The sequence below is a fragment of the Ceratotherium simum genome, chromosome 28 (genome assembly GCF_057802395.1).
Source record: "Ceratotherium simum simum isolate JZ-2026a chromosome 28, ASM5780239v1, whole genome shotgun sequence".
Classification (NCBI taxonomy): Eukaryota; Metazoa; Chordata; class Mammalia; order Perissodactyla; family Rhinocerotidae; genus Ceratotherium; species Ceratotherium simum.
Genome location: NC_141927.1, coordinates 37,272,535 through 37,416,713, shown reverse-complemented (window position 1 = coordinate 37,416,713; position 144,179 = coordinate 37,272,535).

Below are 144,179 nucleotides of genomic sequence, written 5' to 3'. Positions count from 1 at the left end.
CAGACCCACACCCACAACATAATGTTCTGCTAGCAGGCTGGAAGGTGATAGATAAACTTCAATGTGAACAAAGGAGTACATTTTAGGGAAAGACAACCTATGTGTTACCTACAATGTAGATAGGGTACAGGCACTATTTGTAATCCACTATAAGCAGAGGGTACCCCTTAAAGTTTGAAAGGGGTTTCATTTAAAGAAAATTTTTAAATAAACTTTCTGATAATGTGAAATTATGAAATCAATTTCCCAAGTAGGTGATACAGGCTAAAAATATAGTAGGCACACAAAGGTCTAAATAAATTCTTGACACAGCTTTATAGATTGTTAAAGGGAATAATGGAGTTTGGAGGTCATCCGTAGCCTCTGAAGCTGTTATTAGTGAAGGTAACCAGGTGCTCCCACAGCATAAACCTCCGATGCTGCCATTAAAGAGATGACGCTGGGCCAGGTGGACTGCGACCCAGAAAGGCAATTTCTGCTTTGCCTCTTCACCTCACAGGCAGCTGTGGGTCAGGTTTCCTGAAAAACAGGCTGAGACATACATTAGTGTGCAGAAGTTTCACTGGGAAAGTACTTTCCAAAACAACACCTAAAAGAAATGAGGGAAGCAGGGCAAGGCAGAGGGAGAAGTTGGGCTGTGATACAACAGAGACCTCGTGAGTCCAGTGGGAGGCTCTGGAGCTGCATGGCCGTTTGGGGTTGTCTTGCCTCGAGGCAAGGAGTCAGGCCTTTATTAATGCTCCTACCCCTGGGGAAGGAGTGTGACCTTGAGTAAGTGGCTTTCTTTGACTAAGGGCAAATCCTAGAGAGGTACTCGGGAGAGCCTTCAGCCACTAACACTCCCAGCAGCTGAAGACGGTGCACCAGCACATCCAACAGATGGGTGCCCACAGACTCTGGCCATTTAACAGCATCTGGTCATGCAAGTTGGGGACAAATCTATTGTCAGAACTGAGATATACTTGGTCTGGGGTATTGTTTGCTGAGAGACGATGCACTGAGAGAAAGACATTATTCCGGGAGTAGAGTGACCATCTCACCATAAAGGCGGTATGTTTCCAGTGCCAAGCCATTTCCACCCAACAACCCAAAAAGTAGCCAACACATGGCACTGCCCAGTACAGCCTCTCTCGCCCCACCCCATATTCATAGAGGCAAGAGGGTGTGGCACGAGTGATCTGGAAGGCTGTGCAGGGGGAGACAGGCAGGGCAGAAAACACACTTTCCAACTGTGACCTTGATCATGGCGGGTCTGTGTAAAAGGGAAACTGGCCACCTGCTCATGGCCTCAGCTGAAGACACCTCAGAAAAACTAGTGAAATTGTCTTTGCTGTCCATTTCCTATCCCGTCTCTACTCTGGAGCCCGGTGCCCTTACTGTAGCCCCTGCTTCACCTCTTTCCTTCTCTTACATCAAACCACTGTCGGGAAATACATGAAATTTATTGGCATTAAGGTGTAGATGACTCATAATCATTGTGTCTCCCCTACCCCCACCTCCCGGAAATATTTAGCTTGTCTTTTGGCAATCAGCTACGATGCAAATGAGGCACTGGTCATACTCCTGGCAGCACAGGCAAGGAGAACAGAATTTCTGGAGAACGTGGAAGAGACTGATAGTTGCCTGCCCGATATTCTTTTTTCTCTTCCTTTTTGCCAACAGAAACCCAATTTTGTTTTGGGTGGCCATGTGCTAAGCTGAAAGACTACGTTTCCCAGGCTCCTGTGTAGTTAGATGAGGCCAAATTGATGTAAGTAAAGTCACTGGAAGAAGCACAGAGGAAAGAATTTCAAATCCAGCAGACTCAGCTGGTAAGCTTTCCTTTTTGTTCAACAGCCTGTCCCCTTCTCCTTCCTTTTGGAACATGAACATGAAGGCTGGAGAGTCAGCAAACATTTGGACAATGAGAAAACCTTGAAGACAGTGCAGCAGAAAGATAGAAGTAGACTAGTCCCTTGAAAACTAGAGTTTCTATACCAATCCTAGACCACCTACTTCCTTCACCTGAGAGGAAAATGAACTACTACCTTGTTTAGAGAAGATATTTGGGTTTTCTGTTATATGCAGCTGAAACAAACCTTAATTGATACAGAATTTGGTTCCTAGAAGTAGGGCACTAGAGACAACAGGACCCACAATATCAACGTCGCTATGGGGATAGATGGGGAGGCAGATATTAAAGATTCAGATATTGTAGTCTGAAATCCCCACTGCTCTTGTTACTGCAGTGGTGAAACATTTTGTCAATCTGTTGCCCACTGTACCTTGGAAATCAGACTGCATGCTAACCGAAGGGAAGTGTTGGGAAAATGGTAGGAACATTAAAAATGTTGGTGTGTTCTAGACTCTTCCTGCTCCTCTCTGCAGAATCCTACAGGAAGCTCATATTAGAGCTAGCCACACTGTCAGCACAGATGGAGAGAAATACCAGTTTACTAAGGGAGCCATTCCTGCCTACAGTCTGCAATCTGGGTTGAATAGAAGTCTTATAATTTAGGTCTTGCAGAGTTGAAAAAGCCAAGTGCATTTGTACCCCACACTGAAGCAGTTATAAGTAGTGGATGTAAAATTGCTGTCTTTATAAGAAATAAGACTGATATCCTCTCATAGGAAGTTAGGAACCTGCTGACAAATATAGGATTAAAGGTACTACATTCCCCTTCAAGCTCATTGTATCAGGTTATTCCAGGAAGTGACCGTTAATTTGAGAAAGCGAGGCATAGCAAAGCATAGAGGCCAGTAAATGAAGGATGAGACCCTTCTTGCTTAAAAGCTCTTTTTAGCCTATGGTTAATTTGCATAGACTGAATAGAAACAAGAAGACTAGAAGCTTGGTCAATTTTAGAGAAAACAAGATAGTAATCATAATAAACCTAAGCATGGCCATCAGCAGCCTGAGACTTTTCTAGCTTCAAAGCAATCCCTGGGCCCCAAGCTGCACCGGCAGCAAGTGGGCTGTGCGGGATATGCCTCCCGAGGGAGTATCACCAGCACTGCTTCAGATGTGGGCATGGAGGACAATGAACAACGACAAACTTCTAGCATTCAGGGCCAGGGGTAACGAAAGAAAAAGGACAAAGAAGGGAGTTCTTCCCAGAGAGCAGAACTGAGGCTGCCTGATAAACTAGCTCATCACATACTCCACGGGCATCCTCCCCTGACATGGCTAGGAGCCTTGCTCTTCTTACCCAAAAGGATTGGGTAACTGCTATGGACCAGTGTTTCTCATTCTGCACTTTCCCACATGGAAGGCCTTTGTTTATTTGTTTGTTTTTATTGTAGTTATCCCATTTCTTCTCCATCATGGTGCATTGGTTATTTTGGAGAAGATAACTTGCTTTTGAGTTTGTGTCACTGGACCACAAGAATAAATACCCAGATATGGTGGAGAGGACTGCACATCAGCCAGATATCCTGAACTGTGAGCTGGATACAGTAATCTGTTAAGAATTTGGAACTGCCTCTTTTAGGGATGTGGTCAATGTATTCTACATATAGCCCTCGTGGATATTGGGTAGCAAAGGGACAGACTGTGCCAGAAATGGTTGCCTAGACAATATCTATTCTCTTCTTCTTTCTTTCTAACAGAATTTGAATGTTATTCTTTGAGACAATGTCTCTATTAAAAAAAAAGATAACTTTTAACAAATTCCCTTAAAACTAGTTGTGGCTAATGAAATATAAGTGGTGGTCATGGGGGTCTTCTAGGAAAGCTAATTAAAAGGGGATGATTCCTCTGGGTGGTGTGCTCCTTCGCATTCGCTCTTTTTCCTTCTTCCTGCCAAAAACATGGAGATAATGGCTGGAACTCTGCCAATCAGCTTGAACAACAAATCACCTTGAGTATGAAGCCATGCTCCAAGATGGTGGAGCAGAGAGAAGGAGGCTGGTGCTCTTCTAACCATACCTACATATCAGTTTTTCTTATCTGGTGTTAGTTATTTTTCTTTTAAGAGAGAGACAAATAAATTTGTTTTATTTAAGCTACCTGTGCTTTCTGGTGTCTTCAGATTAACTGAATGCTATCCAGTACCATGGATGAGCACAACTTTTACATTTCAGAAGTCGTTGCTTGCTTATATTGCCCAACCGTAAGGCAGACCTGGGCAGTCACAGAACTTCCAGCCTGGGCAGTCCTTATGCTCTGACAGTGGAGATTCCAAAAGCCTACGTTTAGAAGAAATTAGAAAACAAATCACGTGAGACATATTCTCCGAAGCAAAGCAGGCTGTGTATGGGCCCTCTAGGTCTGCCAGGCAACAGAACTTTTGATAGGCTGAGTCCAAGTACACATGAGACAGGCAGACATTAGGAAAATCTGTATTTGAGGTAGCTTGCTGAAGTCTACGGAGCCTAGATGCTTGGTCCCCTGTTTGTCTTATCAAACATACAGTATCAGTTTCATTGAGTAAGAGATATAAGTCCCACGGCCTAGCAGAGAGAAAATTCTTGGGCTTTCCCAGTTTTAGTTATGACCATGTGAGAATAAGAACTATGGCTGTTGCCTGACTTCATTATTCCAAAGGTGCTAGGGATCCTATTGCTGCTGTAACAAATTGCCACAAACGGTGGTTATAAACAGCATTTATGCTCTTGCAGTTCTGAAGATCAGAAGTCCTAAAATGGGTCATCGGGGTCATCGTCTTTGTGTTCCTTCTGACTCTAGAGAAGAATCTATTTCCTTGCCTTTTTCAGCTTCTGGAAGCTTCCTGCTTTCCTCGGCTTGTGGGTCCATCCCCCATTTTCAAGTCCAGTAAAGTGGCATCTTCAAACTCTCTCTCTCTCCCTCTACTTCCACCCTCATGTTGCCTTCTGTCTAACTTTACAACCTCCCTCTTATAAAAATCCTTGTGATTACATTGGACCCACCCAGAAAATCTAATCTCCCCCATCCCAAGATCCTTAACTTAACCACAACTGCAAAGTCCCTTTTGCCATACAAGTTCCGGAGACTAGGACTTGAACACCTCGGGGAGGTCATCATTCAGCCTACAAACACTAAGGTCAGCTTGATATCCTCCTGAGAGTATTTCTTGGCCTATGTTTCCCAGATCCCCAAATATCTCCCCCTGCAAGCTTATCATATTGTCTGAATTTTTTGCCATTAAAACTTTTATCAAGAGATTACTGTTAAAATAAATGTATCACTTACAGTGTTAATCTATAAAGCTGTCAGCTTTTCTTCAGATTTCCTGTCAACCTGCAGCTATCTTGGAGACAAAGAATAATTGTCTCTAGGCCAATTAAATTTTATTAGGGGGGAAGGTGATATGAGAAATCATATTGGCAGTGTGAGCCTGCATGGGCACTGCCGTAGAGATCCTGAGTGAGATGAGGTCGTCAGGGGTCACTCCATAACAGCAAGTAGTGGGAGTATATAAAGGCAGCGCTCAGGAAGAGAAAAGAGCATTAGATAGAAGTAGTAGGAAAGGAGAAACTTCTTTTGAGTTTCTAAGGATAGTACTACTGAAAATAGCTAACATTAATGGTGCTTTTATTATGCGCCAATGTAGTAGACTAAATTATAGGTCCTAATTCTTCATACTCCCTCCCATTCAAATCCATGTCCTTGGCTGTGTAACTTTTCAGTTCCTCCAGCAAAGACAGAATATATTTCCCTGGTCTTTGATTTTGGGCTCACCCACATGACTCGTTTGGCCAACACGGTGTCACCAGACGAGAAAGAAGCAGGGGCTTAATGGGCTTGCCTATTTGGGCTTGCTCTCTTGTGCTTCTGCCACAGGAATAGAAGACTACTCTTGCCTAGCCCACTGGCCCAAGGAGGATGAGAGAAACACAGAGCACCCCAATGCAACCCACAGCTTAGAGTTACCCAGTCGATCCACAGACATAGGAGAAATAAATGTTTATTATTGCACACCACTAAGGTCTTTGTGATTGTTTAGGTTAGGTTGCTTATTTCCTGAGCCAATGAGGAATCATTCTCAGAGTTTTACATGTATTAATTCATCTAAACCTCACCTTGATCTTATAAAGTAGATACTGTTCTCTCTACTTTGCATGTGAGGAAAACTGAGGCATCAGGCCATTAAGAAACTTGCTCAAAGTCATGCAACTAGTAAATGTTGGAGCTACAATTTGAATTTGGGTAGAATGTCCATTTAGTTGTTAACTACAGGATCATACTTGGGTCACAGCCAGAAGCGTATGTTTCCTTTCAGTCTGTTGAAAGGAATCTGGTCCATTTTCAATGTTGTAAAGTATCGAGGTCTTAAATCTTTTTGTGAGCATGTCAGATGAGAAGTCCACTGGGCTGAGTCTGGGGTACTCGGTTCGATCCCACTACCAATGAGGAATGCAAGACTGCCCAAATATAAACAAATATTTTATTTTTGCCAAATTATTACCCATACTTTTAAGGCCTGATATGGTGAAAAATATACTGGAAAAACAAGCACATGTGCCTAGAAATCAACCACAATGTGACTCAGCTGACAGCCAGAGGACACCCAGTTTCAAAAGACTAGCCATGGTTGAGATTTTTATAAATAATACCTTCTCTCTTTGCCTCACACTCCTGAAAAGGAGAGTTTTATTCTTTTTGGAAACTTTTGGGAGCTGAGTGCACAGGAGGATGATAGAGGCCTAGGAGGTGAGTGGTCATCTACAGATGAGACTTAAGGAACCCAAAATGTGAACCTGAACGTAGGTAATAGAGAGTGGGATTTTTGTGAGGCAAAGAACTGACAGAGATTAGAAAGAAAGCTGAGGAAGGAAACATTTTATCTGATGTTTCTAGATAAAAAATAGGAGGCCAACAAGTCTATTGAGACCCCTCGAAAAATAAAAAATTTAGGAATTACTGACCAGGGACAATGAGAATGAGGATTTTGTAAGAATTAAAAAAAAAAAAAAATTGTGACATATATGGCATCTGCTATGGCAGTGATTGGTAGGAAAAACCATAAAAAACAAACTGATAATGGGCCCGGCTCTGTGGCCAAGTGGGTAAAATTCCATGCGCTCCACATCGGCAGCTGGGGTTCGCAGGTTTGGATCTTGGGCACGGACCTACTCCACTCACCAGCCGCGCTGTGGTGGTGCCCCATATAAAAAAAAAATAGAAGAACATTGGCACAGATGTTAGCTCAGGGCTAATCTTCCTCAAGCAAAAAGAGAGGAGGATTGGCAATGGATGTTAGGATGTCAGCACAGGGCAAATCTTCCTCAGTGAGTAAAAACAAAAACAAAATCACAAAACCAAGCTGATAATGTCATTGTGGGAAGTATCAAGGGCATGAAGAGCCAGGAAGACTGTTTCTACTGCTCAGTCTTGGGTGATGATGACAATAGTAATGATGACGTCAATCAGCATTTATTCTAAGTTCTTTATGGAATTACTCAATTTCAGTTTTCAAAGCAACCTTGTAAGGGAGATACTAATATTGTACCTCTTTTACAGATGCAAGGCTTGAGACTTAAAGAAGTTAAATTATTCTCTGAAGTTGCAGGAGCAGTCAATGGTGGAACTGATATTCAAATACAGAAAGTTTGACTTAGTGCCTCTTAACAAACAAGCAAACCAGCAAACTTGAAAATGAAGGAAGTGGTTGTCATTTTGGAAAGGAAAGGATAGGTGACAGATTCCCTGGGAATTTCTGTGATAGATGAAGGGGCACACATATTGCTGGCCAATAAGGAAATGTATGATACATGTGAAAAAGAATAACCTGTGAAGCTTTGACAGCCATGTCTCCCTGACTGGCCTAGATGGAGTATATTAGAGACCTCAGTCTCCCATGGCCCCCATTGCATTTATTCAGCCTATCCAACAGAAACTCTGTCTTCTCCTTGCTGACACATTACCTCTTTGCCTTTCAGAATGCACCCTCATGCAGGGTGAAGGCTGACCATGGAAGGCAGAGGATGGATATTAGAGCAGGGGTGCGGGTAGCATTCTGTAAGCCCAGGAGCCAAAGCAGGGAGTTCTTCCCAAGACAGTGGGAAGTACCAGGGTGACAGGAGCAGACTAAGCCAGAAGCAACAGAGAAAAACAGTCTGGGGGAGCCAGGGGTGGATATAAAAGTCAAATCTTTGGAATCAGAAAATCGAGACAAGTAAAAATAGGTTAGGGGCAACATGAGCAGTTGTCTTGACTGCAGCTTAGTGTTTGAAACTGGCTTCTGTAAGCCTGGGGGCATTATGTGTGAATGTGTTGGTTCTGCATGAAGGATCAGGTTGGGTTGGCACTGCTGGGACTGAGGCCAAGGTTTAAGCACTGCTCTGTTTGATGGAGGCCTAAACCACGGGTTCACAGCTTTCCAAGACCTCCCTCAGGCAGCCGGTTCCTTAAACCATTAGCTGATAGCTGGACTCAAGCCCCACAATGAACTGGCCATCAGGAACCACAGTGTAGTCATAACGTCTGATCATAAGGATCTCCCATAATTTTTATTTCTGCTGCAGCCGCTTTTCAAACAAAACCATCAGTTTGTACTCCCAGACACCAACACAAGTGCATGTGACCCCTGGCTCTCCACTACACTCACCCATTGCCTAGGCCCAGGTCTGCAGTCACATTAGTTTCCCACGGCTCTTTTTCAGTCACCTCTGGTCATATGCATATCCTACGAGCAGAAGGAAATATTCCCAGGACAATGGAGACTTCTTTAAGGATAATAGAAGTTGACAGAATGAACTGCTGTCCAAGGTACCATTTTGTTTTTCTATTTCTCTCAAATTAATTCCCCCACCCCTTTTCTATTGTGGTTTGTATTACAAGAAGCTGACCCATGAAAACTACATTTCCAAGGCTCTCTTGCTAATTTCTTGAATCCAGCTAATGGGAGTCATTGGCAGGAGACTGGAGGGTGGAAGGAAGGGAGATACCAGGGAATTTCTCTCCCCCAACCCCTCTGCTTTGGGCTGCATCTCTGGAAATGATGATATCTCCCCATGGTACCAGCTCCCTTCAAACAATCCCGCTCTATGGGCCCAGCTCCTACAGGCAGCCCCGACATGGCCCCAGCTTCCACTGGATAGCTCTGGCTCCTAAGCTTTGGTAACACCATCTCCTCCTTGTGTTTCTCCAGCTTTAGGGGTGATAGCAGATTCCAGATAGTGCTAACTCTCTGGGTTGCCTCACAATCCCCTCTTTGAATTCTTAGCTCCTCCAATATCTTCTATTTCCCCATACTAAAATATTTCTGTTGGCTGAAAAACACTGAAAGGCAAATTCAACTGGAGTAGGGAAAGGAAAAAGTGAGAGTGGAGAGAAAAAAAGATTGCAGGGCATTGGAGCACACTTTCATTGTGGACTTTGCCCTGAGGTTGACCCTAATGCTGCTGTATGGGCAGGAGAGGCTGAATGGGGCAATTTGAGGCTCCAAATGAAGTGGTCACTGATTTCTACAGGTTTCCCAGGGTCCCTTGCTGCCATGGAAATCAGACCTACCCTAACCCAAATTTCCAAGATGGAATTGGTCTGGGCCACCTTCCTTTTGCATAAGTGGTCTGGAAATGCCTTGTTTTCAGGAATTCTTTTGTTGAGATTCAAATACTGTCATAAAATATCTTCATCACAATAAAAATGCAAAGTACAAAGTTGCTGTTCTGCACCACATCACAGAAGGATGCGGACACATTATTCAAATGTGTTAGGGCAATTGCTGCACAGGCACTTGCAGGCTGATGGGACTTAAAAATAGCACATCCCATTAAAAGGAAAAAAAGACTCTTTGGTAACAAAATAAGTGACTGTTCTCTTTGTCCTTTTTTTATACAGACACCACCCCCCTCGCCAGACTCTTTGCAGAGTTGCAGTTTTCCAGGAAATATAAGGGACAACCAGTAGTTGTAATAAGGGAAATCAGGGGAAGTGGGGAGAGACAAAGCTAGAGACAGAAGAGCTTAGGACCACTGTCCCCTCCTGCTGCCTGCTGTCTCCCCAGTCCCTGCAGAACTCACCACCATGGCATGGGTACCTGGGATGGCTGGCGCTACATGGGACTGTCTAAAGAAATGCTGCAGGGCCAGCACAGTGGCGCAAGCAGTTAAGTGTGTGCGCTCCGCTGCGGCAGCCCTGGGTTCGCCGGTTCAGCTCCTGGGCGAGCACCCACGCGCCCGTTGTCAAGCCATGCTGTGGCGGCGTCCCATATAAAGTAGAGGAAGATGGGCATGGATGTTAGCCCACGGCCAGTCTTCCTCAACAAAAAAAGAGGAGGATTGGCAGATGTTAGCTCAGGGCCAGTCTTCCTCACAAAAAAAAAAAAGAAAAGAAAAGAAATGCTGCAGGATGTGGTATTGGAGAGGGAGGATCACTGGGATACTTTGTGGAAAGTTCAAGTTGCCAGTGACTTAGAGATTTTTTTTTTTTAAAGTTAACTACTTACATCAATAAGTGGAGAACTCAGATCCAGAAGAACTAAGTGACTTGTCCAAGGTTCCCTCAGGCAGTTAGGAACAGAACAAGAACTTGGAGTCCCAAACCAATGTTCTTTACACTCTAACTTAGTACAGTGTTGGCTCTAAGAGATGGCAGGTCTAATAACTTGAATTTCAATTCTTCATCCCCACATACCTCAATAAAGCTGGGATGGATGGATAGATAGATAGATAGGTAGGCAGATAGGTAGGTAGATAGATAGATAGATAGGCAGATAGATAGATAGATAGATAGGCAGATAGACAGATAGATAGGTAGACAGATAGGTAGGTAGGTAGGTAGGTAGATAGATAGATAGATAGATAGATAGATAGACAGGTAGATGATTGATAGACAGACAGACAGATAGATAGATAGATAGATACATAGATACATAGATAACTCACCCCCCAGTGTACATAATAGGAAGGCTCCCACTCAGGAGTTGATGTGCTGTAGGAGCGCACAGAGGATCAGACAAACACGGAGAAATCTTAGTGCCAGTCCCTCCTGACTAGTTCTACATGATGGGATCAGAGCAAGTCATAAGACCTCTCTGAGCTTCATTTTACTCATCAGCAAATTGGGCATAAAGATACAAACCATAACTACTTCATAAAGCATTATGCCGCTAAAATGAATCAAAGTATAGAAAAATGTGAAAAATATGACATATTTGTAGATTTAGGAAAAAGCAGAGGTCAGCAAACTATCTGAAGGGCTAGATAACACATATTTTAGGTTTTTAGACCAAATATAGTCTCTAGTGCAACTACTCAACTCTGCTCTTGTAGCACAAAAGCAGCAATAGACAATATCTACATAAATGAGAGTGGCTGTGTTCCAATAAAACTTTATTTACAAAACAGAGAGAGGGTTGAATTTAGCCTGTGGACCATAGGTTGCCAATCCCTGGGAGAAAGTCCTCCCACTTTGTTCAGTGCCTCGTCCCTGAAAAAGCCTTCCTCTCTCCTCCTCCACAGCATCCCTTCTCTAGCCTAGGGCTTGATGACTCAGCCCAAGCCTTATTTTTGGAGCACCAGCTTTTTAAGGCAAAACATAGCTCACTAGAAGGGCTTAAGACACATAGGCATCTGCACCAAGGGGAAAAAAACTAAGAGCACATTTATAACCACAGTCACAGCCATCTTTCTTTATGAATATATTTATGTCTGCATTTAGACACACAGCCACATACATAAAGTGATGTAGAAAAAGGAATGAGACTGCGGATAGAAAAATATTTCAGCGGATTTCGCTGAAGCTGTAACACAGGACTAGACATAAGCATCAACAACAACACTGATATTTACATCCAGCTCTAACTTTTTAAAGCACATTCAGATTTCCTTTCATTTATCATTATGAGATTATGAGGGAGTTTTGACAGATCTGAGAGAAAACAGCTAGAGTCACAATGTGCCTGGTTGCAGATCTTGCGGTCAGACGAGCTCAGACACTCTGTCCTGTGAACCTAACCGAGCACTTTCCCCTCAGACAGAGACCCGGCTAGGCCGCAGAGTGGCTCTTCAGCCAAGCTCATGCTCCTTATCAACTATCTCTAGAGTATCAAGGAGTCAATCTTCTTTGAGAAAATTATTTTCTTTTCCCCTTGATTAACATTATGTCTGTTAACTCAAAATGAAGAGTATTTTAAATGCTCTAGAATGAGTGGAGAAACACATAAATCAATGAAAAGGACACAAAAAGAAACACATAAATCCTGAAAGGGAACTGGGGATTGGGCAGGACTGGACTGATTATTTCTTGGGCCATGGGTGGTTAATCATCTGTGGGCGAGCTGGAATTGGAAATGCTCCTCAGGCTAAAGCATGAAGTTAGATACGTCTGTGATTTCCATTGAATCTGTGGTAGGGGTCCGCAGCCTTGAAACAGAAGAGGCAGACATCTGCAGCTGGCTTCAGAAGAAGGATAAAGAATGCAGTCTAGATACTGACTTCATCTTAAAAGAAGAGTGAAGAAGCTTCACAGTGGGGCTGTAACAACTAAATCAGGTAGCTGATGCGTATGGTTCGGATAACTAAGTAGGACCCCAACATGGAGATTACACTACCCTACAACCCACCTAGAATAAAGCAATTTGCCTGTAAAGCAAGTGCAGGATGGTTTTGACCCAGGGGAAGAGCATAGGGCCACACAAAAAAGTGCCTTCTTGTCCAAGGGAGCCCGATTTTGAGGGACCACTTTGGGGATCAAACATAAGTAAAGATTGGAAAGGCTCTGAAAAGAGCCAGAAAGTCTACCTGAACCACTAACATAACATCCTGATACCTTTTTCTGGCATCCACCTGAAACCAGCTTCAGTTGGAGTCTAAGTTGAGCATCATGGAGAAAGGAGGACAGACTAAGCCAATGTATAGTACTGTGTGGTCAATAAGCATTTATTGGAATAAATTGAATTTGAATACACAATTTGTCAAGCACTACTTAAAGTTGTACTTAAAGTTTCTCATGATTATAATACTTTCAATATGTACCACCTTACTTAACCGCTGTGGTTTATATTTAACTAATCCTTTTCTAAGGAAAAAAGCAAGGATTTTCTGATTTAGAAAGCTGAAGGCATTTTCCTTTAGGGACATTGCAATATATTACAATTCTTAAAGAACATTAGTGTTCAAGAACACGTGGCCTAAAACAGGCCTTTATGATTTGTGCAAGCCAGCTAACCATGCTGTGCAGTATCATTTCTCTGAAAAGTTGTTCCAAACAACTGGTTTATAAATGGCTGCTGTCTGCAAGGTTCATTTTTAAGTTTAGGACTGCTGGTCTATGCAGCAGGTATGTGTGAGTGTGTGTGTCTTTGTTTATTCAACACCTCCCAAATCCCCTTGCTGTCCCACAGAACGAATACCCACTCTTTCAGAAGCCCGATCCTCAAATCATTGTTAGTTTGTTTATTTAAAAGGCCTCAAATGAATATATTCACTTATTTCCATTGCTTCTCATCCCCCATCAAATGAAAAATTGTTTGCCAGACATAAAAGCTTCCAGCAGCACCTTCTACTCCCAGCCCATCATATTCCCTGAAGAAATCTGTATGGCTGCCCATGGGCTTCATCTCTATTGTGTGGAGTAAATAGAGTCACTGAAGCTATATTTCTTGTCTATTTTAAACAGCAGCAAAAAGAAATGTGGGAGAAGAGGGGCCATGCGGTTATTTCCTGATTATACTCACAATCAGGGGGATAGAAACCCTCCAGTGAAGAGAGTGGTGGACATCAGTCCATGTCTACACCCCACGCACGACCCTCCCAACTCATTCAGGTCAATTTAGGCAACAGTTGATCGAGTCAGTGGGGAGAATACTCCTGTAGAAACATAGGTCTGAAAACCAGATTTTACTCCCACTGCTTCTCAAAATTGTGAATCTCTGCTTCTGGGAGGTAACGGGAAGAAGTGGAGGCTGTTAGAAAAACGTGTATTAAAAATATAGCAAATCAGGGCCGCCCCGTGGTGTAGCGGTTAAGTGCGCGCGCTCTGCTGCTGGCGGCCGGAGATTCGGGTCCCGCGTGCGCTGAGGCACTGCTTGTCAGGCCATGCTGTGGCGGTGTCCAATATAAAGTAGAGAAAGACAAGCACAGATGTTAGCCCAGGGCCAGTCTTCCTCAGCAAAAAGTGGAGGATTGGCAGATGTTAGCTCAGGGCTGATCTTCCTCACACACACACACAAAAAACCAAATCATTAAAAATAAGAATAAAAACAGGAAGAAAAAGGACAGTCAGTTTCTCTGTTCTATTTATGAATCCCTCAAGGAACTCAAATGCCAGGAATTAGTCTTCCTTGCTACCCTCTTTGGTCTTATCGTGGGTGTGCAGAATCATTTTTGCCATCTCCAGCTGTATTTCTAGGACAAATCAGGGCCTCCTGCTCCTCAGAGCTCCTGGGGTTCAATTCATTTCCACATAAGGCCCCATAGGATAATAGAATAAATGAAGATCGGAGACACTGGAAGGTTTCACTTCTTACATTAAAAAAAAAAATGATAGCAAGAAAGCTAGTGTGAGGGGCCAGCCCCATGGCTTAGCAGTTAAGTGTGCGCGCTCTGCTACTGGCGGCCCGGATCCCGGGCGCGCACCAACGCACCACTTGTCTGGCCATGCTGAGGCGGCATCCCACAGACAGCAACTAGAAGGATGTGCAACTATGACATACAACTATCTACTGGGGCTTTGGGGGAAAAAAAAAGGAGGAGGCTTGGCAATAGATGTTAGCTCAGAGCCGGTCTTCCTCAGCAAAAAGAGGAGGATTGGCACGGACGTCAGCTCAGGACTGATCTTCCTCACAAAAGAAAAAAAAAAAAAAAAAGAGCAAGCACTGGATGGAAAGAGTGGCCAGTGTATTAAAAAAAAAAAAAAAAAAAAAAGAAAAAAAGAAAGCTAGTGTGATTGGCAAAAGTGTCCCAGCTCATAACTGGGCAAAAGGAGCTTAGTGGATCTTTCCCCTGGGCCATAATGAAATGGCGATTTAAGCTGATTTACAAGAGAGGGGATAATTGTGCGTTTGCTTGAGAGGCAAGTGGTGGAAAGCAAGGCTGAACAATCAAGATTGCACACCTAGCTAGTTCTTAGTATCTGTGCTATAAGAGAAAGAATATGGAACTAGAAGTGAGACAACCTGTGAGTGAGTTCCACAGGCTCCACTGGTACATAACAGTTGTATGACCTTGGAATGACATTCATACTTCGTGAAGCTCTATTTCTTCACTTATATATACATTAGGGTTAATAAGTGTTCTAGTTAGCTTCAAAGTATTTTTTTATGATAATCAAATAAGAAAATGCATTAAAAACACTGTGAAACTGTGATGTGCAATGCAAATAAAAAGGTTGTATACATTTTAACACTGTTCGTAAGGTGCTTAAGCAATCCAGCTGTTAATAAGGCATTGATTTCCAGTCTTTCGAAAAATGAATTCTGAATAAGATTGTTATTAAGACTTGGCTAACATATAGGTAGTTGCTTTAGCTATATAATAAACCTATTATTTTGGTCTATTCCTGTTCATTAGTTACTTTCCATAGCGTTGCTATTTGAATACTTAGCACATAAATTGACAAATGAACCATTGTTATAATTTAATTAGATTTAGAACAATATTTTTAGCACATAATGACTTTCTAATTTGTAAATTTACATTTGGGTTTTTTGAATTGCTATGGGTGAATAATAATAATCCTTCATAGTTAGAGCATTTCATAGTTTACCAAACACTTTCACATAATTTTAACTCCTTTTATTCTCTCAAAAACTCTATGAAGTACATAGAGCATGGATTATTATATCTATTTTACAGATCATAAAGCTAAGACTTAAAAAAAGACTGTATGACTTTCCTAAAGTCACACAGTAAGTGACCAGGTCCAGGCCTGAATCCCGTAAGGGCAAGAACTCTCCCCATTACATAACAGCACTTGCCCCTCATCCCACTACCCTACCTTCCCACAACCTGACAGCTTCAGTCTACTCTTGGCCAGCACTATAATTGTTGGGTCTTTGAAGTCATGAATTTGCCGAATGACTGCCACTGAAACAGTGATAATAGCCATCTCTCTTCTTGGTGAAGGGGAAAGATTGCAGGAATGGCAGTCAGGCACCTGGATTTCTAGTTCCATCTGGATAAATGTTTGATCCCCAGGTGGTCCCTCACCAGCAGTCTTCCCAGGACAAGAAGACACTTTTTTGTGGCTCTACAACTCTCAGGTCTTGATTTATAGGCAATTTATTTGATTGCACTTGATTGCACTTGATTTATAGGCAATTTATTTTCCTCTTGCTGGGTTGTACGGCCCAGCCATAGAAGTGAGAGAGAGCAACCTGAATGGAAGCCTCTGTGTCTTTTATGACTTAACCTTGGAAGGGACATACCATTATTTTTGTTGTGTTTTATTGGTTTCACAAACCAACATTGGTAAAATATGGGAGGGGACTACACAAGGATGTGACTACTGGGAGACAGAGATTATGGGGGCATCTTAGAGGCTGGCTACCACACTTAGGGTGGGGATGGGGTGTTAGTACCTGCACAGATGTTGCTCAGGACGTCAGAGGGTAAATGCTGTTAGAGGAGAAATGGCGGTTCTCTCTGGATCCCAAGAAAGCAGCCACCATGGTAGTACTCCTCCTGCCCCCGTAACAAGGAAGAGCAAGAGAAAAGTTCTACAGATAAGGTCCCATGTGCCCATGGGGAACAGTGCACTCATTTCCCATGTGTCCGAGACAGGCAATGTTATGATCCTGAGAGGCGGAGGCCCCAGGCAACCTCATGATAGTGGTGAGAGAATACAGCTATAGATGGTGTGAGGACCACTCTTGCTGGAGGCCAGCTATGGCCCTGGTATTGTGATGCTGCGTAAGCTAACTTGGGTTCTTTCTGGTAGATAATGGTAGCTACTAAAAAGTATGAGATGGGGGCCAGCCTGGTGGCGCAGCAGTTAAGTGTGCACACTCCGCTTTGGTGGCCCAGGGTTTGCAGGGTCGGATTCCAGGCACACACCGACGCATCGCTTGTCAAGCCATGTTGTGGTGGCATCGCATATAAAGTAGAGGAAGATAGGCATGGATGTTAGCCCAGGGCCAATCTTCCTCAGCAAAAAAAAAAAAAAAAAAAGAAAATTATGAGATGAGTGAGGATCTGCTATAGCTCCACAATCTTGCTACGAGATTATAACAAAGGCAAGTCTGAGGCCAAGTTCTTGCTCAGATTCAGACATTTACTAAAAAAACATTTGTTAGCAAGTAGACATAAAACAATGTGATGAATTCCAACTTTCTGTCCTTAAAGCTCATCGAATCAATTCTGTATAACAAGCTTGCTTAAGGCAGGTAGAACAGTATTCTAAATATGGGATTCTGTTATCAGTAGAGTAGGTGTTACATAACCTGAGTCTTCTGATAGTAAAGCTGGTCACAGGACCATGTGGAGATCAAGCCTTAAGGGTTCTCCGTTAGAGAAAAAGTTGCAGAGCCGGTTAGACGTTCAAGCAAAATTGAGAGGAGTCTCTACAATATGCCAGCCATACCACACATTTTGAACATTGCTAATCTCCTCTCTGAGAACCCATCATGCTAATTCCTAAAGCCTCTGACATTGGTGGCAGACAAAGATAACTGAAGTGCTTGTAGCATTATTCATGTATTGATATGACTTAGTATTTTGAAAACATTTAGCCCAGTGCCTCACATAAATTAAACACTATGTATTTGTTCAGTTTAAATAAAAGAAAAAATAGAAACTACTCCTGTGCCAGCTTACAGTGCTCTGAGTGTGAGTTCCAGAAGAAAGCAAGTGACTGCCCTAAAACATAGTTTTAACAATACATAAATAATATCACACTGTTTAGACTGATGTAATTTTAGGTAAATTACAGAATCCATAGAGGTGCTAACAGTCTAAAGGAAATTTGCAGGTGACCACAGATCAGACATGATGAATTGCATCTCAGTAGATGCTAGTGGAGGACAGAACACAGGTGTACACCTGGTTCCTCCCCCTGCATGATGTCACAGGAGTGCCCCTGAAAATCTGGAGAGAAGGATGAGCCTGACAAGATGAAGATCGCTTGAAAGTGACTGAATTAAGTTCTTGGCTCCGGAAGTTTGGAAAAATGCAATGAATGCTCTAGCATGTAAACTTCTGTCTCAAGTCATTTCTGATTCTATAATGGTATCAGTCATTACCTTATTGGTGTGCTCAGCACTGTGGATACTCTGTATTCAACACTCCAATATACCCTAACCTAAAGGCTATGCGCTTTATCAACTTTTATTTCCCATTCCATCATCCCAAATCTGATATTACAATCCCTTTATGGAGTTTTAGGTGGGAAGTGACTATTTGCATTCTTCATGCCCTTGAAATGTTCTCCCCAAATAAATCCTTGTTGCCCCCTATCTCTATGGTAATCAGCAAGGCTCTACCCCCCGGTGACAGCAGCTGTGTCTAAACCACCCATCTGCTGTCTTTCTGAGGCTCTGCCACACTCTGCTTCATGCCCACTTGCAAGTGTATCACATTTCTATTTAGAAACATTCAGCCTACCCTGGTTATTTTTGGCTACTTATCACTGTGCACCACGATGGAACTGCTGAACTGTCCTGCCCTAGCATGCCCACCATCTGTAGACTGGGTCAGCAACGGGTAAAGGCTGTAAAAATGAGAGGGTAGGTGAAGTCTCTGGCACTTGATGGATTCCCCCACGGGGGCTGGGGCTTGTCAGATGGTGGTGAGGTGGCAGAGGGTCCTACTCCGTTCTGGCTACTATGACGGAATACCATCAACTGGGTGGCTTATCAACAATAAAAATGTATTTCTCACAGATCTGGAAGCTGGAAATTTGAGATTGGGGTGCCTGCATGGTCAGGTTCTGGTGAGAGCCTTCTTCTGGGCTGCTGTTTCTCCTGTATCATCACATGGTAGAGAGGGCCAGAGAGGATGAGAGAGCTATCTGGGGGCTTTTTTTTTTTTTTTTTGAGGTATAGTTGACATATAACATATGTTTCAGATGTACAACATAATGATTTGATATTTGTATACATTGTGAAATAATCACCACAATAAGTCTAGTTACCTTCCATCACCTTACATAGTTAGAAAAATTTTCTTTTTTTTTCTCTTGTGATGAGGACTTTTAAGATTGACTTTCTTAGTAACTTTCAAATATGCAATACAGTATTATTAACTAGAGTCATCATGCTGTACATTACATTCCTAGGCCTTCTTTATTTTATAACTGGAAGTTTCTACCTTTTGACTCCTTTCACTCATTTTGCCCACCCCCAGCCCCTAGTCCACTCTGGTAACCACCAATCTATTCTCTGTATCTATGAACTTGGTTTTTTGTTTGTTTTGTTTTGTAGATTCCACATATAAGTGAAATCATCTAGTATTTGTCTTTCTCTGTCTGATTTATTTCATTTAGCATAATGCCCTCAAGGTCCATCCATGTTGTCACAAATGGCAAGATTCCATTCTTTTTTTATGGCTTAATAATTTTCCATGATATATACCACATTTCTTTATCCATTCATTCATTGATGGATACTTAGGTTGTTTCCATATCGTGGCTACTGTAAATAATGCTGCAATGAACATGGGGGGTGCACATATCTTTTCAAATTAGTGTTTTGGATTTTTTTTGGGTAAATACCCAGAAGTAGAATTACTGGATCATATATAGCAGTTCTAGTTTTATCTTCTTAAGGAACTCCATACTGTTTTCCATAGTGGCTGCACTAATTTACATTGCCAACAACAGTGCACAGCTGTTTCCTTCTTTCCACGTCCTCACCAATGCTTGTTATCTCTTGTCTTTTTGAGAATAGCCAACCTAACAGGTGTGAGGTGATATTTCATTGTGATTTTGATTTGCATTTCTCTGATGATTAGTGATGTTGAGCAACTTTTAATGTGCCTGTTGGCCATCTGTATGTCTTCTTTGGGAACAATGCCTATTCAGATACTCTGCTCATTTTTTTTTTTTTTCTGGTGAAGAAGATTGACCCTGAGCTAACATCCGTTGCCAATCTTCCTCTTTTTGCTGAGGAAGTTTAGCCCTGAGCTAACATCTGGGCCCATCTTCCTCTAGTTTCTATATGAGATGCCGCCACAGCATGGCTTAATGAGTGATGTGTAAGTCCACACCCAGCATCCAAACCTGCAAACCCCAGGCCGCTGAAGCAGAGTGCACAAACTTAACCACTATGCCGATAGGCTGGCCCCCAACTCTACTCATTTTCTAATCAGTGGGGGCTCTTTTATAAGAGTGCTAATCCCTTTCATGAGGGCTCCACCTTCCTGACCTGATTACCTCCCAAAGGCCTCACTTTGGTCACCATCATATTGGAGACTAGAATTTTAACATGAATTTGCAGGGGATACAAATGTTCAGCCCCTAACAGTAGGAGGAAATACAAAGTGTAAGTAAGTGCTAAGAGCTCTGGTCACATATCATCAGAATAGAAATTCACATGGGTTCACGAGTATACACAGAGCCTTTTTTTTTAAATTGAGGTAACATGTACATAACATGAAATTAACATGTAAAATTTTAAAGTTTACAATTCAGTGATATTTAGTGCATTCATAATGTTGTGCAACCACTGTCTCTATCTAGTTCCAAAATATTTTCATCATCCCCAAAGAAACCTTGTACCTATTAAGCAGTCAGTCCCCATTCTTCCTTCCCTACAGCATCCAGCAGCCAGCACTCTATATTTTGTCTCTAGGTTTACCTATTCTAGATATTTCATATAAATGGAATCATATAATATGTGGTCTTCTGTGTCTGGCTTCTTTCACTTAGCATAATGTTTTAAAGTTCATCCACATTGTAGCATGTATCAGCACGTAGCATATACCACATTTTGTTTACCCATTCATCCATTCATGGACATTTGGGTTGTTTCTACCTTTTGGCTACTGTGAATTATGCTGCTATGAATATCTATATATGAATATTTGCTTGAGTATCTGTTTTCAATTCTTTTGGGTATATACCTAGGAGTGGTAACTCTATATTTAACTTTTTGAGGAAACCACACATTGTTTTCCACAGCAGCTGCACCATTTTACATTCCCACCAGCAATGTATGAGAGTTCCCATTTCTCCATATCTTTGCCAAAACTTGTTATTTTTGTTTTCTAATTTTTTCATTATAGCCATCTTAGTGGATGTGAAGTGGTATCTCACTGTGGTTTTAACTTGTTATGGACTGCATGTTTGCGTTCCCCCAAAATTCATATGTTGGAACTCTAATCCCCAATGGGTGGTATTTAGAGATAGGACCTCTGGGAGGTAATTAAGTCATGAGGTTGGAGCCTTTCTGCCATGAGAGTGATACCGAACCTCTTAATCTCAAGTTCATGTGCCCAATGGACAGCAAGTCAAACACTGAGACATCGGTGCTTGGAGATGGAGAAAGATTTATTCAAAATTGGCCAAAATGAGAAGGTGGGGGCCTGAGTTCACTCAAATCTGCCTCCCCAAGAACAGAAAGCAGGGGAGTTTTATAGAGCTAAGGGGCTTGGCAGGAGGAGCTTCAGAGAAACAAAGGGGTCGCTCTCGATAAACCCCTGGGCAATCTGACTTCTGGGCTTCAACAGCTGCTGAAGGCTGGCCATCCAGTGATTGCAACCTCCCTGAAGGCATTCTCTTTCTTTTGCAAAACAAGCTCACAAATTCTTGAGACCCCTGAGTCACCTTTCAAGTTAAACAGGAAAACAGCAAATTGATTTAATATCTACAGTAACTCTCAGGCACCCGGCTTCAATCTCCACTCATTCTTGTAGGAAGTGGGGTGTTGATCATTCTGGCTACTTCCTGATGAAAGCGGGTGAAGATAGGGAAACTGAGGAAGGAAATTTTTCAACTTGAGATTGAAAATACTCTCAGATACCAGGCTATATTTTGCATTTTGCATTATCATTATTTGATATTCCATATCTGATTGACCCAAATTTCCAGAACCTAAAATGCAAGAACCCAATTCGTTTTACTTATCTGACTGTTTGGTTTTGGCTGTCTTAACCCAGAACAGTAGCTTAAGGTCTTTCCACAGCTCACAAGACCAGTTTTTTCTTTTCACTTTCTGAGTGCTCTGATTGTGCGGGGAAAGCTGCACTTGGGTGTGATGAATCCATGGCTTGAATCTGGCCAATTTGACTGATGAATGGGTGGTCAGGAGGACTTCATAAGGCCCGGTCACTTGGGGGTTAGTTGATCCTCTAATCCATGCTCCTTCCAAGACTTAAGGAGAACCTAGTCGCCTGCTTTGATGTGGTGGAGTGGAACATCTGATGGGGATGAGGACCTGTGAGAAGGAAACTCATGAACAGAAGTTGGAATTTCATTTAAAAATTTTAAGTGCTGCCTGATCGCTATTTCCTTCTGTTGTACACAATCTTTCCACATTGGTGAAGCCAAGAATGGCCTCCTATATATCATTTCAAAGGGGCTCAATTGAAGCCTACTTCTGGGGGTACGTGGATCCTCAAGAGGGCAGAGGGCAATACCTTGTCCCAGGTTAAATTACTTTCCTGACAGATTTTGCCAATTGTCTTCTTTAATGTGTGGTTCATCTTTTCAGTCTTTCCCATCAACTGGGGTTGCCATGAGGCGTGGAGTTTCCAAGTGATCCCCAAGGCTCTCGATACTTCTTGGGTTATTTGGTAGATAAATGCAGCTCTGTTCTCACTCTGAATCAACAGTGGGAGTCCATACCAGGGAATGATCTCCTTCCGTAAAGCTTTGGTCACTTTGGTGACCTTCTCAGTTCTGTAAGAGAAAGCTTCGACCCACCCTGTAAAGGTATTTATGAATACTAGGAGGTACTTGACATTCCCAGAGGCTCAAGGCATCATAGTCAAGTCCACTTGCCAGTCCTCACAGAGGGCTGCTCCTTGATGTTGAACCCGCTTGTTCAAGGAGTGCAGCGGCCCTGTCCTGGGATTGTTTTTGGCACAGATAACACATTGTTGGGTAATTTTCTGAATGGTCTGTTGCAAATTTGGAGCAATTAAATACCTTTGGATCCACTGCAAGAGCATTCCTGCCATAGTGAGTGCTCTGATGGATTTGACTAACAATTTCTTCCAGAAGGGCTTCAGGTACCAAGATGAGTCCTTCCAAGTGACATTTCCAGCCAGGATTTTCCAAAGAGAAGGAGTCAAATCCCCATTCTCTGGCTCTCTCTAAATCCTTCTAGGTGTAGCTAGGCTGGAATTTAGCAAAGTCAGTTTGGGAACTAAGGAGCCAGGAGTGCCTCAAAACTCATACTTCTGGCAGCAGTCTTCGCTGCCTGATTGGCCAATTGATCGCCTCTGGCTTCCAAGTTGTTCCCTTTCTGATGTCCAGTGCAGTGCATGATGACTACTGCCATGGGGTCATTAATGGCTTCTAATGAGGTCAATATTTCCTAGGAATATTTTATGTCCCTCTTTCCAGTGGTCAAGAGTGCCCTCTCTTTCCACATGGCCCCATGGGTATGGACCACTCAAAAGGCCTATTTTGAGTCTGTGTGTATATTGACTCTTTTGTCTTTACCTAGCTGAAGAGCCCTAGTTAGGGCCATAAGCTCAGCCTTTTGAGCTGAGGTACCTAGAGGTAGAGCTTTGCTTTCATGGTGTCCTGTAGGGTGAGAACTGTGTACCCTGCTCGACGTTGCCCTGATCCATGAAGCTGCTTCAGACAGTGAACAGTTCCAAGTCTGGCTGCTCCAATGGTTGGTCAGTCAAATCAGGTCGGCTCGAGAACACCTGTCCAATGATCTGAAGACAATCATGGAAGGGGGTCTGTTCGATATCGGTAGGTAGCAGGGTTGCAGGGTTTAAGGTAGAAATAGGCTTTAACTTTACCTCTGGGTTGTCTAATAAAATAGCCTGATACCTTCCTAATCTTCCTGAGGTTAGCCGATATCCTTCTTTCTGTTCTAATAAAGGGAGGTCACAATGAGGAGTGTGCACCATGGTGGGCTGCCCCAACATGAACTTTTCAGCTTCTTGTAGTATGTCACTGGTGGTGGCAGTGGCTCGGAGGCAAGGTGGCCATCCTTTGACTGTCTGATCCAACTGCTTAGCAAAATAGGCCAGAGGCCTCTTGGTGGGTCCGAGGTTCTGGGTCCAGGCTCCCAAACTAAGGCCCTGTTTCTTGTATACCAAAAGATCAAAAGGCTTTCTCAAGTCTGAGAGTCCCAAGGCTGGGACAGTTAATGATTTTTCTTTAACTTGGTTGAATGCATTCTGGCACTCTTGTGTCCACATCAAAAGCTTGAGGTCACCTCCCTTTATAGAGGTTTTACAATTAATCTGAAGTAGGGTATCCAAATTCAACAGAAGCCTGCCATCCCTAAAAATCCGCACAATTGTTGACCAGTAGTGTGAGTTGCAACTAGAGCAATTGCTTCCCTCCTATCTGGGAGCAGGCTTCTCTGTCCTTCCAACAGTTCAAACCCTAAGTATTTAACAATCTTTTTACAAATTTGGGCCATTTTCTTTGAAACCTTGTAACTTCTGTCTGCTAAGAAATTTAAATTTTGAATGGTGTTTTCAGCTGAAGCTTCCTTAGATTTACTGGCAATAAGAATGTTGTCCAGTGACGTTAGCGTCATGGCAGAGTGAGCTTTCCCGTAAACTCTTCCCCCAATAAGATACAACAAAAGGAACAGTCACAGACCAACAATGGAACCCTAGACAGTGAGAAGCAAGATGGGAAAGATCCACACTGCCGCACATCTGAGAATGGAATGTGCTGGGCCACCAGAGGAAGTGAGGAGATGTAAGGAGAACTCCTCTCCCTCCCCATCAGATCAGCGATCCTGGTCCGCGAGGCTCCCAGAGAAGGGGGAGGGGTGGCCCTCTGTGGGGAAACCGTAGCTCTTAAGGCTCTCTCAGCCAGTGGGAAACTCCCACACAGAGGACTCAGAACTGCTACAGGGTACCATCAACATCTGAGCACCCCAGAGAGCAGATAACGAGGGGCAAACGAGAAGGCCCCCACACAAGGGACCCAGTGGGCAAAAGAGAGAGCCCGCCCCGCCCCGCTCCCTGCAAACCAAGCGACCTGCGCGGATCACAGCAAAAAACAGCGGCAGAGCACAGGGGGCTCAGATTACACAGCCCATTACCACCACACAGTGGCGGCTGGTAGAAATTATAACCAGAGACATCCAGGATGAGGAAAAACAAAGCCAACACAGGAACCACAATGCAAAGATACATGAAATCACCAGACCAGAAGGAAAATGACAAAACCCAGAAACCAACCCTGAAGACACAGAAATCCATAACCTAAACGACAGAGATTTCAAAATGGCCATCATAAAAACACTCAACGAAATACGAGACAACACAAACAATTCAATGAGATTAGGAGTTTCTTCACAAAAGAGATTGAAATCATAAAGAAAAACCAATCAGTGCCGATGGAGACGAAGAACACAAAGGAGGAGATAAAGGAGAATCTGGAATCTTTAAAGAACAGAGCTGACAATATGGAGGAAAGAATTAGCATTATAGAGGATAGGAATACAGATATGCTCCAGATGGAAGAGGAGAGAGAACTAAGACTAAAAAGAAATGAAGAACATCTCCAAGAAATATCTGACTCTATTAGGAGATGTAACATAAGACTTCTAGGTATTCCTGAGGGAGAAGAGAGGGAAAGAGGAACAGAGAGCCTATTCAAGGAAATAATAGCTGAGAATCTCCCAAATCTGGGGCAGGAGCAGGAAATACCAGTAAGCGAAGCCAACAGGTCACCTAAATATGTCAACAGGCAGAGGCCCACCCCATGACACCTAGTGGTAAGGCTAGCCAGAGTCAATGACAAAGAAACAATATTAAGGGCAGCTAGACAAAAACAAAAAATAACGTACAAAGGAACTCCCATCAGGCTCTCAGCAGATTTCTCACCAGAAACTTTACAGGCTAGGAGAGACTGGAAAGATATATTCAAAATACTGAAAGACAAAAACTTTCAGCCAAGAATACTCTATCCAGCAAAAATATCCTTCAAATATAAATAGTAACTCTTCCAGATAAACAAAAGCTAAGGGAGTTCATGGCCACGAGACCCCCACTACAGGAAATACTCAAGAAGGCCCTCAGGCCTGAAAAAAAGAAGAGAAAGGGAATACAAAGCTTGGAGCAAGGAGAAAAATAGGTAGATAAACTCAGAAAAATGGTAGATCTTTACCGGAATAGGTTAGCAACCACTTAAATACCAAAATCAAAGATCAAAGGAAGGAATTCACCAAAAATAAATTTAACCTCATCTCTGTAAACACACAGCCACAACACAAGATAAAACAGGGTATAACAAGAATGACTTAGAAGGGGAAGAGGAAAGTGATTGAATTGACTTAGTATAAGGAAATAGGAGGCCATCAGATAATGGACCATCTCATACGCAAGATTTTTTACACAAATCTCAAGGTAACCACTAAACAAATAATCAAAACAAAATCACATATGATAAACAAAGAGAAAACTAGAAGTGTCATAAGACAGAACAACCAAACTGAATTGGTTTGAAACAAATGGGACAAGAAACAAAGGAAACGCAAAAGAACCAGAAAATAAGTGACAAAACAGCAACGTTAAGCCCTCATATATCAATAATTACCTTAAATGTAAATGGATTGAACTCTCCAATCAAAAGATACAGAGTGGCAGGATGGATTAAAAAGCAAGACCCAACAATATGCTGCCTCCAGGAAACACATCTCAGCTCTAAAGACAAGCACAGGCTCAGAGGGCAAGGATGGAAGACAATACTCCAAGCTAACGGCAAACAAAAGAAAGCAGGTGTTGCCATCTCATATCAGACAAGGTAGACTTCAAGATAAAACAGGTTAAGAAAGACAAAGAAGGGAAATATATAATGATAAAAGAGACACTCCACCAAGAAGACATATCACTTTTAAATATATATGCACCCAACATAGCAGCACCAATGTACATAAAGCAACTATTAACAAACCTAAAAGGAGACATTAACAAGAACACAATAATAGTAGGGGATCTTAATACCCCACTTACATCAATGGATAGATCATCCAGACAAAAAGTCAATAAAGAAATAGTAGACTTAAATGAAAAACTGGACAAGATGGAGCTAGTAGACATATACAGAGCCCTCCATCCAAAAACAGCCAACTACACGTTCTTCTCAAGCGCGCATGGAACATTCTCAAGGATAGACCATATGTTGGGAAACAAAGCAAGCCTCAATAAATTTAAGAAGATTGAAATCATAACAAGCATCATTTCAGACCATAATGCTATGAAACTGGAAATGAATCATGAAAAAAAACCTGGGAAAATGACAAAAATGTGGAGATTAAACAACATGCTACTGAACAACCAATGGATCATTGATGAAATTAAAGGAGAAATCAAAAACTATCTGGAAACAAACAAAAATGAAAATATGCCATACCAAACCATATGGGATGCAGCAAAAGCAGTCCTGAGAGAGAAACTCATAGCGATACAAGCCCACCTTAACACACAAGAAAAAGCCCAAATAAGCAACCTTAAATTACACCTAACAGAACTAGAAAAAGAAGAACAAACAAAGCCCAAAGTCAGCAGAAGGAGAGAAATAATAAAAATCAGAGTAGAAATAAATGAAATTGAGACCAATAAAACAGTAGAAAGGATTAATGAAACAAAGAGTTGGTTCTTTGAGAAGATAAACAAAATCAACAAACCCTTAGCCAGGCTTACTAAGAAAAAAGGAGAAAAGGCTCAAGTAAATAAAATTAGAAATGAAAGAGGAGAAATTACAACAGATACCACAGAAATACAAAGGATTATAAGAGAATACTATGAGAAATTATAGGCCAACAAAATGGACAATCTAGAAGAAATGGATAAATTCTTAGACTCATACAACCTCCCAAAACTGAACCAAGAAGAAATGGAGAATCTGAATAGACCAATCACAAGTAAAGAGATTGAAATAGTAATCAAAAACCTCCCAAAAAATAAAAGTCCACGACCAGATGGCTTCTCCAGTGAATTTTACCAAACATTCAAAGAAGATTTAATACTCATCCTTCTCAAACTATTCCAAAAAATAGAGGAAGATGGAACACTTCCTAAATCATTCTATGAGGCCAACATCACCCTGATACCAAAGCCAGACAAAGACAATACAATGAAAGAAAATTACAGGCCAATATCACTGATAAACATAGATGCAAAAATCCTCAACAAAATATTGGCAAACTGAATACAGCAATACATTAAAAAGATCATACATATGATCAAGTGGGATTTATACCAGGGACGCAGGGATGGTTCAACATCCGCAAATCAATCAATGTGATACATCACATCAACAAAACAAAGAATAAATACCACATGGTCATCTCAACAGACACAGAGAAGGCATTTGACAAGATACAACATCCATTTATGATAAAAACTCTCAACAAAATGGGAATAGAAGGAAAGTATCTCAACATAATAAAGGCTATTTTTGACAAACCCACAGCCAACATCATACTCGACGGGGAAAGACTGAAAGCCATTCCTCTGAGAACAGGAATGAGGCAGGGCTGCCCACTCTCACCACTCCTGTTCGACATAGTACTGGAGGTTTTGGCCAGAGAAATTAGGCAAGAAAAAGGAATAAAAGGAATCCAAATAGGTGACGAAGAAGTGAATCTCTCACTATTTGCATATGACATGATTTTATATAGAGAAAACCCTAAAGAATCCATTGGAAAACTATTAGAAATAATGAACAACTACAGCAAAGTTGCAGGGTACAAAATCAATCTACAAAAGTCAGTTACATTTCTGTATGCTAATAATGAACTAACAGAAAGAGAGCTCAAAAAGATAATACAATTTACAATTGCATCAAAAAGAATAAAATACCTAGGACTAAATCTTACCAAGGAGGTGAAGGACCTATACAATGAGAACTACAGGACATTATTGAAAGAAATCAATGATGACATAAAGAAATGGAAAGATATCCCATGCACGTGGATTGGAAGAATAAACATAGTTAAAATGTCTATATTACCTAAGCAATCTACAGATTCAATGCAATCCCAATCAGAATCCCAAAGACATTCTTCAGAGAAATAGAAAAAAGAATACTAAAATTTATATGGGGCAACAAAAGACCCCAAATAGCTAAAGCAATCCTAAGTGAAAAGAACAAAGCAGAAGGCATCACAATCCCTGACTTCAAAACATACTACAAAGCAATAGTAATCAAAACAGCATGGTACTGGTACAAAAACAGACACACAGATCAATGGAACAGAATTGAAAGCCCAGAGATAAAACCACACAAATACGGACAGGTAATTTTCAACAAAGGGGCCAAGAACATACAATGGAGAAAGGAAAGTCTCTTCAATAAATGGTGTTGGGAAAACTGGACATCCATATGCAAAAGAATGAAAGTGGACCATCTGCTATCGCCATTCACAAAAATTAACTCAAAATGGATCAAAGACCTGAAGGTGAGACCTGAAACTATAAAACTCCTGGAAGAAAATATAGGCAACACACTATTTGACATTGGTCATAAAGGAATCTTTTCGGATGACATGCCTACCCAGACTAGGGAAACTAAAGAAAAAATAAACAAGTGAGACTTTATCAAATTAAAGAGCTTCTACAAGACAAACGAAACCAGAATCAAGATGAACAGACAACCCACCAGCTGGGAGAGAATATTTGCAAAACATACATCTGACAAGGGGTTGATCTCCATAATATATAAAGAACTCACACAACTGAACAACAAAAAAACAAACAACTCCATCAAAAAATGGGCAGAGGAAATGAACAGACACTTCTCCAAAGAAGATATGCAGATGGCCAACAGGCACATGAAAAGATGCTCAACATCACTAATCATCAGGGAAATGCAAATCAAAACAACACTAAGATATCACCTCACGCCCGTTAGAATGGCTATAATCACCAAGACAAAAAACAACAAATGTTGGAGAGGATGTGGAGAAACAGGAACCCTCATACACAGCTGGTGGGAATGAAAACTGGTGGAGCCTCTATGGCAAACAGTATGGAGATTCCTCAAAGAATTAAATATAGAGATGCCCTATGATCCAGCCATCCCACTACTGGGAATCTATCCAATGAACCTGAAATCAACAATCCAAAGAGGCTTATGCACCCATATGTTCATTGCAGCATTATTCACCATAGCCAAGAAGTGGAAGCAACGTTAAGTGTCCCTCGACTGACGATTGGATCAAGAAATTGTGGTATATTTATACAATGGAATACTATTCAGCCATAAAAAAAGACAAAATCGTCCCATTTGCAACAACGTGGATGGGCCTGGAGGGTATTATGTTACGTGAAGTAAGCCAGAAGGAGAAAGACAAACACTGTATGATCTCACTCATATGTGGAATATAAACCAACACATGGACAGAGAAAACTGGACTGTGGTTACCAGGAGCAGTGGGGGTGGGGGGTGGGCACAAGGGGTGAAGGGAGTCATATATATGGTGATGGACAAACAAAAATGTACAACCCAAAATTTCACAATGTTAAAAACTATTAAAACATCAATAAAAAAAAAAAAAAAAAGGAATGTTGTCCATATATTGTAAAAGAGTCCCCTTTCACCAGCACAAGTTCCCTTAGGTCCCTAGCCAATATTTCTCTGAATATTGTGGGCAAATTTTTAAAAGCCTGAAGCAAAACAGTCCAACAAAACTGCTGTTTCACATTGATTTCAAGATCTTGCCACTCAAAGGCAAAGACCTCTTGGGAACTCTTATCCAGGAGGATGCAGAAAAAGGCGTCTTTCAAATCCAAGACCGTGAACCAGCAAAGGTCTCCTGACAAAGTGGTCAGCAAAGTGTACAGATTGGGAACCACTGGGTGCACATCCTCAGTGATCTGATTTATAGCCTGAAGGTCTTGAATGGACCGATATTCATCTGACTGGGGCTTGCACATCGGTAAGATGGGGGTATCCTAAGGTGAGTGACTTGGGTGAGTAAGGCTCCAATAGGGGCTGTACCCCTCTCTGTGCTTTTTCTTTCAGTGGGTATTGTTTCAGATTGGAGATCGCATGATCCTTTTTAAGAATTACCTTCATGGGAACTGCGGTTTTGCCTCAACCTGGCTTCCCATCTGCCCAGACGTCCTCTCTTACCCTATCCAGAATTTCCTCAGCTGTCTCAGATTAAGATCCACCATTGGGCTTCAACAATAGCAACTGAAAGATGCAGGCATGCTCTGGTGGGACCTCCACTCCTAAGAACCCAGGGGAAAAAATGATTTGGGCATTTAGCCTGGCAAGCAAATCCTGACCTGGAAGAGGTATGGGGCATTCAGGCTGGCATAGGAAACTATGTCTCAGGTTTGTATTTCCAAGATGACAGTCCAAGGGTTGTAAAAAGGGGTGGGTCATTGCCTCCCCTGACACCCCAGTAACAACTATAGTTTCTTCTGAGTTGGGGGATAAATGTATGTTAACAACAGAGCAGGTAGCCCCTGTATGGATGAGAAAATCAATTAACTATTTCCCCACCGTCATTTGAACCCGGGGAGCCTTTGGGGATATAATGACAGGTTGTTCCAGTCTAAGTGGAGCCCCTGGCCTCTTCATTCCACATCTGTTTCTTCCCCTTCTGTTTCCACCATCTGAGTCAAGGGAGACACCTTCTTTTGCCATCTTCTGCAACTTGGGACAATCCTTCCGATGGCCCTCTTCCTTGCAATATGCACTCTGATCTTTCCCCAGGAGTGGGTATTCTCCTCTTACATTTCTTAGTCCATTTTTTGATCCTCTCACCATCTTCCCAATGGCTCATTGATTGAGCACCACTGCCAGCAGAGAGGACTGCTGCTTCATTTTCCATTGTTCCTTCACATCCTGGACCTGATCCCTACTGTTGTAAATCTTAAAAGCAAGTTCAACCAAATGGGAGATGGGCAGCCTGAGGGCCCCATCCACCTTCTCTAGTTTCCTCCTGTTATCCAGGGCACTCTAACTGATGAAGGTCACGTTGACCATTTTCTGATTCTCCAGGGCCTCAGCATTAGTGTTGGTATACTTCCTATATGCCTGATATACCCATTCTAAAAACTGGGAAGGATCCTTCTGCGGTTTTTGCTGAACTTCCTGAACTTTGTTTAGATTTCTAATTTGTGGGATTCCTTTTCTTAATCCTTCCAAAATACAATTCCTGTAGTGTTCTAGGCAGGACATTCTCCCCCCCGCCCCATATATATCTCACGTTGGTTCAATTGTGGGGATGGCCTTGACAGAATCAGACTGATTATTCCCATCCTCAAAATGGAGCCAATGGGTTTCCTCCTGTGCCTTTTCAATAACCGTACGGCGCTCCTTGTCTGTGAGTAAAATATTCATTAAGGCTTGGATGTCAGCCCAAGTTGGATGGAGTGTGAAAAAGATGGAAGAGAATAACTAAGTCATATGATTGGGGTCCTCTCTATAGGATGGATTATTGTTCTTCCAATTAAAAAGATCAGAAGTACAAAAGGCGGAATGCACCCATGTCATGCCTGCCAGTCGGCCATTGGCATTCAGTCCTCTGATTGGGAACTGGTGGAGCAGATACTGCCCTGCTTGAGGAACCCCTCCTCCCTAGCAAAATTGCATACTCTGCTGGGTACAGGAAGGGGAGACCATATCGTGGCTTCCCTCAAATATTGGGGGTTGTGTGGCTCCTGTGACCTGCCCCCAGTAAAGAGGAGGGGCAGAGGTTGCCATGAGCAAAGGGTCCACTTGTTGTGGAGTGGGAACTGGTAGAGGGGGTGCAGGCTGAAAAGGAGGTGGCACAGGGGCCAGCAGGGGAGCCAGGGGCACTGTGGGAGGATTTAAAGTATTTATCAAAATATCATCATCCTCCATTGTGCCATTGAAGTCCAGGAGAACTGGCTCAGGCTTCTCAGCTCTTTGCACCATCAGATTGTATCTCCTTTAGGCTGACTCATTTTGGTGCAATAGCATAAAAGCCTGCACATATGGGATTTCATCTCATTTCCCTATTACAGAACAATTCCAATTGCAAGATGGTAGCACAACTTAGAGATCCATTAACAGGGTACTTTTCTCCAGAACCTAAACAGTACTGTGTCCAGGCATCAGTACAAAGGAAAATCATCTTTTCACATTCCATAGGCTCATAATTAAAAGCCATCCAGTTTTGGAGTATGCATCCCAGGGGGGTTGCATTCACAGATCAAATTAGTGTTCCCCATAGCTGACTCACACACAAGACGAATGCACCCGCATCCACACAAAGCCAAATCCAACTCCTGCAGGACAAAAACAAAAGGTGAAGTCCAACAATCCCCTAGATCTCTCTCAAACGTGGGTCCCTCCTTTCACTCACCACATAAAATGCAAATGGAAAGACAGAGGATTCGTGACTGCAAGTGTCATGGCAACTCACCCGGCAAAGCAAAACCTAAAGTACTCACATGCAAGACAAACGTATATACACAAGGACAAAAAGTAGATTGAGATCCAATGCGTTTCTCTACTCCAAGCAAGCGTTGTGCCAAAGGGTGGGGGATGCCAGGGGGAAGAGGGGGGGCAGCAGGAGAAGTCCCCAGGAAAAGACACTCAGGCAGCTGCTGGGGACCACCAACCACTCCAACTTACACCAGGGCTGTACAGTCACGGGCACAAGACTCCTGGCTAGCTCACCAAAACTGATACTGAACCTCTTAATCTCAAGTTTGTGTGCCCAATGCTCAGTGAACCACACACTGAGACATCAGTGCTTGGAGATGGAGAAAGATTTATTCAAACTGGCCAAAATGAGAAGGTGGGGGCCAGGGTTCACTCAAATCCATCTCCCCAAGAACAGAAAGCAGAGGGGTTTTATGGAGCTCGGGGGCTTGGCAGGAGGAGATTTGGAGAAACAAAGGAGTCACTCCTGATAATCCCCTGAGCAATCTGACTTCTGGGCTTCAACAGCTGCTGAAGGCTGGTCATCCCATGATTACAACCTCCCTGAAGGCATTCTCTTTCTTCAGCAAAACAAGCTCACAAATCCTCTAGAAAACAAGCTCACAAGTCCTCGAGACTCTTGAGTTACCCCTCAAGTTAAACAGGAAAATAGCAAATTGATTTAATATCTACAGTAACCCTCAGGTACCCGGCTTCAAGAGGACATAGTAAGAAGATGGCTGTCTGCAGATCAGAAGAGGGCCTTCACCAGAACTCAACCATACTGCACCCTGATCTCAGACTTCCCAGCCTCTTCATTCTTAAGAGTGAATGAGGATATAAGGAGGAGCACATGATTTTAAAGTATGCAGAACTGCCCTGGAAAAGGACATGAAGACTTTTTTCCATAGATTCTCTGAACTTTTTTCTTTGGGTTACCACATTGTCAGGAGTCAGAGTGCTGGACCTTCTCAGGGTGAGTGTAGCAGCAGAAAAACATAGCTAATATCTGGGGTGTTCTAGAACAGGTGCATGACGGTTTTCTGGTAGAGGACATAGTAAAATAGTGGTGCCACGGACCTCTGTGGACTCAAATGAAATTATAGCCTCTCTCCAATGATTGAAAGTGATGCAGAGAACAGCTTTCTATGAGATTCTCAAGGATGGCAGGATGTGAAGTTTCTTTACTTCCTACTGCTAAACAAATACACCATTTGCTTTTCCTGACTCTTAATTAAATTTCCTTTTCCTACATAGTGGCCAGAGTATCTGGAGGTCAAGGAATAGCAAGTTGTGGAGTGGATGTCCCTGTAGTTGTGTGGGGGCTTGCTCCTAGAGACAAAGGATAAATTGCTATAATGTTACCAGTTTCTTCTTCCTGCAGAGGCCCTGGGATAGAGGTTACGTAAGACAGCCACCCTCTCCCTCCCTTTCTACTGTGGCTCATGCAGAAGCAGCTGTGCTGAGGGCATACAATGTCCTAGGGGGATGTTGCACGCATTAAAAAAAGACATTGTGTGAGGCCAAATCCCAGATGCATTTACAAATCTTTCCAATAAAGTGAGGCTAAAGAGCTATTCTTCCTTGAACGGTTTAAAAAGAAAGAAAAATCTCAAGGGAGGGAAAAATTAGGTGCCCTGCAACATCGTTCTTTTAAATGAGAGTAAGAAATTGGTTCATACTTTGAAGCAAAAAATTTAAATTTCTAGGGTTCCTGTGCCCACTGATGTAAAATAAATATGGAGCAACCAGAAACAATGGCAACAAGAAGACACATCTTGTTGCTCATCTAAAAAGAATGGGCTAATGACCCTTAGTGATGCTAAATTATGCAATTAGAAAGATGGAAAGCAAACACCCTTAATTTGAAGGCTACACATTTTGTTCACCCCCTGCTGATACCAGACCTCATTTTTGCTGAACTCATCTGTCTGCTGCTCTTGAGCCATGAAATTATTTGTCATTTCCTTCTAGTGAACTGTTAATGGAGAGCACTAAAATTCAATTTGAAAAGTGGGAGTTACTACATAATACTATTGTTGATGATGGATTTTGGAATTTAAAGGAATGTCCACATCATAACTTTTTTAAGGTTATAAGCTATCAGAAAGAAACGGCCTCTGTAATACACTAGTGCAGAAGAAGCCAAACATATTCTTGAGAAAATAGCTATTTGTGAGAGTTCATCATCATCTCATGGACAAGATAGGCTGAAAATCCTATCCTCTAATTTCAAAGAACCCCCTCCCCCACCATCACCACTCAGGAAGAATGCACTGGATCTAGATGGATAAAACAATTATCACATCTCAGATGGGAATATTGACAGCCAGATCTCTGTGGTGGAAACTTCTGGATGTTTGCCAAACCAGTTTCCTCTCCCTTCTGGGCCATAGCTAGATTACATTTCCCAGACTCATGTCTTGCCCCGTATGGTCACGTGACTGGACGCTGGGGCGTGGCATGTGATTGGAAGTGATATGCACCACTTCCAAGCCCTGCCCATATATTCCTGATTCCATATAGCCCGTCTTCCTTCCCCATACTCTCCTCCTTGGCATTCACAAATAAATATGACTGAGCTGGAAGATAGAAGGAGCCAGCTCTCTGAATGATTGGACAGAAGATGTCCACTGATCAGACACATACTTTGGGGTTTTACATGAGTGAGAAATAACCTCCTATTGGGGTAAGCCACTGAGATTTTGGAATTTATCTATTACGTCAGTGGCAAACATTACCTTCATTTCTTTGGTTTAACTGACAAATAGTTTTAAAAATTGGTCAAGAACATGGGCTTTGGTGTTAGATCTGAGTTTGAATCTCTACTCTGCCATCTTGGCAGGGGGTAGACGTGGGCAAGGTGCTTTAATCTCTCTGAGTCTCAGTTCTCTCATCTGTAAGAGGAAGATGACAATGCTCACCTTTCAATTATTATGAGAAGGTACTAAAATCATATTTATCAAGTGCTTGCTTTCCTCTTTCTCTTACCAATTTATTCCATTCAAGATCTAGGAGCAGCATTACTTGAAGCCAATGTTTCCAAAGATTAGGGACCCAGAACTGGGGAATCATTAAATGAAATTATATGTCTATTATAGATTTCTCTAATTCAAAGATTGTAAACTAGAGGCCTCTAGGCTGAATTTAACCCTTGGCCATATTTTGTTTGGTGTGCGTACAGTGATAAAGGCTTTTAAGTTAGGTGTCAGTATTTAAAAATCACAATAAAAGTCCAGTTTCTAGCTTTTCTTAAATAATTGAATCATCTGGAACATTGGGTCTGCATTCCCACCTCAATTACAATGGGGTGACAAAGATGGATAAGTTCATGTAACCTCACCATGTGCCAGGTACTGTTCTAAGCATTTTGCCTATAATGTAATCAAATCCTTACAGCAAACTTATGAGAGAGGTATCCTTATAACTCCTATTTTTTAGAAAGAAAACTGAGAACTGAGGCATGAGAAGATTTAGTTACACGCCCAAGGTGATGGCAACAAGAAGTGTCCGAGATGGGATTCAAACACAGGCAGTCCGACTGCAGGGCTGTACTCTAAAACTGCTACACCACACTGCCTCTCACATTATCCAGACCACTTGGGGTACTATAAACACTGCGTGTGTGTGTATGTGCAATTTTCCCTTCTGTTAAGTCCTGTTGGTGGGCAACTTGCAGGAAAGGCTAGATGGAGATTCATTTTTCAAATTAATTCCTGAGAAATTACCGCAGAGGACTTTAGTGACTTAGTGGATGGACGTTAATTACCCGTGACCTGGGTCAGATAGAGAGAGTACCCAAGGAATTGGAGAGAAAGCAAGATTCAGACTAAAGAATATATCTGCCAGATGCCTTCTTTTTCCAGCTCCATAGGAGAAAACAAACTGCATTGCAACAAATATCCAGATTCTTTTCTCCTGCAATAATAAGGAGGTAGTTTCTGAACCAATTTATTTATGGACCCCTCATTTCCAATTCTGCTACTAGCTAAGACCTCAACAGTGAAGAAAAACAAATCAAGTGCCCATGAGACAGCCTTATTTGGGATAGTGAATACCCTAAAACCCTGAGAGGCAGATGATGTTAATAATATCACTGTGCAGCTACCGGAAGCCCTGAAGTTCCAGAAGATTAACTAACTCCTCTAGGCACACACTTGGCTCCTACCCAATGCTCTGGCATTGTCTCTGCAAGATTCCAATAACAATAATCCTTAAATTAGTATGCTGACTCTGGAATTGGTTTTTCAAAACTGGAAAACAATTTTATTTGATTTTGAATCTCATAACTCTATTGCATAGGTAAAACCAATATATTCAATTTTTCTAATGGTAAAACCTGACCCTAAGAGAGATTACTAACTTGCCCCTGGTCACAGAGCAGACAGTAATAAATAACCACACATCGTCTGATTTCAACTCCAGTAAGGATTCTATTACATTAACTTGCCATTTACCACTTTTTTCTTGGAGTCTAGACTTCTGGAACTGTTTCAGAGGACTAAGCCCAAAGGAGGTTTATCAGAAAATATCCTGGAGTCAAGAAAAAGGGTCTAGTTTCTCGATGGGTAGTCAGAAAATGTACAAGATCAGGGTGCCTGGAAATAGAAAGCAGGAAGTATTGTCAAAGGCTATAGAAGCCAACGAACTTGAGACATCAGAACAAGTCAGGAAGACTATAAAAACAGCCAGCATAAAGCAAGCAGAATTGGAGAAGAGTGCTCAGTATCAGTTAGGACTGCATTGGTTGCATGGGACAGAAACCCAGTCACAGTGACTCATCAAATATGGATTTATTTTTCTTATGTAACATGTAATCTGGAAACTGGAAGTCTGGGGGGGCTGGAACTATGACCACTTCAATGCCTTAAGACTCCCAGACTCCTTAGCTTTCTGCTCCTCCATCCCTAGCATGTGGCTTTCATGTCCATGCTCAAATGTAGGTATGGCATCCACTGTCCATGAAGGAAGAATATAAAGGGCTAAAGAAACAGAGAGGCTAACCAGCTGAGCCCATCCCCTTTTAAAGAGCATTTCCAGAAGTCTCCCACCCCCTCTCAACTTTTGGTTGCTTCTCATTGGCCCCAGTTAGGTCACATGATCACTCCTAGCTGCAAGGGAGTCAGGTAAGCTGAGTTTTGGGTTTTGATTTTGAGATCATCACACTGCTATCCTGAACAGATTTTGGCTCTGTGACTGTATCAGTCAGCCTCCAACAGGAAACAGATGGTACATTCTATGAAAGTATTAAGACTATAAACAGATTGCACACAATGGGGTAGCTAGGTGTCGGGCATCCTCGAGGATTGATACAGTAACCTGGGACTAGCAACAGACAATCCTTAGGGCTAAAAGGATGAGGAGAGAGTAATGCAAGAACCAGGCAGGGCTGAAGCAAGTAGAGAATGCCACCTTCAAAGAAGCAGTGACTTGGTCAAATGATGTAATCAGCCCAAGGTCACCCCAGAGAGAAAAAGAAGAGGAGCTAGAAGCCTGCACTCACTTTCCACCTTCCCTCTGATCTCTGCCAAAACTCCCTATTGTCCAAACCAAACAGAAGCCAGAGGACCAACAAACCTTTTTATTTGTCCAAATAGGTCAGTATCCTGAGGCTGATATCAGGATGGAGAAGGGCATAGAAAGGATCTGGAGAGGTAGATGGAAGACATCTGACATAGCTGTTGTAAGATGGAAGGGGAACATGGGTGTCGGGTAGACTGCTAACAGTATCTGTCAAATATAGACAGGCTCAAGATCCAGTTAGAAATAAATCTGGAGAGTCTTAAATTCCAGGTAATATTTACTGAGAGCAGTTTGCAAATAAGCTTCGAATGCTTTCTTAAAACAGCAATGCCGTTGAAACACTTTCCTAAATGTTAGCGTTACGATTTTAAAAGGACGGGACCTAACCCTACATGCTACCTCTTGCTTCACTTCCCAAGAGTGGTGCCCTGATTTTTCTTGGAGTCCACCTCCCTTAGCACCCAGAGAGGTGCTCGCTGTTGGCCAACTAGGAGTACCTGGAAATGAGCAGAGAGCTTCTGTGGATGGCTCAACACAGAGGAGAAACTACCCCAGGCATTTCACCCTCACGTTTTAAGACTCTCTCTTCTTCTCCCTTTTCTGTTCGACAATGGGGATTTCCTCTATTTCTTTTTTAGAGTTTTTTTTTGGGGGGAAGCATTCAATCAGAGTAAAAATATTTCATTAGTCCTATTATTTAATCAGCTAAAATTTAGACGTTTCTGCCTTTGATGGGGGTTTGCCCACCAGAAATGATTGAGACCTAGCAGGCCTGCTGAGGTGAACACAATGATCACAGGGCAGGCTGAGAAAGAGCCTTTGCTAAACACAAGAAGGGGCTGCCCTGCACTGGTTACATCATATTACAAAAATCTTCATCCTACTCCTCATAATTCTTCTCATTAAAAAAGGATTTACTGCAATATTCTTGCCATGTCCTCCTGAATCTATGATTGAATATATGTATACTTGGTTAACCAGAACCTTTCCCAAACTAAGATATAAGGAAAGACAGAAATCCCAGTGGGTTGACTGGCTGGTTGAGTAAACACTCACCAGATAGCTCAAGCAGTCAACCAGGACCTGGATCTGAGTCATGGTTGTCAGCTGCTCAAGAACAGTTGAGCTGGAGAACTTATTCACGATTACCAGACTCACAGGAGGTGGATTCATAATCAAACAGACAAAATCCTTCCTAGGACTGGAATTTTTGAATAGGGCATCTCCCACTGCCCCCCACCTTTGCTCTCATCTTCTGTATTCCCTCTGCCTGGAACTCTATTATTCCTGCCCACTGCCTTTCTTTCACTAAGCTCCTCTCGTCCTTCAGCTTCAGAATCACTTCCACAGGGAGGCTCTTCTTGACCCCCTAGACTGGAGCAGCCCCCCTGCAGTGTGTTCTCAAGGCATCAGGTGCCCCTCATGTGGGGCACTCACTACCCTCTAATTACCTGTTTAAGGGGCATTTTCCTCAGCAGGCTGCATGTGCCTGTTCCTATAGTGCCCAGTGCAAATATGGAACTGGAATACGTTAGATGTTCAAAAAGTATTTGGTTGGATTTGTTATTCAAAAATAAGAATTGCTAAATTGGCCATGTCTTGGGGAACATGGAATACATAATATATACAATTGGGTTGTCTTGTGGAATATTCCGTTCCATCCTGGAGGATTGTCCCTGTTCTAATGCTGAGAGTAGCTCAGTGAGAGACCAAAACAGTTGATGAAGTGTCTCTGCCTTGGGCAATGCTGGAGAGACAAAGACAAATTCTTTCAGGACTTTATGCATAGCCCCACCCTTTTGTAATGAATCTGGAGCTCTCTTGGCTCTTGCATGGGTTATGAAGGAGTGGGTGGAGCAACATTTGCTGTTATTTCTCCGTGCGCCAGAATAAAAAATGGCCTTGGCAGGAGTATGGGTGTGCATGTGTGTGTGTATGTCTGTGTCTGTGTCTATTTGGACACACAGATGGCTGTGAGAAGGTGGTGTTAGTGGGACTTGGTCAAATGGTCCCTGCATGTCTCTCTGGCTATGAGAGAAGGACACGTATGAACGATGCAGGGAAGCCCGATTGTTAACACGGGCTCATTGTAGCCACAGCCGAGGAGTTAGCAGACTTGTCCCCTTATCTTGCCCAAGGATGACAAGAATTTCTGGCTTCTTCTCAGAAAACAGCAGGAGGATTTTCCAGTTGCACGCTCTATGGGTGGCTATAATTGTTACACTAATAAACCTGTTGCTCATCCTGCTCCCCGCTAGAGACGGGGTCCCTGAGTACTCTTTGCATGTTCCTTTCATGCTCTTCAAAGATGCCATCCACTTAATCATATAATATGGATTAGACAACTAGGCTGAACATATGTTTATTTCTAATTTGTTCTAGATCTTAATCACGTCACATAGTAAGCAACTGATATTGTTGTTGAATAAATATAAATGTAACATATTGTCATGCTACTTGGGGACACCAGCAGAGCCCCACTCTCTTTTATGTTAGTACTTTAGCCCCCTTATTCCTCATGGTGACCCTTAGAGTATTCTAATCATCTAGTTGCAAGTCCCTCTTCCACTTCCTGTGTCCCACTTTACGTATCATTGCTGATGCCTTCAGCTGATCCACTTGCTGGGTATGCAATTACTTCAAAACATGTGACATGATGCAGTTATTAAATTACAGTTTATCTTACCTTAGTTGTATTTTAGCATACTTGATTATTTTTTAGAACATCTGGACAAATTTTTGATTGCAATCTAGTGTTATTAAAAACAAATTTTCAAAATCATTAGGAGATCATATTTTTTCCTTGATTCTGAAATGCTGGGGAAGACGTGATTTGGACGTGTTAAATGCTATGCATTCTAAAAATGAGGTGCTTATGTGTATGTGGGTGCCTGCACAATAACATGAAGATAGAGTCTTTCCAATAAGTTAAATTACACAAGACTATATTCATTTGAATATTCTATGTGTAGATTTCTATAGCACCTTTAACATTGATTGGAATTCCTAAATATTCATGTGTATAGTAAACTGATACTGAAGTTCCATTCACAACTTACCACTTTGTTATCCTCTCCATCTGCCCGGCCACTTCCCATTTGTCCTCCCAGGCCCCGTCCAAGTATGGACTCCAACCCCTACTGATGATTCTCTTACTCACTTCTGTCTTTATGCTATATCTATTTCACCCCAGGAAAACTCATTTTAACATATTTCTCTTATTTTCTATTTGCCTGTAATGGGTAATTTATTATTTCATTCGTTTCATGTATGTACACATCTCATGTCCCAACTAATTATAAAGGCTAACATTTGTTGAGCACTTTTCCTGTATTCATTTATTTAATCCTCCCTATGACTCTAAATGTACACATTATTGTTATCCTCATTTTGTCAGATGAAGTAATGAAAGCAAAGAGAGCTTAAATAACTTTTCCTAGGTCACACGCAATTAGACTAATTCATCTATTCTTGCAACAACCATTAAATATTTCTTTGTATCAGTGCTGTATTAGACAGTAGGCACTGCATTATAGGTTGTTCCTGGGCAGGGCCGGTAGTCCGCAGTTTTGCAGCTGCAGCTATACCTATAGCCCTTCCATCAGTGCCAGGCACATAACACCTGTCAGATATATGCCTGTTGACTAGCTGAGTTATTATGAATTACAATATTGTATATAACGTACGATTTTTAACCTACCATAAGAAGAATCTTGCTGTCATAAATTTAACGTTAAGCTAATGGGCAATCCTAAGAAATCACATGCCCTTTGAGATCTGTTCTTTCCTGCTGAGTAGGGTTGGAAAGCCACACGGTCCAGCTCACCTACCAGAAGAATGTTGCCTTATAGGACTCTGCTGTTTCATGAGAAATCTGGTTTGGGATTAAGAATCCGCTTTTAAACCCAACTGTCCACATCCTGCTGTTTCGTTTTGGAATTGCCTGTTGATGTCAATGCAATGAATGTCAGGGTGCTGCCATCCAGCTGCCAGCTGCTGGGAATCGTCTGCCTGGGGTCTGACCCAATCGATCAATGTTATTGCAGCCTTTGGTTTCCTTACAGCCAAAAGATTTGTTTCTGTCAAGATTTTTAGTAAAAGCAAAGGTATTATTTTCTAGATAGGGTTACATAAAGCAGCTCTCCAGTGTTAGGGAAGATAGCTTTGCTAATATTTCTGCTCACCAGAAAAAAATAGGTCTCAATTCCAGAATACATGGTGAAGAAAATACACTTGAGTCTTGGTTTTAACACACTCCAACATTCCCAAACCTAAAATCATTACATAGATATACATTGAATTCTTTGTCAAGGAATGTGTAGAACTGAATGGAGTCTAGTTAACAAACTTCTCATTTTGCAGTTAATTAAATAAAGGTCTTTATAAGTTGTGACTTGTCCATAGCTGTGATTGTACAGCTAGGTGGTGTCAGAGTGGATCATAGAATACAGGCCTTGTAACTCCCATTCCAGAATTATTTTCTCAGCACTCAGATACTCTTAACAGCTTATTGAACATTCCAGGCCTACTACATTTAAAATATATTTCACTTAGGGAAATTCTGATGCAAATAGAACTTTGAAACACAATCTGTGAGGCAAAGCGAGGCATGCCTCCAACATAAATTACATACATTGTTATATAGCCTGAGGACTGGTTCATTACAGAATTGGCATCCTGCTTGGAAGCAGTGGAAAAACAAAAGATAGCCAGAAAGAGTTTTGAATGTGGGACCACAATGAAATAGCTTGGTGAAATTTAAGCAAATGCCCCCTGATTGCATCTGACTTGCAGCAGCACTTACTTGCTCCTGCCTTTGGTTTGCCCCATTCTCTAGAGTCAGCTCCAGCATCATTCCGTATATTTGGAAGCTCCAGAAGCCTCACAAACTCACCCAAACTGTAAGTGTCAATGGATGGGCCACACAGAAATGTTATGGTCTGCTAAGTGAAGTGTAGGGGTGATGCAGAGAGGCAAGTCCCATTTATGCTCTGCCTGCTGATAGGACTGTAGACCAGACTCAGGCCATAACTAAAAGATCAGACCCCCATCAATACACTTTCCATAAAGGACCGGCTATTATTTTCCATGACTTGCAAAAACAAAACAAGAGAGTAGAGGTCAAAATACATTGTATTTCAACCAGAAAAAGCTATTTTGAAAGCTTTAAAAGGAGGAATTGTTTTGCATAGCATAAAACTTGTGGGAAAATCTGTCTCAGCAGTTCATGCATATGTAGCAATGTTTCTTAAACAACTGAACAAGGTGCTTCAGAAAATAGGTTACAAGAGAAAAATGTTAATGCTGTTCCATCCGATTTTTTTTTTATGGAGATGGAAGTGTTTTAAATTTTTGTTTACCATGGTTTTAATATGAATATTTAAGGCCATTTAAGATTGCTCTCCCTCTTATTCTACACTGATTATGAGATCTTAATCCTAAAGACTGATTTTTCTGAATATGATAATTATCAGAAAAATAATTTTCATGGTTGAGAAGGAAATATTATGTTACTCGAAGATAGTTTTGATTAGGTCAACTTTACCATCATTCCATATGAAATGCCTTTTTATAGTTTCATGCCAATCCACTTTAGAGGTAGTTGGCTTCTCATTCATCTAACCCACATGTGGTTGACTTACAGGATATGCACAAATTCCTGGTCCAATTATTTTTGGTTAGAATAACAAGGCTGTGTCCTTCCACTTCCATTTAGATGCCATGAATGTTAACTACTCATGATCAAATGAACTACTTGAGCTTACCTTTCTTGGAAGGGCTCAGTATAACTGACAGGGATGATGAGGTCTTATGGATTTCTGCTGCAACCTGTCCAGTAGAGTGAAGAAGAAATACAATTCAGGTTTGATTACGTTTGCTTTGAGATACCAGTGGGACCTCTAACTAGAACAGTTCAAAAGGCATTTTGTACAATGATGTATGTGTATGTATAAGGGAGTTCAGGAGGAAGAAAGAGATGAGCTCTGCAGTAGGCAGCATTCCAAGATGCTCTCTAAGATTTCCATCTCCTGGTCTACACATCCTGTATAATCCCCTCTCCTTAAGTGTGAATGGGATTGTGAGTATAATATTTCACTTCCATGACTGGACTACTGGTTAGTTAACTCTGAGTTAATCAAAAAGGAGATTATCCTGAGTGAGCCCTTAAAAGAGAGTCTGGGTCATTGCTGAATAAAGAGGTTCTCCTACTGGCCTGAAAGAAGTAAGCTACTATTTCGTGAGAGGACCTATGGAGAAGGTCACATAGCAAGGACCTGGTCTCTAGGAGATGAGAGTGGTCCCTGGCTGACTGCTAACGAGAAAATGGGGACCTCAACCACAGCTGCGGGAAACTGAACTTAGCTAACAACAATGTGAGCCTGGAAGGGGACCCTGAGCTTCAGATGAGATCACAGTCCCAGCCACCAGCTTCACTTGATCCTGGTGAGAATCTGAGCCGAGAACTCAGCTAAGCCATGCCCAGACTCCTGACCCACAGAAACTGTGTGATAATAAATTTGTGTTGCTTTAATAAAAAAATAAATTTGTGGTGATTTGTTACACAGTAATAGGAATGTAGTTTTTGGAGTGCTCAGTATGTTCGTGATAATTGAAGCCATGGGGGTGTATGAGATTAAACATTGAGAGTGCACGGACACAGAGATGAGGAGGGGGCTTAAATAAATTCCTAATGAAGAGTGAAGTTTAAGGGATGGAGGAGGAAAAGAAGATGTGAAGGAGTGGCCAGCCAAGAAGGAATAAAATCACACAAATATGGCAGGATACACCATTTTCTGCCTCCCCTGGCCTTCCTACCTTATCTCATAAGACAGGAACTTCTAGACCCTCACTCATGCTCTATTTGGTGAGACTGGCAGAAGTGAGCAAGCGTGGTCCAACCTTTCTGGACTTCCTCTATCTTTCAGGGTTGTCATGACCACAAGCAAAGTGTCCTCTTCTCTCCATCCTGTATTCCCCCTGCCGCAAGCTGCCTGTGGTGAGGAGGAGGCAGGGGGGTGGGGAGGTCTGCAATTGTAAACCAACTGGCTGGGTCAGAGGAGGCTATGATTTCATGTGGGTCCAAACTTTGGGACTTTGGGGAAAGTAGTGGAAGTCTCATTTTAGCCATAAGTAAAGTCTTCTTGCAATAAAGCTAATGTATTGATTCTGATTTGATTCCTATTATTTTTCTCAGTTTTTCAGAACCCATTGGGGAAGTGTGTGATTAGCATTGCAGGAACCACCAACAGCATTAGAAGCCAAGGGGAGTTAGAAGGTTGAGAAGGAGGAAAGCATCAATGAGATCAAAAGCTGCAGAGAGGTCAGCAATAGTGAGCCCCAGGCAAATGGCAGCATATTAGTCAGGACCTGAGCTCAATTCACTATACACGCTCCTTCACTTAATCATCATGACAGTCTTCTGATGAAGCATTTGTTATATTCATTTACATACATGGAAGTGAGGCTTAAAATTAGGCAGAAGGTCAAACAGCTTCGGAGGAGCTGGAATTCACTTCCCAGAGTACCTGGACCCAAAGCACTTCCCATATCCATGGGATTTGACAACAAAAGAGGTTCTTAATGACCTTGAAAGCTCTATTCACTGTTTCAGAGGAGTGTTGATGTCATGAACAAGATTGCATCTGGTTAACTAGATAATGAGTAGTAAGGAGAGAGAGGGCAAATATAGTTAACTTTTTTATGCAGTTTGTCAATGAAGATCAGAAGGGTGGAGTGGGGGAAATGGATTTCAGGGTGGAGGGATTTTTTTCCATTAAGATAGGAGCAATTTTGAAAATATTTGCATGCTGTTAAGAGAGAGAGCATGGTGGGAGAGGTGAATATACCTGAGAAATCAAGCATCATTTGAGGATAATTGAGAGAGTGAAGTCTCTGAGGAGGCAGGAGGGGAAACAGCCATGTAATTTGAGAATTCTTTTCTTTGGTTTCTATTTTCTTGGTGAAACAGGAAGTGAGGTTATCTGCCCAAAATAAGTTAAGGAGAAGAGGAGGTAGAAATGATCGTCTTTTGAGAGGTGACTGAATTATGGACTAGTATCCAACCAGACATGACCACAGAGGAAATGGCCAAAGAACCAGCTTGGTCAGACAGCCCAGCCTGTGAACACTTTCTCTATAGAAACTATGTTTGAAAAGGAAATGTGTGATCGTCACTACTTTTACTATAATTTTAATAATTTAATTTACTATAATTTTCCTATAAGAAGTAGACAAGTTTTGTCATTGTGCTGCTTTGTTCATAGGTTGTTTTTTTTTTCCTTTAAGAAAAGCCAGTTTTGTCTTCAGGAATACTGATTGTAATAGGCACTAATCTCATTCAATTTTGTATCATCAGCATTGTCAACGGAAGACATTGACTGAGGTCTATTGTGTCGGCCATGACTTCAATACAATCCATTCTAACGCTGACTCCTGATATATCTCCGCCTTGGAGAATGCAGATTCAAAGCTTCTAACTGATTCTGTAAACTCTGAATTTCCCCACTGAGTTTCCCCTTCATTAAGCATCAGATTATATTTTTCTAAATAAACAATCAAATATGAATGAGCTCTTTTATTGTGTCCGTGATTGTGGTAAGTACTGTAGAACATTCAAAACAAAACAAAACTGCAAAATACATAGTTTCTAAGCTTAAGGAACTTACATTTTAGATGCCAACTAGAACAGCAAGCACTAAACAACTAGAGAACAATATAAAATAGAAAGCGCGACATCCTCTAGGGCAAATGATGATTAGTGTGGGTTGGCATGGCCTCATGGAAAAGACAGAACTTAAGTGATATCTTAAAGGAGAGTAGAACTGTACTAGCCAAGAGCAAGAGACAAGGTGTTTCAAAATGGGAAGATGGAATGAAAAGGGATAGAGATAAGATTATCTGGAGCTTGTATGAAGGTTAGTGAGGAGTCTATGCAAAAGGGTGTTTGTACTAGAGAAATATGGGTAAACAAGTTTGATAGCACATAGAATCCTAGGGTGGAAGGAACTTTCAAGCCAGCCTATAATATCCCTCATTTCACTGTTTGGGGGACTAAGGCTGAGGGGTAAGTGATTTCCCGAGTATGCCTCAGTGGTTACGTGGCAGAACTGGGTTAAGGATTTACGTGGCAGAACTGGGTTAAGGATTCAATTTCTTTGTTGAATTCTTGACTGCAAGACTGGGGGCTTTGCCATATACACTGCTGCCTTTTCTAGGGCCGTTTACAGCGAGGCATAATAGCACAGGAGTTAGACTTACTGACTCTGTGATAGCTTCAGCTGATATACTGGTTTTGATCATTGCAGTCATGTAACCTTGGACAAGGTGGTTGTTTTTTTAACCTCTCTGAGTGTCTATTTCCTCATCAGTATAGTGGGGATGTTAATAGTATGTATCTAGAGTGGTTTGTTTGTGTGTGTCAATTAAATAATAGAGGTAAAGTGCTTACCATAGCACATAGAACTTATTAAGTTTCCAGTATATGTTATCTATTGTTTTATTACTTTTCACTCAAGATTTGTTTGAATGTTGACTATGTTTGGTAAGGTTATTTGAGAAGTATAAAGGTAGATTAGATAGAGGACTTACTGCTTAATAAGAGAGATAAGACTTATAGACAAAAATTTATAATAAAAGGTAAAAAGTGATAAGGGTTGTCAGCAAGGCATAGATAAAACAGACAAAGTACTGTAAGCATTAAGAAGCAGAGAAATTTCTTCCATGTGGAAACAGCTTTGTGGAAATGGTGGATTATTTTAAAAATAAGCATGCCAGAAAATAGCCAAATAAATCCTATCTTTTAGTTGCCTTGGGAGGCTATATATTTAAAATATATATGAGACATCAGTTAACGGTCAAAAGATATTCGGACACCCTTTTGGGAACTACCTCCACATTTACACAACCACCCCAGAAACTCTTCTCCCTGACCTCGTTTTAGGAAGATGTAGTAGCTTCATGTTGCGGGAGGGGCCGGGAAGTGCAGAGGTGCAGAGCGATGTGTGAAACAGCACACTCTGTCGGGAGACCTCCAAACAGCTCTGCAGGGCTGGAGCTCTGGGAGGAAGAAATTGTCTTCCGATAAGGCTGTGCAGTCCTCCTGACATACCTAGAAGATTCGCTAATTGAGAACTGAGAGCAGTAAATTGTTTAGGATCAACTCCCTGGGGGAAAGTTGATGTGGGGCATAGAGGGAGGTTGGAAGCACCTAGAAACGAGGATGGGTAAGTCAATGAAAACCCATGTCACCCAGAGACCTCTATGCTTGAATTTTACCCTAGCGGTGCTGGGGACTGGGTCTTAAGCTGGGTTGTGATACATTATGCTGAACAGGAATATTGCTTGACATTCTGGTCTTTTTTTCTGCTTTTAAAGGAAATGTTTTAAATAGTTTAGAATTAAACATGGTCTTGGCTGCAGTTTTTTTTTATTTAAGACTTTATCAGGTTAAGGAGGTTTCTTTTTTTTCTATTCTAGGTTTGGTGATAGTATTTGTTTAAAATCTTGAATGGATATGGCATTTAATGGAATAATTTTTTGGCTTCGATTGAGTACATTGTTTTGCTCTTTTAATCTATTAATATAAAGAATTATATGGATAGATTTTCTAATGTGAACCAACTTTACATTCCTAGGATAAACCCAACTTGATCATGATGCATATTTCTCTTAAATATTGCTACATCAGGTTTGCTAATGTTTTGCTTAGGACATTTGCATCTATGTTCACAAATGCAATTGGCCTCTAATTTTCTTTCCTTTGTACTGTCCTCGTCTGGTTTGCCTTCTGACTATAAGAGCCTCATAAAGCGAGATTGAGAGTGTGTTCCCTCCTTTCCTCTGGAAGAATTGCTCTAGGGTCGGAATATGTTCCTTGAAGGTAGCATTTGACTACAGTCACGCATCACTTAACAACGGGGATGTACTCTGAGAAACACATCATTAGGTGATTTCGTTGCTGTGTGAACATCACAGAGTGTACTTACACAGGTACACTAGACGGTGTAGCCTACTGCACGCCTAGGCTGTATGGGACTGATCTCATGGGACCACTGTCATATGTGCAGTCCATCGTTGATGGAAATGCCGTTATTCCGTGCATAACTGTACACAGTCTAGATGTGATATTTTCTTGGTGGAAAATTTCTTAACTAAGGATTCAATATATGCAGTCATTATAGGACTATTATTTCTTCTTAAGTCAATTTTGATTAGATATTTTTTCCTGTGAATATGTGTATTTTCTCTGTGTTCAAAATTATTGACAAATTATTAGTCATAGTATTCTCATTTTTCTTTTAAATTTTTGTTGTTTCTATAATTACGCCTTCCTTTATAATCATTTCTAATTTGTGCCTTTTCTCTTATTTTCTTAATCACTCTAGCCAGGGTTTGCTTATTTGTTTGTTTTCAGAGACTCAACTTTGGGCTTTATTTATTCACTCTACCGTGTCTGGTTTCTGTTTCATTTATTTCTGTTCTCATCTTTATCATTTTCCTTCTTTCCACTGAGTTTTTTCCTAACATCTTAAGTTGGACACTTACTTTTTATTGTCCCACCTTTTATATTTCCCAATAAAAGTATTTTAAACTACAAATTTCCCTCTGAATTTTCTTGTGCAATATAACACAAAGTTGGATACATAGTAGTAGTAGTTTTCAGGTTGATTTTCTATTTGATCCATAGCTTACGTACAAATATTATTTCTAAACAGATGCAACATTAATTACTTTTATGTTATTTCTCTCCAACTTATTTTTATCGGTAAAAAGGATACTGTTTAACTCAAAATGGGTCACAGATCTACATGTAAAACACAAAACTATAAAATTTCTAGAAGACAACACAGGAGAAGACCTAGATGACTTCGGGTGTGGCGGTGATTTTTTAGATGCAACACTAAAAGCGTGATTCATTAAAAAAAGAATTGATAAGTTGGACTTCATTAAAATTAAAAACTTCTACTCTGTGAAAGTCATTTTCAAAAGAATGAGAAAACAAGCCACAGACTGAGAAAAAATATTAGCAAAACAAAAACGATAAAGGACTGTTATCCAAAATATACAAAGAACTCTTACAATTCAGCAATAAGGAAACAACCTGATAAAAAATGGACCAAAGACTTTAACAGACACCTCGCTAAAGAAGATGTACAAATGGCAAACATGCACATGAAAACATGTTCCACATCCTATGTCATCAGGGAAATGCAAATTAAAACAACAATGAGGGGCCGGCCCCGTGGCTTAGTGGTTAAGTGCGCGCGCTCCGCTACTGGCGGCCCCGGTTCGGATCCTGGGCGCGCACCGATGCGCCCCTTCTCCGGCCATGCTGAGGCCGCGTCCCACATACAGCAACTAGAAGGATGTGCAACTATGACACACAACTATCTACTGGGGCTTTGGGGGAAAAAAAAAGGAGGAGGATTGGCAATAGATGTTAGCTCAGGGCCGGTCTTCCTCAGCAAAAAGAGGAGGATTAGCACGGATGTTAGCTCAGGGCTGATCTTCCTCACAAAAAAAAAAAAGAAGGAAAAAAAAAGGAAAACAATGAGATACCACTGTATACCTATTAGAATGGCTGTAATCCAGAACACTGACAACACCAAATGCTGGTGAGGATATGGAGCAACAGGAAATCTCATTCATTGCTGATGGGAATGCAAAATGGTACAGCCACTTTGGAAGATAATTTGGCAGTTTCTTACAAAACTTAACATACTGTTACCATACTATCCAGCAATTGTGCTTCTTGGTAATTATCCAAAGAAGTTGAAAACTTATGTCCACACAAAAACCTACACATGGATGTTTATAGTAGCATTATTCATAATTGCCAAAATTTGGAAGCAACCAAAATACCCTTCAGCAGGTGAACAGATAAATAAACTGCAATGCATCCTGACAATGGAATAATATTCAGCATTAAAAAGAAATGAACTATCAAGCCATGAAAAGACATAGAGGAACCTTAAATGTACATTATTAAGTGAACGAAGCCAATCTGAAAAGGCTACATATTGTATGATTCCAACTATATGACATTCTGGAAAAAGCAAAACTATGGAGACAGTAAAAAATCAGTAGTCTATGTGTGTGTTTGTTGTTGTTGTTGTTATTTTCCATTTATGAGTGAAATCTTTGGTATTTGACTTTCTCCCTCTGACTTATTTCACTTAGTGTAATACCCTCAAGGAACATCCATGACAAGATTTCATCATTTTTTATGGCCGAGTAGTATTCCATTGTGTATGTATACCACATCTTCTTTATGCATTTATCCATTGATGGACACTTAGGTTGTTTCCAAGTCTTGAATATTGTGAATAATGCTGCAATGAACATAGGGGTTCATATATCTTTTCAAATTAGTGTTTTCATGTTCTTTGGATAAATGCCAGAAATAAGATAGCTGGATCATATGGTAGTTCTATTCTTAATTTTTTGAGGTATCTCCATACTGTTTTCCATAGTGGCTAAACCAATTTACATTCCCACCAGCAGTGTATGAGGGTTCCATTTCTCCACATCCTCTCCAATACTTGTTATTTCTTGTCTTTTTAATAATAGCCATTCTGATGGGCATGAGATGATATCTCATTTTAGTTTGATTTGCATTTCCCTAATAATTAGTGATATTAAACACCTTATCATGTGCCTGTTGGACATCTGTATATCTTCTTTGGAAAAATGTCTGTTCAGGTTTTCTGCCCATTTCTTAATTGGGTTGTTTGTTTTTTTGTTGTTGAGTTGTATGAGTTCTTTATATATTTTGGATATTAACCCCTTCCTTATTGGATATATGGTTTGCAAATATCTTCTCACAATTGTTAGGTTGTCTTTTCATTTTGTTGATGGTTTCCATTGATCTGCAGAAGATTTTTAGTTTGATGTACTCACATTTGTTTATTTTTTCTTTTGTTTCCCTTGCCTGAGGAGATATGATATTCAAAAAGATACTGTCTATGTTTCCTTCTAGGAGTTTTATAGTCTCAGGTCTTACATTCAAGTCTTTAATCCATTTTGAGTTAATTTTTGTGTATGGTGTAAGATAATGGTCTACTTTCATTTTTTTTGCATGTGGCTATTGGTTTTCCCTACAGCAATTATTGAAGAGACTTTGCTTTCTCCATTGTATGTTCTTGGCTCCTCTGTCAAAATATAGCTGTCCATAGGTGTGTGGGTTTATTTCTGGGCTCTCAGTTCTGTTCCATCGATCTGTGTGTGTGTATTTTTATGCCAATACCATGTTATTTTGATTACTATAGGTTTGTAGTATATTTAGAAATCAAGGAGTGTGATACTTCCAGCTTTGTCCTTCTTTCTCAGGATTGCCTTGGCTATTCTGTGTCTTTCATTGTTTCATATAAATTTTAGGATTCTTTGTTCTATTTTCATGAAAAATGTCATTGGAACTTTCATAGGGATTGCATGGAATCTGTAGATTGCTTTAGAAAGTATAGACATTTTAACTATGTTAATTCTTCCAATGCCTAAGCATGAAATATCTTTTAACTTCTTTGTGGTTTCTTCAGTTTCTTTCAACAAAGTTTTATAGTTTTCAGTGTACAGGTCTTTCAACTCGTTGGTTACATTTATTCCTAAGTATTTTATTCTTTTTGTTGCAATTGTAAATGGATTGTGTTCATGATTTCTCTTTCTGCTTTTTTTTTGTTAGTGTATAGAAATGCAACTGATTTTTGTATCTTGATTTTGTACCCTGCAATTTTACTGTATTGATTTATTATTTCTAATAGTTTTTTAGTCAATTCTTTAGCATTTTCTATATATAAAATCATGTCATTTGCAAATAGTGACAGGTTTACTTCTTCCTTTCCAATTTGGATCCCTTTTATTTCTTTTTCTTGCCTGATTGCTCTGGCTAGGACTTCCAATACTATGTTAAATAAAAGTAGCAAAAGTGGGCATTCTTGTCTTCTTCCTATTCTTAGAGGGATAGCTTTTGGTTTTTCATCATTCAGTATGATGTTAGCTGTGGGTTTGTAATATTTGACCTTTATGATGTTGAGGTACTTTCCTTCTAAATCCATTTTATTGAGAGTTTTTATCATAAAGGGATGCTATATATTGTCAAATGCTTTCTCTGCATCAATTGAGATAATGTGATTTTTATTCTTCATTTTGTTGACATGGTGTATCATGTTGATTGACTTGCTGTTGTTGAACTATTCTTGTATCCCTGGAACAAATCTTGCTTGATCATTGTATGATCCTTTTAAGGTATTGTATTTGATTTGCTAATATTGTGTTGAGGATTTTTCATCTATGTTCATCAATGATATTGACCTGTAATTTTCTTTTTTTGTGTTGTCTTCAACTGGTTTTGGTACCAGGGCACTGTTGGCCTTGTAAAATAAGTTAGGAAGCATGCCCTTCTCTTCAATTTTTTGCAAAAGTTTGAGAAGGATATGTACTAAATCTTCCTTGAACATTTGGTAGAATTTACTGGAAACTCTCTGGTCCTGGACTTTTGTTTTTTGGGAGGTTTTTAATTACTCTTTTAATCTCCTTACTAGTGATCAGATTATTCGGATTCTCTATTTCTTCTTGATTCACTTTTGGAAGGTTATATGACTCTAAGAATTTATCCATTTCTTCTAGATTATCCAACTTGTTGGTATATAGATTTTTGTAGTATTCTTTTATAATCCTTTGTATTTCTGTGGTGTCCATTGTGGTTTCTTTTCTCTCATTTCTGATTTTTATTTATTTGAGCCTTCTCTCTTTTTTTCTTGGTGAGTCTGGCTAAAGGTTTGTCAATTTTATTTATCTTTTCAAAGAACCAGTTCTTAGTTTCATTGATCTTTTCTATTGTCTTTTTAGTCTCTATTTCGTTTATTTCCACTCTGATTTTTATTATTTTCTTCCCTCTTCTGATTTTGGGCTTTATTTATTCTTCTTTTTTTCTAGTTCCTTTAGGTGTAGTGTAAGATTACTTATTTGATATTTTTCTTGTTTCTTGAGGTAGGCCTGTATTGCTATAAACTTTCCTTTTAGTACTACTTTTCTTATATCCCATAAATTTTGATATGTCACATTTTCATTTTCATTTGTCTCCAGGTATTTTTTTGACTTCTCCTTTCATTTCTTCATTGATCCAATAGCTATTCAGTAGCATTTTCTTTAATCTCCACATATTTGTGACTTTTCTAGTTTTCTTCTTGTAGTTGATTTCTAGTTTCATATCATTGTGGTCAGAAAAGATGCTTGGTATTATTTCAATCTTCCTAAATCTATTGAGACTTGTTTTATGGCTTAATCTGTAATCTATCCTGGAGAATGTTCCATGTGCATTTGTAAAGAATATGTATTCTTCAGTTTTTGGATGGAATGTTCTGTATATATCTACTACATCCATCTGGTCTAATGTGTCATTTAAGGCCAACATTTTCTTATTGATCTTCTTTTTGGATGATTTATCCATTGAAGTAAGTAGAGTATTAAAGCCCCTACTGTTATTGTGTAACTGTCTATTTCTCCTTTAATGTCTGTTAATAATTGCTTTATATATTTAGGTGCTTCTATGTTGGGTGCATAGATATTCACAAGTTTTATATTCTCTTGTTGGGTTGTTCCCTTTGTCATTATGTAGTGCTCTTCTTTTGATAGCACACAATTGCTGCACTTGTGCTGGTACATGAGTCAGGCCCCCATTGTGGCTGGTTGCTAGGCCTATGGACACACAAATGCTACAGACTCCTGGTGCAGCACCCTGCTGTGTGTGGCTGTTTCTATTTTGGTGAATGGGAGGTGGGGCAGGTTTCAGGTGAGGCTTGCTGCCAGGCAGGTATGTCCAAAACTAGCTTTTGGACAAGGCAGTCCTCCAGTAAGAACTGGGTGACAGGAGGGGCCGGCCCCAGGCACAGCAGTGCACATCCATGTCAAGAGTTGGATAGTGGGGCAGATCTCCCGTGTGGCTGTTGAGATAGCCAGCAGAATAAGTCTGCCACAGGCCCACCACGCTACCGTGGGCTCACTGGTGGGCAGTGTCTGTCTCTGGGATGAGCTGCCTGCTGCCTTGCTCTAGTGGGCCACTAGTGTGCTAGCCCTAACAGACTAGAGGGAGGATTCCAGTGGCACCTGCCAGCCTCTGTGTCAGCGTTACCAAACTATGTCACAATAATGGCTGCTGCCAGTGTCTCAGTCCTTGGGGGGTGGGTCCAGCTGCCTTTTGCCTCTCTGGGATGCACTCCAAGTTTAGTACCTGAGTCTCTTTTGCCAATGGACTATGTACTTTTCTATCTGGTGTTGTGCTGGTTTCCAGGTCTAGTGAGTCTGTGTGTGGGCCCTTTAAGAACAGGTTTCTTTTTCCCTGAAGTTCTACAGTTTCTTGGGAGTATTCCACATTGGGTTTCAAAGCCATAAAAGTTAGGTATTATGGGATCTTGTCTCTCATGTGCTAGATCTAGGGGCTGGGGCACCTAACGTGGAGTTCAAATCCCTGCTTCTCCCAAAAAAGCTCTGTACCTTTGAGATCACTCCCAGCCATGAAGCGCTATGGCTAGCATGTGATTTTTTTTCCTCAGCATTGTTGTGTCTTTTTCACCCCTGTCTGTTTTGTTCCTTGTTGGTGGAGGTTCTTTTTATTCAGTTTCCAGATCTCTCTCAGAGGACCTTGTTCCACAGGTAGTTGTAGTTTTCTTGTGTTTGTTGTAGGAGGCAAGTTCAGGATCTTCCTACGTTGCCACCTTCCAGTCTCCTCCTGAGCACATTTTCACCCATTTTTTAATTGGGTTATGTTTCCTTTTATTGTTTAGCTGTAACACTTCCTTATATTTCTAGATACTGGGCTCTTATCAAATATATGATTTGTAAATATCTTATTATTATCAATGTTCTAGTTTAATTTCTTTGTGTCATAAAATATAGCCTATAAAATTTCAATCTCTTTAAATTTATTGGGACTTGTTTTATTTACCAACATATGGTCTATCTTGTAAATATTCCATGTAAACTTGATAAGAATGTGTATTCTGCAGTTCTCAGGTATAGTATTACATAATCTTTAATTGATCTACCTGTCAGCTGAAGAATTTCTCTCAATATTTCTTGTAGTGTCCATCTGGAATAACAACTTTTCTCAGCTTTTGATTTTCTCATATTGTCTTTAATAATTTTATTTATTTATTTTTCCCCAAAAGCCCCAGTAGATAGTTGTATGTCATAGCTGCACATCCTTCTGGTTGCTGTATGTGGGACGCAGCCTCAGCATGGCAGGAGAAGCCGTGCGTCGGTGCACGCCCAGGATCCAAACCCTGGCTGCCAGTAGCGGAGCGTGCACACTTAACCACTAAGCCATGGGGCTGGCCATCATATTGTCTTTAAATGTACTTGAAAATAATATGTACTCTTTAGTTCTTTGTGTGCGTGGTGTTCTATAATTGTCAAATTAGCTGTCAATTGAAAATTTTCCTTTAATAGTTCTTGTAGTGTAGGTCTGTAGTGATAAATTTTCTCAACTTTTGTCTGAATTGTTTTAATTTCGCTTTGATTTTTGAAGGCTATTTTTCATAGATGTAAAATTCCAAGTTGATGCAGTTTTTAAAAATTATTCTTTCTTTTCTTCAATGATAACATCTCATTGTCCATCTGTTTGCATTGTTTCTAATGGAAAGTAAGTGGAAATTCTTGTTGCCCGTGTGTGTTTTTCTCTGATGTTTTTAAGATTTTCTCTTTGTCACTTGTTTTCAGCAGTTTGAATATGATATACCCCTGTGTGGTTGTTTTCTTTGTATGTATGCTTCCTGAATTTCTTGGATCTGTTGGATTATATATATATTTTTTTTAATCAAATTTGGGAATTTTTTTGGCTATTTTTGCTGCACTTATATTTTTTTTCTGTTCTAATCACTTTTTCCTTTCTTTCTGGGACTTAAATTGCACATAAGTTGTTCTGCTGGATGACCCACAGGTCACTGATATTCTGTTCATATTTTTTTAATGTATGCTTCAGTTTGGATGGCTCCTATAATTTTGGCTCAGTTTCTATTTTTTTATTGAGATCTCTCATCTCTTCTTATAATACTCATATTTTCCATTAAATGTTTAAGGATATTTATAGTAGCTGTTGTAAAGTTCTTGTCTCTTTAACTCTGCCATGTCTGCTAGCATGTGTGTCATCTCTGGGTCTGTTTTTATTGATGCATTTTTTTTACTGCTTCTCTGCATACATAGTATTTTTAATTGTACACTGGAGATTGTGAATACTATATTGTTGAGTGTTAGGATTTTGTTGTCTTCCTTTGTTGAGTGTTGAGTTTTTGTTATAGATCATTTTAATAATTCCTTAAAACTTTGTTAGGGAGAATGTTGCACACCTATTGGGCTATAGTAGCCCTACTTCAGGGGTATGACCTTTCTCAAGTATCTACCAAATGCTTGGGTAATTCAACAATGTCTTTCCACTCAGGCCAGTCAGAACTCCAACATCTCCTAGTTCTTGCATGAGCTCCAACATCATTATTTGGCTTATAGCTCCTCAATACTTACTCTTTTTCCCAGGATCATGAACTCTTGCCCTAGATATGAGCAGCTTAGTATTCATCCAAGACTCAAAGGGACCCTATGAAATTTTCCTCAGCTTCTTCTCTGTAAAGCTCCCTCCTCCCTGATACTCTACTTTTCAAATTCCATTTGCTTTAACTACTCCAAACTTTGATATATGTGTTTTCAACCCTGCAAGACCACCATATTCTGTATGATTCTTTTTTGTGTGTACTTGTATGGAATTCAAATTTGTATGGACTCCAAATTCCTGAGCTGCTATTCAAAAAGGGCCTCCAGGCATAAATCTCAGACAATTATTTGACTGACTTAATTATTTTCCTTTCTGTCTAGGATCACAATCCCATGCTACCTGTGGTATAAAATTTTTAAATAGCTGTTTCATACATTTGGTTCGTTTGTACAGTGCTTAGGGTGGGAGGGCTAGACTGGTGCCAATCACCCTTTAACAATCAGAAGCAGAAGTCCAGCACATTAAAAAAAACAAAAAACTAACATAATGTCCTCTTATTATTCCTTTTATTTCAAAACTCTTTAGAGATTCCCTGTCCTTCTCAGTATAAAAGTATAAAGTTCTTTTCAAGGCTCTTATAAGGTCCTGGGTCATCTTTCCCTCTGTTATTCTCTGACTTTATATCTTATTCTCCCCCTCACTCTCTCAAATTCAGACATGTTGGCTTTCTTGATCTTCCTCAAATACACTCAGCTTATTTCTCAGAATGTTTACTTATAGTTATCACTAACTAAATGTTCTTTCCCTTGTTATCTACATGCTTGATATCCTCTCTTCTTCCAAATATCTGCCCCAAATTCACATATAAATATAGATTTTCCTCACAATCCTATGTACAATATATATCTCCCCCTATCACTTTCTATCCTCTTCCCCTGCTTTATTTGCTCCATACCTCTTACCAATTCTTAACATACTCTGAAACTCCCCCACCCTGCACAAGCTCTAGAACCTTCATTCATCTCACAGCCCCCCAGTAGTTATTCTGTGCCCAGCATCACAGAACCTTGCCCTACACATGAGCAGCTTAGACTCAAGGAAACTCTTTTGCAGTTTTATTCATTGTTTATTTGTCTGTGTCCATTCTCCCTACTAGAATCTAAGAACACAAATATTTTATTTTATCCTTGCTACCTGGAATAGTGCCTGGTGATACTAAGTATTTAATTCATAGTTGTTGACTTCATACAATAACATTTCTCATGTATTTGGAGAAAATGTCATCTAACTCATAGTCATGAGTGAAATCAGGATATTGAGAAAAATAATAAATGTTTGGGCTTGCTATTATATGGAATGTAAGAGGAAGCCAACTTGAAATGACTAAGAGAATTTCTGAAGAGTGTTGAGAATCTTCTTGCAAAGAAAACCATACATTTGGAATGGGTCAATTAATATAGCTAAATCTCTTTTTTCCCATCAAGACCTAGCTTCTCAGGAATAAAAGGAGACTCAGTTGGTCAACAGTAGCAATTAACAAAATTGGTAAGGCAGAAGGACAAGGAGGTAAGGGGGCTGAGAATACTGATGAGCAATTTAGGCTGGTCAGGAAGGTAAGAGAGGCTGGGAGAGGAATTAAATCCTTAAATCATGGGAGGGGATTAAAGACTGGAGGTCATGAGGGAACAAACAGCATGCAAGGTGGGAGTAAAGATGAAATCTAGATGGAAGATATCAGTTAAATTTAAATTTTTTCTGGTTTATCTTTTAAGTGTTGAAGGAATCTTAGTGATGGCTTGGCCTAGGTCACTCATTTTATCAATGAGGAAGTTAAGTCCCAAAGTGGTGAAATGACCCCTCCAAGGTCTCCCGTTAAAAAGAGGTCTATCTGAATATAGCCCAAGTTCCCAGTGACCAATGAAGACAAGACTGCCACTGGGCAGCTTCTCCCAACAAACTTTCCCTTCAAATGGGTCATTCATTCATTCTCCCTCAATTTCAAAACTTCAAAATTCTCAATGACAAAAGAAGGAAATATCTAAACCAGAGTTCTGAACTATTTTCTCTGTGGTTCAATAAGCTTTTGGCTTCAGAGCATTTGGAAGTTTGTTTTTGAGACAGGTTAAAATGTAACTGCCTCTAAGCATTTAGCTGGCCAGCAGGAAGCTGTCTCTAGCTGACAGGACTGGCTGCCTTGTGCTGTTTGGGTTTCTAACCAGGTTGTCTGACAGCAGGGTACTTTTCAGTTTGATCAAGGACAATGGGCTATATATCAGCGCTCATCATTTGTCAGGCTTCCCTCTCAGATTGGGAAAATCTCACGGCCACATTGGCTGTCCATTCAGCTGGGACTAGGGGAGAAGCAAAAATGAGTCACCTGGCTTGTGAGTTACACAAGAGACTTTTGGATTTAATGTGTTGTGTGGAAAGAGGTCTGTGCGGTGAGTCAGGAGACCTGCATTCCAGGCCTCCTCCACTATCTACTTGGTACATGTTGTAAATAAAGTCATTGCAACTGACTAAGCCTTGGTTTAGTCATTCCCAAAGTGAAGTAGTAGAAGAAATAATCGTTAGGGTTTATTCCTGTTCAAAAATCTGTGGCGCAAGTGGTTAAGTGCGCGTGCTCCACTGTGGTGGCCCGGGGTTCGCTGGTTCAGATCCCGGGCGTGCACTGATGCACCCCTTGTCAAGCCATGCTGTGGCAGCTTCCCATATAAAGTGGAGGAAAATGGGCATGGATGTTAGCCCAGGGCCAGTCTTCCTCAGCAAAAAGAGGAGGATTGGCAGATGTTAGCTCAGGGCCGAGCTTCCTCACACACACAAAAAAATCTGGAATTGCATGGGAATAGACAAGAATCTTTTCATGTGAGGACCTATGGGATGAAACATGAGTAAACTGAAGTCTCCTAAGAAGTCCCTATTACTGTTTCACTGCAGTTAATGATCACTATGCAAAATGAATTAAAGATGTACCAATGACAGTTAAAGCCAGGATTCCAGCTCTTGCAGAGAAGTCTGAGAGGTCTTGAGTATCCTGGCTAGGAAGAGGTTAAGCCCCTTCATATGAAGCAGAGAAGGACAGAGAGACCTGAGTTCGGATGGTTAGTAAGCAGAATAAAGAAGCCCCACTTCTAGAGAAGAGGTATTTGCCAATTGCCCTGTTTTAGATTGGAGATGCATTGCTTTGGATATTCAGATGTTAATTGTAGCCAGAAAAAGGCTATAACACTGCAATAGCATGATAAATTCAGAAAAACACATGATTTGGAATTGAGCAGACCTGGAGTCAGATCTAGTTCTGGTACTAACTATCCATTCTTTCTAAATCCAAATTATGTCATTAGTAACTTAGGGATAATTATATCTTGCATGAGCTTTATCAGGATTAGAGATAATATCTGCAAAATGTTTGGCACATGGTAAACATTTGCTAAATGGTATCCAATTTTACCAATGAGACACGAGGAAAGAGACAAGAATTTTAGCCCAAATAGCAACACAGATACACTGCAATTTTGCCAATCTTGGCACATCTAGCGATATGTGATTTTTTAGAGAGGTCCTTGACAGCCATATGAGGAGAGCAGTGTTCTCAAGACTCATGGTGGCAGCTGTAGGAAGATGTACAAATACACGTCTCTGAGCTTCTGTTTGGGGACTACAAAACATGGTGACTCCGGAATTTCTATTTAAGACAGTTAAATTTATTCAAGAAATTTATTTCTTAAAATTTATGATTTTAAGAAATTTTCTAATTAAGAAGAGCCTTAAGGGTGGCTATTTAGTTTGAAATGGGGGCCTGGGGACTTGTCTTGGAGTTAAGTTTGCACATAAACTTACGTACGAATGATTGAAAAACTGTCAGTTGTGCACGTTAAGGAATGGAAGACTTGTGGAGTGGGGTGGGGATGGGGGAACAAAGGCTCCTCTTCACCACATTTCTTGATGTCCCCACTACTGTCATAGCAAGCAAAGTATAAAGCCAAATTTCAACACATAGTTTCATGCTGGGTGAGAAATTAGAAATTATCTCAGCCAGTTTCCTCCCTTTACGGTTAGCATGGAAAAGAAAAGCTAGTGGCCAAATGCTAAAAGGATACATATCTATAAAACCTGATGTTTGGCTTCAATCTCCCTCTACTACCATACGTGTGCATGCATACACAACCACACACAGAAAACGCTCATTAAAACAGGACTAAAAATCAGAAGGACACAGGGTTTCCCTTGATTCTCCACTCATATTAATTTAGTAAGCATGGTGACAGTCTCTCCTTGACCAAATTCTACTTGGGCTCCCGTGAGCTCTTTTTCAACTAGACCTTGTGCTTGGGCATGTCCTCAAGAGCCCAGTTTTAGCAAGAATCCTGTCAAGTTGGTTGAGACAGAATCCTCCACCCTCAATTTGATCACTCTTGATATCTGACCAAATTCCTCATCCTCCACCCTCCCTCAGGTCATGTCTGATCACTTTGGCCTGCCTCCAGCAAGAATCCTGTTAAGTCAGTTTAGCAAAGAATTACCCTACTCTGTTAGTAATTTTCCATTTACAGACTCCCCCTCTCCTCCCACATACACCCTTGCCCCCCTAGTTCTGCTCCTTGTCTTTAAATTCCCACTTTTTCTTGTTATATTCAGAGTTGAGCCCAATCTCTCTCCCCTACTGCAAAACCTCATTGCAGTGGTGCCTATATCTATCACAATAGTCCTAAATAAAGTCTGCTTTACTGTTTTAACAAGAGTCAGAATAATTTTTTTTCTCTTGGTATTGAATCTCTTAATCTCAAGGTAGTGTGCCCAATGTGCAATAAGCCAATCACTGAGTCACCGTGCTTGGAAATGGAGAATGTTTTATTCGAATTGGCCAAAATGAGAAGGCAGGAGGATGGGTTCTCTCAAATCTGCCTTCAGGAAAGAAGAAAGCAGGGGGTCTTTATAGAGCTACTGGGGTTTGGCAGGAGGAGTTTCAGAGAAACAAAGGGGAAATCCGTGTTCCTTTCATGGCAATCAGGTAAGCCCCTGGGCAATCAGACTTCTGGACATCAACTGCAGCTGGGGGCTAGTTACCTGGTGATCATATCTTCCTTGAAGGCATTATTTTGCTTCTGCAAAACAAGCTCATTAATCCTTGTGACTCTTGAGTCACCCCTCAGGTTAAACAAGAAAACAGCAAATTAACAAGATTAACTTCTTTTCATTTGTGTCTGTGTTGGGAACAAGTTCAAAGGGTAATTATGTTCTTATTAAATATTTACAGTAACATTCAGGTACCTGGCTTCACTCTAACAATGAAATAGAAGAATAAATAAATGACTTCAAGGAAAAGATGGGCAGAGAATGGAAAGCAGCCTCTCTAAATACAGGTAATTGTAGTGACCAAAAGAATTATGTTAGGGCTGGCCCCGTGGCTTAGTGGTTAAGTGCGCACGCTCCGCTACTGGCGGCCCAGGTTCAGATCCCAGGCATACACCGACCCACCGCTTCTCCGGCCATGCTGAGGCCACGTCCCACATACAGCAACTAGAAGGATGTGCAACTATGACATACAACTATCTACTGGGGCTTTGGGGAGAAAAAGGAGGAGGATTGGCTATAGATGTTAGCTCAGAGCCGGTCTTCCTCAGCAAAAAGAGGAGGATTAGCATGGAAGTTAGCTCAGGGCTGATCTTCCTCACAAAAAAAAAAAAAAAAGAATTATGTTAAATGTAATAGACAGATTAAATTAGTCAAATATTTGCTAATTGTTTTTACGGAAATTCAGAGAAAAAAGTTACTATTCTTACTCTCAATGAGCTCCAATCTAATATGCAACTTAACTGCATATACTTTTATAGTGGTTTTATGCTGCTGTAGGAAATGGAAGGAACATAGGATGTGGTTATTTTTACTTAAAAAAAGAAATAACAGGCCCAAAATGGCCCTCATGACAGCAAACCGAGACTTAGTTAGTTTCAGCCCCTCCCAGGAATGTGACCTTTAAATAGTAATCTGAAATTTCCTGAGTTGTACTTGTGAGGTAATCTGCATGATAAAAACCAAGCCAGTTCCCTTCCCCCCAAAAAAGATGTTCTGGCCCAAAATAATCCTTTCTTTTTTTTAATAACTCACTTGCCCCACCCTCCTTCCTATAAAAACCTTCCATTCTGTACAACCTCTCAGAATGCCTTTCTTCTTGCTAGATAAGATGCTGCCCAATTCATGAATTGCCTAATAAAGCCAATTAGATCTTCAAATTTATTCAGTTGAATTTTGTTTTTTAACAGATTTGGTGGCAGCAGTGAGACCAAAGCAAACTTCTGACGGCATTCAGGGACAATGAGAAACACAGGTGTGGCATCCATGAACCCCATTTTGAGTTCACTGTCCTTCTTGTCATTTCCAATGTCCATTGGTAAATTTCTCTCTGTTGAGATTTGTTCTCTTTGCATTTGAGCTCCCAATCTAATTGACTTTCCTTTACGGGGCAGATCAGCTTGAGCTGGTAGATGGTTCTGCCTGAAGCCCAACTGAGCTGGCAGAGGATTCTGCCTGGAGGCAGCTGAGCTGGTAGATGGTTTTGCCCAGAACCAAGCCCCTAGCCTTTCAGGGTGCAATTCCCAGAGGTAGTAACATCTTTTGGTTACTGCTGATATAGTGGAAAACCCAAGACCTTGATTCTGTCCCCAGATTCCATGTTAGAAACTGCTCTAGTTCTCCATTTGTTTGGAATCCTTCCCTGATTCCATGTTGGGAGCTGTTGGTGGTAGCTGCAGTTCTCCATTTTGTTTGGAATCAGTCTGCAGTCCCCATCCTTTGGGGTTTTCTGGTTCAATTCTTTTGCCCAGCCCAAGGTTCCATGGGAATTGTTGGTGATTACTGGCTGCAGTTGGACTGGGTCCAAGATCAGATTGGGTCCGATTTAAGTTGGACTGGGTCCACTGGGAGGCCTCAGGTGAGTATTAAATAAGGGCTAATTTCTAATGGAAATCACAAGCAAAAAAAGCAGCAAAAAATGGTGGGCACAGGTCGAGCATTTAAAGGCTGTTAAAGCACTTGCCACCTCTCAACCCCACAGCAAGTCCCTGTTAGGTATTAGTTTGACTCTGAGAAACCCAAAGTCCTTAGCTAAAAGAAATAGGGTCCTCAAGTTTCACATAACTGAGCTCACCACGTTACAGCACGATTGTTTATCTTATATCTAAGAACTGTAGTCCCAGGAGTTGTAGATATCTGCAAAAATGACAAAATTTGACTAAAAACAACCTAGAATTACAATGGCCACTATGAGGAACATTCCAATTAATTGATACATTGATAAAAGTCAATGCAGAAGCTTTCAAAAGGTTTCAAGGTTCAATATTGAAAGATTCACTGCAAAAGGCTAATGAAAAATTAAAGAAATAAGAGGTACCTGAAACAAAAGACATAAGACTGATGTAACACTGATGTAACTCTTACTGCCTCCTCTATCTTTACTTGAGTACTCTACTTGAGTACTCATTCTACTAATCCTCTGTCTGAATTGTTGTCCCTGTCTGAATTGTATTCTGTCTGAAAAGACTACACAATCATAAACAAAAGCTCACCAAGTTAATTGCCTTACAGACATCCAGGTACATCCTGGATCTACCTTTGAAGGAGGGCCCCCATATGGGCCCATCCCAAAGTTGATGGGACTCAGAGATTTCCGGATAAACTGCTATGTTATTCACTTAAACAGCCAAGGGGAAACTAAAATTAAAGTTAGTGAGGTTATCCAATGCTGCCAAAAATATTTACTGTTTGTCCCAGCTGAAACCTAACAAGATATATAAAAGGGTTTAATAACTTTATGATCACAAATTTGGCCAAATTGAAAGCTGATATTCAGAGATTGATAGGAATTTTTTTTAGGCCTCCTCCCCTAAGTTAAAATGAAACTATGTACCCAAAGGGAAAGAAATACTCCAACAATAGGTGGTTGAATGTGTCAGTCCTTTCTGCCATCCCCAAAACTTCACCTATTCATCAAAATACTTGTAGATATTGAGACATTAGAAACAGAATTGTCCTAAAAATATGTTCCAAAAACTCCATCTTGGAAAAAATCGAGTACCTTCTTTATGCCTTTGTGATACAGATTTTCTACCCTCATCTTCTCTAGGACCTAAGAGCCATTCTTTGAAATGCAAATATTTTTCATCAGAAGGAAAAAAAAAAGAAAGAGGAGGAATTTGGAAATTGGGCTAATTAGAAATATTACAAGTCTTCACAACTTTTAGTAACTATAAGGTCTCTGTATCTTTCTATACATCTATATATATGTGGTAGATGCGGCATTTTCTACCTCTGGATGTTAGTGCCGAAATTAATTTGTAAGAGAGCTCTATTTAATTGGATTAAAGGTCAAGCACTTATAAGGATTGGACATTTTAAAGTTCTTAGAAATATAACAGAAACTAACCCAAATGCTTTTCAAGTTCAGGTGATCTGGGATAATTGGTAAGTAAAAGCTAGTTCAAATTTGTCGATTTAATTAAAATAGGCATGTCTTTAAAGTGATCAACATTGAATATAATGCAGATAAACAACTTTTATTATACCTGGGTTACCTAGTCAAATTCATGTTATCTCTGTTATAAAATTTGTCAGCAAAATATAATTTGGAATGGTGGCTAATTTTGTCTAACGTCTCATGAAGTTTTCATGGGTAATCTAAATATAGTTATTGGGAACAAATAATTTAGATAGACGTAATTGGGGTAGGGTGAGAGTTTATAGATAAACTTTTTAGCAACAATTATATCTTATGGCATATGTGGTTAAAAACAGTCTTTTGGTAACCTGAAACTTTAGAGTTTTACTTAGTTAAATTAAATGATGGGTATTTATTAAATATTTAGATCATTTCCAAATAAGATGAAATAGAGAAACATTAATTACTAAACATAGGTTTATCTACTTTTTGGCTTCCTATTGCAGAGAAACTAATGATAAATTTGGATCTATTAGTAAACAGGTTTTATGTCAGAGAAATTTTCTATGAAAAAGCATGTTTCTAGAAATTATAAAAGGTATTTATAAATCTGCCACTCCACAAAATGCTAATATAAAAGATAGTTCATAGTTGTTTACTTCATTATTTTTCACTAGAAATTTAAGTTTTTAAAGGTTAAAAATTCTAATATGAGGATGCATTTTCTTAAGGGAAATGAAAGTAATTTTGTCTCGGAATGGGAAGGAAGAAAATGAAGGGCAAAACTAAATGTTATAGAAAGAAAGAGAGAAAAAAAATCAGGCTGGCAAAATTAAATTATTATTATAGGAGTTTTCAAATTAAGCTTTAATGTCAAGAATGTACTTATGCAAGACTAGAACTTAATTTTATTTCATTTATTTATTTATTTATTTTTATGTTTTTTTTTTGTGAGGAAGATCAGCTCTGAGCTAACATCCATGCCAACTCTCCTCTTTTTGTTTTTTGCTGAGGAAGACTGGCCCTGGGCTAACATCCGTGCCCATCTTCCTCTACTTTATATGGGACGCCACCACAGCATGGCCCCACAAGTGGTGCGTCGGTGCGTGCCGGGGATCCGAACCCAGGCCGCCAGCAGCAGAATGGGCACATTTAACCACTACACCACGGGGCCAGCCCCCTATTTCATTTATTAAAAGGATAAAGTTTTGTTGGACTTTTTGGATGATTTAATAACAGATTGTGAAAGTTTCTTTACCATTTAAGTGATCATCCTGAAAAACAAAGATTTTATATTTTATCAAAATAATTTCCTGTTTACTGTCTTTATCAGGTCTTTGATTACTTAAGAAAACTGATTCTTCACAATAGTAACAGCTAAGTTTTGCTAACAGCTGTGTAACCTTCTCTCTTCGCCTGTCAAGTCTTTAATTCTCACTTCGGTTTAATGGACAACATAAATAATGTTTCACAATGATCTGTGATCTTACTTAGGCAAGTATTTTAAACCTTCATTATTTCAGATTTTTTACAAACCTCCCCAAATCAGATTCTAAATGAGGTCTTTTCGGCCTGAAAGAAACTTTGGGATTTTTCCAGAGGGCCCCTAGAACATTCCAAAAGATTTGTTAAACCAATTAGGCTTACTTGACATGTTAAATTCCATGGGAAGCATTGTGAAATAAGAAGTAATACTAAGACTTCTTCATGCTGTATTTGCATGGATATGTAAGTAGGAAGTCCATTCTGCTTCTGTAAAAAACGACCTCTCATTGCCAGACTTTTGCCATCCTGATGTCCTTGCAACAGTCTGCTCCTGAATCAGGGAAATTAACACTGGTAAACAATGGCTATAAATTAAACAAACAGTCAGGTCTATGGGAAACCCACGACAGCCGCTTGGTTCTTCCCAGCTCCCTGGCAAACCCCGTTTTTTGGTCTTTGCATTCCTTTATTCACCACAGTGCATTTAAGAAAAACTATTTTTATTCCCAGAGGCCTCAGGCCTCCTTCTGCTGGACCCTTTGAACACCTGCAGCTGGACTTCATTCAAGTGCCACTTAGTACGGGTTATCAATATGTTCTTGTTATTGTATGTATGTTTCCAGATGGGTCGAAGCCTTCCCCTACTGAAAGGCTGATGCCCTCACAGTGGCAAAGAAATTGTTAGAAAATGTGTTTCCCATTTGGAGTATACCTTCCACAATATCCGGTGGTCAAGGCACCGACTTTACTCAGCAAATCATATGAGCCCTGACAAAAACTTTGCAAACTTTTTGAAATTATCACTGTCCCTATCACCCTCAATCATCAGGCAAGGTCGAGAGAACTAATGGAAAAACTGGATTCAAGCAGAACAAGTATTAATTACACGGGACAGTATGAACTGAGGAGGATGCTCTACTGTTTTGTTTTTCCAGATTTAAAGAAATATTTTCTCTTAAGCTATCTATGACTTACACTAATGTGGTAAAATATACATTTGTGAACAAAAATGAAAATATTTACTTTTTCTCCTTATCTGATCCCTCCAGAATTTGGAAACTCTTGAGTATTCTTTTTATGGCAAAATAGTTATTTGCATAAGTTCAATAAGAATCTGTTCTCCTTGTAATAGGACAGAATTATAAACATTGGTTATATCATCATGGCTTTGACTGGAATATCATTTTGAGAGAGATGTTCATAGACTCAGATATGACCAAATGCTTCAAGAAACTGCTTGAAAAAATTGACCTGGTACCTTGATTACAAAATTTCAACAAAGCAGTCTTAAAAAGAACTTATATCATCAATCACTATTCTTGCTGCACTTATATAAATAATCAGGCCAAGTTGAATGTAAACAAGTTTAGTTTTACTGTGATTACTTTGTTAAAAAATGGGGGTAATAGTGGAGAGAAAAATTGTGTTTGCACCTTTGTAGATATTAGATTCTAGTCCTGTTAATTCTTTGAGGTTTTGTTATATATGTGAAGACTGGTCTCCCTTGGCCTAACGTATCGCCTTTAGTCTTGCCAACTGTTCTCAGTACCTCCTTTGGAAAACAGAAACTCACTCCATATGAGATAGTCACTGGCAGACCAATGTCCATTGGTATACAATCTTCTGTTGATCCTTTGTTGTCTCACACTAGTATGACCAGCTACTGTAAGTCTCTAATGTTTTATGCTCAAGCCTATCATTAGCATCTTAAAGAAGCTTTCCCATATCCCAATTTAAAGGATCCTGTGGGTCATAGTCTAGTGCCTGGTGATTGGGTATTCTGGAAGTGTCATCAGAGGAAGACAGCCCTTGAACCCTATTGGAAGGGAATTTACCAAATGCTCCTGATCACTGACTCTGCTGCAAATTAGAAGGCATTGAACCTTGGATATACATCTCACAGCTAAAGAAGGCTCCACCTGCCATCTGGTCCTGCATAGATGCTGGAGACCTACGAATCAAATTGATGAGGAAGAGAAGTAGCTTACATTAACATAGACTGTTTCTGCCCAAGATGCCGGATCAAGACTTACTACTTTAGCTAAACATGAAACCCTTTCTTCTTTTTCATTGACTTGAAAAGATAATGCCCTGATCTGTATCTCCCAGGCCATTGCTAAGGGGGATAAACTTTCAGATTTCTGGAATTGTCATCAAAGATTCCAACCTATCCATCTTTACCCAGATCAGATTGGCCCCCACTCACTAAGAGATCTCACCAGCAGCACCCATCTTTGCAAGGCATTTAGGATGACTCTTTATTTAAGGTAGGGGGAAACCTAACTGACCCTTGGCTTGAATGGGAAAATGCAACAATCCCTAAGAATGAATCCATTAATGGTGCCACTTTAGTGGAAGTGGTTTGTGCCCCAAAAGAATTTAGCTCTGTCTGTGGTGGTTATCATCCTCTTTGGGCCTATGAATGCCTAGATGGCTGGTGCACAGCTGGGCAATGCCTCTTTGATTATCTAACTGTGCCCCTAACTGTTCTAGAAAGGACCTACCAGGAGGATTTCGTGACTCAGCATTCACTTCCTTGGTACGTCCCTACTTGCTCGGTCAGGAATAAATACAAGTAAGGCTATAATCACCCTCCTTCCTATAACCATTTTGTACAACCCCTCAGAGCACCTTCTACTTGCTGGATGGGATACTGCTTGATTCATGAGTCACTAAATAATTCTAATTAGAGCTTAAAATTTACTCCACTGAATTTTGTTTTTAACACAGTGTTCTATCTACTTAATGGATAAGTGACCTTGAGCGCCTGGGAAGGTGCTTTGAGGCTTGTTGTCTTTATCTTGAATAGAAAGGTAGTACTACCTACCTCAGCACATTGTGGGAGGATCAAATGAGTTGATGTAAGCCAAGCAGCTCTATAAACCCCAGAGGCCCATGCAAATGCTAATTGTTGCTGTTTTCGTCTCCCTGAAGAGTGCAACTGGCATTCTTGATGAAGCTTTTCAGAGAAACGCAAAGTTGATCCTGGGCTTTCAAAAAACTGCCCTTTCATAGTCTATAAGTTATGGTTTGAACTTAAAAATAAGTAAGAGTGGATAACTTTCAAAAATACCCAATTTTGAAATACTCCATCTATTCCCCTTCCTTCATGTCTCATTGTTATTTCATGCTTTTCCTCAAACTTTAGTTCCTTCTTCTCACCTTTTCCTGGTGGGAATTTTCCTCCTGCTTCCCTTTTTCCCCTCTCTCAACCCAAAACCTCCCAGAGAACTGGCTAGCTAGGAGATCCTCAGCAGAAACTTCCAAGAATGTGGCAATTACAAAACTCCAACAAGAAAATATTTAAACTGATCTTTAAGACAAAGTTATTGTCAGTCATGTTGTAGAAATGACTTTAAAATCGTAGCCACTTCTTCAACATGCATCTTGTTTGGTGGTAAAAAAAAAATAGTGTTTCTAAAAGCATACTAGCGTCCTAAATTGGAGACACACACTTAACTGACTGAAGCCAATAGCTAGGAATCTGAGGGCTGCGGCAGGGTTGGGGATGTTGGGCCTTGTACTGACCTGGAGAATGCAAACTCTGCTACAGGGAGCTGCTGCCACTTCCTTCCAATTAGTCCAATGCAGAATTGAGGCTCTATTATAGCCAGAGCAATTGATCTGCATTTTTATGAAATTCTCTGTTTTTTCAATTTCTCTGCCAGTTGATTAAGTAAGAAAAAATGTAAAGATCCAATGATACTGGGCCACAGAAAATACATTTATAAGACACCGTGGACCTATGTTTTGGCCTAAGGGAGTTAGCACAAAGAATAGAAATTCATCAGCTAGATCCAGCCTCACTACTGGGTGTTAAAATAATTCAGAGTCTATGTCCTACCAAAGGTATGTGATGAGCAACAGCTTCAGGCTTCCAGAGTCACTTGGTATCTTACATCAAAATATACGTTGGTTCATTTATTCAGCAAATATATATACTGGGCCATTGTAGATTTCTGAAAAGAGAACTGGGCAAATTGCAGAGAGGAGTGAGATAACACTTGGGTTTTGACCCCAAGGAGCATGTAATCTAAGTAGAAAGACAAGGCATATATAAGTGAAAACTAACTATATTATGCGAATTAAAATAAGTCCGTATAATGTAGTGATTAGTAGCGTTGGCCACTGAATCAAACAGACATGGCATCAAATCCTGGCTCTTACTAGTTGTTTGTGACCTTGGTGAATAACTTATCCTCAGTCTCCTCACCTGTGTAATAGGTTCAGTAATGGAATCTACCTCATAGGAATTCTGTGAGTGCTAAATGAGATAATGCATGTAAACTTCTTAGCACAGTGTCCAGCACCAAGTTGATGATATAGACACAAGCAATAATAACAATGGTAATAATAATAGAAGTGAGACAACAACTCAAATGTCATAAGGCAGGAAATGATAAGGATCATGTGCGTGGCACAGGGAGTATGAATTAGACTCTTACTACTTTAGGGGGGTGTCTATGGACCAGCAGCACTGGCATATTCTGGGAGCCTGTTAGAAATGCAGGAGCCCAGGCCCCACTCCAGGTGCACTGCATCAGAATCTGCATTTTACTTGGCTCTTTCCTCAGGTGATCTGCATGCATATTAAAGTTCGAGAAGCATTGTGCTAGCAGATATCAGAGGAAGAGTGAACTATGTACTGGAGAAGAACAAAAGCCTCCAGGATGAGACAGGATTGACTAGATCATAAGTTTTCAAACTTTTAGGTCTCAGAACCCCTTTACACTCTAAAATCTATTGAGGACACAGAGACCTGTATTTATGTGTTTGGTTTATCTGTTTAGTGTCTAACCACAGAAGACAGCTGGATTCTTTTATCTGCTTCAGCATTCAATCTGCTGTGTTATGTTATTTTGGTTGAAATATATGGAGAAAATTCGGCCTCACTCAAATATGTAGCTTGAAAAGAGTTTTTTTAATACCCTTTTCAGATAACTGGATATTCTCTTTTGTTATTCCACAAAAGTTCTACAAGTGGTAGTTTCTTAAATTTGTAGCATCTTGAATTTAATGAGTCAACATTCAGAAGATTTGGATAACTCAGTGAACAAATATTTTCCAAATGACCAATGCATGCTGTTACAAAAACTGGAATATGGATAAAAGATCCATTCAGAGTAGACTAATATATTTTAATGTGACTGTATGAATATAGACTAATGGATTTTAATGTTTCAGTACAAAAAGATCATTGCACAAGTGTTTTTCCTGGAGACAATCATCGTACTTTGGTATGCAGCAGAAGTGCTTTTTGTGTACTTCCTGTTTCCTCACACAGAATAATAAAAAGAAATGTACGTAAGGGTCAAACTTAATAAAATCAATAATTTTTACTGTTTCATCTAGGGCATTCTTAAGTGAAAGGGAATGCCCGCTGGTGAGTGATGCAGTGACTATTGGTACAGTTTGGGACCACTTGATAAACGCTAGACACTGGCGGTTTTAGCCACCATTGCTTTTGCACCATCGGTGCAAATTTTTACACAGTAAAAAAAGCAAGTAAGATCTTAGTATTATTATAAAAATGATTTTGACCTCTCAGAAGGCCTTGAAAGGATCTTGGATACTATGAGAGTCTTCAGACCATATTTTGAGAGCTACTGGAATAAACATTGGAAGACAGGGTTAGATGTGAGGCTGGAGGAAATGAAGGGACATTACTGGACAAATGAAATTATGCCAGTGGAGGTCTGGAAATAGGCGTAAGCAGGGTGGGTTCTACCAGTCTGCTGGAAGCAGAGCTTATACAGTTCCGAAACAGCTGCTCCACCTGCTTTCTTTTGCCCCTAAGTACGCAGAGGAGACACTTTTCTTTCAGCTGGTTTACTGAATCAGCCTCAGTGAAGTAGCTCAACTTCAACTGGTCTACATTTTGCTAAGCGAACCTGAAAATCTGGGCAATTGATTAAAGATTGAAAATGAAAGAGAAGGCAAACATGGATAAATCTATTTTGCTATTATGTCTACCTGAAGAAATTTCACTCTCCTTTTAAAAAAGAAGGGAGAGATATTATTTTTAAAGCAAATTGCCCCTTTAGTTTTATAATTCATGTAAATACTATTTTTCAATATGAATTATACTCTTCCCAACACCCAAGGGGTTAGAGATACTATTAGTAATTTTTATTTTAGATACTTTAGAGAAAATATTTATGGCTTAGAAAACCTAAGGTATTCGATTTGAAATTGTGGGTCACCTTGATTTCTAAATGTAAAACAATTCTCATCTGTTTACTGGTTGACATTGTTGACCATGGGGAACACAATAGTAAAAGACTAGAACACAAATTCCAGTGCTTTGGCTTTTTTGTCCCTAAATTTCACCCAAGGATAGGAGGATGCTTTGAAATACCAACAAAGGGAAAGCTACCTCTTAAAGAGTCTCCCTCAGGGACACGTGTTACCCAATGAAGTTGATTAGTACCTGTGAGGTCTATAACGCAGAGACTATCAAACAGGATAAAGATATAATAGCCCTAGGATCTGAGGATCCCTGGGAATCTCTCACCGTCTGAGATTCTGGCCATCTCTGACTCTCAGGTAGCCTCCAATCCAGACCCTGCAGGGACCAGATGTAGTACATCTTGGTCTCCCTGCCTCCTCCACCACCGGAACTCTGGGACTCAAACTCACATCACCACTTGGTTTATTTGTGTAATTAGTCCTGGACCATCCAGCTTGATAGCCACTCAAGAGAGTGTGTTACTCAGAGAAATGTACAGGGAGCTCTTGCTCATCCAGATGAGGCTTTCACCGCTCACGCCTGAGTCGCTCTCATTTTCTCTGAAATAGACTTTAAGAAATGCTTGGCTGCTTAAAATCATTAGTGAAAATAACTCACAGAAGGACTTTGGAGCTGACATAGGGAACATGTCATTAGAGTCCTGTTCAAAAGCCCGCTCTCTGTGCTTTTATTTCCTAACCTGACTTAGGTATTTTACTCCTATATTCAGAGGATGTACAAAATAATCTTTTTTCAGATTATAAAATTAATGCTTATCTATTTCAGAGATTTTGTAAAACTACAAAAAAAGAAGAAAAATAAAATTACTCATATTTCTGATAATAAACATTATTCAAAACTTGGAAATGAAGCCTAAATATGGGTGGCATGTCTCTTCAACATCATATGAAGGCAAGGGCTCACCCAAGGATTATGTAGAACCAACAAAAATATACTGTGAAACACAAGTGCAAACTACATGATTTTAAGTGTTCTAATAGCCGTATTAAAAACATAAAAATATACAGGTAAAATTAATTTTTATAGTACAATCTATTTAACCCAATATATCCCAAATATTATGAATTAAATATGTAATCAATATAATAAACCATTAATGAGATATTTCATATTATGTTATTGTACTAAGTCTTTGAAATCTGGTGTGGATTTTACACTTACAGTTAATTAAAGCTAATTTTAAGTGTTTAAAGGCCACGTGGGACTGGTGGCCGCCATACTGGACAGCACAGATCTGCGGAAAGGTACTTTGTTCAACTCATTGTTTACTTTTGATTAAAGTTCCCAGTCTTAGTGAAGTCATGAGTTAACCTGTAGATTTTTGTCCAGTAGAGGTCCAAATCATTTCTGTCCAGTAGGAAAGATAACATCAATAATCATCTTGTGCTGTAGAATATTAACCAATTTTGTATCTAGCCCAGCAATCGTGTGCTAACATTCTTTTGTTAAATTGCCTATAAATATTTAGCTCCTTAAACATTCTGTGAACCAGTCCTAATATTTTACGAGTTTCCCCACTACTTAAATGGAACAAAATGTTGGACATGTGATCATTTTATATTTTCATGAGTCATGGATTTTACCCTATTGAAAATTCTACCACCCAGAGCCACTGTTAACATGCTGCTATCTTTTATTCCCTCTCTATGGATTTGTGTAGTCATTTCACATACACGGGTCCATCATCTCAATTTCTATGTATACGCATATTGAGAACACCACATTAAGTAAACTCATATATATTTTTGCTTGTCTAAAATGAAAGAATTTCATATATATGTCCAAGGTTTTTGATATCTATTACCAATGTCCTTCTGAAATGTTTTATCACAAACATTATTATCAGATTATGAAAGTGCCCAATTCCTTGCTATCTAGAAAACTCTTAACAAGAATTGATAGTATCACTCTCCCCCTTTTTAATCTAGATTTATTTCATCTTATTACAATGACTAAAATGTTCAAAACAATAACTAAAATGCCCATAATAATAGTAGTGGTAGTAAAAAGAGCTTTCTTTGTTTTACGTATGAGGTAAAATGCTTGCTATTGTTTTTGCAATTATTGTTTTTATCATATTAAAGACATAGTCCTCTAATCCTATTTTACTAATTTTTTTTAATTTTTGGAATAAAATTTGAACTTTATCAAACACATATTTTTTTCTCTGATCATCTGATACTATAAATTATGTTCATAGGTATGCTAGTATTTAATTAATCATATGTTCTTAAATTAAATCTTACTTGACAAAGTGTGTCATTCTTGTAATATACTGATATACTGACATACTAATATAATCTAATATACTGATAAATTGTATTAGCTATTTTTTTAGTTTATTTTGCATCTATACTCAAAAGTGACACTGGTCTAAATGTTTTATTTTTAAAACAATTTACTCAGATTCTAATATCAGAGTCATACTAATTTACTAAAGTGAATTTAAAGCCTTTCATGTCTTTCAAATCCTTAGGCACCATTTAAATGGTAGCAGACAATGCTAGGGATTATCTGTTCCTTGAACTTTTGAAATAACTCTTCTGGAAAGCCCACTGGCATCTTTCCTAGAGGTCATCCTTTCACAAACTTCTAAAATTTCTTTCACATTTTTGGTCTATTCCAATTTTCTTTCTCTACTCGATTCATTTTAAAAGACTTTACTATAGATAAATTTCATTAAGATTTCTAATTTGAGGGGCCGGCCTGGTGGCGCAAGTGGTTGGGTGCACGTGCTCTGCTGCGTGGCCCGGGGTGTGCCAGTTCAGAGCCCAGGGGCGCACGGACGCACCGCTTGTCAGGCCATGCTGTGGTGGCGTCCCATACAAAGTAGAGGAGGATGGGCACGGATGCTAGCCCAGGGCCAGTCTTCCTCAGCAAAAAAGAGGAGGATTGGCATTGGATGTTAGCTCAGGGCTGGTCCTCCTCACAAAAAAAAAAAAAAAAGATTTCTAATTTGAGTACTGAATTATACATATATATATAAAGCTATATATAATTATATATGTATATACGTGTGTAATATATATATATAAACCTTATCTGTATAAACATGTTTTATAATTGTTTTATATTTGTATCTTCTTGCTTATTTTTTCTTAATTAAATTGGCCTGAGATTTGTCAGTTCTATTTGTTAGAGCATCTGCTTTTAATTGGAATTGATCAATTTTTTAATCTCCCCTGATTCCATCTTTTTGATTATTTTTCCTTCTGAGGGCAATAAGAAGCCACTGAAGAGTTTTTTTTGTTTTGTTTTTGGTTTTTTTGGTGAAGAAGATTGGCCCTTAACTACTATCCGTTACCAACCTTCCTCTTTTTGCTTGAGGAAGATTGGCCCTGAGCCAACATCTGTGCCCTTCTTCCTCTGTTTTATGTGAGGGATGCCTGCCACAGCATGGTTTGACAAGCAGTGCGTAGGTCTGAACCCAGAAATCTGAACCTACAAACCCTGGACTGCCAAAGCAGAGCACTCATACTTTCCACTAAGCCACCGGGCCAGCCCCAACCAGTGAAGAGTTTTAAGCAGGGAAGTGGCCTCTGAGGAGGTTTGTGCTTTGAAAGACCATGCTGCCTGCTCTGGGGCCATAGGACGGGGAGCAGAACACCAAAGGCAGGCTGGGCTCTCAACCCCATTGCAACATCCAGGGCCCAGCTGAGAGAATCAGAGACTGGATGGGGGCAAGACCGGGGGGAGAACTGACTCAGTTGTGGTATAATGCTGTTCCCTGATGGGAGATTGAGGTATGAAGAGAAGCAATACTAGAGGATTTTGCCAGAATCAGGCCAAGCTCAATATCCTGGCTATGCACAGCATAACTGGCACTTTTCTGAACAAGATGAGGCAGACATAACGATTCGCTGAGATGGGAGCCTAGCCAAGATCTGGGATGAAGAGACATAACACCCCACCCACGATACGGGTGTGGGGATATAGCAACGGGACCATCTCAGAAGGTCACCCAGTCTGTGCATGCACGACTCCAGGGAGGCTGATTCACATGAAGGGCATCCCCTGGAATTGTGCAGTGCTGTGGGCACCACGTTCTGAGACTCTGAATAGGATCCCAATCTCATTAAGCAGCTGAAGACAGAAGAGAGACCTAAGGCAGAAACCTATATATATTCACCGGGGCAGCTTGGTGAGGGTATGGGGGAAGTTGCAGGTTAAAAGCTGTCAGGGAGCCCTGGGCTTACCGCAGGGGCATGGTCCTGCAAAACTGAGACTAACTGCAGACTTCAGCTGCAATGATGATGAGATTTCTATTGTACTCGAAGTCTTAGGATTAGACCAGGAAACACGTTCACTCAGTAAACCTGGGTGAAAAGGCCCTGAGTGACTGCAGTCAAGAGGGAGGGTAGGAGACCCCACCTTCCTAAGGGTCATGCTCCTACTCTTCTACAAGCCACATGCCTGCTTTTCCTTCCTCCTTTGTTTCTTTCCTTTCTTTCTTCACATCTCCTCTCCCAGTCATCCTTCTCCTTTGTCCACATCTTCATCTAACTTCAGATGTCCCAAGCTCTGCGGTTGTCTCTTAGTGCTAATGAAGATAATAAGCTCTGCTCTCCACTCCTGAGAAGGAACGCCAAGCCGATGTGCCTCCTCACTCAGGAGCAGGGCTGCCCAGAGACTCGTTTCAAGACATTTATCTGCCACAGAACAATGGCATCTGCTGCTGAGAAGAAATTAGAGCTACTGCTAAGTAGAGCGGCACAGCACATAGCAGTCTTGTTGAACCGGGAGGGTGTTTGATGGTGATGGCTGGGAAGCGAGGACTGAGAAAGTCTTCACCTACATCGCCTGCAATCCGAAAGCAGCTGGTTGTGCAGCTGCTGCAGAGTGTGGCACTCTCCACACTGCGGGACCCCGAAGAGCACATCCAGGTGTTGGGGGAAATCCAGCAAGGCAGGAAACAACTTGACCAAGACAAGCTCTCTCTGCGTATCAAGATGGGGCTGCTAAAAGAAAAATCTGGGAAGAGATAGTATTGAGGGCAGGGGAATAGTTTAACCAAATTTGCTGCAGTGAAATCAAAAACGGGATATGAATAGGATGTGACAACACTTCCCATTAAAACAGGACCCTTGTCAAGTAAAATAACCCTCATGAATTGGCTGAAAACCCCACAGCAGGGCAACTGACCTCTTGGTCATTTGGCAGTCACAGAAGCTAAAAACGAGCTCCAATTAAATTTTAAAATGAGACAAAAAGCATTGTGAGTAACAAACATTATTTTTCTGAGGCAAAGGCTTATATTTTTCCCTTCAGTGACCTTGGAACAATGAATTGCTGAGTTCTCTCTGCAGAGGCTAAACTGTGAAACTTCGAACTTCTCTGACATTGCTCTCTTCCCTCCAGGCCTCCAGCGAGGGTTGAAAGGCTATGAAGTTCTTGGGCATAGGCACCAAACTATGGTGTAGGAGAAAGGGCATGAACCTGAGTTTGAATATCAATTTCCCCACGTACTAGCTATGTGACTTTGGTCTAATCACTTAATTACCCTGAGATAACTTTATTTGTTTAAAAAAATAATAACAATGTTATATACCTCATAAGGCTTATATGAGGGTTAATTGAAAAAATTTATGTGAAATGCAGTCAGCACAGTGTGTGGACAATTTCAGGGAGTCAGCAAACACGAATTCCTTTAATCTTCCCTATTAAAAATCTCCATATCCCCAGAAAATAACATAGCACTTGGATCCAGCATGGATTCAATACATGAATATGCAGCTTAGTATGCTGGACAACATGAGCAGTACTCTAACAAACCACGATAGTTTCTGAATGTATTGTAATTATTTAGTCCACTAGGAAAGAGTGCACAATTGAAGTTCATTTATTCACTCAAAAACACATCTTAGTTGTCTACTTTGCATTAGGTACTATGCTAGGCCTTTGGGATTTGGCAGTTTCGAAAAAGATAAACATGGTCCTTACCTGTGTCCCTCAAGATGCTTTTGGTTCCATGTAACAGAACACCCAGCTCAAAGTGGCTTAAATAATGAAAAGGGGTTATTGCCTTACGTAACTAGAAAACCCAAAGGCAAAGCCAGCTTCAGGGATGGTTTGATTCATCGACCCATTGAGGTCTTCGGGGACTCTGTTTCTTTCCATTTCTGCTCTGTCTTCCGCAGCATCTGCCATATGATAAGGCTGGTTTCTGTCAAGGTGGTAGGATGGCTGCCAAGGTTACATGCTTTCTCTCCATATGTGGAAGTTTCTGTGTTCTGGAAGCTCCCAGCCGATCTCTCTTTGTGTCTCATTGGCCTTAACTGAGTCGTGCCCACCCCTGAATGTGTAACAGATGGGACCGAGCCGATTAGTTGCGGCCTGAGCTGACATGCCCTACTCTCCAGCTGGGGTATGGACACATAAAGATTAAGCCCATGAGCTGGGGGCAAGGACCAAAGACATTCAATAAACCTGGGGTGGAGAGGAGGAGAAGAGGGACGCTGCTGGGCCGTAATAACCACACCAGTCATCTCAGTGTCCTCATAGAGCTTCCAGTCAGGTTTGGCAACTTTGCAAAGTAGATTTTTTAGGAACAAAAAATAAAATTTTGTGCTGCCTTCTTCAGGAGAAATGTGTATCAGGAATGAATAATGTCATTTCATATTTAATTATGGAGTCATTTAATAAATTGAATTGCTAATATATTCATTAAATGGTGCTGGGCACTGTGAGACATACAGAAAAATGTGTGATTAGAGCCACTATCATTAAGAAGTCAATGGTACAATAGACAAAATATTTTAGTCACTTCTGAAATGAGAAATAGTAAAACGAGGCCATGTGGTAAGTGCCCAGTGAATGGAGCAGATGTTCTCTTTTGTAGAAGTGTGGGTTTCAAACTTTGATGTGCCTAAGAATCACCTGGGGTGCTTGTTATAAATGCAGACCTTTAATCCAGTGATTCTGATTTAGTGATTTGAGATGGATCTCAGGAACTTGATTTTTTTTTTAACCAACACATCAATGATTATCATGCAAAAGAGGGAGAGATTGACTGGGGCTACTGTGGTCAGACAGAGCTCCATGAAGGAAGCAACAGAAGCCATAGAATAGTTTTGTGCAGGAAAGTCAAAAGAGTTTTCAGGATTCTGTGAGGAGAATAAAGGTCCTGTTTCTTTATATTCGTTGCAGCATGCCCATCACTTAGAACAGCACCTCTTCCAGGGTAGACATTTGAAATGGAATGAAGTGAATGAGTTTACCATGGGCATTTTTCAGCTTGGGATGGAGTGGAGAGATAGCAAAAGTAGGGAGATAAGTTCATTGTAATCGTCTTTGCATGAAATGATATAGAATTGGCCTAGAGGGTGTAAAAAGAAAGGAAGAAATTTCTATCCAAAAGCCCTTCAACAAATGCTATGGTTACTCAGCAGATAATTTATACTCCATAGAAAAGTTAGCAGAATGTTTTGATTTATTTAAAGAAAGTGTGAATGGATGAGAAAAAGAAACCCAGGGTCTCCCAATAGAATGTTACCATATTTCACTCTGTGTTGATGTAAAACCTAGGAAAGAGAATTAGACTGGGAGACAGGAGTCTTGGATTCCAGCACCAGCTTTGCCTCTCAGCAGCTTTGTGACCTCAGAGAAATCCCTTCCCTTCTTTGGAGCAATTTTCTCATTGGTAAAATGAGGGCATTGAACCAGATAATCTCCGACATCCTTTGTCGCTATGATGGAATATCACTGCATGCACCACGATGAGAACTATGTTGTCTTTAAACTGTTAAAATAACTATTGCTAAAAACAAAAAGCATATTGTACTCAATGTAAGAGTAATGGAGTGCTTTCTAATTATCTGCCCAAGCAATGTAACCATGGTTAAATTTATGGTGAGAATAGCACATCCATTGGGCTGACCAGGTTGTAGTAAATTAAAATTTACAGCTGCCCTGTATATTAACTTAAAGGCAACTCTCTGCCACCAGCAACAGAAGTCTTATCAGCATATGAATGAGGCCCATTAGTACAACAAAAGTTGTATCCCATACTGTCCAAGTCCTGAGCTAGACGTCTAAACTCGTCAACACTGCACTCATATCTAAGGAGAAGCTCATGTTTGTTGTCTCTGGCACCCGCCCAGCTGCTCCTCTATCTGTAACTGACTTCAGAGGGACAGAGTGAAAGGCCAGGAAAACTTTCCTTCTCTTTCACGAGGGCTGCAGGTGCTGGCATGTGTGTGTTATACCCCACTCAGGGGCTACTTAATATTTAAATATCTAGACCAAACCATTGGTCATTTGAAGGTCATAGTTTCCTTACAGAAAGATCGTTCTGTTTTCAAAATAAAAAAAGTTAACAAAGAATTTTATTACAGGCAAATTCCTAAGGGTATTTTAAACATGATTCAATATCTAGAAACTTTATACCCAAATTTTCAGAGATGGTATTACCTAAATAGCAATAAAAGCTAACTTTTTGAGCCCCTATGAGCTGACAGGACTAGTGCTAATAATGTTACTGAAATTATATCCACTCCTTCTAATTAACCTGCAAGATAGAGATTATCTCCTATCCATAGCTGAAGCTCAAGGAGTTTGTCACTTGTCCAAGGTCAAACACAAGTAGGGATTCAAATCTGCATCCATGTGACTCCAAGGCACACACAATCATTCTGCTAAAAGCTAGTGCTCTAAAGAAAAATTCATGGTACTGTTTAACAGCACACTATCCCCTGAATCATTGCAACTTGTAAATAAGATAAGTGGCTCTCATTGATTCCAAGTCTAGTGTATACTTTCATTCTTTGCACTGTGAATAGCTATAGTTAGTGATGTACATTTTTGAACTGTAACTAAAGGTTACATTTTTGAACTGTAACTAAAGGTGTGATAGCCTGGAAAATTTCAAGACAAAGAGTTCTAGTCTTTTCAAGGACATTTTTTATAATTAAACACTTCTGTATCTTGAATGTTTTTATAATGCTAAATAAAACATTTAAAGTTTCCTAATTCAACATAATACTTTTAAATTATTTCTAATAGCTATGCAATAAAATCATTCTATATAAAACTCTCTATAGCAGACTCTGCATTGGAACTAGACTGTAATTTTTCTAAGTGACTTGGATTCAAATAAGTGATTTGAAAACCTAGCTGTAGACCCACATACAAGTAAAAGAAAAAGAAATGTGAGTTGTACACATACCTTGTACACATACACATGCCCACAATACCTTCTCCACAATCCTCAAATCCAAAGTGTCCTGAAAAATTAAATTTTAAAAAGTGAATTTGTGGTAAATTCCTTAGGTTAAAAAAAAAAACTTAACTAATGAAAATATTCATATGTTTTACAGAAAAAATTTTAATGGATTTAATGCCCCCAGATCCTTTTGAGGTGGTTATGGGCTATAGAGTACATACACATGGTGTCCTAAAATCTACATTAAATAGGGATGACCTGTTTAACCATTAAGATATTATAGAAATGATGGTTTGTGACTTCCAAGACTAGGTCATAAGAAACATTGCTGCTCTGCATTTCTCTTTCTTGGATTACTCACTCAGTGGAAAGCTAGTTGCCTTATCATGAGACACACAACTCACCCTATGTAGAGGTCCAACTGGCAAGAAAACAGGCCTCCTGCTGACTGCCATGCGGGTGAGCCATTTTGGAAGTGGATCCTCCAACCCCAGTCAAGCCATCAGATGACTGCAGCCACAACTGACATCTTCACCGCAGTCTCATGAGAGACCAGGAGCCAGAACCACCCAGCTGAGCTGCTACTAAATTTTTGACCTTATCTCATTGTGTGAGATAATAAGCTTTTATTGTTATTTAAGCCACTAAGTTTTGGATAGATAACAAGTACATCTGTTTTTTCAAGTGGCTGTAAATTACCTAATTCCAAGATTAAAAAGCAGAAATGTGGTTGAATATTGTTGGGGAGGTGAAAATTCCCCCTTCTATCCCTCTTGAGTTCTTATGGTTGGACTAATAATAAAATTTAACACAAGACAGATTAATAGGAGAAAAAAGAATGTAATATATATGCACGGGAGGTCATGAAAGTGCTCAGAGAAATGATCAAAGCAGGCAGCTTTTTATACTTTTTACACACACCAAAAAAATAAATTTGCGAGGATTTAACAGGACAAAGAATCTGAAGCCTGGGTGCTTAATTAGTAAAGAATTTAAGCAGAGTTTGGGTTTGGGGTAGTAAATTAGTAAAAAAGTAACCAAGTTTGTTCATACTGGCTTTTCAGCCCTGAATTCCCTAGCTCAGGTGATAAGAATGTCTCTCTGTTTCCTGGTGGGGGGATGGTAACTTTCACACAGGAGATTTATTTCCTGCCTTCAGGGGGACAGACAGAGGAGGGTCAAAATGCCCTTTTTTGCACTGGCTGCTTCTCAAGTGACTTTAATTTAAGATAATCAATATGCCATTGTGGCATATTTCGGGGACGCCTGCCCTGGGCCCCAACAATATGTTAATTGAGTTACTTAAGAAATAAAATACTTATAATATGCTGTTTAGGAAGAAACTTGCCAATTTTACATAATACAGAATAACTGCTGTTGGACCAGCCAGGAAGAGAACAGGGATCACTTGCTCCAGTGTTTCCTTATTGACATAAGCAGCTCTTGACTTCACTTGACTTTTTTTGCTGAAGATTCCTCATTTTCTTCAAAAGAGGGATAAATTTAGGGAAAATTTGATTCTTCAGTCCAAATCAGGAAACACACCATAATTGAAAGGTAGAAAATCTTTTTTTTTTAATTTAAGTAAATCTTCACTATTCAGATGAAGCCAAAACACTATAAGTGCCTTCCATTGTTCTGAATAGCTATAGAAAACACTTATTTTCAGAAAAGAAACCAAAGAAGTAAAGGAGTATACACCTTCTTGAATTAAACTTTAGTCACATGTAATTTACTATCATCAGTTTAATTTTCTATGCTTCTAGTAAGTTCTGTTTTAATATAATATTGATAACTTTTCCTACTTTACAACAAGTAGGCAAAAAATGTAAAGGTAAAAATATACATTACATTCTTGAAGCTAAAGAAAATTCAAACTTCGTTGTAACACAATGTGACATAAAAGTGGCATCTAAATATGTTGTTTAAAAGTACCACACCAAATTTGGTCATTCCCTGAGCAAATCAAACTAATCATAATGTTGCCTCAAATCCTTTTGGATCAAGCAAGAATATTTGCATTTATATAATTTTATGTATTTTTATATAAAATATATATTTTTAACGTATATTAGTTAGTCAGAGCTGTGTAACAAATTGCCCTAAAACTTAGCAGCTTAAAACAACAAACATTTACACTCTCACAGTTTTTATGGGTTAGACTTATAGGAGCAGATTAACTGGGTGGTGCTGGCTCAGGTTCTCTCATGCAGGTGTGATCAAGATGTCAGCTAGGGCTGCAATCATCTAAAGACTTGACTGGGACTTGAGGATTTGCTTTCAAGATGGTTCACTCACATGGCTGTTGGCAAGAGGCCTCAGTTCCTCATCACAGACCTCTCCATGGGACTGCTTGAGTGTCCTCACAACATGGCAGCTGGATTTCTACCAAGTGAGTGATTCAAGAGAGAGAGCAAGCAGGGGGCTACAACATCTTATATGACCCCTTCTCAGAAGTCACACATTTGATGATGAGCAAGGTAGAACTAAGGGTGTTGAACAGACCAGACGCTTCTCTCAGAAGGTCATTTTCTGATGAAGAAGGTGTGCCCATGGCTGGGGGATACTTGGCTAAATACCTGCCTGAGCGTGGGACAGGATACAAAGCTCTTCCCTCTTATCCTCAGAAAGCTTTTCCCTTATCAACCAATCTTAACGCATAAATATGCTGCACTTGGAGACTCATTTCTTTCGACTATGGAGAATCATCTTTAAAATGGATTAACACCTTGGTGTGGATACATTTATTTAGGTCTTATTCTATCCGGTAGCTAGTTGAAGGGAAAGCTACAGAGCAAGCATATTGATGAGGAAGTGGACTCAGTATGGGTCTCTGGGGCAGGTTAGGATGAGCATTAGGGCACTTTGGCCTTCTAGGATGGATCCAGCAGCTGAGAAGGGTACTAAAAAGGAAGGTGGGACAGAGAGTGGTAAAGTGATTTTTCCCATCTTTGAAACTGCTTTGAGGATAAAGAAGGGGTGTGAGGAAACTCTGTGGACATGTGAACACTGGGTTGCTACTCCTGTCCAGAGAAACACCTGGGTGATGACCTCACTCTTTTTTACATCCATTACTCTGAAAGAATTGTTAAGGCTGGAATGCAGATTCCTGACTATAATGCTGACAGTCTATACCTTCAAAGGCTGCCTTTTCTAGTTAGCTAAAACCACTCAGTAACTTGTACTACTGAACTATATAATTGACAGCATTTTTACTTGTGCTTCTAGACCACTCTCTCCCCTTTTCCCTGGTTATTCTTGCCTCTGGCCTCTAGTGTTTCCACCTTAGATTATATTTTTTCTACAATGAGATGGTCAGAGCTCTGCCCTATTCCCTGACTCAGCAGTGAAGGAGTATGTTTGTTCCAGTGACGATGGGAGAAAAAGACAAGGAAAGAGATGGATGGTAAAAAGAAACACAAATATCTAAAGAGGTACATTTCCATGTAAGTTACATACATTACCAAAAATCAGCACTCTTTCAGATAACTTTTTCCTCAATTTTCAAGTAGGAATTTAAAAATTCTTATTTGTTTCTGAAAAATATTATTCAGCCTCTCACCCTCCCACCTCTGCCCAAATATTTGGACACAAGTTATGATGAGACTAATGCCTGTAACATGGTGGCAGCTAAGGAGAGGGAAAGCCAGCAGAGATGCTGGTGGAGGGCACAGCAACCAGACTCTTTTATTAATAATCATCATGTACTATTAGTAAGTCTTTAGTAAAACTGTATTAAATGCTAAAGGAATTTAAGGGAGGGGGCTTATGCTTAGAATAAACAACAACGGGTTGAGGCCTTCCTGGCACTGCCCTTCTTCTGAGGCCTGTCTAGCCATGTCAGCATTTTCAAAGGAGCATGGTGGTCACAGAGGCACAGCCCAACATGACAGTAGCTGTGGGATAACTCCCCTATCTGCTCTCTCCAAATATTAAGAGGAAGGGTATCTTGAAAAGAGAAAGCTAAAGACTATGCATGGAAAGGCTATGCAGCGAGCAGCTAACTGGGCTATGCACAGTGACCTTTGGGTCACTGTGCCAAAATGTCCTTGTGATGTACATTTCCAAAAAGTCTGGATGGACTAGAAATGGCTAAAAAGCAAGACCAATCCATGGCTGACCAATGAGAGAAAGGAATTGTGGCTGATATACATAAATCTAAAGAGTTATCAGGAAAACCCCAATCAATTTTCAAGCCTGGAGGTTGCATCTTCTCTGCTAGTTAAAAAGTCAATTCATACGTGCCCCTTTCATTTCATTATTCATGCAACACAAATTAAATGGCTTAGCTGTTTCAACAGAGATTAATTACATTAGGCACAAAGCACATTTCCATTTCAGACCATGGTTTCTACTTCATTTAATTCATTATCCCATGTGCAATCCAGTGGCATCCTAGAGATAACAGCTAATTTCAATCACATATGTCTTTTTCGGCACTCTCTTCTTTTTCTTTCAGGTTTCTCTAAGATACTACCAGCTAGAATAAAAGGAAAAAATATATACTTGGACCAAAGGAATTTTATTCTAAAGGGTTTTTTCTTCTTGTATCTTGTTTGTGTTTGCTTTTTGTTTTGGTGTCCTCTGATTGAGGTGACAGAGAGAGGCATCACCTGGCTCCTGGAGAAAGATGCTCCTTCTGCTCCTGTGCTGTGAGACGCACCTGGAAGAGGAAGCGTGGGGTCTGGTTAGGGCTGCCGAGGGGGAGGATGGAGACCACTGCTGTGACTAGGGACGAGAGGAAGAAGTTTAGGCCCTATGCAGATCTGTGTACCTTGTCATACTCCTTGTAGGTATTTTTCACCAGACAAAAAAGTCAGATGTGTATGTCTGTACACATGTTTTCCAGAGTTCTTTCAAAAGATAGCTCGTCGAAGATTAACTACCAAAATGCTGAAATTTCTTTCTCTGCAGCTGTGAGCACAGGTTTACAGCACAGAGGAAGGGCCTGAAGTCTAGAGTTGTAACACTTACATACACCCAAATTTCCTAGGAAAATGGAGTTAAAATGCCAGACACATGGAATGTTCCTACTGAAAAGCAACTTGGAAATTGTTCTCCAGATTTAAGTCATACTGAAAAAAAAAAAAAAAAAAAAAGGCCTGTTCCGTGACTTACACCTTGAGAGATTTGTCAAGGGCAGAGGAACACAGGGTGTGGCATACCAGCATTCCGCAAACCCAGAAGACGGCCAGTATATGGAAGCCAAGATAATGGAAACTTTATTTATACTCAGTTTTGTCAAAGAAAAAGTATTAAGGCTTATTTACCTTTTGGTCTCAAAAAAAATTTTTTGAGCCTTGTGGTTTAACCCAAAAAAATCCTTCATGTACTTTCCTCAGCTCAATTTCAGTTTATTTAAGATATGTATATTTGGAAATGAGAGTACAAAGTTGATACCACTCGGGAAATTATAATGAATTTTCTGGAAAATCTTTTTTTGCTATGGGGAGGAGCTATTTTTTCCTCACTGATTAACTGCTTTCCCACCTGCCCCTAAATTGTATACTATATACTCCTAAGGAAGGCTATAGGAACCACTCCCCATGCTACTGTGTTTGCAAATCCAAAGACTCTTGGATGATTTATATGCCTGATCTTGGGGCTTTGGTTTCTTTTTGGAACTTCTGCCAAAATATCACAAGAGAAAGGGAAAGATACTCAGAAACCATCTAAAGACAATCAAAGAGCCATTAATCCCTTCCTCTTTCCACACACGATAAACATTAGCTGTAGCTCAATTAAACTCTGCAGTTCACAGATGTTCACAATAACGGCTGCCCCACCATAGCACTCTTCTCATTAAGGTGTTTTGGAACCGTGCATACGCCAGCTCCTCCCCACCAGGGAACTGGGAAATGGAGCAAAACACAGGTAACCAGACATGCCTGGCATATGAAGCAGAAGACAGCTGCCTGCTCTTTCCAGAAAAGGTGCATCAGCAGGATTTATCATCATGTTTTTTGCCAACACAACACCCCCAGCCCCCTGTTGAGTCATTAACAGTGAAAATACAGGAGAACTTGACAGAGGCAGAGTCCAAAAATGTGTCCCTGGAGCCTGGAGCCATCTGGAAGGAACACAAGATTTCCCTGCGTCTGGGTGCTGCTTGGACAGAAGCCAGCTTGGGTTTCACACAGAATGTGCTATTTTTTTGCCTTGTTCCTTCAGATGCCCCAGACACTCCAAACTATATTTCCTTTGGGGAAATTAGTTGCATAACAGGGACATGGAAGGTACTGGAGGCGAGTTTTAAATAGTTCATTAGTACATAAAATGTCAGTACCAAGTGGTATCCTTTTCCTTGAAAAGCAAAGGAATAATAAACTCAGTGAAGAGGGTGCTTAAATCTCAGAGACTAGGTCTTCCACTTCCCCACCAATCAGACCTGAGCCTGCAGGTACCCAGCCTCGGTCCCGTCTCCTGCAGCTCAGGTGCGGCAGTCGTAGGCAAAGCCGTGGCACAATGCGTACTAAGGCTCTCTGCTCTCTGGATGTGGCTGTGGTTACAATCTCATAATAGGTTTTTTTGTTCGCCTGACTTTCATGCTAATAAATGTCTCTGTCTCTGAAGCCTTCAGCAAAGATTACACAAGCTTATGTAATTTTAAGGAAATAACAAAGCCATTGCAAGCCCAGAGATCTCAGCTCTAAAATCCCAGGACTTCCTGGCTAGGCCAGATCCTTGTTGAGAAGGGTGCAGTTCTTGGAATGAAATGCTGTGGCTGCAAGGGGACAAGTTTGGAGGAAAAACCTTGAATCAGATGTTCTCAATCCACCTGAGACCTGGTCGCTGGTGAGATCACTCATGATGGGGTCTTCTGTGACTGACGGGCAAGACTCTCCTGAAGGGCAAGGCTCTCCTGAATGGCTCAAGCCTTCTAACGTTTTGTCGGAGACTATTATGAAGTGCAGATTCTGTAAGGCCAGATTTGAAAATCCAGTATTGGAACTACATCTAGGGAAGAGAAAATACTAGTGCTGAATTAGTTTATTTAAATTAGGGGTTAACCTTGTCTTCAGTAGAGGAAATCAACCCAATTATTTATTTAAAAAATGTTTTAGAATGCAAGGAATTTTAACAGTTGCAAAATCTAAATCCAGTTCGTTCAACACTTTTTCTAAACCCTTATGTTGGTAGTAGTAAAATATATTTTTAAAATTTCTAAAAATTAGAAGTTTTAACTTCTAATATGGTAAATGTTGATAGAGATAGCCCATATAAACAAAGCCTTTTGGGGGTTTTCAATAATTTTAAAGAGCATAAAGGGGTCCCAAAACCAAAAAGTTTGAACCCTACAATTTGGGATTGTCTGTAGCCATTGGATCTCAACACTCAAAGCAGTGGGCCTACGGCAGTCACCTTTGTTTGCGATCCCAAGGTTATCTCTGTCCTCACCTATTATTATATTTGAGCTATGCCTTGTGAAGAATCTCATTTCTGTTTGCAGGCCCTACTGCAGTTAGCTCTGTATCAGAGATCTTCAATCTAGGCTCTGCAACTTCCTAAAATTGCAAGAAAAAAAAATCTGTGATTGTGTGGTCGCATACTTTCTAAGGAGAATTTTCCAAAGTCTTGAGGGAGCTGTCTAGGTCAGCAACCACGGCTCTGAGCAGAGAGCCAAGCTTTGCCCTGCCTCTGCCCCCAGCAACACACTGAACACACACGCCGTGCTCCTCAGGGGCTTAGTTTTGAATTGTTGATCTAGTTTCTGTCAAATATCATCTGACATATGGTTACATGGGTGTTGAAGATGAGAGAAAAAGGAGAATATGAAATTTTGAAAATATTATGAATGAAATAATATGTCTATTTTCACAAGAATAAAGATTGAAATGGAATATGCAAAAAAAGAAAAAAAATAGCTTTGACAAGTCTGGAGAATTATGCTTTCCTTGTCCTCAATATTTATTAAAAAAAAAACCTTCTTATGTTGCTTTTACCATTAAAAAGTGATGATATGAATGCTGGGCATGACATTGTGATTCTCCTTCTGGGCCTTCTGGAAGCTGAGAACAATATTTAATACTCACATGCAGTAACTCTAGTAGCCTATGTATGTCTATTTTTCTCCTCCCCATCTCTAGTTTTCATTATTTTATGATCACTGCAGTTTGTACACTTTCATTGTAAGTCATGTTGGCTTCTTTTTGAAAACAAGCTTTTCAGACAAATCTGATGGATTAATCCTTCTTAATGTATGGATTCCTATGCAGATGGCACGACTGCCCTGCCTCTGAGAGCCTGTGACTGCTTTGTGCATTGTCACAGCCTGCCTGGCTCACCGGGCACATCCTTGGACGAGTGTCCCAGCCAGAAGAGAGAGATTGGGAGGACAATGGAAAGGAAGGTCTAATACGAATTTGTTTGTTTTAACTGTCTTCCCATATGAATCATGTTCCCTTTTAAACACTGGGTTGATAATAATTCTCAAGGTCCTTGAAATTCTTGGAAATGCCTTGAAAAAATGCACTTGTGCTCTTATCTGGCATGAGGAGCACTTATTTAGGGCAAATCCAGGTCTGGACTGAGTCCATCCAATTCAGTTAGCTTTAAGAATCTTGAACTCAACTTGGCACTCCAGCTTTTGACCCTTTTGGTGAGGACCGTATATTCTCAAGCAAGAACTTGGGAAAGGGCCTCTGAAAGGATCCTGGTCCCACAGTGATGGCTCATCTCTGGTTAAGTCAAGAGCATTGGCAGTTCTAGTTGCTATTCTCAATACAGTTCTTCCTCTTTGTTTTGGAAAATAAAACAATAGTTATAAATATTTACATTTGAAACCAAAATATTTTGACAACAATTGCAGCTGCTAAATGGTTTATGAAACTTGTGAAATCAAATAGAGAAAGAGAGAAGGCACACACATTGCTGCTAAGAAGGAAAGTCTCCCTGACTTTGATTTAGTAGATGAGGCAAGTTTCCTAGAGCGTAATTATATGCTAATACTTCTTAAGGGAGTTTGATTTAAAAATATGATACACTTAATCGCCATTTGATCATTAGCATTTTGCTGTCATTAACCTTCAGCTGACAAATTACCTACTTAGGAGAGATATATTTCAGTTGAAACTGTTAGAGGGAATGGTGTACTGTATGTAGTTGGGTCGAAAGCCAGATCCATAGATAAAAACATAACTGTGTGACTCAGAGAAGGAAATATCTCAGTATGTCTTAAGTTTTCCAAAATACATACATAGGTAATTTTCAAATAGTTAAATGTGGTAATCAATAATAATGAACTTGTAAATTTTAACATTTTTATTCAAAGCGTACAGATAAGTGGGTAGCTTCTGTTCAACGTTGAGGCTCCATCCTGTGGCATCAAACCACTGTAAACTGAGAATTATAAATTTCAGTCTTTCTGAGGATTTTGCTCCTCACTAGGGAATGAGCCTGCCAGAACAGAAATGGCACGCATACCACAGAGTCAGAAGACTTAAGTTTGAATCTCTTCTCTGACTCTTATTAACTGAGTGGCCTGGGACAAGTTACTTAATTACTCTGAGTCTGTTTCCTCACCTATAAGGTAGAAAAAAAGAATATCTGCCCCATGGTAATGCTGTAAGTATTTGATGAGATAATTCAAGTAAAGAACCTGGCAGCCTAATAGAAACTGAATAAATTATAATTCTAATTGCTCTTTGAAAAAGAACTTTGAAATGATTGACCTCAACTCATATTTATTCAAAGTCCACCAGGCAGAGGGACTTACATAGAGCAATCTTGGGGACTCTAGTTAGTGAGACAGATGTTTGTCCACACACCCTTCCTGCCAGAGTAAGTGACCATCTGTGGGGCCACAGACATATCCCTGGATCTACAAATCCAGGTGGAAGGAAATTCAGCAGTGGAGAAGGAATAGATAAGAAACTGCCCCAAAAAGAGAAGGGAGGGGCAAAGATGGTAGTGGAGGAAAACCACACACCTGAGTCCAGCACAGCAGGCACCCAAGATCTTCAAGGAGAGGAGTGGCACTGGGCTCCAGCAGTGCTCCGTAGCTGGGGCGAGGAGGAGCAGTGATGCTCAGAGGAGAATCGGAGTTCTGAACAAGCCTAGCAGAAGCCCCAGGTGAGCCATAGGATCTGGTGTGCCCTGTGCCCATGGAATGGCCAACACCGGCAGGAGCTGTGACAGAGCAGGGACTGTAAGGAGGGCGGACTGCACAGTGTGTGTGTGTGAATTACGGGTGGAGCAAGGGGACAGAAAGGAAAAGACAGCCTGCTTGCCTGGAGCACCAAGTGTGGGTAGGCCTCCAATATGACAGTAATGGGGAGGTCACAGTGAAGGTAGAAACAAAACAAAAGTTACAGAGAATGACCAGATAAAGGGGCCCTGTTGCTAAAACCTCCTGCAGCCTGCTTGGCTTTTGTTAAGAGAGCTAAGAGAAGTTAGAAGAGTTAAGAGCGTCCTGCTCTCACCCCAGTAACATGCCAGGAGGCTGAGCAGCAAACAGCGGGCCTGCTGTGGAGAAGGTGCAGGCACAGAGTGACGGGACGCCTGCCTTCTGCCTCAGCGTGGGGGCCCGGAAGACGGTTTTGATGAACAGACGATGAGTAAAATGCAACAGGGTCACTTGGGCTGTCAACTGAATCACAGTGAAGGAGAAATCACTTTGGGCTGCTGAGGACCAAGATAAGCTTCATTTCAAACTGAGTCCTGAAGACGGCTGGGATTTAGATTTAAAAAAAAATTAAAAATGGAAATTAGTATAAGCTAAACATAAGGGCTAAAACACACTTGCCATATTCAAAAGTCAGCAGCAGTGCAATTAGAGTCAGGGAAACGGGCTGGAAAGGTAGGTGTCCAGATATGGGTAGCTTGGAAACCCGGGCTGGGGCACCTGCTCCTAAGCCAGAGAAATACGCACGTTGATTTTAACTGTCCATCAAACTCTATTAGATACAAGAAAATTCCTAAATATAATATTGTTTTCCAAATGGTTTCTTTGCTGACAATGATGTTTTCAAAATCAGCCAATATTCATTTTAAAAAAAGAAAATAATAGTTGTTAAAATCTGTTTCTAGGGGCCGGCCCAGTGGCGCAAGCGGTTAAGTGCGCTTGCTCCGCTCCGGTGGCCCGGGGTTCGCCGGTTCGGATCCCGGGCATGCACCAACGCACTGCTTGGCAAGCCATGCTGTGGCGGCGTCCCATATAAAGTGGAGGAAGATGGGCATGGATGTTAGCCCAGGGCCAGTCTTCCTCAGCAAAAAAAAAGAGGAGGATTGGCAGATGTTAGCTCAGGGTCAAGCCTCCTCAAAAAAAAAAAAATCTGTTTGTATAAAGATTACCGTTGCAGGTTCCTCCTCAAATGCCTGGCAGTGCGCAAAACGGTTAGCATTTCCCGTCTGCTGCGGTCACCTTGGCATAACAGATTGAACAGAGACTTTAATGTGAGTTTAATTAGATTGACCATGGGGAAGACGTCACATAGGAGATGCAATGTTTCTATATTTAGAAACCTGTATGATGACATGAATAAATAAAAAAAATGCATACAAAATAAAACAGTTGAAGACCACAGTAGTTACTTCTCTTCCTTTTCTCCTTATAGTTTAGATACATACGGTGTTGTTCTTCTGTAGTACAAGTGTCTAAGCGGCATTCATGCTCGTGGGAGTTGACTGCATATGGAGAGGAGGGTTACATGCTATGTTTTATATTTTATGAGCCGGCAACATATCTCTAAGAAAGATTTTTAATTGATTCTACTCTTTGTTGAATGAGAAAAGAAGGCAGTTTTATCTCTACTAAGAAAAAAATGTAAACTCAGGAGGTAGTAGATACTCTCTATGAGCAAGAGAACCAATAATATATTATAGTTACCATTTTCCCCTAGTACTACAGAGACTGAAAACTCAAGAGACCTAAGCATGTTTCCTGTTTGTAACCTGTTGCCATATAAAGAGGCTAAAGCCTTCTTTCAGAGAGGCAGGGATAAAGGAGAGCATGTGGAAGGAATATTTTCTGAGTTATTTCTATAGTTCCCACATAAAAATATGGCTAGACACTCAGCAATAATGTCTGCACCACACTGCGAGCCAAACGTCAACTTATAGCATCCAGGTGCTTTCCACAGGACTGAGTCAGGCCAGTGCCAAATCCAGCAGGTGGCAAGACTCTGATTGGAAGATCCTGGAGAGCTGTTGACTCCCCCTGAGCGCTTTGGAAGAAGACTCATGGATTCTGATATGGTGGCTTAAGTATTCCACTGGGAATCTTCCAGAAAAGTTAGGTAGAACTGGGAACTGCCCACGCATAAGGTAAATCTCTTTAAAGAGCTTTAAAAGTACAGAGAGTTCTCAACACATCAGTGTACTGAGAAAATCTCATTTAGAAGCAGTTCAATAAGCTCAATGAGCCTGTTGTCGGGCCCTAAACTCCATGCTAAGCTGTGCTTCTCTCAGTGCCTTGTGGATCACCTGCGTGAGAAGAGGGGGTGTGGAAGAGGCTGTTAACAATACAAATTCCTGGGCCTCTCCCAAATCTGCTGAATAAGAATCTCCTGAGAATGGGGAAAGAACTTGATAATCTGCATTTTACCACCCCCACCCCCTCAAAGTGATTGTCATATATACTAAGCTAGAAAAACAGGAGAAATCTGGAAATTTAATAAAAAGAAAAAGGAAAGAATAACAAGGTCTCTTCTCAGGATTTCACAGCGACCTTCTCTTGGAAGAATTGAGAAACGCAGACTTTGATTATTGTTGTTTTTACTAAGGTCTCTCTCTAAATTGATCAGAAGTGGTGTGACGGAATAAGCAGGGCTCGTCGGACTGATGACTCATTGCCAACATTTTTAATAACTTACGATGTGCCAGGCACTGCTCTAAATTCTTTCCACATATTATCTCATTTAATCCTTATGGCGATCTTCTTATAATCCTCAATTTACAGATAGAAAATTAGATGAGATTTACAGAAAAATGAGATTAGAAGTCAGATCCCATCCAACACAAGTGGCGGTCAAGGAGAAAACAAATCAGAGAGGAAGTGGACCACTGCTGGGCCTTGTCCAAAGCAACATGTCTAGCTAATTTCCCTCTGAGCAGAGAGATGAACAATACAAACTAAAATAAAAACAGATAAAAAAAGAAATCAGGGGCTGGCCTGGTGGTGCAGCGGTTAAGTGCTTGTGCTCCGCTTTGGCGGCCTGGCCCGGGGTTCGTAGGTTCGGATCCAGGGCGCGCACCAACGCACCGCTTCTCAAGCCATGCTGTGGCAGCGTCCCATATAAAGTAGAGGCAGATGGGCATGGATGTTAGCCCAGGGCCAATCTTCCTCAGCAAAAAGAGGAGGATTGGCATCAGACATTAGCTCAGGGCTGATCTTCCTCACAAAAAAAAAAAAAAAAGAAAGAAATCAGAATGCCCTTTAAGTCCTAGAAGCAAAGATAACTTCTTTCAGATACAATAAGGATCTAACATTCTGTGTCTGTTTTTCGTTAACTTTTATGTATTTAGGAATGTGAGTTACTGTCAGGTGGTCAAGCTGCCTTTAGCTGCTTACTTCTATGTATAGAATAAAACACTAGAACATTCCCATAAAACACATGACACTCCTCTCCATGGATTTGTTAAAAAGACCCCCAGAGAAGAGAATCATACAATCTGATCAAGTCGGCACTTCCAGCTGTGTAATTGATATCCGTTATTTTCTATTGACTGCTGTGCAGCACTTCAATTTCTGTAGCATAAACAGAATTCCCATTTTTTTTGCAAGGAGTCTGCCACAGGGTAGAGCTAAAAATAAGGTTCATCAGCAAAATCATTTCATAAATTCCAGAGACTCTCGGGAAAGCACCTCAGAGAATGGCTTCCTGCAAATGTACTTCTTCTCTGTAAATCATTTTTATATTTCAAGCATTAAATTTGTTCTATATGATTCTTTTCTATGTATAATATGTAACATAGCAGAATACAAACCTTTTGAAGGATCAGGGAACAGCTAAGAAAAAACAGAAATGTTGGAAAATATCCAAGGCTCCATTGTTCCTTCTTCTGTCCTTCACAGATTTCTAACAGTGAGAAGATACTATACTCTGCCAAAAACAAAGTAATACAAATATTCTATGCTTTATCATTGTTCCTGCTCCCATGACCCCAAAACACAGCTTCATGGTTTATCTTGAGGGTGACAGGTGGCAGAATATGCCACTCTGAAACATGTCTCTTTGGCACAAGGATTATTTTGAGCTGATTATTTTGAGATACAGAAGACACAGGAGAAGCTCTGCAAACAAGAGTAGAAGTTGCCCTTTTATAAGGGAATTTTACATGTATAAAGAAAATCTCCATTGTAAGGGTGTCTCCCTCTCTGTATCAGGAAGAGGTTGACTAACTCACAAGAGACCTTATCAATGGAGAGGGCACCGACTTCAATGTACATAAATCACCTTACCCTTGTTCACCATGCCTGGTCACCTCCCATAACTATAACCTCCCCACAATAGTTTCCTTTCTGTTGCCTTTAGCTGAAGGTGGTAGTACTTAAGGTGGTGGTTTAGGTCACCTAGGAGAGTTACTCATTTTCTCCGGGTATCTATCTCTCATGTGTACATGGGGTAGACACATTAATAAACTTCTGTTTGTTTTTCTCTTATTAATCTTTTATTACAGGGAGTCTCAGCCAAGAACTCAGAAAGATAGAGGAAAAATCATTTTTCCTACCCTCCAGGGGAAAAAGGATTAAATATTTCCTTGATAAGATTTGTAAATTCTGTAGCTGAGATGCAGGAAACAAAACAGTGCCTTCGTGAGTACTCGCAGCACCGTCTAGGAAGACCCACCCTTTCCCAGGTTAATCTGTTTCGGAAAACAGTCACTGTGGGACAAACAAAAGGCTCATGTTCCACCGAAGAAATGGAAGGTTTCCTGAATTCCTCTGAATCACCAAGGTTAGTTAACCCCAGCTATGACCTCCAACCCTTTGAGTCCTTATATCTGCATTCCCGATGGTTTCAGATTGTGAGTTTTATTCAGCAGAACAGAAGGAAGACATTTGGGCCCTCCATTCAATTCCTTTGTGCTCTTAATTTTTCTTCTGAAGCCATTTGCCTCTTGTGATTGGTTTCCTTAGTGGAGTGTTAGTGAAATTACTTGTGTAAACGTTTTTGGGGGAAAAAAATGTGAAGTCAGCACAGAGTAAAATTTAAGTAAAGATAGTTTTTAAGCCCTTGACAGCAAGCGCTGATCCTGCTCACCATCACTATTTCTCCTCGAGCGGAAACCATCCCACAGTGATGAGCTTCTGCAGCTCAATCTCTTCCCCAGCGTTGCCCTTTGGGAGTGCAGACAGGCTAGTGGCTGCCAAGTAGGTGTGATGGCCTCCCAGTCATGTTAATGTGTTTTGTTTGTTTGTTTCTCTTAAAGATATTGTAGTGTTTGGAGAGAGCATTTTGGATTTTCGTCACAGAACTCACGGAGACTTGCCCCTAGGTAAAATGTAAAATAGAAAGTGCTAACATTTGTCTGTTTTTCATATTTCTGACCTTTTGCACGTTCTCTCTCTTAGGCTCCTTGCTCTTCAATGTCTCTTTTCCCAGAGAACTGGGACCTTATCCAGTCCTCCCTCCCAGCGTGGTGCTGGATATAGTGTCCTCTGCAGCCCTGCACGTCCTTACACTCTCCACCATACACTCCACCCCACTCCTCCACCCTATTTCCTCCCATTGCATATGCCCCTGCCCAGATCCCTGCCTCACATCCTCCCCATCCCACATTACCCACCCAATATACTCCCCCCCCCACACACACATGTCTTTCCCACTGCACCACACCCAGTATATGGGGTTAAGAGATAAACTGAGGCATATTATAGATTTTAAGAGTTTATTTGAGCAAAAATCGATTTGAATCAGGCAACATCTAATCTAGCAGATAGAAAGGAGCTCTCAGGAGCTGTACAAAATGAAAGACTTTTATAGGCAGAAGGGAGTGGGAACAAGGAAGGGATAGTAGGCAAAAAAGTGGGTTGGTTATTGCAAAGTTACTTCTTTCAGGGGATGGCAGGGGTCTCTCAGCTCACTAGTGCTGAACAAGTGATTCTTGATCAACTGGTTTAAGATTCCATTTCTGGGAGAGCTGAAACTGTAATTAAGTTAAGTCTCTGTTTGGTGGCATGGGGCTTAACATAAGTCACTCCATTTTGGGCCTGTTGTCTTGTATTTTTAACAGTAGTTTAATAAGGTTCTTAAGATAGCACCTGGTTCATGTAGACACTCCATAAGTGTGACTAAGATCTTTCCTTCCCCTCTTCACTTTCCCCACTTCTCCAGGGATCCTGGGATCCTAAGAGAAGATTCCCTGGGAGGGCAATCACTATACAAAAGAAAGTTACACAAAGATTGCACTTCAGCCAGAGGGGAACCTGGATTTTGGTTGGAGGGGTGCGGGGTTGGGGGGAAGGATATATTAAAGTCACAGATTTGTGACTTAAAAAAATACAGCTTTTGTATTTCTTTTATTTGAGTGTGAAAAATTGTGTGCACTTCTAATTTTTATTTTGCTTTAATATACTGACAATTTGGGAATCAACAGTGGTCTGACACAGTGTCCACCAGAGTACCCATCTGTGTATCTAGTGAAGAGTCAGCCTCTCCTCCGAGCTGCTCCTTGCCGGGGCAGGAACACTAGCAAAAGGGTATTTTTCATATAGGTAGCTTATTTTTCATTTACCCCACACTTTGCACAGTTGTCCTCAGGTTGTGTTTTACATGTATTTCCATACAATCTTCTTCCCTTCTAGGCCTCCAGCTTTTTGGCAAAAGAGCCACTCTTAAGGTCTGATAAGAAGTGTAAATGATCTTCTTTGCTCTAAGTAAAAGGAAGCAGTGTAATTACCCACTTCACCTATTCAACTGCTCTTACAGGATTTCAAAGGCTCTTCTGAAGGGGGCGAAGAGAGGACAGGGGCAGGAGGTGTTTTTCCTGCCCAGACACTAGCTACAGTCAGAGGGAAACAAGAAAGACTCAGCCACTGCACTTTGCTTGCATAATTCCCTCCTCTTATATGAGGTTCCTGAAAGGGAGCAAAGATGCCGAGTTACAATTCTGGAGGCGTAGAAGAAAACAGCAAGAGCAAGGAGCTGTTTAAGGTTTCCAGACTCACCCTATCCCTCCTGATTCTGGTTTCTGGGTTCCTGTTTTTGTCTCAACTGTTTTCATTAGTTAGGATTGCAATCACCTGAACTTAACAGTGTATGCTGTGTAGTGGCTTAAACAAATTGGGATGAATTTTTTTTCTCCTAACGAAAAGTCCGGAAGCAGGCAGTTGATAATTTTGGTTTACTTGTTTAGTGATACTGTCTGGGCCCCAAACTCAAACTCTCTTTTTAATTTTTTGTTTCATCTTTAGAAAACGTCCTTTTGTTCTCATGTTCTTCTCTTTACAGATAATAGATAGCTGTGGCTGCTTCAAACATTACTTCCACACTCCAGGGAGGAAGCAGAGACAGAAGGGGGATGCCAGACACCTTTGCCAATCTGATCAGGAAAGCAAAAACCAATGCCAGAAAATTTATTCTTTTGTTTTGTTGGTCAGAGCAGTGTCACATGGTCACTCCTCACTGTAAAGTACACTGACAAGGGGACTGTGTGTTGGTTTCCTTAGTCTTTATTGTAGAAGCCAGTAAGGGAGTGACCGCCACCATACCATGCAGAATTATGATCTGATTTTGTGACCTTGATCCTTGTCAGGGGAGGGGAAAAAAACACCTTTTCCTCTACCCTCTTAAGTTCTGTCATGGAGGAAAGCCAATTAAACTGATGAAAGACTAATATATTAGCAAGAGAAAAGACAAATTTTTATTCACATACATGTACATGGAATTTCACAGAAAAATGTGACTCAGAGAGGTGGTTAGAATTTGCGGTTTTTACACCATCTTAATAGGGGAAGAGGAGGGAAAGGAGGGCACTTATGGAAGATAGAATGACTTTTCAGAAGAAAGAAAGAAAGCGTACTTATGGAAAAACAAATGACTTTTTTGAAGCACAGATAAATAGACCCTTAGGAGAACAGATGGGAGACGTGATAGTTTTGTGACAGGGCTTTTTTGGGTGTAATGCCGATTTCTCATCTCAAAGAAGGGAAGATTAGAATCGGTTCCAGGGAGAGGATTTATGACAATTAAGTTCTTTTGGGAGCCTTTGCTTTTAGGCAGATCAGGGATTTCAGGAACTCAAATGGCTTCAGCTCAAAATAATTTTTGTGCCACAGTGGTTTATTCTGGACTCCTTCATCCTCAATCCTGATTTCGGTTTCTCATTTCAGACAACTCATGGCAACTTCACCTAGTGACTCAGCATTCTTAATCCTGAACCGTACTCAGACTCCACCAAAACCAACAATAGCATATCTTCCAGAACGACCTGAACCCCTCATCTGACACACCATGCTATTGGGTTAAAAGATGCGGTTATATAGAAATTAAACAAAAAACTTGCTTTGGTGAGGGCACCAAAGAAAATTGAGATTACCTCCTCCATTGAGGGGGATTCATACATAAAAGATGGATTCATTTCAGGGTGTTACTAATTCTTCCCCTTGCAAATATTGAATTATCTATGGACACACTACAGGAAAAATAAGTGATCATTTGTCACTAAAGTGATGAACCTAAATTGCTGAATGGCCCTGTCCACTGCTGACTTCTGCCTCCTGTTTCTGATTATGTATACCTTGATTGTCCCTTGAGTATCATCATGACCTGAGAGGGAGGGATTACTGCTTCCCTATGCCTTTGGTTATGGATTTCCACCTAGACAAAGAGTCAATTCCTTTAGGAAAAAGTTCCTGACAATTATTTGCAGGTAATTGTCCAATTCTGTGGCATTTTGCTCTTCTCTAATAAGCACACAAAGTGCTTTATTAGCCAGCCTTTCCTGTGTCGAGCTATTTAGGAGACATTTTACGGCAAAGCCATTATTACAGAAACTGGAACACAAGTGAAATTTATGCTTCTGTTTCTAGGTGGAGCAAAGGTGATTTCCCTCAAATGTATTATCCACTGCTTATCTAAAATTAATCATAACTCAAGGTCACAGATGAAACAGCCTGTGTCCATGGTCTGGAATCTCTAGTAGCCCAAACCAGTAAGGTTCATACTTTAATTTTACAACTCTTATAAACTCACTGTGGCTTCCATTTTATGGATTAGCCTCCAAACAATTTGTGAATCAGCTCCCAAATAGTTTGTGACAGGGAAAAGCCAGATGGTGGTAGAGTGCTATCACAGCCTTGTTCAACCAGAGTTCCTCAAGAGAATTAAGCCCTAATGTCCTAAGACATCCACTGAACGTTATGAATTAACTTTTCTCTCATTATTCTAGACTGTACTGGCTATGTGCTGTCCTTGGGAGAATTGAGTAAATAGTCACACACATTATTTTATGCTTTCTATGGTTCAGAGGAGCCCCAGTTGAGAAAGGAAGTTAAGAGTCTGTTGCAGCTGAGCCTGTGAGCAGGCTTGTGACTTGAGGCAAATCATTCAATTTGGTAGCATTAGTCTCCTTATCTAAAAAATGAATGGATTGCTTCAGATTAATTCTAAGATGCTGTCTAGCTATGACAGAAAATCTCTATAGAAGGTTTTCTTAGGAAAGTTCGGGATCTTAGGGAAACAAATTGAATACCGTGTTTAGTTATGTGTCCTCCTTTTTGCACCCCAATGAAAAAAAGTGGTATAGAAATTCAAGAAAAACATTTCCTGTGTAATTCCTCTCCTTCCACTCTGTCCTCATCATAGCCTCCACCTTGCCCTTCATTTCTGCTTTGAAATCATAGATGCTGAGTGTACCAAAGCCTTCAATCAGTTAAGTAATCTTTGTTCTTTACAGGTTGCGAAGGGTTAAGCTCTTTGATGCTGGCCAGGTTGAGAACGAATTCAGCACCTGTCCTTCTGCAGTCACTGCTCACCTGTTTCTTTCCTTAGGGCTGTGTCTCTCTCTTTCCTTGCCTAAATTTGGAAATATGGGTTGCCAGTCCCCCATGGCACTTCCTAATGTACAAATAGATGACTGGAAACATGAGTAGTGTCAGAAGCTATAGAAACGGCCAAATCTTTTTTTTTTTTCTTACCAAAGTTGTTACACTAAACCACACTCCTGAAATAAAAGAGAAAGAAACATATAGGAAAAGAAAGAGCATCTGGTGTCGAAAGCATGTCTTTTGTCCAATTATCTGCATATTGTCTCCCTGTTTCTTTTATTTCTCATATTTTCAGGATAAACAGAGATTGATTAATAAAAGGAGTAAATAGTGAGAAATTTGATTATAAGTAACTCTTTCCTTGATTCCTATGCTGTTCTGAATTAGTCCCTGCTCTTTTGTAAATGAAGAAACACAATGAGGGAGGAAGAGGGCTTGAGACCAATCAGGTCGATGCAGAAGCCGACATCACAGCCTGATCTTTTGCATAGGGGATAATGTGGGGGATAAATGTAGATGAGGCTGACAGTAGAATAGAGAAGCTCTCAGATGTTCACAAAATCTTTCAGTTTCCATTATAGAAATAAAGTGTTAGGAGTAATGTAGGAGAATGGAAAATGTGTTTTGAGGATTCTAAATCTGAATATGAGCTCTGTAGGAAAATGTCATGGTTCTTTATTGATGTCTGCTATGGCTAAGGTCAAGAGAGGGACGCCATGAGTCTTTTCTAGCTTTGTAGACCCTCTAATTGGCTGCTCTCAAGTGAATCATGCTTAGCCTACTAAGCAGGACTAATCAAATCCTGATAACACACACTCTTCCTCATATGCAACTGATTCAGATTTTGCATTCCGAATCTTAAAAATTACTATTATATCATCAGAATCTTTGAATAAAATATTTACATACTATTAGCCAAAATGATTGTACAAATCACTTTTAATGTTCCTTTTAGCCTATAAATTCTACGATCCAGTGAAACACTGATTTTCTATCAGTAACTCCTCTGTATTTGTCTTGCTTATTTTTATCTTAGCACATTTTTAATAGGACAGTCTGTCTGAGTGTATCAATAAAATATTACCTCTTCATTGAGATTAACAGCCAATTTCTCATCATAAAGGCCAGACATGATATGTTTAAAGTGCTAAAAGAAAAAAAAAAAAAGCTCTTAATCTAGAATTCTATATCCAGCAAAACTATCCTTCAAAATGAAGGAGGAATTAAGATGTTCCCAGAAAAATAAAAGCTGAGGGACTTTGTATTTAGTAAACTTGCTCTACAAGAAATGCTAAAGAGAGTCTTTCAGGCTGAAATGGAAGGACACTAGACAATAACTCACGAACCCCAGTAAAGGTAACTATATAGTTTACCACAGTTTAAAAAATAATTATCTGAAAAAACTACCTGAAAGTGTTTTTTTTTTTTTTTAACTATAGGTTGTTAACCTGTTGCTTTAATTTTGGCAAAATTTTTAATGGGGAATTCTATAATTTTAAAAGAAAAGAAACAAATGTGCTAATATTTAAAATAATTCTTCATACCAAAGATTTCAATGTTTTAGAAACAAAAATCATAGGGAAGTACTGTATCATATATGGAAAGTCTCATTTTTCATCACATTATTTACTACTTTATTTGCTTAGAATTTTTAAACAATTGGATTTTGAATCTGTGTTCCTTTAAAAGTGTATCTCTCTATTGCTGTGCCCTTGTCAGTCTTCCTTACACAGAAGCACACAATGCAGTGACCCTCCAGAGGGCCGAGAGAGCATAAGCCATCAACCAAGAGCCCAGGCCCGACAATGAGCTAGAGGAAGAGCCCAGGACTAAGAAAGTTATTTTTACTTTAACTGAGCCTTTAGGAATAGACACAAAGACTAATTTGTTTGGTGATAATGACCTCTTTGATATTATATGAACAGTGAATATATGATAAAATGTCATTACATCAATCTGTCAATCTAAAAATTTTTCCTATGAGTCAACAACATACAAAGTGCTAGGATGAATATTGTGGTGAATACAAACAGGCATCAGGCAAAGATCCAACTTTTAAGAAACTTATACTTTGACTGGGGAGAATCTCCAACTCACAAGACAAAGCATATATGCAAATCCTAAGTAAATACTGCACAGCACAATACTAAAATTCTCATACCCATTATGTATAAATAAGAGTAACTTTCCCTAAGGATCAAATAACCTAGGTTTGGAGTCAGAATCTCTTGGGTTCCAATCCCGTTTCCACCATTAACTAGTTGTGTGACTTTGGCATTTAATCTCTGTGTGATGTTCTCCTTTTTGGAAATGGGCCTAGCAGTATCTTCCCCATAGAATTGTTGTGAAGATAAATCATATTGCGTATATGTATTTCTACTGAAATAATAATGCATAACGAACAAAACCCAGTGGCTTATAGAAACAAACATTTCTTTCCTCTTCATGTTCTGCAGGTGGGCTGTGGCTCAACCAGGCTGGATTGGCTTAGGTTAAGATCTGCTCCATGTGTCTCTCATTCTGGATCCAGGCTGAAGGAGCAGGAACTACCTGGAGTCTGTTCACCTCCTGTGGCTGACAGTACTACAAAAGTAGAAATAAGTAATGCCTTTTGAAAGCCTCACTCAGAACTGGTACATATTACATTGGTTAAAGCAAATCACACGGCCAAGCCCAAAGTCCACGGGGCAGGGAAGGTTACACGGTTTCCTGGGGAAGCACAGCAAGACTGGAGAGAGAACGAAGTTTTATGAACAAATGTGGCACTGTCATGGCATGTAAAGTGTGTTGCACATAGTTAAGCACACTCTCCCCTCAAGTATTTCCTATCATTGCTGTTACCAGGACTCTCTGTCCATTATCATTTAGTCCTTCACTAATCTGTTTGCATAGCTCCAAATAGCATTTATAAAACTAACTACCATAAAACAAAAGTGGACCACTAAAAAGACCACTTGCTGGGGTGTGTTTCTCCAAGGCAGTGTAGGGTCCTCAGAAGTGGAATTCCCTTCCTATATTACAGGCATCTTATACAGCATCCCTCTCCAGCTTTCCTCTGTTAAGCTTTCGTTGATCATCCAGGTTGAAAAACATATCTCTTTCCTCTTCCTCTACATCAGCATTGTCCAATAGAAATACAATGTTAGCCACATATGTGATATAACATTTTCTAATAGTCACATTTAAAAAGTATTTTAAAATGTTCAAGAAAATTGTCCAAAATATCATTATTTCAATATGTAATCAATATAAAAATTATTGGGAAATTTATTAATGAGATATTTTACATTTTTCCTTCATACTAGGTCTTCAAAATCTAGCATGTATTTTATATTATAGTACATATTATTTTAAGTTCTCCATATTTCAAGTGCTTAACAGCCACAGATAGCTACTGCCTACCATACTAATGAGTATAGCTCTACATTCTACCTTTCTTTGCCATTTATTATGGTATGCCTGACTTTCTTCTTTCCATTATAATGAATGCTTTTACTTTTGTCTCTCCCATGGTACCTCTGATGTTTGTTTGGATGTGGATCTTAATCTAGGTTTGACTAGGAATTAAATAAATAAATATAAATAAATAAATGCACCATCTAGACTAAGAATTAAAGAAATAAAAATATCAAGGTACAGACTAAATAATCTACAGTCTAAAACTCAAGTCTTGTCTGCAGATATATAATCCTACCTTGGGCTTCCTCCAATCGTCCTAGATAAGCTGTAGAGGACAGAGTATCTTAGAACGTAACACAAGGTCCAATGATTTTTTTAAAGTCGTTAATTTGCCCAACCTATGAAGCCAAAAGTTCTATCACAAAGGAGCTGAAGTTTACTGAAGCAATCCAACACAACTTATTTTTTATAGATACTGCTTAACCGATATAACTGCAAGGATGCTATGTGCCTATAAATAAATCCATAAGAAGCAACAGTGCACGTAAGGCTGTCAGTTGTGGGAAGAATCAGTGCAGTATCTAGTGAGATTGGATACAAAATAGGGAGGGCAGCTCATAATCGATATGTTAGGATGTGTTAGGTATCAATGACAAATGGTTGTTTAAAGCCATTTGGGTTACTGACGGTCATGAACCTGAAGTCCTTCTTTCCATATTAAACTACCTCTACATGTTTTATTAAAGGTTAATTATGTGTGATGAGTGCCATGGAACACAGAGGAGTATAATGAAAATATAAATTGCATATTTCCTTTGTTTTCTAAGTTTGAATTTTGATATAAATTTATCTCATGGGTGAGAAACAATGATTTCATACTAGATATTTGAGGGTAAGGTTAGGATATTTTTAAAGAAAACACAAAAATCTTCTCATAAGCTGAAAGAATATACCAATCTTAGGGTCTGTGTGAGCATAAAATGCAGACACACAGTTCCCCGTAGATGCATGTGAAGTCCTTCCTTGTGGAGAGGGCTAGGTAGAGCACATTGGCTTTATTCAGGCACTCTGAGCTTCAAAACTCCGTCTTCCATTTACTAGCTGTGGGTTCCTACACAGGCAAGTGAAGCTCTCTAAGTCTCAGGCTTTTTTTTTTTAATTTTTAAAATTGGTATAATAAGAGTAAGTCCCTCATAGTCATGGTTAGCCTTGCATATACTAAGCACTCAATATATGTTATCTATTGTTGTTAATGATTTTAGGAAAAAGAAAATATCTTTGGCTATTTTTGAAAAGTCTGCAAAATCTTTTCATTTGTACCTGAAAGAGACAATAAACTACCTACTGCAGTGGAAAGCTAGACAAGATGCCTGAACATGTAGAGTTCCTCATGCCTTATTTTGCCTTGATTTTTAAAACCTCTTCTTAAACTGACATATCCATGAACAAATAAGGACCTAATAGGCACATTTCAATTAACTCTTTAATTTTTTTTTTAATTTTTTTCCCCCAAAGCCCCAGTAGATAGCCGTATGTCATAGTTGCACAGCCTTCTAGTTGCTATATGTGGGACACGGCCTCAGCATGGCCGGAGAAGCGGTGCGTCGGTGCGCGCCCAGGATCCGAACCTGGGCCGCCAGCAGCGGAGCGCGCGCACTTAACCACTAAGCCACAGGGCCAGCCCTCAATTAACTCTTTAAACATTTTGAAACTGAGCACTATTATGTATCATCTATCTTTTGGTTTGAAAATCAGAAGAGGCAGGAAAAACAGATGGCTATGGAAATTTATAGTCATCCCTCATTTGTTTTCTTGGTATCTCATCTATGGCAGCAACTTCTGACTTCTGCATCTTATAATTATTTCTCAGTTACGCCAGAGTCATTATTTTGTTGGAATCTATCAGTTGTGGGAAAGACACAGATGATGATTATATCAGCTTATACATCTCAAATACATCTCAAATCATAAGAGACCAAGAAAGTTGGTCTTATAAGGTAATTAACAGCTTTGTCCTCCGTGAAGTGAATTAACAATCTAGTTCTCAACATATCCAGTCTAGTGGATTGTTTCTATTTGCAGTCTGATATTTTGTTCTCCGGCTGCTATGTAGTAAAGGATAATTAAAGACATTTACACTTATCTTGCCAGGAAGAACATTGCTCTTGCTGTCAAGGAAAAATTCTAATCCAGTGTGATTTATATTTGCATAATATGCTGTTACAATATCAAAAGACACTTTGTTGGAAAACAGAGGAAGGTATTGAAATTAGAGTTTATAGAAAGGAAAGAAAGGTCATGAATAATCCTTGTCAAAAAAACAAGTTGACTTATTCTATCAGTTCGCTCCAACAAAATTAAGCCTATTTGCTCTTGGAAATGGTTAACACGTAATGGAGGCAACTCTGTCAAATATGTGCTGTGTGGCATTATTCAGACCCCCAACTGGCTTCTCAACTCAGAGTTCCACTTTTCACCTGGTTGGGTGTAATGCCAAGGAGAAACAGCATTTTAAAATTCAGTTTTGCATTCTCTACCTCTCATGAATCAATAGTCAACCAAAACCAGTCATAAAAATGCTTCTTTTTTACAAAGGAAGGACAAATTTCCACAGGAAAATAAAAATGATATTTATAATCATCATTCACGCAAATTGTAATTTTTGAAGACCTGTATGCCCCAACTTAAAATCATTTTGGTGACCTTCATGATTCAATTATAATCATTTGGATTATTCTAACTGACATCAGCCTTGCAACTTAAAAAATATTTCAAGTCACACTGCTTTGTTTCCATTTTAAACCTTCAGATGGGGGCCGGCCCAGTGGCCGAGCAGTTAAGTGCGCGCACGCTCAGCTGCCGTGGCTAGGGATTCCCAGGTTCGGATTCTGGGTGCGGACCTACACAACACTTATCAAGCCATGCTGTGGCAGCGTCCCATATAAAGTAGAGGAAGACGGGCACAGATGTTAGCCCAGGGCCAATTTTCCTCAGCAAAAAGAGGAGGATTGGCATTGGATGTTAGCTCAGAGCTAATATTCCTCACAAAAAAAAAAAACAACAACATTCGCATGCAATCAGAGAGGCTATCTGGTGACCAACCAGGACTGAGGAGTTTCTCAGGAGGGAGGACTTACAATGCCAAAACAAGAGCAAATTAGGATGCTTGACACTCCATAACATACAACTCAAAGAAATATCTTAGGATAGCTCAGTATTTAAATAAAAATCTTCTGCAAAGTGAAGAAAGCCTGAGTCATTCATTATGTATTCATGTAGTAACACTTTATTGAGCATCTTCTATGAATCAGCTATTGGGCTGAGCACCAGAGATTCAGACTCAGTTCTTGTCCCAGATATATGCATAATAAAAGAGAGAAATAAGCAAACAGAGAATTCAGAATAGAGATATGTACTAAGTTCTAAGGGGCATAGAGGAGTATAATGAGAATATAACTTGTATATTTCCCATGTCTGTTTTCTAAGTTTGAATTTTGATATTTATGCCTATTAAAGTATCATATATTTTAAATATATAAGTAAACTAAAATTTCAGCAACTTGTAAAAAATATTCTGCTTTCATAATCAACAAACTCATCCCTAAGTGATATATGAAAATTAAATGATTCCTGAAGTAAATCAGTTTTGGGGTCAGTATATAATTGATTTTATTTCACAAACAACCTAAAAGTTTATGAATTTTACAGCATTTTGACCAGCATTACATACTGATTATGGGGTCAATTAACCAAGAAGACATACCAGTTCCAAATGGTAATAACCTAACAAAAGAGTTTCAAAATATATGAAACAAAAATTGATAGAATTGAAAGAAAAAATAGACAAATTCACAGTTATAGTTAGAGAATTTAATACTCTTCTCAATAACTGATACAACAAGTAGACAGAAAATCAGTAAGTACAGAGAAGATCTGAACAACACTATAACGAACTGGACCTAAATAATATTGATGACCAGTCCATATCCACCCAACAACGGCAGACTGTACATCCTTTTCGAGTGCACATGGACAATTCACTAAGGTAAATAATATTGTAGGCTTTAAAACTATGCTTAATAAATTTTTTTAAGAACTGAAATCATATGAAGTATGTTCTGAGAACAGCAGAATTAAACTAGAAATCGATAGCAGAAAGATATCTGAAAAATCCCCCAATATTTGAAAATAAAACAACACATTGCTAAATAACACACATGTCAAAGAGAAACTCACAAGCAATACTGGAAAATATTTTGAATGGTATAAAAATAAAAACATAATATTATATATATCAAAATCTGTGGGATACAGCTAAAGCAATGTTTAGAGGGAAATTTCTAGCTTTAAGTGTTTCTTTAGAAAAGAAGGAATTTGGGGCCAGCCCTGCGGCATAGTGGTTAAGTGTGCACGCTCCGCTGCTGGCAGCCTGAGTTCGGATCCCGGGTGCGCACTGATGCCCCGCTTGTCAGGCCATGCTGTAGTGGCGTCCCATATAAAGTGGAGGAAGATGGGCATGGATGTTAGCCCAGGGCCAGTCTTCCTCAGCAAAAAGAAGAGGATTGACATGGATGTTACCTCAGGGCTGATCTTCCTCACAAGAAAAGAAACACAAAAAAAGAAGGAACATTTGAAGTCAATGATCAAAGCTCCTACCATAAGGAAAAGGAGGAGTGTGGGAAGGGGGGGAGAGAATTAAAGACAAAGCAAACAGAAGAAAAGAAATAATAAAGACAAGAGCAGAAATCATTAAAATTGAAAACAGAAAAACAATAGAAGGATTCAATGAAACCAAAAGCTGATACTTTGAAAAGCGCAATACAACTGATAAAATGTTAGCTAGATAGATGAAAAGAAAAGGAGAGAACACACAAATTATTAACATCGGAAATAAAAGAAGGGACATCACTATAAATTCTACAGACATTAAAAACATATTATGAGAACATTATAAACAAATATTTGCCCACAAATTTGACACTTAAATGAAATGGACAAATTATTGAATTCCTACCACAGCTTACTGCAGAAGAAATAGATAACTGGAAAAGTCCTACATCTACTAAAGAAATAGAATTTATAATTAAATACCTTCCAACAAAGAACACTACAGGTTCAGGTGGCTTAGCTGGCAAATTTTATAAAATATTTAAGGATGAAATAATACCAATTCTACAGAAATTCTTCCAGAAAAACAGAAGAGGAGATAGTACTTTCCAACTCATTTTTGAAACCAATATTATTCTGCTACCAAAACGAGACAAAGGCGTTCAAGAAATGTGCTGTGTAATATGATAGTCAACAGCCATGTGTGCCTATTTTGCGCTTGAGATGTGGCTAGTCCAACCTAAGACATGCAATAAGTGTAAAGTAATCACCAGATTTCAAAGACTTAGCGTGAAAAAAAGATGAATACAAAATATCTCATTAATATTTTTCTGTTGATTAGATGCTGAACTGATAATATTTAGATTAAATACAATACATTATTAAAAATAATTTTGCTTGTTTCTGTTTAGTTTTTCAATGTGGTTATAAGAAAATTTAAAATTACACATGTGATTTTAACTATATACCTTCAACCTTATAAAAGGCATCATGAAAAATCTACAAGTAAATTCCATACTTAATGGTAAAAGACTGAATGATTTCCCTTGAGATCAGAAATGAGGTAGGGGTGTTCGTTCTCATCACTTCCTTTCAACTTGTGGGCCTAGACAATGTAACAAAGTGAGAAAAAGAAAAACGGCATATATAGTTGAAAAGGAGAAATAATAAGTGTCTGGATTGACAGATGACATAATTATCTCTGTAGAAAATTACAAAGACAAAAAAATCTGCAATAAAACTGTTAGAACTAATAATTGGATTTGGTAAGGTTGCAGGATACAAGGACAATATGCAAAGATCAATTGCATTTCTATATGTTAGCAATAAACTATTAGAAATTGAAATTTTTAAAGTGTCATTTACAATAGCACCAAAATATGAAATAGGGACAAATATAACAGAATATGTACTAGATTTTGGTGCTAAAAACTATACAGTATTGATGAGAGAATTACAAAAAGACTAAATTGGTGGAGAGCTATAATGTGCTAATAGATTAGAAGGCTCAATATTGTTACTATGTCAATTCTATCCTAACTTATAGATTCAATGCAATCTCAAAATTCCAGGAGGCTTTTATTTTGTAGAAATTAATAAGCTGATTCTAAAATTTACATGCAAATCCCATAGAACTGAAATAACTAAAACAATTTTGCAAAAGAACAAATTTATAGGACTCATACTACCTGATTTACTTTAAAGCCATAATTATCAAGACAAAGTGTTGTAGCCAAAAGGATAGACACAAAGTTCAATAGAACAGAATAGAGAATTCAGAAATACAGCTCACACATGATATGGTCAATCAATATTTGACAAAGTTGTCAAGGCAATTCAGAGGAAAAACACTTATCTTTTCCAAAAATTGTGCTGAAATGATTGGATATCCATATCCAAAATGATGGACGTCGACCCATACCTTGCATCATGTTAAAAAATTGTCAAAATGATTTGTAGACCTAACTGTAAAAACTAAAACTATAAAACTTCTAGAAGAAAACATAGAAAAACTGTTTGAATCCTTGAGACAGGCAAATATTTCTTAGATAAGACAGGAAAAGTACAAACTATAAAAGGAAAAAAAAACAGATGAACTGGACTTCATTGAAATTAAAAACATCTGCTCTTTGAAAGACATTGTTAAAAAAAATAAAAAGACATGATACAGACTAGGAGAAAATACTTGCAAAACACATATCTGATAAAGAACTGGTATCCAGAGTATACATACAGAGCTTTTTACAACTCAGCACCAAGAAAACAAAGAACCCAGTAAAAATGGGCAGAAGATTTGTACAAACACTTCATCAAAAAGGATAAATGAGTAAATGGATCTTTATCCATTTCAGCATACGAAAAGATGCTGAACATCATTAGTCATTAGGGAAAGGTGAATTACAATCACAATGTGTTACTGCTAGGCATCTATTAGAACAGATTCAATTACAAGAAAAAGAAATGACAACAAGTGTCTGCAAGGATGGAAGCCAACTGGAACTCTCATACATGCCTGATGGGAATGTAGAATTGTATAGCCACCTTGGAAACAGTTTGACAATTTCTTATAAAGTTAAATATTTACTTATGTTATCCAGCCATCTCACTCCCAGGTATTTACCCAAGAGAAATAGGAACATATAATCACAGAAAAGCCATATACAAACTCTTCTAGTGGCTTTATTAACAAAATTGGAAATAAACTGAATTTTCATCAACTAGAGAATAGATAAATAAAATGTAGTACATCTATAAAATAAAACAAATAATATATATATATAAAATATATATTAAAAATGAGTACTGATAGTAATTCAACATTGACAAATCTCAAATGCACGATGCTATGTGAAAAAATCCAGGATCAAACAGCCATATGCTGTATGATTCCACTTATACGACATTCTGGAAATATCAAAACAATAGAGACTGAAAGCAGATCAGTGTTTACAGGAGTAGGGGAGTGGCTACAAATAGACACACGGGAAATGTTTGGTGTAATGGAAATATTCTATATCTTGTTCATGGTGGTGGTTATACAACTTTTTGTGTTTATCAATATTCATAAAATTGTACACTGAAGAAGGTGAATTTTACTGTTTGTACATTATAGTTCAAAAACCTGACTTTAAAAAGAAAAAAGGATATATGCATAAAGAACATTTTTTTCTTTCCTGCAGTGTTGCAAAAGGGCCTTGCATTACATAACACAGTTTCCTCAAAACTGGTAAAAATTAAGTCATATACTTAAACCTCATGAAAATGTAGTCTTTGATTACATTGTAAAGAAAATTCTCTTACAGGCAATGAAGCTACATACATGTTTTTCATACCTCTGTAATTAATCCTCTTTATATAGCTTTTATAAAAGTAGTCCCTTTACTATACAGTTGTAGATGCTCACTATAAATACTGATTGACTCAATAAATGAATAAGTGAATTAATCAAACAATCAGCAAATTGATGAACTAAGATGAACATTCTGTGATCATGTACTCCAAGGTACATACTAGGGGTGTTTGCTCTCTAAACGAACTCCACAATAAATCTTTGTGTAAATAAAGAAATAATCAAAGTGTAAAAAATAAAAACATGTTCTAAAAACACAAGACTATATTTGACAGGAATTTTTAAAATACCCATAATACATTAAAAAACATTTTAAGCCCAATTCATTGAGATCTCATCACATCTTAGATTACTCTTCAAAGTAATTATCCAAGATTTTCTTTTTTTAAACCCCAGTGCAGAGATTTCTATATACAATAGCTAACATTTATGCTTACTATGTGCCTGGCACTCTTATAAGCATTCTATGTATAGTAACTCATTTATTTTCTAACACCAACCCTATTACACAAGTTACTACTATTATACCCATTTTACATCTGGGGAATCCGAGACGGAGGAGGTTCAGAAACTTCTCCCAAGTCACAGAACTATTCAGAGGTGGATCTAATTATAGTTAATTGTTACCTAGGTGATTATAAGATAGCAACAATCACCATCCTTCTTCTCTGTAGTCTACACAGGGATTGTTAGGTAGGGGGATACATGGGCCAAGAAAGGCTGGCTTTGTACATTGTGCAAAGCCTTCGGTGTGACCCTTTCTTCGTTGTTCAAAGTCAGCTTTTATGATGCCTTCTATCTCCATTTAGGAAATTTATGAGCATTACTTGTATTCCATTGGTACTCTTCAGAATTTGAGAGGAATAAAACAGTATCTTCCATCTAAAAATTTTATGATTTCCCCCCTAATTTCTCCAAATTCCCAACTAATGTCCTCCCTCTATAATGACAGTATTAGCAGAAGGTGAGAAACAACATCTTCCTTTTTCCTCTGCAGAATCAGTATATCTCTGTCATCTTCCTCTGCACTATCAAGAAAGAACAATTCTTCCTTATTTGGCTCTAATTCTCAACCTTTCGTTCCATGAAAGATTCTTCTTATGACATTTATCTTCTTTCTTTTTAATCACTACCTCTCTCTGACTTCATTCCAACCCAACTCAGCTGACATTTACAACTATCTTCTTAACTTTTCTCTCCTTTAGAGCCAACCATAGCCAGGTAGTCTAAACCTCTAATGCCTCACTTCCTCCCTGAGCCCTTGTGATTGGTCGTCTTCCTCCTCTACCCCATTGAAACTGCTCCCCTCAGGTAAAATCCAACCATAATTTTCAGTTTTCATGTCCTGAGCTTTTTTCAGAAAGTCCCTTCATTCACTACCATGGTTTCAACTATTGAATTAATACTGATAATGTCTCCTCAATTAGTCTACCTCTCACCTTTCTCTCAAAATGAAATTCTCTCTTCCATACTGCTCAAAAGACATCTACTTTAAGATATCTGGCTATCCATCTAATTAAATAAGTTATTTGATTTGAAACAAAACATATTCCCCTCTGCTCTTTCCAAATATCTGCCAAAAGCAAAAATTTTAAATCAGCATGACTTATTTCCCTTCTTATTGCATATATACTTAGTCACTTCATCTTATTTATTTCCATCAGACTTTCTGAATGGACATCTCTCCATCTCCACTGACTGCCAGACAATCTAGTCCCTCAGATCCTCATCCTTGAATTATCATTCTGATGTCTCTGTCTTCACTGTCTAATCCATAGTGCACATTATAACCGTTATAATTATTTCATCATTTTATTTTCAATAGGTCCCTCCCAATATTAACAGACTATTGCATGTTTGTTGTCTACTGTACAAATCTCAACTCTTCGTTTGTAGCTGAAGTCAATTAGCCTACTTTACCTTTCTACAGTGGACATCTTTTATTTTGGTCTGCCCAGCCGCCCTTACCCTGACCCACACAGTTTCCTCAGTCCTAGTAACCATCCTCTCCATCCTATTCTTTGCCACAAGTGAGAAAAAGGACCTAGGCCTGATCAATCATGGTATCTCACCCACTCCCACAAAACTATGAGTGGAACAAGAATGGTCACCTGACCAAACTGAGCCAATCAGAATCCCTCCATGAGATGGTTTATGGACCTATGAGAGAGAAAAACAGTCTTCTACAGGAATCATGAGCTATGAAACAATTGGCCATATTTCTTTCAAGGAAGAATACACACTTCTGGGTACATCTAGAAGAGGGAAAAAACAGAACACAAATTAATATAGTTTGAGCATGTCGATGAAGACATAACGTAAAGCCAGACCACTCTTGGACTTCTCAGTTACATGAGCCAATACATTCAATTTTAGAATAAACTTTTTATATTGGGTTTCAGTCACTTGAAACTAAAAGAGTTTGTTTATTACACAATATCAATGTACCCATTATTTGGTTTATTACTGCAAGGCCATGTATAGAGGCCAAAGATGAAGATGAATGAGTGCCATTTAGGGGCTCAGAGTCGATTTGGAAGAAGACTGCCCTATGTTGTGGTCAGGTGTATAGGTTTATGTTTGCAAGTGTTTCATGAGGAGAAAGAGGGTTAAGAAACTGCAGAGAATGCAGTGACTCATTCTGATGAGCTAGGTCAGAGCTGAACCTGGAAAGATGAGTAAGTTGTCACTACTCCTCCTCAATTTGATCTCCAAACATACTGTTTTATTATTTTATTTGCTCAAGTTCACTTTTGAAATCCTTTCTCATCCTGTTTGTTATTCTGAAATTCTTTATCCTAGGGCCCTGGTTCATAGGTAGTTTGTCTCTTTCCTGCTTCCCTTGATACTTCTTCTCCCAATTAGACCATGACTTCCTAAATACAAATATCATATTATTGTCTCTTTAATACCTACCATGGCACCTAACACAGCACTGGGCACAGAGTGTTCAGAAAACCATAAAGGAATACAGATGCCAAGTTTTTGACAGTTTGATTGAATGTCTATATATGGTAGATTAACTTCATTACTCAGTGCTCTTGAAGGCTTCCTGTTATTTTCAAGTAAGAAAACCTAGTAGCTGGTAGAATTCCTTTCTCTTCCATGAAATTATTTCAAGTATGCAGAGGAAAGTAGATTAAATTATGTTTGACTGACAGGTCTAAATTGAAACTACTTTTTTACCTGCTTTCACCTTTTAAGTTTTTAACTGGAATCTTGAGATTAAGGTCATTAAATAACTTAGTTGTTGAGAACATAAAATATTTGTAAAGAAGGTAATGAAAAGAGACAGAAATAAAAACTGCAGGAGTGTTCAGTTTAAATGATTAGACTGAGGCAGCAAGTGCACTAAAATAACAGCAAAAGCATATGAGACAAAGGAAATTCTTTTGCTATAGAACAGTAAGACACTAAAGCCATTAAAACACAAGAGTGTGAAGTCAAAGACTTAGAGGTTGATATTATGAAGAGCTTAGAACTGCTTTGCTATGGGAGACGTAACTGAAGGTCATATACTTGAGATTAAATGTGTGGAAAACAGTTCTTTCCACGGAAAGGGTAAAGCTAACTAATGTGAGGCCAATCAATGTGTAACGGTAATTTCACAAATAGGATTACTGTGTACAGATACAAGACAGAGTTACAGAAAAATTGTATCTTAGCACAGAGAAGGCAGAAATCATCAAAGAAGAAACAAAAAATCAGCAGACAAATATCTGATGGTTTAGATTAGGGTTAACCTGATCCAGGTTTTGTGGGGCCTAATGCTTATACAATTTGGAGACACTATTTAAAAAACAACACCATGAATGCAAAATTTGGTACAAAAGTGAATATTTATTTAGAATGAGGAAAGAAATCACAACAAATCACAAATTTATATAATGTTACAAATATTTTAAAATTCAGAAAAAATAACTAAAAAATTTATAGCCTGACACATCTCTATGATGACTTGTATGCATTTTTTTGCTGCATATTATTTGATTGCCTTTTTATATAACAAAGATATTTTTATAATATCATCCTCTATGAAGAGAATAGAAAGACAATTGACTTTTCCTCTAGCATCATTGGTCAAAACATTTTTGTTATAGATAATTTAGAAAAATCTTTCTGCTTCGTAACTCAGTGTTGGTAATGTCATAAATGGTTAGGATTGCTGTCCAATTTGGGAATCCTTTCCCAAGTTTCTTTCATATATGAGCTGTTATAAATATAGTTGCTGTTTGTAATACTGCTACAGATTTAAGCCTTACAAATAAGAATTCAGATAAATTCTGTTTTGCACAATTTCCATCAAAAAGAAAAAATGCATAATACTTTATAATTGCGTATGCTGCTTATGAATATATTCTTGACATGAGACAAATTTTTTTTTCCTCCCCAAAACCCCAGTACATAGTTGTATATTCTAGTTGTAAGTCCTGCTAGTTCTTCTGTGTGAGCTGCCATCACAGTGTGGCTACTGACAGACGAGTGGTATGGTTCCACGCCCAGGAACCAAACCCAGTCCGCCGAAGTGGAGTGCGTTGGACTTTAACCACTAGGCCATCAGGGCTGCTGAAGATAACTCTTTATTAGATGTTGTGGAACAGAATCCTCTGCTTATAATTTTATACGGAAATGATTAGAAAAAAAATTTCCACAGGATAGCATATAGTTCTTATATTTCATACTTCTATCTCTTTCACTATCCACATACCTCCCATGGTGGGCACTTCCATATTGTGATACCAACATCAATATCATTATACAAACGATGACCACAGATGGCTAACAATAACTTAACTATACCCAGAAACGACTGGGAACCGAAAAAGTATGTCCCACTAAACCCAAACAAATGTATCCTCAGTTCAACTGTGACTAGCTGGATCCCCCAAATGCCACAGCCACCTCAATGCAACCCTACAGACAGAAGGGAAGGAGTGCCATAGGTCAGTCTTAATAGGTTACAGTTACATTAGGTTTACAAATTTTACAAAAACACATCACCATGTGAACAAATTGCTAGGATACCATCCAGGGCCAAGCAAGCAAGTGTTCCTGAAGCTTAGTGGTAAATATCTTCCTATTTATAAAAGCACTATTTAGAAAAGGACACTATACAGCTTTCTCTTTTTGTGAAATGCCTATAAAATTTGTAGAAAAATCTGCAATTTTAAATTGTGAAAGTTAGCATAAGAACAAGAAAGTGCATCCGAGGGCTGGCATAACAAAATACCACAGACTGGATGGCTTAAACAGGAGAAATGAAACTTCTCACAATTCTGGACGCTGGAAGTCCAAGATCAAGGTGCTGAAGGACTGGTTCCTCTTGAGGCTTCTCCTCTCGGCCTGCACATAGCTGCCTTCTCACTGTGTCCTCACATGACTTTTTCTCTGTCAGCATGCATCCCTGGTGTCTCTTCCTCTTCCTATAAGGAAGGCCACCAGTCCTGTTGGATTAAGGCCCCACCCTTATGACATCTTTTAGCCTTAATTATCTCTCTAAAGGCCCTGTCTCCAAATACAGTCACATTGGGTATTAAGGCTTGAACATGTGAATTTGGGGGAGACAAAATTTTCCATATTTATGCAGAAAACGTAACTCTCCAGTATAATGAATCATCACAAAGCAAACATACCTATAACCACCACCCAAGCCAAGAAATAGAACATTACTATCCTTAAAGCACACTTTTCTCGCTCAGGTAGCCCATGAGTCATTCGCTGATCAACGTATCCTTCCTCACACCAGAGGTAACCACTCTTCTGACTTTTGTGATAGTTATTTTTTTTCTTTAGAGTTTTACCACCTGTGTATGCAGCTTCATACAATATATGTATAGTTTGGTCTACTTTGAAATTTTCATAATGGTGTTAGGCTCATATGCATTGTTTTGGGTCTTCCTTTTTTCACACAACATTTTCTTTGTGAGATTCATTGTAATGCCTTTAGTTTGCTCATTTTTCTTAAAGGACAAGATATTAAATATTTAAGCTTGAGGGTCATGTAGTTTCTGTCACAGTTCTCTTAATCAGTTCTGCCACTATGTTGTGAAAACAGCATAGACAATGTATAAATGAATGAACATGGTTGTGTTCTGATAAATATTTATTTATGAAAATAGGCAGAAAGCCTGCAGGCTATAGTTTGCTGACCTCTGGTCTATGGCATCTTCTATATCTGATGTTGGTTATTTATACCTCCTTTCTATTTTCTGTGATCAATCTCTAAAAGAGTTAAAATTAATAGTATTTAAAAATAAAACTAACTTTTGAATTTGTTCATTCTCTGGGCATAGATTTTCCAGATTGGGACTACTATTCTTTTAGCAAATTGAAGCTATCATTTCATTGTCTCCTGACTTCCATTTTTGCTGTTGAGAAGTCAATGATAAATCTAACGTTGCTCCTTTGAAGACAATCTCTAATTTCTTTGACTTTGCTTAAGATTTTCCCTTTGTCTTTGGTGTTCTGTACTTTCATTGTAATGTCTTTAGATGTGAAATTTAAAAAAAAAACAATTTGCTGGAGATTCATTGGAACTCTTTTTTTGTTTTGTGAGGAAGATCAGCCCTGAGCTAACATCCATTACCAATCCTCCTCCTTTTACTGAGGAAGATTGGCACTGGGCTAACATCCATGCCCATCTTCCTCTACTTTATATGGGACGCTGCCACAGCATGGTTTGACGAGCGGTGCATCGGTGTGCACCCGGGATCTGAACCTGTGAACCCTGGGCCGCCGAAGTGGAGCACGCGCACTTAACCACTTGCGCCACCGGGCCAGCCCCCATTGGAATTCTTGAATGTCTTTTATTGTGTCAGGAAATTTCACAGTCACCATCGTCACATGTTGCCTCTGCCTTTTTCTCTCCTTTCCTTCAGGAACTCCAGTTAAATATATATTTTCTCATTTTATCTTCCATATTTCTTAACTTCTCTTCTGTGTGTCCATCTTTTCATTTCTCTACTCTGCTTTCTGTACAATTTCCTCTGACTTATTTCCCAGGTCACTTTTTTGCTGTTCATTATGTTCTATTTGCTTTTAAAGGCATCTACTAAGTTATTGTATTTCAAAATTGTAATCTAATTTTCACTTCCTGGATTTCTCCTTGGCATTTTTTCTAATATGCTAGATTACTTTTTATAGTTTCCTATTCTTGGCAGATATTGCAAATTTGTCTTTTTTTTTCATAGTATAATCTATCTTTATAATTTATCTTTTATAAACTGTCTGATAATTCTCCTATAAAAAGTGTTTCTACATCTGTTTGTATATTTGTTTTTGATCCTTTTTGCTCATGGCTTCTTTTTTGCTCATGTGTTTAGTGATATTGTCTTTGAAAAATTGCTTTATGACTGTGCTTTTAGGCCTAAGATAATGGATAAAAGTCCATTTCTACGTAGGGCGCTTAAAGGAACCATTAGTTCTCAATCACTTTAAATTAAATTCAGGTTCTAAAGGTTTTTAGTTTTTTTTTTTGGTTTTTGGTCACTCAGGTGATATGAATTTGGCTTTAAATCTAAAAAAGGGTCAGCATTTGTTTACAGCCTCTCAGGGACAGTATTCCCTCCCTATCCCTTACTTGGGATGAAGGAAACTTTCCTAGAAACTCCTTGGAGTTTGAGGGTGGAGGTGGGTTTATTTTTAGCTTATCGTTAATTTGGGAGGATGGCTCTGTGGGTCCCCAGCTTCACATGTGAAGGCTACCTCTTAGAATCCTGAACTAGGTTGTCCCTGTACTTAGTTTTCTTCCTCAGGGGTTATAAGACGATCTAGTGGAAAGTTCAAATGTTCTTGGGTAGACAATGCTTCTATAGCAAAAATGGCTCTGCCCTCTCTTCTTTCTGCAGATTCCTTCCTTCTTTTTATTTTATCCTGACAATTCCTTTCTACCTGTCACATCTTCAATACTTTTAAGACTTAAACAAATTTTTTTAATCCACCATTTAGCTGTTCTCGGTGGGAAAATTAGTCTAAATAATCCAGACCACGTTATTAGAAGGAGAGTTTGAAAAAGCTTCAGTAGACCTTTGGTATTTTCCCCTTTACTTTGTATTTAGGAATTTTTAGTAGAAATGAGCCTTGACTTTTTCCCCCTGTGCTCAATGAGTAACCTATTGTGAATTGAGACTGCAAATGCTTAAATTGGAAACATCTATTAGGGACTTGGTTCTACCTTTAAAGCTCAGCACCTGAAACTCAAACACGGGGAGATTTTGTATTGTTTGTGTTGCTGTTTTTGACCTTCAGCACAGAACTGGAGCTGCTGATAATAGTGACGGTAGTAAATGTTCTGAAAACGCGTGCAACCTACATCGGTAAACTTCAGCAGTCACCTTTGTCGTCGTATGACCCTGCCTCTCGTGTCCAACACAAGTCCATTGGTGAAGCACTTTTTTTCTGTGTCCCCATCAAAGGACACTTGCTTCAGTCTAATTCCAAGCTCTGAGAGGCAAGCTGTCCCTCTCATTTTCCTCTAAACTCAAAGAGCAACTGATGGCCGTACTATTTACTTGGCACCAGGAAAAGAGAACTATAGAGCTGAGGGTTTTTCACCAGCTTATAAGTAAAAACACAACGACCTTAAATGTTATTGTATAAATTCAGTGATTCAAGTGCCCTGCTTTTCAGTACAGAAACCCACTGCCCAAGTTGTATCCCAGAGTTTCCTCTGTGCTGAGGAACAGGGCCCCGTGTCTTCTCTTTTTGGCTTCTCATCAGGTCACCATGACACTGCCTCGCAGTCAGTGGCATGGCCTTCACTGGACGACTGCTCCACCAGGTACCACCAGCCTGTGTTGGGCTCCGCTACTGTCGGTCTCTCCAGTCTCAGGTGATGAGGCACCATTCGAGGCTTTCCTGCTCCATCTCAAGCATGCAAGAGACCCTGACAATAATTTCTCATTGCATAAGTAAGATCAGGTTGCAAGATCTGCAAGACTTTATGGAAATTTCAGTATATAAGAAGGAAAGCATCACAAAGAAAAACTAAAAATGCTTTTGGGAATGGCTGCTCTCTGAGACCACAGATTCAGACTCATTCTTATGGACTCATACATTCTAACCCTCCGTCTCTGTGTGTACACGGTCAGTTTACTCTAACTGTCTATAAAGCCCCCGTGGTCTTTTTACATTCTCTCAAGTCAATGCCTCCCTCCTAGTCATTGTTTCTCTTCTGGGATCTATGTTCAAACAGTGACTCCCACATTAGCAGGATTTCCTATACATTCCAAAAGGACAATAATCAGAAGAAGCCGGTTGACCATTTGTACGTTCTGAATTATTCTAACAACAGCAGCAGCACATTCCAAGTCAAATGTCATGAATCCAGGTAAGGGCCCATTTGATGCGTACTTCATGGTGTGTCAAGCAGTCCCAGGTGAAGATTTTGCCTGCATGTCCTTCCTGCAATCTCTGAGTCATTTCTAGATCTCCCACAAGAAACTGCTTGAGCAAAAACATTCACATCTGCACACGGATGACAAATACGTTGCACTCTAAATCTGCACTTAGAAATGAAACATTTCTTCTAAGGCAGTTGTTTTAAAATTATAAAATGCAACTGTAGGGAAAGAAAAAATCTTTCCTCTACCCTTTTGGGTTTAATACCTGGGAACTGTGAATTAAACAGACAACAGATTAACAGGAGAAAAAGTTTATTTCCTATGCACATAGGAGTCCTCACAGAAAAGAAGTAAAAACCCTAAAGAGGTTGTTAAAACTGGGACTTATAAATCATTTTAAAAAGTGTGATAAAATGTGGAGAAGAGACTAGACAAAGGAAAAGGGGGATTTGGGCTCCTAGAGTGGGGGTAAGTTGTAAGAAAGTGACTGTGAAATATATGGCAAATACAGTAAATAAAAGTTATTTAGTAAAGTTGGTTATGCAGCCTCAGGTGATAAGAGTTGTATGGAAATTTCCTTTACAAAAACGAAATTTATGCCCTGCTTTTAGGCAGAAAGGGGGAGGATAGAAAGCTCCTCTCTGTGTTTGATGTTTTTTAACTGCCTTCAGCTCAAAATAACCCTTTGGCAAGCGGCACATTTTGGGGTGGCATATTCTGATGCCCTTCACAACCCAGTGGTGTTCTTTTCTTTTTTGCAGGGGAAGATTTGCCCTAAGCTACCATCTGTTGCCAATCTTCCTCCTTTTTTTCTTCTTTTTTCCCACCCAAAGCCCCAGTACATAGTTGTACATTCTAGTTGTAAGTCCTTCTAGTTCTTCTATGTGAGCTGCCGCCACAACACGGCAACTGACAGATGAGTGGTGTGGTTCCGTGCCTGGGAACTAAACCCGGGCTGCCGAATCGGAGCCTGCCAAACTTTAACCACTAGGCCATCAGGGCTGGCTTAACCCAGTGGTATTCTTGAAGTCAATATAATGGATCACCATTGACAGTAAAAAAAAATAACTAAAAAAATAGAAATAGAAATTATCAAAGACCTGTGTGTGATAAGGAAATTGTTTTGTGAAACAGGTGTGTGTTTGTGTACTGGGTCACGTGTAAAATGTGAAATATATTTCTCAGAGAGGCTCTGCTAAAACGTTTGAGAAAAGTTGTTTCCATGAAAGAACTCATCTAAATATGCAACTAGAGCTACAGCAAAGGCGGCCCTTTACATTGTTATTCCCGACAGGGATTTAGCTTCTTGGGACCAGAGCTTCTTCAGCATCCATCTCTGCAGTCTCTTTGCGTCGCATTGGCATTACTGAAAGTATTCAAACGATTCTCCTAAAAGAAAGGAACTCCCAAAGGAGTATCAGTTTCCACTTCCACTAAAAAAGCATTGTATCCCACTTTTAAATAACTTGTTTCCTCCCTCCAACTTCTACCTATCAACATTTCCAAAAGTTTCTGAGCCAAATTTCAATTCAGGGGTCCTAAATACATTATTTTACCCTCTTTTTTCACATATGTTTTCATGGGTTCATACCTTGATGCTCAGCTAATATAAACTCCTTGAGATTAGATATCCTATTTATGTTTATTTGAATTTTCCATTAAAAGGTACTTACTAAATATAATTTAAGTCCATAACATGATGAGTGGAACTCATCATGCAGGTTAGCATCACAGAGAAGGCAATGAAATGTGGGAGCCAGTTTAGGTAAAAAGCTGCAGTACCAGGAGTCCATCCGTATTAGCCAATCTGTCTTTGTCCAGGTAGTGTTTGGTGCCATCCAGTGGCTGTTGTCTGCTCCATTTCAAATATCACTGGGCCAATTCTGGGTCCTGGAGATCAATTTCCAGGATCATAACAGGGATTGATGGATCTCCAGGTCAGCCGGTACACACTTCATTGGCTGCTTCCATGATAAGTGGAGTGGGAAAATCTGGGAATGTTCAGACTCAACATCTATCTCCTGGCTTCTAAGCCAGGATTTTCACCTTTTTCCTACCTGGCTCTACATTTCCATCCTCACCTTCCTGGCCATCCCCTACCACTATGTTGGAGAACAGAGGCCAGAGGAACAAACTTGGTTTTAAGATAGGAACCAGCCTAACGAGATAAGGCCATCTGCAAGGCCCCTGGCCTAACAAAATAAGGCCTCTAACCAATCCACAAGCTAGGAGAATCAGATAGAGACCACCAAGATCCACGTTCCACAGTTTTGGGACGCTCCCGGGCTTACGCATGCGCCCTAACACCCAGGAGTCCACGGAAGGTGACCGGAGCCCCATTAGCACAGTAAGAATCAGACCCAGAGGTGGAGAGCTAGCCTGCTAATGATACATGCCTCGCATATGGTGGCATGTTGAACAACAGCGTAGGCGCAAGCACAACCCCACCTCTACATGCCATGACAAGGCACTCCTCCCTGGCCTTTGCCCAATAAAAGCCCCACAATCCGGCTCCCTAATGAGCCGTCACCTGCCCCTTTCCTTTCCAAATCAGCTCCCTTGTGCCTCTCCTGCACACAAGCTAATAAACTTTTACTTCCCTACTCCCGTTCGTTGTCTCTCTTGATTTCTATCCTGCGGAACAACAAGAACCCAACGCGCCGGGAACAGTTTCACTAAATTTTAGTTCTTGTTATAGACGAGTTTTATAGTACGTTATCAAAAAACAGCAAAAAATTCCCTTAGTAAGGAGAGACTTTATTCAGAAAGAATATTCCAAGGTAGAGGGGAAGGGGGGAAGAGACTATTGCAGCAGGGGAGAGGGGGGAGGGATTATCACAATAGGAAGAATGCTGTGACATAGATCTAGCCTCTCAAGGACTAGGCAAAAGGGGTTTTCTCTTAGAGAGAACAGTAAACAGGCTGGAAATAACTGGATGAAAGTATGGCATGGTCGGCATAATAGATCAGAGCATGTTTTGTTCTGAGGCCAGCCTATTTTCTGGAAGGGGCCCATAAGGAAGGGCTGTATGCTGGCTCTGGCTGAAGGTGAGCCACATTTCAGGGGCTTGGGAGAAAGAATCTTAATCAAAATTTGGTTTATAAGCCTTTTGTTCTGATGGATCAATGGGAACAAATAGTTCAGCTAATCATTTCTGAGGCCAAGAATAGGAATTTGAAGGGTCTGTGTCTGGCCTTGTCATAGGTAAACAAGGGGACATCCATTAGTCTTAAATAAGTGATACGAGGGATGCTGGTTCTTCACAATAAGCCATTCTCAGGAACATAAAGAGCGAGGGGGTTTCTGAACCTTCACTGTTTTCCAAGAGAACAGGGCTCAGGTAAAAGAAAGCATTGCTGATATTGAATGATTGATACCCAGGCAGAGGAAGGAGTAGGGCCCCCGAGCAGAGCCCTAGAGGTAGAGGAGGTGTAGAAATGGGGCCGAGTGGAGGCTTCACGGCACTGGAGTGTCACACCCGTTGTGACACTGCTGCTACCTCTTGCTGATGACTGTAGCTTTCCTATATTGGTTTTCATCATCAGGAATCTCTCATGGGAAAAATAAATAATCTCCAGTATATTCCTCTCTATAGACTGAAGAAAGAGCATCCTCTGAACTATCAATGACAACCAGATGCACCCATTCATGGTGATAACCTTGTCTTGGGACAGAAATGGTTTCAAAAGGAGTCTCAAGCAAGAGAATTCATATAAGCAACTCAAGATGACTTATTTAATTGTTATAATATTTTAAGATTATCTTACAAATCACCTGTGCTCATAAATAAGAGACTAAGCACTAAAATATTCTCTAAAACACATTCTGAGGAATTATGTAAATTAGAAGAAATGTGGATCATGGAATAAAGAAGATAAGAAAAGCATTGGCTCAGAATATAATTATTAAAAAAGTACAGAACTGCATCATTTATAAATATTTTTTTAATTGACAGGATTTATGGAAAAAATCTTTGAGAGGAAATTTCTTGGCATTTTCATAACATGCTACTGAAATACCAAGCTTTGAAACCAATTTGTCAAAATTTAAGAAAGCCTCTGCATCTAGGATTGCAGAAATATTGACTTTCGATTTTCCTCCTTTATTTTTATCCTGCTTGCCTTCTTTGCTTCCTTCTCTCTTTCTTAGGTTGATATACAAGCAAAACTCTTGGAATTTATTTTTAAAAATTTTGTGCTATAAAAAGAGGGTTTCTTGTTTATTTTTAATGATTTTAACTAGTGACAAAAATAAGATTAGTAAGGAATCAAAGAGGATAATTTTGAGATCAGATGCCTGTTTATGAGTCAACCAATGACTTAAGCAAATTGAGAAAATTAATAGAAAAAGGAAACATTGAGCTTATATTAATGAGAACTTAAATCCTGAATTAATGAAAATGATGTAAGGTAATGGGAGATTCTTTTCTATCTCACAAATATTGTGTATATGTGTAGGGAGTATGGAAAGCCTATTCCATAAATAAAGAAACCTGTTATGATATAAATAAACTGAGTCATATGAGATTCCGCAAGGGAGAGTACCACACAGACAATTCTAAAATGACATTTTGTTGGGGAAAGTGAGGACACAGTTTTCGTTGTGTGGGCAAGGCTAAAAAGTTCTTAGGGCGGAATATCAGGAGCAGGTGAATCTTTGTTTTCTTAAAGTCAGAGTGAAGGCAAGTGAGGCAAAATTCCAAGCAAAGAAGAAAGTGTGCAATTCACAAGATATTTGTTGGATACAATTGTCAAACTACAGGAGATGGTTGTTCAGATTCTCAGGGACCATAATATATACCACCTTGAAATTTAAGGATTAAAACTAGGGTCCAGGCTCCATTTCAATACAGACATTACCCTTTCATCAAGTACAAAGGCACGACGAGTTCATCATCAGAAAGTCACTCAAGAGCTAACGCAGCATCCAAGACTCTGTCAGCACGGTATTGACCCAACCAAAACATATCTTTATTTTACTCATTACTTTGTGTAGCAAATGGTTGAATAGTAAAATCTGATGATACAGTTAAGGTCAACTGCTCACTATATGGATCATCAATAAAACAGTCAATGGAATAAAAAGCATAGAGGGAAAAAAACTGAGTGTTGGTAACAGTGAAGGATTCCACTGAGATGTCAGAATCTTTGAGAAATTTCTAGGTAGAGTGGCAATGGGAAGAAATTGAGGTAGTTCAGTGAAGATTCACTTCCAGCAACCTCTCTGAATAAAAATAAGTGTCAGAAGGAAGCATGTAGAACAGCCCTGGAGCAAATCCCCCTTCAGCCTTTGGATTTAGGTTGGGGGTGAGGACTGGCTATCAGACCACTGGGGAAAGTGTTTGTTAGATATTTGTTTCCTGGTGCAGAAGAGCAGCACACGAAAAGTGTGGCTCACTGAGAGGCCGAGCAAACAGAAAAATGACTGAATACTGGAAGCTTAACCCCGTCAGGGCAGGGGCTGGTCTAGGAAGCTTTGGTTTAAACATCAGAAACCAACTCTGAATGATTTAAGCAAAACACAAAACTAGTAAGATATTAGGTCACTCACAGAATCACTAGGAATGCTGAAGAACTGGGATATTGTAAAACAGGTAGGAAACAGATTGGGGGCGCAACACTGGACACGACAGTGTGTACCAACAGCTGTGGGCTCTAAAGGCCACTGTCAGTTCTGCTGCTTCTGGAAACAGTGACCTGCTGTTTTCTTAACTACAAGAAGTATTTCTCACAGTGCTTGCTTCTTTGCATCTTTGGCTAATGGTTCAAGAGCCCAGGCAAGGACACCTCATTGTCTAAGTCTGTCCTAGGGAGAAAAAAATCTAACCAAATTGACATTATGTTGTTTTGCTGAACCAGCTATCCTCTAGAAAAACAAAAGTTTCAGAGATACTCTTACTGAACAGGTGTTTGATCAAACTTAAAAAGGCAAGAATGGGAAATCCATGACATAAAAGGACCAGTGGTAAGAATCAAAACTATTTAGACATAGCATTAATCATGAATACTTTTTAAAAATTGTGCAGCAATATGGAAGGCGAATATAAAAATAATTCTTCACGTAGAACATATACAATATAAATAATCAACAATAATGGTGACTAAAGTCCAAATCTATGGCAAAAAATTGGAAAGTTGGTGGGATTAGAGAAAGTAAAAGTATACTAATTTCTTTATATAATATTGATTCTTTATATAACATTAATATAATGAAGTGTTAGATATTGTTTCATTATTGCTGTTGAAAATTAGGAACATATAGATTAATTTTTTATTTGAAAGAAACTAGTAATAAAAATAGTAACAAGATATATATCTTTTAAATTTATAGTGAAAAAATAGAAGATAGAGTTCATAAAGTAAATGACAGAACACTAAGTAAAAGAAACATAAAAACAAAAAAAAGATTGAAACAAAATACATTAATTTTGACGATAAAAGAGAATTAATGTGAACTGACACACTTTCCCATTTAAACTTAAAATCTTTTAAATTAAGAAAATATAGTGCTGGCCTGGTGGCGTAGTGGTTAAATTCACGCACTCTGCTTTGGTGGCCTGGGTTTTGTAGGTTCAGATCCTGGGCACGGTCCTGTGCACCACTCACTGCTGTGGCAGCATCCTACATATAAAGTAGAAGAAGATGGACATTGATGTTAGCTCAGGGCCAGTCTTCCTCAGCAAAAAAAAAAAAAAAAAAAAACAGAAAATATAGTGGACATTTGGTTGCATTTCTAATATTCATTCACCATCTCCTTCCTAACAGAATCCAGATATTTTTTTAGATATCCACATTAGTTCCCCACCCCTGAGGATAATCCTGGATAATTCAAGCCAATCAGTGCACAGAATTGCTGTCCAGGTTGTTATTAGTCCATGCATCACAGCATCTAAGTTGGCCTTTTCCCATTGAAGGGAAGGAATTATAGTCTATGCTATAGGCCATCTTGAAACTATAAGGAGAACAAGATTTACCATGAAGTCACTGCTAAGATGGAATAATGGAGAGGTGGAAATGTCGTGGGTCCCTGATGACATAATTGATCCACTGATTACATCACCCAGGTTTCCAAATATGTGTGATAATACATTTTCATATCTTTAATGCCAGAGATTTCTGTTACTTTGAGCCAAGAACAAAACTCAAACTATAAGTCTACAGTCAAAATCTCTCTACTCTCTACAGTCAAAAATCAAACTCCAATTATATGCTAGCTACAAAACGTACATATTCATAATAGGGATTTGGTTAAAAAATTATACAACATATAGTAGAAGAGTATGTGGCTATTAAAAACCACGAAACAGACTTTTTATGGAAGGAAGATCAAGTTAAGTGATGGGAACGGTAAAGAACAGTGTCTATATTTTGATAACATTTCTGTAAAAATTACATATATAATGCATTTTCTTACATATTTAGAGTATATTTCTGGAAGGATTCACTAGAAATTGTTAAAGTGCCTGCCTACTGGAAAGGGTGATGCGTGGCTGGGGCAGAGGTGGAAGGGGGTTTATTTTTCACTGTGTACTGCTCTGTTCCCTTTGAATTTTGTACCATGTGTGTGCACTACCTAATCAACACATAAATAAAGGAAAAGAGAAATAGATAAAGATTAGAACCGAAAGGATGGGAAAAGTAAATAGAACAAATTGGGCCATAAAGTTAATATCAACATAGAAAATTTTAGAGACAGAAACACTAAATGATAAAACATTAAATAGATAATGGAGATAATCAGCAATAGTAGTATAAATGTCAAAAACATTTATGTGCCAACTAACATAAATTAAATGTATAAAAATCAGAAATATGTAAAGATATTATAAGATTTTGCAACACAATATTATCAAAGCATAAGTTATTATGCAATGTCAAATAAAAGAAAGAAAATTTTCAGATATTGAAAATTTAAAACGCTGTTCTAATTAACTTCTGGGTCAAAGAGAAATCAATTCTCCAATTGCAAACTCTTTATAAAATGATTACAATGGGAAGACTATATATAAAATTTATGGCGAATTACTAGCACTGTGCTCGTTTAACCTTTAAAGCCTTAAATACATCACTAATAGATAAGAGTAGTTGTAAAACTAACTAATCTATTTTAAACTTTGTTAATGTTATTTTTATACTTCTAAGGAAAGCAAGAGGATGACATTCAGAGATTAATCAAAATTATGAATCAGAAAAGAGAAAACCAATAGAATGGATAGAGACATCCAAAATTATTTCTTTTAAAAATCAATATAGGGCCAGCCCTGTGGCGTAACGGTTAAGTGCACATGCTCTGCTGCTGGCGGCCGGGGGTTCGGATCCTGGGCAGGCACCGACACACCGCTTCTCAAGCCACGCTGTGGCGGCATCCCACATAAAGTGGAGGAAGAATGGCACGGATGTTAGCTCAGGGCCAATCTTCCTCAGCAAAAAGAGGAGGATTGGCAAGGATGTTAGCTCAGGGCTGATCTTCCTCACAAAACAAATAAATAAATAAATAAATAAATAAATAAATAAATAAATAAATAAAAATCAATATAACAGGCAAAATTTTGACCTTATTGTGTCATAATCTAAAATTTAAAAATAGATAAAAAACAAAAACCTTCAGAATTTCATACTAAAAAGCTATAGACTTCTGGTTACGCAGGTCAAATTGAAAATGTACTGTATCTCATTTCTTGAACTTCTACTAAAATTTCAGTAAAGTAAAAACAAAATGAGAGAAAACAAGAGTGGAGACAATAAAATGTTAGTGATGCAAACCATTATTTGAGCCAGGAAGCACCTATAAAAAAATCTTTGAGGAGGCGGCGGAGTCAAGATGGCGGCATAGGCAGACTCTGAACTCACCTCCTCCCGTGGACACAGCCAATTTACAACTACTCGTGGAAAAATTACCCCTGAGACAGAACTGAAAACTGGATAAGAGGAACTCCTGCAACAACGGACAATCCTAACTGGGGTAGAAGAGGCAGAGACTCCCTTCCGGAGAGGAAAAACGCCGCCTTCACAAGCCGCCGGGAGCAGCTCACAGGTACGCAGCCCTCCCTGGAGGCGCGGGGCCCTGAGCTGGGAGTGCCCCCGCTGTGGGCATTTTGTGGACCCAGCACAATCGACACCAGCGGCATAATATCTGACTGTGCCTGCTACTAAAGCATTGGGGAGCACCCCCAGAAAACCCGGTTCACAAAGAAACTAAAACCGGCTCTTAAAGGGCCCGCGCACAAACTCACCCGTTCCAGAAAGCATCCTAAAATCACCAGAAAGAAAGGTGCACAGTGCTGGGGTGAAAAGAGACTCACCTAATAGGCCCTGAGTGCATCTCGGTGAGGGGTGAGACCTCTCCAGGGACTGGGACATTGGCGGTGGCCATTGTTGTGGCCTGGTGTGAGCGTGCTGACACAGACGCCATTGGAGTTCTCCTTGAGGCCTGCTAGCCCAGGGTCTGCTCCACCCGCTAGAGCACCGATTTAATCCAGCTCAGCCAGGGCAGGCAGCCCACCCTAGAGACTGGCCCCACCTAACAACAAGCCGTCAGGCAACGTGTGGGCCTGCATAGATTGGTGACTGGATTCTCTGCAGCCTGGCAACTGAGCCAACTTGAGTGCGGCAGGGTGTGCACAAGGAGCGGGTGGAGAGTGTGGGGTGGTGGCGGAGTGTGTGGGGCTCCCGCCATGGAGAAACTGGGTCCGCTTGGGGGTCGGGGCGCTCACATGGGGCAGGACTGTGTTGACTGTGTGTGTGGACCTGTGGGCAACAGGGCTTGTCAGCTGCAGAAGACTTGTGCTTCTCAAAGACCCACATAGGAGGTTTGCCCCACCTTCCAAAGCCTGAAACAATTGGGTGCTCCTGTGCCTGAGGCCAGCCCCACCCAGCTGCAATCCTCAGAGAGCTGACAAGAGACCTAATAGGCTAGAGGCTTACAGCAATTGTAAGGCCCTGAGCCTAACAACCTGCCACGCTGGGGGCCTACTCAGTTAAAAGAAATACTGCAACACAAATGTGGTATTAGAACTTACAGCCAACTGTGCTGGGGCTCCCCACACCTGATAAAGAGACTGAAGGGCCCACAACAACTACAAACAGCTGAGCATTACAACAGCTGGCCAGGAGCATAACTCAGTCTCCCTGGACGCCTATAGGGAGAGCTAACAGGCTACAATAGAAGGACACACGTAGCCCACATAGGGGTCACCCCTGGAACATTGAGAACTGAGGGAAGCACACTGGAAACCTCCTAAGGCATCACTTACATAACGTCACCTATCCAAGAGCAGGAGACGTAGCTGACCTACCTAATACGTAGACACAAGCACAGGGAAAGAGGCAAAATGAGGAGGCAAAAGAATACATTCCAAGTAAGGGAACAGGACAAAACCCCAGAAAAGGAACTAAGTGAAACAGAAATGAGCAACCTACCCGACAGAGAGTTCAAACTAAGAGTGTTAAGGATGCTCACTGATCTGGGGAGAAGAATAGATGAACTCAGTGAGAATGTCAACAAAGAAATGGAAGATATAAAAAAGAACCAATCAGAAATGAAGAATACAATACTGGAAATGAAAAATTCATTAGAGGGACTCAAAAGCAGAGTAGAGGATACAGAAGAACGGATCTGTGAGCTGGAAGAAAGACTAGAAGAAATTACCCAAGCTGAACAGGTAAAAGAGAAAAGAATTAAAAAGAGTGAGGACAGTCTACAGGACCTCTGGGACAACATCAAGCGCACTAACATCCGTGTTATAGGTGTCCCGGAAGGAGTAGAGCAAGACAAGGGGGCAGAGAATCTATTTCAAGAAATAATAGATGAAAACTTCCCTAACCTAAGGAAGGAAACAGACATCCAGGTACAGGAAGCACAGAGAGCCCCAAACAAGATAAACCCAAAGAGGCCCACACCAAGACACATCATAATCAAAATGTCCAGAATTAAAGATAAAGAGAGAATCCTAAAAGCCGCAAGAGAATGTCAAGTTACATACAAAGGAAACCACATAAGGCTATCAGCTGACTTCTCGGTAGAAACCTTACAGGCTAGAAGAGAATGGCATGATATATTTAAAGTGCTAAAAGAAAAAAACTTACAGCCAAGAATACTCTACCCAGCAAGGTTATCATTCAAAATGGAAGGAGAGATCAAAATTTTCCCAGATAAGCAAAAATTAAAGGAGTTTGTCACCAAGAAACCAGTGCTACAAGAAATGTTAAAGGGACTGATTTAAGGGAAAAAGAGAAGACCACAAATAGGAAAAATTATCTATTTCCATGATTAGAACGTAATGGATACAAATGCACAAAAAAGAGGTTAGATATGATATCAAAAACATAAAAGGAGGGAGGAGGGGAGTCAAAGAGTACAGCTTTCAGACAGAGGTCAAACTAAAGTGACCATCAATTCTGTATAGAAGAAGTAAGGAACAGAGAAGTACTACTACAACACTGAGGAAAAAAAAAAAAGTTAAAAAATGGCAGTAAGTACATACCTATCAATAGCTACTTTAAACATCAATGGACTAAATGCTCCAATTAAAAGGCATAGGGTGGCTGACTGGATAAAAAAACAAGACCCATATATATGCTGCATACAAGAGACACACTTCAGACCTAAAGACACTCACAAACTGAAAGTGAAGGGATGGATAAAGATACTCCATGCAAATGGCAATGAAAAGAAAGCTGGGGTAGCAGTACTCATATCAGACAAAATAGACTTTAAAACAAAAACTGTAAAAAGAGACAAAGAAGGGCATTACATAATGATCAAGGGAACAATCCAACAAGAGGATATAACACTTGTAAATATCTACGCACCCAATGTAGGTGCACCTAAATATATAAAGCAATTATTAACAGACATAAAAACAGAAATAGACAGTAACACAATAATAGTAGGGGACTTTAACACTCCACTTACACCAACGGATAGATCATCCAAACAGAAGATCAATAAGGAAACATTGGCCTTAAACGACACACTAGAACAGATGGACCTAGTAGATATATACAGAGCATTCCATCCAAAAACCAAAGAATACATGTTCTTTTCAAATGCACATGGAACATTCTCCAGGATTGATCACATATTAGGCCACAAAACAAGTCTCCATAAATTTAAGAAGATTGAAATAATACCAAGCATCTTTTCTGACTACAATGGTATGAAACTAGAAATCAACTATAGGAAGAAAATCAGAAAAGCCACAAATACATGGAGATTAAACAAGATGCTACTGAACAACGACTGGGTTAACGATGAAATCAAAGAAGAAATCAAAAAATACCTGGAGACAAATGAAAATGAAAATACGACATGCCAGAATTTATGGGATACAGCAAAAGCAGTTCTAAGAGGGAAGTTTATAGCGATACAGGCCTATCTCAACAAACAAGAAAAATCGCAAATAAACAATCTAACAATGCACCTAAAGGAACTAGAAAAAGAAGAACAAGCAAAGCCCAAAATCAGTAGAAGAAGGGAAATCATAAAAATCAGAGCAGAAATTAATGAAATAGAGACCAAAAAAACAATAGAAAAAATTAATAAAACCAAGAGCTGGTTCTTTGAAAAGATCAACAAAATTGACAAACCTTTAGCTAGACTCACCGAGAAAAAAAGAGAGAAGGCACAAATAAGTAAAATCAGAAATGAAAGAGGAGAGGTTACAACAAACACCTCAGAAATACAAAAGATTATAAGAGAATACTATGAAAAGCTATATGCCAACCAATTCGACAATCTGGAAGAAATGGATAAATTCTTAGAATCATACAACCTTCCAAAACTGGATCAAGAAGAAGTAGAGAATTTGAATAGACCAATCACCAGTAAGGAAATCGAAACAGTAATCAAAAACCTCCCCAAAAATAAAAGTCCAGGACCAGACGGCTTCCCTGGTGAATTCTACCAAACATTCAAAGAAGACTTAATACCTAACCTTCTCAAACTCTTCCAAAAAATTGAGGAGGGGGGGAAGCTCCCTAACTCATTCTACGAAGCTGACATTACCCTGATACCAAAACCAGACAAGGACAACACAAAAAAAGAAAATTATAGGCCAATATCACTGATGAACATCGATGCAAAAATCCTCAACAAAATACTAGCAAATCGCATACAACAATACGTTAAAAAGATTATACACCACGATCAAGTGGGATTTGTTCCAGGTATGCAGGGATGGTTTAACATTCGCAAATCAATCAACGTAATACACCACATTAATAAAATGAAGAATAAAAATCTTCATCCCAATAGATGCAGAGAAAGCATTTGACAAGATACAGCATCCATTTATGATAAAAACTCTGAATAAAATGGGTATAGAAGGAAAGTACCTCAACATAATAAAGACCATATATGAGAAACCCACAATATCATCCTCAATGGTGAAAAACTGAAAGATATCCCTCTAAGAACAGGAACCAGACAAGGATGCCCACTGTCACCACTCCTATTTAACATAGTATTAGAAGTCCTAGCCAGAGCAACCAGGCAAGAGAAAGAAATAAAAGGGATCCAAATTGGAAAGGAAGAAGTGAAACTGTCACTATTTGCAGATGACATGATTTTATATATAGAAAACCCTAAAGAATCCACCAGAAAACTTTTAGAAGTAATAAACGAATATGGTAAAGTTGCAGGATACAAAATCAACATACAAAAATCAGTTGCATTTCTGTACACTAACAACGAAGTAGAAGAAAGAGAAATTAAGAATACCATCCCATTTACAATTGCAACAAAAAGAATAAAATACCTAGGAATAAACTTAACCAAAGAGGTGAAAGATCTGTACACCGAAAACTATAAAACATTTCTGAAAGAAATTGAAGAAGACACAAAGAAATGGAAAGATATTCCATGCTCTTGGATTGGAAGAATTAACATAGTTAAGATGTCCATACTTCCTAAAGCCATCTATAGATTCAATGCAATCCCTATCAAAGTTCCAACAACATTTTTCACAGAAATAGAACAAAGAATCCTAAAATTTATATGGAACAACAAAAGACCCCGAATAGCTAAAGGTATCCTGAGAAAAAAGAACAAAGCTGGAGGTATCACACTCCCTGATTTCAAAATAGACTACAAAGATATAGTAACCAAAACAGCATGGTACTGGCACAAAAACAGACACACAGATCAATGGAATAGAATCGAAAGCCCAGAAATAAACCCACACATCTATGGACAGCTAATCTTTGACAAAAGAGCCAAGAACATACAATGGGGAAAAGAAAGTCTCTTCAACAAATGGTGTTGGGAAAACTGGATAGCCACATGCAAAAAAATGAAAGTAGACCCTTACCTTACACCATACACAAAAATTAACTCCAAATGGATTAAAGACTTGAATGTAAGACCTGAAACTATGAAACTTCTAGAAGAAAACATAGGCAGTACGCTCTTCGACATCGGTCTTAGCAACATCTTTTCAAACACCACGTCTGACCGGGCAAGAGAAACAATAGAAAAAATAAACAAATGGGACTACATCAAACTAAAAAGCTTCTGCACAGCAAAGGAAACCATCAACAAAACGAAAAGACGACCTAACAATTGGGAGAAGATATTTGCAAACCATACATCTGATAAGGGCTTAATCTCCAAAATATATAAGGAGCTCACGCATCTCAACAACAACAAAACTACCAACCCAATTAAAAAATGGGCAAAAGACCTGAACAGACATTTCTCCAAAGAAGATATACAGATGGCCAACAGACACATGAAAAGATGTTCAAAATCACTAACTATCAGGGAAATGCAAATCAAAACTACAATGAGATATCACCTCACACCCGTCAGAATGGCTATAATTAACAAGACAGGAAACAACATGTGTTGGAGAGGATGTGGAGAGAAGGGAACTCTCATACACTGCTGGTGGGAGTGCAAACTGGTGCAGCCACTATGGAAAACAGTATGGAGATTCCTCAAAAAAGCAAGGATAGAACTACCATATGATCCAGCTATTCCACTGTTGGGTATTTATCCAAAGAACTTGAAAACACCAATTTGCAAAGGTACATGCACCCCTGTGTTCATTGCAGTGTTATTCACAATAGCCAAGACTTGGAAGCAATCTAAGTGCCCATCAAGGGACGAATGGATAAAGAAGCTGTGGTATATATACACAATGGAATACTACTCAGCCATAAGAAACGATGAAATCCAGCCATTTGTGACAACGTGGATGGACATTGAGGGTATAATGCAAAGTGAAATAAGTCAGAGGGAGAAGGTCAAATACCGTATGATTTCCTTCATTAAGTAGTAGATAATAACAACAATAAACAAACACATAGGGACAGAGATTGGATTGGTGGTTACCAGAGGGGAAGGGGGAAGGGAGGAGGGTGAAAGGGATAATTCGGTACATGTGTGTGGTGATGGGTTGTAATTAGTATTTTGGTGGTGAACATGATGTAATCTATGCAGAAATAGAAGTACAATGATGTACACCTGAAATTTTTACAATGTTATAAACCAATGTTACTGCAATAAACAAAAAATTAAAAATAAATAAATAAATAAATAAATAAATAGAATTGTTAAGATAAACCCCCAAAAAAAAAAATCTTTGAGAAAACAATCAAAAGGCAAGAGATGGAAAATAAGAGACAAAAAGATAAGAATTGGTAATAATTGATCAAAAATGCACAACATCAAATCAGTGAATGTTCCAGAAATAATGAGCAGAGACTAGAACAGAGGAAATTATAAAGGGTTAATTCAGGAATATTTTTAGAATTGAAGAATCAGAGTCTAAAAGGTCAACTAATTGCTCAGATTATTGATTGACAAGAGGCCTACTTGAAGACTCATCGTTATAAAGAGATAAGCCAGAGAGCATTGGTTTTCAAAAGCAATACTGGAACCTACAGGACAAGAGAACACCGACTTGAAAATTGTGAAGGATATGGTTTCACTCTAGAATTATATACTCAGCTAATCCAGCAATCAAACACAAAGATGGAATAAAAACATTTTTAGGCATTTAAGTTATCGAAAAGAAAAGGAAAGAAAGAGAAAAAGGAAGGAAGGAGATAAGAAAAGAAAAAAAGGAATTAAACTTCTATGTATTTTTTCTCAGGAAGTTGCTAGAGGACATGCTCCACCAGAATGATTTAAAAGGGATAAAGAGAACAGATTAGTGGTTACCAGAGGGGAAGGGGGTTGGAGGTTGGGGCTTGGGTGAAAGGGGTAAAGGGGCACGTGGTGACGGATAAAAATTAGACTATCGGTGGTAAGCACAATTCAGTCTATACAGGAACTGATAAACAATAATGTACACCTGAAATTACACAACGTTATAAACTATTATGACCTCAATAAAAGAACTGAAAAAAATATATATATAGGATCTAACATCAGAGAGTAAGAAGAATTCCCAGAATCTCCATCACACTGCAAGCATAGAGAACAATCAATGCAGACAGGAGAAAAAGAAAGGAGGGCTCCAGGATGGAAACCTAAGTAAAGGAAGGAGGGAAGGAAGGAAGAAAAATAGGAAGGAAGGGAAAAAAAGGAATAGAAGGAGGGAGGGAGAAACCAAGGGAGGAAATATTGAGGTGACTATGTCTACCTAGCTTAATTATGAGGGCTAAGAACTGAGACCCCTCTGTCAAAATAACAATTTTTTTTGCCCAGAAAGATAAGGTAGAAAACTAATAAATACCATCACTGTTTACTTCTGGAAATTCCTGGAAACCAACTTGTCTATGCAAATAATTTACTTACCAAGACTTACTTCAAAAGCATTGTCTCCTATTCTAACCTATTTTTTTTCACTGACATTGCCCAATCTCAGTAAATTCTCAACCTTAAACCATTTGAGCACAAATTCCAAAGTTCTGTAAATATCTTCCCCTAAGTTTTCTTTTCCGAGATACTATTATGACACTGTCAAGGCTGTGTTCTCCTTTCTGGTGTTCTTCCTTATAGTAGGAGGTTTAATAAACATCATTGGGTGATCAACAGGTTGCTCTGGTACAGTGTGTGTGTGTGTGTGTGTGTGTGTGTGTGTATGCGGGAGGAGTGTGTATGTGTGTGTGTGTGTATGGGGAGGAGTGTGTGTGTGTGGGGGGAGGAGTGTGTGAAGTCAAGCTGGGAGAAGAAAGAAACTGGTAGATTATCTGATGCATTTTGATTATGCAGAAATAATATTGAGAGAACTTTACAAGATGTGTTGGGGGAAATCTTGTAATATTTATATATCATATATATACTTTATATATGATATATAATAAACAATGGAAATATTAGAGAGTTATTCACTCCCATAAAAATAATAAAAAGACAGGAAATAAAGCATACCCATAATGCATTAGTTAGGTTAGTAGTAAACAACATTTTCACTGTCATAAGGTAAAAAGTGAATTGAGATTTAGCTGGAAATTCTGATATGAATGTTAGGAGAAGGGGAGCAAGATAATGAGAGAGAGATGGATTAAAAATGCTAAATCCTCCTCTACTATGGCAAGAAATTGATAAAAGAGGAAAGAGTGTTTAGCACATATTGGAAGGCAAATAACAACAACAAGAAAAGCCAAAAGACGTGGAAGCATTGCCCTCAGAATAGCAATCTAGCCTCCTGGCTAACGGAGGCTGCAGGAGGTGATATTGGCAATGGAGGGATCAGAGGTAGCGAGTGCAAAGAAGCCTCTCTTTGTCTGTCTGTCTGCTGTCTGTCTGTCTCTGCATAGAGGGATGTATGGAAATATATTCCTCAATATTGGCAATACTCATTTCTGGGGATTTTTTTTTACATTCTTCTTAACTTTTTTCACAGATGAAATTTTTATAATGAATATATATACATAAATACATATATTTTTATAAAAGTAATAACTCATTTCCTAAATAAAAAAGAATAAAAATTTGAATCAAATTTCAACAACAACAACAAGAAAGAAAACCACTATACATAAAATAAACAAAATATGTCTCACAGGAGCTCGGTCACTGCCATGAGGAACTGCAGGATGGGCTGAGAAAGGGAGCCTGTTTGTGCAGGAAGTAGAGTGAATGAGCTTGGTGAACAGCTAGTCAGTCTCTGCTGCCATTTCTTACGATAACAGAACATGCCCATAATCGGATGATTTAAGCGTGTAGCAGCTAGAATTGTGCCTCTCTTTCATTGCTGTACTGCAGGAATCATAAATAGATTTGTTTGATACTTGAACACAGCAGGCTTTGTGAAAGTGTCAACTCATCTAAAGAAAAGCTGGTAAAACCTACAAGATCTCTGCAAACCCTTTAGTTCTAGCTGAATATCAGAATTTTGGTAAACAGAGCTGATGGAACTATTTTAATAATTTCATAAAATTCTTCCAAGCCTTCATTAGCATTTTTCTTTCTAATATTTGTATGTTGATCTCCTGCCATTTAGTAATTACATATATTCCTACAAGTTGAGATCAAACCCCAGAGCCTCTGCAGAATTTCTGATGCTACCTTTATGAGATCCAGCCCTGCTGGTCTAGTGGTTAAGACTCAGCACTCTCACCAATGCGGCCTGGGTTCGTTTCTCAGTCAGGGAACCACACCACTTGTCTGTTGGTTGTCATACTGTGGCACGTGGCATGTTACTGTGATGCTGAAAGCTATGCCACTCATATTTCAAATACCAGCAGGGTCACCCATGGTGGACAGGTTTTGACGGAGCTTCCAGACTAAGACAGACTGGAAAGAAGGACCTGGCCACCCACTTCTGAAAAAATTGGCCATCAAAACCCTATGAATAGCAGCGGAGCCACGTCTGATATAGCACCAAGAAGGTGAGAGGATGGTGCAGAAAAACCAGGCTGGGCTCCGCACTGCTGTACACAAGACCTCTAGGAGTCATAATCAACTCCATGGCACTAACAACAACTTTTATGAGACTACTGGGCATCTTTAGAAAAAAGAAATTAAAGACCTTCAGTTTGTGTGGTCACAGGCAAAGCTTCTACCAATGAAATACCTTGTAATTTTCATCTGGTAGTAAATATGATCAATGAAACATTTCTATGAGATTGATTTTATACAGGATCTTGAGAAATGCAACCCCTCAACAGATCATCCTTTACTGGCTGCCAACAGAATGTGTAGATTATTTATCTTATCTATGTGATTCATTGTGCTTGAGGATGGAAAACGACAGAAGCTTCTATTGGGGGTGGAAAGAAGAAGGTAGATGAAAAAGATGAGTGCTTGAGAATTTTCAAGATTGTCTTTCTCTCATAATCATCAATCATAGTGCATCTTTTTCTCATCTTTTTTTGACCCATACACAGGCACAGAGCTGTGATTGTGGGTCATAGCTCTGTGAGGTATCTCTTCTGCTCACCACCCTCCTCGCTTTGTGTCACTTGTCTTCTTAAGGATCATTAGTTCACTGAACACTGTTGAATATTGACATATGTTTACAGCACCACTGTTAGTACCGTGCCCCTCCCCCTATTCCAAGGGCATGAGCATCCTACTTTGACAAACTTTTCACGAATGAAAGCATATCAACTTGTAATAAGTCTAATTCCTTCTGCACCTAAGCATTACTGGCAAAACAAAACAAAACAAAACCAAGTCTTTATTCAGGTGACTCAAGCTAGTGATGTTATGACACAGAAGTCAGAACACTCCTTGGAACACTCTGCTGGGTACATGTATGTATTTTGCAAAGGCTGTTACAATTGTCTGGCAGTTTTTCCAGGGAAATGGTGTATTCGATTACTTAAGAGTACTTACTGTGGTGTTGGACTCCCCGAGTTTGGATCTGCCAGTTACTAGCAGTGTGCTCTTGGACAAGTTATGTAATCACCCTCTGTTCCAGATGCTTTATTTGTAGAACGAGGATATTATAAAAATATTTACTTCAGAGATTTGTCGCAAGGATTAA